Genomic DNA, 144,179 nt, shown 5'->3' with positions numbered 1-144,179 from the left:
AACTTAAACACCGCTGCCTGCTCGGCCTTCAGCACGGCTGCGGGGGAGAGAGTGGGGAGCCGGGTGAGCTCGAGCCTCGCTCCTCCTCCTGGAGATCCTCGCACCGTGCGCCCCTGCCGACAGCTCGCCCTCAGCCAGTGCCCCCGGCACAAAACCTTCGTGCTGGCCGGGAAGTGAGAAATCTGTGCTAGGCCGACCCTCCTCGACGCCGGGGTTCCCAGTCTGGGAGGGGGACTTCCCCCACCCCCGGCGTTCCCCAGGCCCCACTGCCCTGACATTTCAGGATTCCCAATGAACAAGGTCGAAGTTCCCAAACCAATGGAGTATATGTGTGACAGAAAAGGGAAGCCAAGAAAAAACGGCACAGTTAGGAAGAGCATTTGCCCCCACCAAAATCGGCTTTGCTGCATTGGGGGGTGGGGGGGAGAGTTTCAATGGAGTAAGCAGTCTGCTGGTCTATGCAGAGCAAAACAGCCACCCCGAGGGACAGTCAGTGAGGGTGAAGTTGGGAGCTTCCCGGAAATTCCAAAGCACCCCCAAGAAGTGGGAAATTTGTTCTTCCTGTTTTCTCTCTTTAGACTTTTCCCCGCGAAGACATTTCAATTTTCATTAGTCCTAAATGATTTTTTTATTTTTTGCCCGCTTCAAACGAATTATTAACAGCGCAGCTGGAGGCAAAAGACAGCAGAAATGGAACTCAAAACGAACCAACTGGTCCCGCTGCCCCTCAGGCAGGCGGATCACTGGCTGGAGGATCACTGGGTATAGAGGATGTCAGTTCCCTGGGCTGAGGTCCTGCTAGAAGGTAGGAGGGCTCCCTGCCGGGATAGCATCTCACTACCGGGGGTGTTAGGCCCGCTGCAGTCAGGAAGGGCCCAGCAAGATGAGCGGGTGAAAGTGAGGAGGCAGCGGGAGGGGAGAAGGGATCCTTGGGGGACGATGAGAGGAAGGGCAGACCCACCCCACTGAGAGGAAGGCTGGAGAGAGATAGGGAAAGGTCAGAAGAGGGGATGCAGTGGAGAGGGCAGGCAGGTCAAGGCAGGGCCCGGACAAGGAAAGAAGAGAAGAGAACTGAAAGGAGCAGAAAAAGTCTGAGTTGCTGGTTCAGGCTCGGCCAAGGTGCCGCGGATCCAGAGCGTAAGGGCTAGTCCGGCAGCAGCTCAGAGACAAGCCTCTCGTCCTCAGGCAAGGCCCAAGGGGGTCTACGCTACAGCACAGGCGGGTTCCTCGCCAGCCTGAGACCCTGGACTCCGGGAGGCTCTGGGCTGGCTCCGGCCAGCGTCAGCCCCCAGCACAGCACTCAGACACACGGGCCTCTTCCGTCAAGGTCCAGCTTTCCCGGCTTGGGCAGCAACGGCCACTCCCAAGTCCTGTGGCGAAGGCCCAGGCGCCCGCGGCCTGAGGTCGCTTTGACCCGAAGTCTGACATTCGCAGTCTGGTCCAGCGCCCGCGATGGGGATGCGGGCTCGGGTCCCCGGGCTGGACTCCTTGGGGCTGGAAACCACAGGGTCGCAGTGAAGAAGAGAGCGAATGCTCTCCCGGCTGGCCTGGCCCACGGGCACGAGGCCTGGTTTCTGCGCGGCCCGGCTCCTGCCCCTTTTGCTTCCCTGCCTGGAACGCGCCGAAGGAACGGCCCGTGGCCTGCGTGCCCGGAGCTGCGTCCCGCAGAGGCCGCGGCTCGCTTCCTCCCGCCGAGCCCGGCCAGCTCCCCGCGGACCCCGGACCCGCACGTACCCAGGTGGCTGTGGAAGGGCCGCGCCGCCAGTAGCGCCTGCACGCCGAACTTGAGCAGCTCGCCCGCGGCGGCGGCGGCGGCGGCGGGAGCGGCGCCCTTGGGCCCCGGAGGCTCAGTGAGGATTTCCTCGATCATGAAGCTGCGGTAGCGGTGCGGCCGGTGGTCGGCGCAGCCCTCGGGCGGCCCGAAGCGCGCTGCGCCCGGCTCCCCCGGCCGCTGCATCGCGGCTCCCGGAGCTAGGCGGCGTCAGCGGCTGGGGCGCGGGGCCCGCGCGGGGTCTAGGCCGGCCCGCAGCTCCCGGCGGCGCGCGGGCGCCGGCTCATGCCCCCTCCCCCGCCGGCCAGCCGGGCGGAGGCACAGGGCGCGGGCGGGGCGCGCGGGGCTCGGCTGGTCGGACCCGAGACTGCGCCCCCGCCCCGCTCTGCCGCGCCTCTAGCCCGGTCGGCCCCGCGTCACCGCCCCGCCCCGCCCCGCCCGGCCGCCCCGCCCCGCCCCGCGACACCGCCCCTCACCCCCCAGGCCGAGCCCGTGGGAGGGCCAGAGATGGGAGGGTGGCAGGAGGGAGGGGGCCGCGAGAGGGGCAGACCGACCCAGACAGAGGGAGACCCAGCGGAGCGCACGCCCAGAAAGGATCGAGCCGGAGAGCTCGGGACACGGGAACACCAGGGATGGGAGATCGAGAGAGAGAGAGAGAGAGAGAGGTGAGAGAGGGTCTAGAGCGAGACACCGAGGGCCACACAAGATGCGAGACGGTGACGTGAGGATGCCAGGGACGCCGAGACGTGCGCAGAGAGCGACCGGCAGAGGCGCGGGAGTCAGCGGGCCGTGACGTGCCAGAGAGCACAGAGGCAAGCAGGACAGAAAGAGGGGGCAGTAAAGAAAGATGGGACAGCTAGCAAGGCGGGCGGCCTGGGCAGGGGTTAGGGAGCCCCGGAGAGATGGGCGGGGGTGGTGGAATAGAAAGCTTTGCTGGGAAGTGGGTGGCGGTGCTCAGCTTCCATGCCAGGACGCAGGGCCGCCCGCGGGGCTGGAGTGCAACAGTGGGCCGACGGCAACTCGCAGGGCAGTGATCTTACCTGTGCCTCAGTTTCCCAGGCACCGCCTCATTTCTCCGGAACCGCCCTGAGAGTCAGATTTCTCCAGCCAGAATTTGCTTATATTGCCAAGTGATATGTGGACCCCTCCACACAATCCTAGACGCTGTGGAGTGGGTTAGGTTCCCCTAGTTAGAGCAAGAGGTGGATGCCAGGAAAAGGAAAGGCTGCAGATTTGCCTTTTCGCAGTTTTGGAGCAACAGAGAAAACGGGTATTGGGTGGAGCTGGATGAGAAGCCACAGAGGGACCTGGGAGTCTGGAGATGAACTCTGGCTACTGCCTCCTCTCTGAGCCTTAAGGGCCCCAATATGATTGAGGAAGGCCAGAGTCTTTGCGGGTCTCTCTCTTTATCATTAAGGGGATAATAGTCCAAGTTAGGGAGTCAATCCCAAAGCTCAACTCTCCACTTAGTCTGTCTCTTTGGCATTGTCACTCACTGCCCCATTCTGGACCTCAGTCTCCTGACCTGTCCAGAGAAGATGCTGATATTTGATTTCAGGGAGGCTGTGAGGACTTAGTGGGGGGTCCTGTTCCCATGGGTCCACAGGATCAATTAGGGAGGAGTATATAGTTTATCCAGACAAGGAGGGTGGTGTGTCAGCAGAGATGGGTGGGTGTCCCCAGGAGACTGGGGAGGGTGCCTACCCCTTCTCCTCCTGTCCCTTGGCAGTCCCTCAGCTGGGGTCCTGGGCCTCTTCTCTTTCCCCTGTGAGCTCTGCCTGGGACCTCAGTGGTCACCTGTGGGAAACAGGACCTACTTACTACACCCATGGCCCTGCCTCACCTCAAGATGGTGGAGCTTCTCAAGCTCTAGTTGCTGGTGGCGAAGCCCTGGCACCTGCGGATGAGGAGATGCCCAAGACTCTTTGTCCACAGGGACAAAGGGAAGTCTTACCAGAAGCGCTAAGAGCCCAGCTGCCCCTCCCCCTAGCTGTTGAGTGACTTCACCCAGGGCTGCACCTTTCTGAGCCTCCCAGCCCTCCTCAGGACTGAAAAGACCTCCAGCTGCTCCATATGTGGGTGATCTTATGAGTCACAGGGCTGCTCAGAAGGGGATGGTGTGGGACCCACTAACAGTGAGGATATCCCACACAAGACAGGCCTCTCTCCCAGTGAGAGGTAGGGAGACAGAGAGTGGGTCTGTGCCACCTCAGTTGGCCCAGCAGCCACCAGGCAAACAGAAAAAAGCCAGTGTCTCCCAGAGCTCTAGGCAGTCCAGCTGGAAGTCCCTTCCGGCTCAAAGGCAAAGAGAACTTCTCCCTAGATAGGTGCTTGGGTGTCACCCAGTCCAACAACCACCTACTTTCTCAGATAGTGAAACTAAGGCCCAGCAAGAGGAAAGTACTGGCCCAGGGACCACAGTGAGCAGGGTTTGTTTTCTATTTCCTCCTGGTGCATATGGCATGGGGCCCATTTTCCTCTCACCTCCTTCCACCTAGTAGGGCCCATCAGCCACCTCCGTCTTCTTTCTGTACCTTCGCAAGGGCACAACCTATGGGTAGCCTACTGTGAGGGTTAAACCCAGCCACCCCGCTCCATCCCTTTACCTTCTATTTGTGTCCTTCACTGAAGCCACCTGGCTTTGAACCATCTCTGCTCTAGGCAGTTGCCTCCCTGAGGGTCTTAGGTCCTCCAGACCGGTGGAGCTCAGGACCCAGATCTGAGGACTTGGGAATCACATTGATCAACTCTCACCAAATTCATTTTGCCTCCAGTCCTGGGTCAGCTTTAGGGGTAGGAGGTTATTTTCAGGATTGAGGCTTCACCTCTAGATTTTGGGGAGTCAGAAGACGAGTGCAGTCCAGTCCCCACCCTATTTTGCAGATGCTGAAGGGGAACACTTCCCCTCAGCTACTTGGGCTTAGCTTCTGGAGGTCTGAGTCATGGCAGGCACCAGGAATAAGGCCCAAGACTCTTTGGGGGAACATTGGAGACCCTAGCTGGTCCAAAGGGCTTCCTGTCACCCCTCAAGGCCCTTCCCTGGGTGGGTAGGCCTCTGATCTCCCATCTCTGGGCATGCCTGTGCTAGGCTGTGATCCCAAAGAAGATCTACAGATAAACCCCCTTTTATGCGAAAAAAATACTCACAAAAAGCAGTAGGGCCTCTTTTGCTTGGGAATTGCAGCATTATTGGCCGGCAAATGATTCCCAGAGAGTGGGGTCCTTCCTCCTTCCTTCCCAGAGAGAAGGGTCCCTCCTCCCCGTGGGTAACAGAGGCCCAGAGAAGGGAAAACCCCCTTGGGCGAAGGGGCCTCGGGGCCTATCGCGCGGTCCCAGCCTTGTAGCCCCCACCTCGGGGGTGCAACCGCCGGGCCCAGCTCCTCCACCCCGGGCCTCCCGCCGCCGCTGCCGCCTCGAAAATCCCGGAAACCGTCCGCTCTCGGCGGGCGCAGTGGAAAAGGTGACCTCAGCGCCCGCGGCCAGCCGCCCTCACCGCTGGCCGGGCGATGAGGGGCTCCGGGCAGCAGGGGGGTCTCGGCGCCGCCCGGACGCCGGGTGGGGCCCCCTCCCCGCCGCTGCTCTGCTCCTCAGACCCCACAGCCGCGCGCTGAAACGGCAATAGCGCGAGAGAGGATTACCTCCCTCTCTAACCGAACCCGTCAGCCCAGGCACGCGGGTTCCAGACCTTCCCCTCCTCCAGCTAAGGGCTCCTCCTCCCCTGGCGCCTCCCGGGTGGGTTTCTGGAGCCGATGGGGCGAAGGGGTCCCGAACCATTGTACAGATGAGGAAGCTGAGTCCGGCTGTGCGCAGGCCGGGGCAAGGTCTGTGACCTGGTCTGGGTGCTTCTGCATTACCCGGAGTGTTCTGGGCCCAGATCCCCTCCAGCACCCACTGAACCCCGGCCCTTTTTCGTTGTCTCCTTTCCCAGTTGTCGAGGGTTTGTGTCCTGCTCCGCAAAACAGAGTCGGGGATGGGAGCCACCAGGAGCGGTTTCTTCTGGACATAGCTGCTCACCCCTGGGCGCAACCTCCCGTAGGCAGCTGCTGGGCTCCCCCCACCCCCCACACCCAAGTGACCCAGGAACGGAGCCGCGAGGGACTTCCCGGTCTCTGTCACCCTTGGCAACCCGGCGTCCCTCGCCCTTGTGCCGGGTCTCCTCAAGGACGCCCGCGGTCGCGTCGGCGCCCAGAACGAAAGTCATCCTCTACGCGCTTCTTTTGAAAGCGGTCCCTTGTGATTGTCCCCGGCACAGGGCAGGCTAACGCTGGTGGCTGAGGCTCTCCGGTGGCCGCACCGGCTCTGTCTCCGTGGACCATGCCAGGAGGAGCATACCGGCCCCGCCGGGAACGCATCGTTCGTCCTGAGGCCCCGTGCCCCATTCTTGCTCATAACGTCTGGATTCAAGACTGGCGACATCTGCCTTGCCTTCAGAACAGAAAATCTCGATGTTACAAAATTACTCCGTCTCCACGCTCCTAGGTCACACCACCTGATGACCGCATGATCACTTTCTCTTTGGAGAAGCGGATCTCTAATGATGCCTTCCTTTATGAACATTTCAAGTCACGTGTGGACTTTTCGTTTTGAATCGTTTCAAACACCTGTGAGCTCAAAGAGCGTTGGGGGACAGCGCCTTGAGACACATCCCTCCCTCTCCCCTTCAAATTCTCCCTCTTCAAGTAATTTACAAATTTATTCCTCTGGAAATAGTTACTTTATTTTTGTTTTCTAACTATTTTTTTAACGTGTGATTTTCTTTAGAAATGTGTTTTAAAGGCTAGATCCATAGGTAGGCAGTAATTACCTTGACCCAGCGAGGATCCCATTCTTGATGCCCCCAGGAACCCAAAGCGTTCCTGCTGGACACAGCCCAGACCCCAAAGCCGTTCTACACTCGCCCCTAGGCATTTCAGCCTAGCTGGGGAGGTTTGAGCAACTACCTTGGTTCCGAGTGGAGTCTTGAACAGTATCTGCACTGGAGGCCACACGCAGGGCCGGGAAGTAGTGGCCGCGAGTACCTCCATTCTCTGGGGCCCCAAGATTCGCGCAGCACATCCTGCGCGCAGATAGCCACGCCGTGTGTAGGCAGCCCAGGGTCTCCCGCCGGCTTCTCCCGCAGATTTGCGCAGGTCCTTCGAGAACGTGCTCTGAAACAAGGGCGCTGTGCTCAGGGACAGGGTGCCAAGGAGCAGGAGGCTGGGTCGGACTCCTGCCCGGGCGCCAGTCAGGGACCCCAGTCCAGGCTCCCAGCTGTTCTGGCCTTTGAGAGAACGAGGTGCTCGCTTGCCTGGGCCACTGTCCTCCTGAAGCCGCGGGACCAGCCTCGGCGACAGGACAGAAAAGGAGAGGCCCCACTACAGAGGCCGGTCCCTCCAAACAGACGCGCAGGCAAGGTTCATGAAAATGGCTCAAGTTTTGTTTTTCTTCCTTTTTTTTCTCCCTTCCTTCTTTGCTGTTCGTTCTCTCTTCCGTCCCTTCATCTGTTTGCCCTTTTTCTTCTTTAGCCTGCTTCCTCTGCACGCTTCTCCTTCCTCTTTTCTTGCGCTCTTGCTCCTTCCCTTCGCCTCCTTCCCTGCTTCTCTGCTCTCTCCCTTTCCCTGATTCCTTTGGTCAGAAGGAGTCCACATCCCAGTCTGTCTCCCTGGTAATAAAGGGAGGGTCCCCTCTGCAGAGGGGACCTCCAGGTACCCCACTGCAGAGCCCTGGGAGGCTTATGTGGGCTGTGGACCTGGGTTAGGGTCTCCTCCCAGCTAGCTGGGCACCCGAAGTGGCAAAGCTGAATGAGGCCAAAGACTGAATCTGTGACCCCAGCCAGGCGAGGCAGGTACATCTCCTCCAGGATGTCTTCCAACAGATGGGAGGCCAGAACATATTACCCCTTTCAAGAGGAAATTCACACCTGCATCTGTCCTCCCTAACACAGAAATCCCTTCTCCTCTGCAGTATTGGGAGGGGAGGGGGCGGGGAGTAAAGAGGAAAGAGAGAAGCCACAATCACCTTGTTCCTTAGACACCAGGCCAGACCCAGCCTCTGGTTCCTGGGCTCCAGTCCAGTCCTTCTCCTGCTGGTCAGACGAGTGAGATAAAGGGTCTAGGAGCTTGGTGCCCAGTCCACATACACCTGTGCTTCTGGCACTTTTTTGTACACGCTCCTCAGTGCCAAGCATGGACACAGAGGCCCTGCTTGCAAATGTCCAAATGCCGTACAGGGCACACACAGAACCCGCGATGCAAGCTCATTCCCTGTTTCCCCAAATAAAAAAACAAGAAGGGATGAGCTAGATGAATACTGCTTTCTTACCAGTTTTAACAGTCTAGATCAAGGGTTGAAAAACTTTCTGTAAAAGGCCAGATAAGTAAATATTTTAAGCTTTGTGGGCTGCATGGATCTGGTGTAGCGCCTCCATTCTGCCTTTGAGCATGAATGCCGCCATAGGGAACATATAAAGGAGTGAATGTGGCTCTGTGCCAGTCACACACCAAATGCACATTAAAACTTGAATTTCATCTAATTTTCATAAAATATTATGTCACAGATATTTGCTCTATCTCTATTTGTTTCAACTATTTAAAAATGTGAAAAACATTCTCAGTTCACAGGCCATGCAAAACAGGCAATGGGCCATAGTTGCCAATTCCTAGTCTATGAGTCTAGATGCAAATTCTGATTGCCCAAATATGTACACCTCTGTATCTGAAGGGTTACCTTATTTAAAAAACATTTTAAATTTTTTTTCTGTGAAAGTGCTCATTATTTTTGCAGTATTGCAGCCTTAGAAACACAAATCATTAAGTTCATTTCCTACTCCCATGTCTGAATTCTCAACAATTTAAAGTCTTCCTGATACTAATACACCTGGGCACTGGGTTGGATGCTTTTCAGCCATCATCTCATTTAATCCCACAATAGTCTTTAGAGTAGGAATTATTCACCCTTACTTTCCAGTTTCTTGCATACTCCTTGTGACAGTACACTCACTCCCTTAAATGGCAGCCCTAACAGACTCTAAAGGCTGATTCCTCTGGAGAACCCCAGCTGCTGAGAGCTCAGGGACCTGGCTGGCAGCCCTGGAAGGTCAAAGGCCAGCAAGGGTGTGAGTGCTCCCGCCAGGACCATCCTTTCCCATCTCCTCTCAATTCCAAGTAAATCCCCTCCAGCTGTTGAAATGTGGATTGGACAGGGGGCCGCAGCCTTGACTTTCTGGGAGTTTCCCAAGCCCTGAGCTTTTGCAGGCCTTTGCAGCTGCCAAGTGACAAATCCTGCAAGGAATAGGCAAAAGGAAAGAATATGACAGAAGAAAAGCTATTATAAATGTGTTACTTGCTAAAAGTGTTTCCAGGAAATCTTGCACAAGCGGAGGCCTCAGCCTCTTCTGCATCTTCAATGACTTTTGCGCCCTCTGCTGGTCAGATTGAATCCTAACCAGGCTCACTCGGATCCATCTTTCCTCTTCAAAAGGAAAAGCAACCCAGAACTTTATCTCCCTCTTATGTACCAGACGCTTGCTGGATGCTGAGCAGGAGTAAGGAGATACCTTCAGGGAGTGCAGTTTATGGAGAGAGATGGACAAATGTGCTTACAAGTGACGACAAGGTGCGGGGGAGGGGGATGGCTTCCAAGAGCAGGTGACATGATCTAAATAAACCCCTTGAGGGGTGCGGAGCTTCCCATCGCAGACGCAGTAAGCTCATGCTTCTGGAGAGTGTTAGTGTTCCAATCAGTGGCTGGCAGCATGTGTCAGTATGTTTTTAAATGTCTGGATACTTTAGTGCCAGCCACAATTGGCCTTCAGAGACATACCGGCCCTCTGAGCTCCATGCTTGGGGTGTCTCTCCATTCAGTCGTGGGTTCCACTGGGTACTCCCCGACACGAAGTAGCCCTCAAAACCATCTTAAGAGCATGTCTTCTGTGGGGTCTTCATCACCCTCCCCCTTACGTTATCTCCTTTCATCTCACTCTGGGAAGAGGGCAGTTTTACCCTTGGTTTACAGGTAAGTCAGTAGAGGTAGCAGAGTGACTTCATTTGTCCAAGTGGTGAGCTGGTATTTGAAACAGCACTCTGTCCATAGCACCTCAGTGACCTCTTTGGTTGGGGAGGGGGGCGGTCCTCCACCTTCTGACTTAACCTCTGTTTTCTCTCCAAGCCCTGATTTCTACTGAGGTTTATACCAGTAGCTCCATCTGCCAAAGGTCACTTCCAGGCAGGTGTCCACAGACATGCTGCGCTCACCGGGCCCAAATCTGGACTCATCGTCTCTCGCCTCCCTCCAGGCTGCTGCTGCTGTCCCTCATGCCCAGGCTGGGTGGGGGGCATCCGCTGGAGCAGTGTACACACACTTTACTGCCCACCAGCCAGGAGGGCCCGAGAGGCAGGCCCCACTCTTACCAGAGCGCTCACAGAAGGCAGGGCATCCCCATTCAGCCGGCAGGGTAGCCAGCGTACTGGGCCCCTTCCATGGCCCAACCCAGGCCCACTCCAGCTGTCTAGGAGGGCGTATGGGTAGAGAGGACAGAAGGTAACCAAAGGTGGTGGCTTTGGGAAGGACAGGCTGCTTTGGGAACCTGAGGAGACAATAGAGAAGGCTGCGGAGGGGACAGCTGAGTAGGTATCTGGGTGTAGCAGGACTGGAAAGCCCACCCACGTGCTGAGCTCGGAGAGGGGGTTTGAGCCTTTCTGTGATGTCTGGGAAGTCACCCATTTTGAGGCTGAAGGGCTTGTTCCAGAAACAAGCTTGTTCCCAAATGGTTTTGCATTCGATGTTGCCCACAGCAGCTTGTCCTCAGTCAGGGAGTTACAATTGTAGATGCTCCTAGTGCCCAAAGACAGCCTGGAGACCCTGAGGCAGGTCTGAGGACCTCTGCTGTGGCCCCATTTACAGGCTGCATAACCACTAGGAGTGTCATCGACCGAGCTGGAAATGGCACCTCCTGGCTGTGCAACGCACAACCCCTGTCCCCCCTAACTATGTCCAGCAGTCCTGCCAATTATTTATTTCCTTCTGTTTTCATAGAACCATGTAGGGTTGAAGAGATTGTTGTCATTAAATTTTATGGCATTATATATGCCCCTTTTCCAAATAATAAGCCACAATTTTATATCACAAAGGAAAACATCCTATCTTCATACTCATGTTAAAAATCTAGCTTAATTTAAAACTCTACTGCCTAGCCATGTTATATTTCTGTTACAGATTAGAGCAAACTTTCTCTTGAAGTTTTGAGTCAGGGACATAGGCAGACCAATTCTAAGACTGCCCCTTGGTGTGTGTACACACCCTATGTAAGCCTTCCCCTTGAATGTGTGATGGACTGTCACATCCCTGATTGTGTTACCTTATGTGGAAAAAGGGGCTTCCCTGTGGCTGAGATGGTGAAGAATCTGCCTGCAATGCAGGAGACCAGGGCTCGATCCCTGGGTTGGGAAGATCCCCTGGAGAAAGGAATGGCTACCCACTCCAGTATTCTTGCCTGGAGAATTCCCATAGACAGAGGAGCCTGGCAGGTTACAGTCCCTGGGTCATAAAGAGTTGGACACAACTGAACAACTAACGCCATATGGCAAAAGGGATTTTGCTAACGTGATTAAGGTCCTTAACTGGTTGGTGTTGAAATGATCAAAAGGAAGATTATTCTGGACTTGACTTAAGTAGATGACCCCTTTTAGGCCTCCCTGGGGTCTGAGCAGTTCTTCTACAGGCCTTGAAGTCAGCTGCCACATTGTGAGGGGGCACACAGGGGACGTGGGACCAGGGCCCCACAGTGGCCTCAAGGAACTAAGAGCAAGGGAATAGATTCTGCTCACACCCTGAGTGAGAAGAGCTTCACAGTGGATTCATCCCCAGCTGGGCCTCCAGATGAGACCACATCCCTGATTGCTACTCTGTGAGGTCCCGGGCAGAAGACCCAGCTAAGCCCTGCCTGGAGTCCCAACCCACAGACACCCTGAGATAACATGTGTACATTGCGTTAAGCAACTGCATTTGCAATAATTTGTTATTCAGGAATAGAAACCAGTTCAGTAAGTTACTTGTGCATGGGCCAATCCTGACTTCTGCCTCGAGAGGGACTATCATGTGCCTTTAGTCCCGGCATGCATCCTGTCTCCCCCTGGCAGGCAGCTGGCCACAGTGTGGGCGGGATCTACACGGTGCTTCCTCACCTAGGGTGGAGAACAAGAGAGGTGGTTCTGATCACCAGTGTCCTGGTATCCTGCAACCGCCCACTCACTATGATTAAGAGTGAATCCAAGGAAGACTCCACCCAGAGAGGGGAAGCTGCTCTAAGCCTCTCTGAGGCTGCAGAACTGGCCAGTGTTGCATGCAGACCCAGGGCAAACCAGGAGTGAGGTGGGGGAAGATGTGCGTCCAGTTCCTCTTCCTCCCATCCTCTGGGCTCTGGGAGGCAGGATGCAGTAGCACATGGAGTTTGACTCCATTCTCAGGCATTTGGCCTGGTGCAACCGGGGCCCGTCTGCTCAGTCCCCACCCCCCTATTTGAAGTTTGTTCTGTGGCTATGTCACAGTCCCCTCCACCCAGCCCCACTCTCACAGCAAATGTATTGCCCACAGGCCGCCTCCTCTCCCTCCTGGTGACAGACTTCAGTCACCAGGTCCTACCCTCTGCCTGCTGCACCTGGTCTAGAGCTCCTGGTAGGAGCCTGTTGTGGCCCATGAGACCAGAACTTTCTGCCGGCCAGGCCCTGGTCAACGTGGCTTTGATAGACCGCTGAATCCTGCTCCAGTTCTCTGTGTCCTCTTCTCACGCCCCCTCAGTTCAGGTCAGTTCAGTCACTCAGTCGTGTCCAACTCTTTGTGACCCCATGAACCGCAGCACGCCAGGCCTCCCTGTCCATCACCAACTCCCAGAGTTCATCCAAATCCATGTCCATTGAGTCGGTGATGCCATCCAACCATCTCATCCTCTGTTGTCCCCTTCTCCTCCTGCCCACAATCTTTCCCAGCATCTGGGTCTTTTCAAATGAGTCAATTCTCCACATCAGGTGGCCACAGTATTGGAGTTTCAGCATCAACATCAGTCCTTCCAATGAACACCCAGGACTCATCTCCTTTAGGATGGACTGGTTGGATCTCCTCACAGTCCAAGGGACTCTCAGGAGTCTTCTCCAACACCACATTTCAAAAGCATCAATTCTTCAGTGCTCAGCTTTCTTTATAGTCCAACTCTCACATCCATACATGACCACTGGAAAAACCATAGCCTTGACTAGATGGAGCTTTGTTGACAAATGTCTCTGCTTTTCAATATGCTGTCTAGGTTGGTCATAACTTTCCTTCCAAGGAGCAAGCATCTTTTAATTTCATGACTGCAATCACCATCTGCAGTGATTTTGGAGCCCAGAAAAATAAAGTCAGCCACTATTTACACTGTTTCCCCATCTATTTGCCATGAAGTGATGGGACCAGATGCCATGATCTTAGTTTTCTGAATGTTGAAATTTAAGCCAACTTTTTCCCTCTCCTCTTTCACTTTCATCAAAAGCCTCTTTAGTTCTTCTTCACTTTCTGCCATAAGGGTGGTGTCATCTGCATATCTGAGGTTATTGATATTTCTCCTGGCAATCTTGATTCCAGCTTGTGCTTCCTCCAGCCCAGCGTTTCTCATGATGTACTCTGCATATAAGTTAGATAAGCAGGGTGACAATATACAGCCTTGATGTACTCCTTTTCCTATTTGGAACCAGTCTGTTGTTCTATGTCCAGTTCTAACTGTTGCTTCCTGACCTGCATACAGGTTTCTCAAGAGGCAGGTCAGGTGGTCTGGTATTCCCATCTCTTTCAGAATTTTCCACAGTTCCTTAAGTTAGAGGAAATCAGGACTGTGAGAGAGTGGCAGAGCTGGCTAATTTCTAGCAGGGAACTTACACAGACTGTGTGCTGATTACACTGGATCACATGCTGGGAAGTTTCCTCTCTTTCCAGTTATTCTTCATTGTCCTGATTTGTTGAGTCTCACGTCTCACTTTGCTGCTGGTATGGGTGCAGTGTGCTCACAGACTGGCCACTCTTCTTTCAGCCGCCGAGTCCAGCCTCAGTTGTGCAGCACCAGACAGATAGCAGCGCTGGGCCATGCAGGGACAGAGCGATGTTGTAATTGGATTTGTCGTTATAGTTAACTACTTCTAATTTTTCCTAAGTGATGCTGGGTGGTTGTTTTTGTTTTTAGAATCTGTGAAAGTGAAAGTGTTGCTTACGCGTATCCGACTCTTTGCAACCCTATGGACCGTAGCCCACCAGGCTCCTCTGTCCATAAGATTTTCCAAGCAAGAATACTGGAGTAGGTTGCCATTTCCTAGTCCAGAGGATCTTCCCAACCCAGGGATTGAATCAGTGTCTCCTGCATTGCAGGCATATTTTTTACCATCTGAGCCACATCTAGGTAAAATTTAAATACATTTAGTTAGTTAGAGCAATGCCATTTAAAGGGGGAAAAATCAGATAAACAGTAGCACAGATGATTCATGAGGAAATGACGTGATCATGGAGGTGGTGTGAGCAGGGCAGCATAGATTTGGATTCGAACTTCACTCAGTAACCTAGGGCACCATCCTTCTTTGTGCTTCAATTTCTTTCACCAAGAAAGGACAACAACATTGTGAGGACCCACTATGTGCATATTCACAAAGCTCTCAACCGTGCAGCACTTGCTATGTGAGTGTTTGTTCAATAGAACTGACAAATGGGGTTAAGGAAGCCTGCATAGTGAGTCCTTTTAGATGCTGCCAATGGCCATTCCTGTAAGGACTTTCTGAGCCCCGGCTGAGAGGTGCTGCCCCCGCGCTGACACCTGTAGCTCCAAATTTTCTCTCCCACTTGCTTCTCTTGTCCCCTAGACAGGACCCTATGAGTCCTGGCAGGAGGAAAGTGGAAAAAGTGAAAGTGAAGTCACTCAGTTGTGTCCGACTCTGCGACCCCATGGGCTGTAGCCCACCAGGTTCCTCTGTCCATGGGATTCTCCAGGCAAGAATACTGGAGTGGGATGCCATTTCCTTCTCCAGGGGATCTTCCCGACCCAGGGATCGAGGGTCTCCCTTGTTGTAGGCAGAAGTCTTACGGTCAGGGCTCAACTCAACATCTGCATGGTTCCCCTATAGACAACGAAGTGAACTGCAGCCAGATGGGCAGTGGCCGCCTGGAGCCCCGAGGCTGGTGCTGGTCATGGTGGAGTGGTGGTTGTGGGGGGGATGTGCAGCTGGGCTGGGGAGAACAGTGGGTGAGGCTGGGCTGGAGAGTGGCTGTTCTTGGAAGTTTGCTGTGCTGAGCCATCTCCAGGGCTTGGAGACAACAAGCCTAATCTGATTTCCAGGCCCTGCTGCCCTCCCAGCGAGGCCCTGGAGCTCCTGATGCCAGATCCCCCTTGAGTTGGGCAGAGGCTTTGTTCCAGTTAGACGTTCCAGCAAAGCAGAGTCATGCTGGACTGTCCTTCCTAAGGCCTTTGTCATTGGGGTAGACCTCCAACATCTGGTAGGGTGGAAGAGTTAAGAGGGCCTCCAACCCCAAGGACTGATCACCCCCATCCCAGTGGCCATCCCCCTCCTTAAAGGCCTTGTCCAGCCCTGGGTCTGTCTCAGGGAGTCTATTCACTCATCCCACCTGAGGAAGGACAAGGCGACAGGGCCAGAAGCTGTCCAGGCTGCTGCTCGCCGCCAGCCTGGCCACCCTGTTTCCTCTGGGGCCCCTTCAATCTCACAGGCCAGAATTCCTTATAAATGTTGTGGAGTTCAGTGAACTGTGCCCTGTGTCACCGGTGAGGAGGCTTGCATGCTAAGTTGTTTCAGTCATGTTCCCCTCTTTGCAACCCCATGGACTGTAGCTCGCCAGGCTCCTCTGTCTATGGGATTCTCCAGGCAAGAATACTGGAGTGGGTTGCCATGCCCTCCTCCAGGGGATCTTCCTGATCCAGGGATCGAACCCACGTTTCTTATGTCTCCTTCATTGGCAGGTGTGTTCTTTACCACTAGCGCCACCTGGGAAGCCCAGTGAGAAGGCTATGTCAATACATCGCGTCACCCCTGAGAGACTCAGTTTCCCATCATAAAATAAAAGTCAGACCAACTTCCTTATCACAGGATTTCTCAGCACTTGGTTCATAGCAGGTACTTAACGAATAGAAGCTCCCACTTGCTGCGTGCAAAACTGAGGAGGGGAGGGGCTCACTCCAAGCCACACGGCTCGTGGCGGGATTGGAAGAACATGTATGGTCGCAACAGCCTGTAAAGAAAGCCTCCTCTCCTGGGAGCCTGGCGAGGCCAAGGTCTGTGTCCACTCCTGCTGTGAGTCCATCACTCATCAGCCCACAGAGTGGCTCTGTGTGGGGACTGCTCGTAAGGAGCAGAGGGGAAGAGGGAATTCTGGAGAGTTTCAGATTGGTGATTAAGTGGTCCAGCTTGGAGGTGATGCTGGTCGCTTTCCTTGACAACCTGACCAGAGCCAGGACAATCCTACCACACACACAGCAGGGCTGAGACGAGCACTCCAGGCAGCCAAAGCTCAGAGCGGGGGTCCTGCCTCCAGGCTGCCCCCCTTGCTCTGTGGCATCCCCAGTCTGTCTCTCCCTTAGTGAGGTAGGGTGTCAGGGTTGAAAGAGATCTCCAAGCACCCTCCTGCCCAACACTGTGACAACCAATTCATGTGTGTCTTGACCAGTCCTGTCTCTCTGACCATTCTGGCTCCAGCCTTCACTAGTTTGGGAGACAAACATTGAAACCTGTCTGAGCTTTATCTTTCTCATCTCTCCATGGGGGACAGCAGCAATCCCATGTTCCGGGAATAGTGTGAGAGTGAAATGGGATAATATGTTCAAGGTGCTTAGCAGAAGGCCAGGAACAGAGTAAGTGCTCACAAAATTGGAACAATAAGATACTTCTAAGTGCTCAGAAAATCCTTACCAGTGATTACCCTTTGAATGAGTATCTTCTACCATACACCTAAGCCCTTTGGCATAAGGCAGTGTTGTCCCCATCTTTCTGACCAGAAAACTGAGTCTAGAGGCATTACAGAAAATGCCCAAGGAAGCTAGTAAAAGCACAGTCAAGTTTGAATCCTATGCTAGGAAATCTATGGTTACCCTATCCTGGGTGCAGGAAACTAATGGCCAGGTTTTAGGGATGAAGCTTATATGTACCAATGCCCAGAATAAAGGGTGGATATTGAAGTACTGAGAGGAGCAGTGCAGAGGTCACGATAGAAGATGCTGGCACTGCATGGGTGCATTTCAGGGCAGTCTTGGAGGCCTGTGTGCAAAGAAGCAGCTGGGTGGTTCTAGGTAAAGATGCTGGCATGCAATGGGAATTTGCCGTATGACTCAGGGAACTCAAACTGGGGCTCGATAACAACCTAGAGGGGTAGGATAGGGAGGGAGGTGGGGGGGATGTTCAAGTGGGAGGGGACATGGGTAAACCTATGACTAATCCCTGTTAATGTTTGGTAGAAACCAATGCAATACTATAAAGCAATTGTCCTTCAATTAAAAATAAATAAATTTTAAAAAAGAATTTCCCAGATTAATACGAAATAAAATAAAAATAAACTTTAAATTCTTGGAGAAAAAAAATGCTGGCATGGTGTTCTCCCATCCTCAACACTGCGGTCCACCTAGGCATCTTCTTGAAGAAGCTCAAGTCGGGGCGCAGAGCTGAGAGCAGGGATGGAAGCCCAGGCTGTGGGACTCCTGTTTTGCTTCCTGGAGTCTGTGCCTGTCAAGTGTTCTGCCAAGTGTCCCCCAGCCCCCAACTCCCTTGCACAGGTCCAGCCTTAGGTTTCAGAACTTGGTATGAAGCCAGGCGCCTTCTCAGCATGGGTGGGGAGAGAGAAGATGCAGATACCCCAACAGGACTGATGACTCACGTGAGTCCTCCCTCCTTGCCTCCAGCCCCGGCTTTCTCTGCTGGGGACTTTGGACAGTTCCCCATCTCTGAGACAATGAGGGTGAGTGGCTTCCCAGAGGGTGTGAGAGACCAGGGGTGGCCCCAGGAGAGCCAAGTTGGCCTGTGGAAGTCCCGAGGAAAAGAAGAGAGAGCTGTGGAAGGTGCTCCAGGGCTGCGCCCTGCTTCTGGAAGGCCTGTGAGGCGCCAGGTCCTTGCTGAGCGCAGGTGTGACCAACCTGCCTGCGTGCAGCCCGCGCGCCCTCTGCTGGTTTCTCCCGGAGTAACAACTTAGCTCCCATCTGTCTGTCTCCACCTGCCCTTCTGTTGGCAGGAGAAAACATTTTTCCCCCAAAGAAACAAGTGTTTGTTTGTTTATGTATCATGTGTTTCTATTTTTTTAAATCTCTGCCAAAGGCCTTTAAGGTCCTTGACAACAACATTCACCAACCCCACCTTCACCACAGTGGGGAGAACTTAATGTTTTCTAGGGAGAAGGGGATACGTTCTGATATTTTAAAATAGTTAAAAGAGGATATTAGAACAAGGCCATCACTGCCTGCATGAGTTTCCTTTGGCTGTCATAAGAAAGCACCACAAGCCGGCTGACTTAAAACAGCAGAAATCTGTTTTTTGTGTGCTGGAGGTTGGAAGTCTGAAATCAAAATGTCGGCAGGGCCATACTTCCTCTGAAGGCTCCAGGGAGGATCCTTCCTCTTCTCTTTCAACTTCTTGTGGCTGCCGATGACCCCTGACTTCTGGCTGCATCTCTCCAGTCTCAGCCTCTGTAGTCGAATAGTCTTTTCTTCTGTATGTCTGTGTCTCCATCTCCCTCCTGTCATTGGTTTAGGGTTACCTTCATTCATCATAACTGATTACATCTACAGAGACCCTATTTCCAAATAAAGTGACATTCACAGGTCCCGGGAGTTAGGACTACAGCATATGTCTCTGGGGAGCAGAGTTCACCCCACAACACTGCCCATGTGGCACCTTTGTTCAAATTACATAAAGACACCCCTTCCTGAAGGTAGGCATGGCTGCAGCAATCGACCACAGGCTGGGTTTGCGCCCCTCGCTTACCCTTGGGCTGGGTACCGGTGTGCAGAGGACAACCTGCACAGCTGTAAGCAACAGCCCTATTCTGGAACCTTTCATTTAAACACTAACATCCACCCCAAGCAAAAGGTCCAAACTGAAATTTCAACTTCAGCCTGCATCAACGGTGCTACCCAAAGGAAGAACTTGAGTGGCTGCATCCCAAGGGTGGGGCAAAGCAGGGTCTGCAGCAGACAAGCCTGTAAGTGATACATTATCTACAGAGGGTTTAAGAGCAATAACGAAGGTGTCTAAAAGTTGGTCTCCTTTTTTTATCATCACTGTGTATCTGCTATTTTAAACAATGTCAATCATGAAACTCTCCTCCCTTACCCACATCTTATGCTGGTTTGAGTTCTAAACAACTGCTGCTGTTGTCATCCTTTTTATAATATATGGATGCTTTAGGCTAGCATACACTATTATTTACCTTTTCATGAAAACTGTGGTCTGCATGGAAGTTATTTAGATAACTGGAAGTTAAGCAATAGAGCCTGACATACGTCTTGAGTTTGTGAGGTCTGGGGACCATTGGTGAGCCCCAGTAGGAAAACACACTCCTGAGACCAATGGTAGAATCCGTGTCCATCCTGAAAGCAGGGTGTCTGCGAAGACAAACACAGACCTTAGGCTCCAAATCTACTATTCTGCCAGAGCACTGGCGGTTTTATTTTTTATTGGTGTTTAAACCTTACAACAGGGACTTCCCTGGTGGATCAGTGGCTAAGACTCTGAGCTCCCAACGCAGGGGGTCTGGCTTTGATCCCTGGTCAGGGAACTAGATCCCACATGCCATGGCTAAGAGTTTGCTTGCTGTGACTAAGACCTGGCCCAGCCTAATAAATAATAATAATAATTTTTTAAAAACTTGCAACAATGAAACAGAGAGCCAAGTGTAAAGTATGACAATTCTGTATTCTGAATGGGGTGATGATTACTGGACAGGTGGTAAAATGACAAAGAACAATACATATGTACCAACATCAACTTCCTGCTTTTGATTTTGATTAACTATAGTTAGTTAACCTAAGGTGTCGCTGGGGAGAGCAAGGTGGAGGGTACACCGGACCTTTCTGTATTACCTGTGCAACTTACTTTGAATCTAAAATATAGTTTAAAATAAAAAGTTAAAAAGGTACCTGCGGGCAAGAATAATCTCAAAAGCCAAACAGAACAATGAAGTAGTGCAAAATGCAAAGTGTGATAGTTTTGTGAATGCAGATTTATTTTGCACATGAAATATTTAACTTAAATTTATTATTCTTTTACAATTACATTATGTATTTTTAATTTGTTATTAAACCATAGCAGATCAATGTTTTGGTTGAATGTGCTCCCCTAAAATATGTTAGTGTAAAAGTTTTATCCATGTTAATTTGTCTTCCTATTTTATACTGTAATAACTTTTTTGGCCATTTGAATGCAGAGTTCCAAAGAATAGTAAGGAGAGATAAGAAAGCCTTCTTCAGTGATCAATGGAAAAAAATAGAGGAAAACAATAGAGTGGGGAAGACTAGAGATCTCTTCAAAAAAATTAGAGATACCAAGGGAACATTTCATGCAAAGATGGGCTCAATAAAGGACAGAAATGGTATGGACCTAACAGAAGCAGAGATATTAAGAAGAGGTAGCAAGAGTACACAGAAGAACTGTACAAAAACAATCTTCACGACCCAGATAATCACAAAGGTGTGATCACTCACACTCACCTAGAGCTGGACATCCTGGAATGTGAAGTCAGGTGGGCCTTAGGAAACATCACTACAAACAAAGCTAGTGAAGGAGATGGAATTCCTGTTGAGCTATTTCAAATCCTAAAAGATGACGCTGTGAAAGTGCTGCATTCAATATGTCAGCAAATTTGGAAAACTCAGCAATGGCCACAGGACTAGAAAAGGTCAGTTTTCATTCCAATCCCAAAGAAAGGTAATGTCAAAGAATGTTCAAACTACTGCACAATTGCACTCATCTCACACGCTAGTAAAGTAATGCTCAAAATTCTCCAAGCCAGGCTTCAGTAATATGTGAACCCTGAACTTCCAGATGTTCAAGCTGGATTTAGAAAAGGCAGAGGAACCAGAAATCAAATTGCCGACATCCTATGGATCATCAAAAAAGCAAGAGAATTCCAGAAAAACATCCATTCTTACTTTATTGACTATGCCAAAGCCTTTGACTGTGTGGATCACAATAAACTGTGGAAAATTCTTCAAGAGATGGGAATACCAGACCACCTGACCTGCCTCTTGAGAAACCTATAGGCAGGTCAGGAAGCAACAGCTAGAACTGGACATAGAACAACAGACTGGTTCCAAATAGGAAAAGGAGTACATCAAGGCTGTATATTGTCACCGTGCTTATCTGACTTATATGCAGAGTACATCATGAGAAACGCTGGGCTGGAGGAAGCACAAGCTGGAATCAAGATTGCTAGGAGAAATATCAATAACCTCAGATATGCAGATGACACCACCCTTCTGGCAGAAAGTGAAGAGGAAGTAAAAAGCCTGTTGATGAAAGTGAAAGAGGAGAGTGAAAAAGTTGGCTTAAAGCTCAACATTCAGAAAACTAAGATCATGGCATCCAGTTCCATCACTTCATGGCAAATAGATGGGGAAACAGTGGAAACAGTGGCTGACTTTATTTTTCTGGGCTCCAAAATCACTGCTAATGGTGATGGCAGCCATGAAATTAAAAGATGCTTGCTCCTTGGAAGGAAACTTATGACCAACCTAGACAGCATATTAAAAAGCAGAGACATTACTTTGCCAACAAAGGTCCGTCTAGTAAAGGCTATGGTTTTTCCAGTGGTCATGTATGGATGTGAGAGTTGGACTATAAAGAAAGCTGAGCACCGAAGAATCAATGCTTTTGAACTGTGGTGTTAGAGAAGACTCTTGAGAGTTCCTTGGACTGCAAGGAGATCCAACCAGTCCATCCTAAAGGAGATGAGTCCTGGGTGTTCATTGGAAGGACTGATGTTGAAGCTGAAACTCCAATATTTTGGCCACCTGATGTGGAGGGCTGACTCATTTGAAAGAACCCCGATGCTGGGAAAGATTGAGGGCAGGAGAAGAAGGGGACAACAGAGGATGAGATGGTTGGATGGCATCACTGACTTATTTGGGTTTGGGTGGACTCCAGGAGTTGGTGATGGACAGGGAGGCCTGGCGTGCTGCAGTTCATGAGGTCGCAAAGAGTCGAACATGACTGAGCAACTGAACTAAACTGTACTGATTTTTTTGGAATGAAGTTAAATTAAAAATTTGCTGAGGGACTTTCCTGGCAATCCAGTGGTTAAGAATCTGCCTGCCAGTACAGGGAACATTGGTCCAATCCCTGGTTGGGGAATATCCTCAAAATTGCACAACTCAGGTATTATGGAAAGCACCTCTGTGGGTAACTCTTGGTCACCTGGGACCACAATCATCTAGAGATCTGGGGAGAAGCTGCAGTAGATCCAGAAACACCTCCTGGCTGGGGTCTTCCTGGGTCAGGCTGGTGAATGGGGTCTCAGGAATAGCCCTGGACCTAACTGGCTGGTGCCTGACATGTGGTGTCCCCTTCATGGCCCTCGTATGTAAAGGGATCCATGGACACCTGGCCCTGTGCCGCTGTAAACAGCTGGCGCCTCATGCCTAGGCATGCCTGCATCCCTGCATCCTCACCACATACATTTCTTCTTTCTGCTGCCTTCTACACAACTTTAGGGCACTGGCCTCGCAGACATGATCCATTTCACATCTGGGCCTCCATCTCCCTGTCTACGAGAGGAAGGATGGGTTGGATCGTTCTCAAGGCTCCTACCACTTCTGACGTCATCTTTGTCCTGGTTCTCTTTGTTTGGGATCTATTTCTTCACGTGTTTACTCAAGCCATGAGCCACTTACCCACAGCAGTCCTAAGGTTTTGACACAATTATCTCTCTTTATGGATGAGGGAACTGAGGTTCAGCAAGGGTGGTAACTTGCCTGGTTTACCCTATAATAAGTGGCAGGGCTGAAACTGGAATCTGAGCACACTCTCAAAGGCCTCTCATCACTAGGCCACTCCGCTGGAGGCAGGAGGGAGCCCCCTGGGCCAGCTGCCCGTTGGTAAAAGTGAATGTCTGGTGTGGAGTGAATTACTGGAGGTGTTCAGGCAGAGGCAGGTTGATTGGTCAGGAAAGGTGTAGAAGAGGATTGGGTAAGACCTGCATGCTTCAGTGGCAGCATATTAATATAATGTTTCCAGTTTTGAGAGGTGTCCCAAATAGTTTGTTCTTATTGATTTGTGAATAATTTACATTTATATAAATTAAAAATGCATCTTTTTATATGAAAAAAATGAAATTTTAAGTTATACCTGTAGCAACACCATCCTCAATCTCTTGCCTTTTAATATGCTTTCCCGAGCAGGAAGAGGAACGAGGGAAGTCACAGCCCTTGGGTCCACAGAGGAGCAGATCCACCTAGATTCTTATCTGCGCCATGTACACAACGACCGCTGCTCTGAGGTGCCTGCGGTATCCCTCCAATCTAGAGATACCAGCGCCGATGATTCCACTCTGAACTTCTCAACAGCACCACAGCCTGGGGTGGCAATTTCCAGGAGCACCAGCCATGTGCCCAGTAAATTCTGAGCACTGGAGAGTGCCCAGCAGAGGGTCCCTCTGTCTCTTTTGACTGGGATGTTTCATCATCCTGGCACTGATGTTCTCTGGCACAAATCTTAACCCGGTCCACCACCCTCCTTTCCTCAGTCCGTTCTCATGTTTCTTGGCCAGTGTCTTTTCCCTCCTAGTTCTGATCCTACACCCCATGTTTTAGCTGTAGTTCTGAATATACATTCTATTTCTAGTAGTTACAGTATCACTATTTGCTTTGAAAAGTAAACCTCAAGAGCTCTGTGGCTTAACCCACTTACAATTCTTTTTCATTCAGATGTTTGTCTGATGTGGATGTTCCTGGTCTATGGATGCTGTTTCTTTCTCCATGCAATGACTTAGGGATCCAGGCTCTTTCCAGGGAACAAGTTATGGGTTAGTTGTGTACCTTGTGATATTTGATTTTTCTGCCCATCATTTAGCCCATGTTGATGAATGTTGCATATACACTTGAACACAGTGTGTGTGATACTGTTGTTGGCTGGGTGTCTGACAAATGTCAATTAAGTCAAGCTGGTCCGTATGCTTACCGATTTTGGGTGTCAAGTTTTAAGAGGCAAATGTTTAAATCTCTAACCATGCATGAGGATTTGTCTATTTCTCCTTTTTGCTCCATTGGTTTTGCTTCATGTATTTTGAAGTTCTGTCGTTAGATGCACACTCTTAAAGATGAAGTCCTTTTGAAGAATCAACTCCCTTATCATTACGACTTCTCTTCATTATCTGTGTCAATATTCCTTGTTCTGAAACATACTTTGTCTAATATCAATATAGCCACACTAGATTTCATTTGGTTTGATAGAGTTTGCATTGTACACATTTTTCAATTTTTAAATATGCAGCCTGTAGGCATTTCAAAATTTGAGATATAATTGACATATTATATTAATTTCAGTATGCAATATAATGATTTTATATTGGTATGTATTGTGAAATGGTTACCACAAAAAGTCTAGTTTACATTCATCACCACACATAGTTATAAAAAGCTTTTTCCTGAGGGTTTTCAAGATCTACTCTCTTACAAAATTTCAAATATATAATAGAGTATTAACTATAGCCACCATTCTGTACACTACATCTCCAGGACTTATTTATTTTATAATGGAAGTTTGTTCCATTTGAACACCATTGCCCATTTTTCCCACTCAGTACTCCCACTTTTGGCACCTGCCAATCTGTTCTCTGTATCTATGAGTTGGATTTTGTTTTTTGTTTTTTTAGATTCCACATATAAGTGAGATCCTAAAGTATTTGTTTCTCTTTTTGATGTCAAATGCAAAAAATCATCACCAAGGCCAATACCAAGGAACATACTGTCTGTTTTCTTCAAAGGGTTTTATGATCTCAGATCTTATATTCAAGTGCTTAATCCATTGAGTTAATTTTGTGTCTAGTGTGAGATTTTGTGGTCCAGTTTCATCATTTTGCATGTGGTTGTGCAGTCTTCCCAACACCATTGAAAAGACTGTCTTTTCCCCATAGTATATTCTTGGATCTTTTGTCATAAGTTGATTGACCATATTTATAGCATAAGTTGACCCCTGTAATTGCTATTCTATTCTGTGTATTTATGTGTGTTTTTATGCCAATACTATACTATTTTAATTACTGTAGCTTTGTAATTCAGTTTGAAATCAGGAAGCATTATGACATCAGCTTTATCTTCTTGGTCTTTTGTAGTTCCTTATAAATTTTAGGATTGATAGTTCTATTTCTCTGAAAAATGCCATTGAAATTTTGTTAGGGATTGCATTGAATCTGTAGGTTACCTTGGGTAGCATGGCCATTTAAGAACTGTTAAATCCTTGAGCACATCATATCTTTCCATTTATCTGTGTCTTCCTCAATTTTTTTCATTAATGCCTTTTGGGTTTTAGTATACAGGTTTTTCACCTCTTTGGTTAAATTTATTCCTATATATTTTATTCTTTTTCATGCAAATTATAAATGGGTTTTTTCCCTTCATTTCTCTTTTTGTTAGATCATTATTAGAGTATAAAAAGCAACAGATTTCTTTTTTTGTTGTTGTTATTTTATTTTTTTATTTTATTTTATTTTCCATTTATTTTTATTAGTTGGAGGCTAATTACTTTACAACATTGCAGGGGTTTTTGTCTTACATTGAAATGAATTAGCCATGGATTTACATGTATTCCCCATCCCGGTCCCCCCTCCCACCTCCTTCTCCACCCGATCCCTCTGGGTCTTCCCAGTGCACCAGGCCTGAGCACTTGTCTCATGCATCCAACCTGGGCTGGTGATCTGTTTCACTATAGATAATATACATGTTTCGATGCTGTTCTCTTGAAACATCCCACCCTCACCTTCTCCCACAGAGTCCACAAGTCTGTTCTATACATCTGAGTCTCTTTTTCTGTTTTGCATATAGGGTTATGGTTACCATCTTTCTAAATTCCATATATATGTGTTAGTATACTGTAATGGTCTTTATCTTTCTGGCTTACTTCACTCTGTATAATGGGCTCCAGTTTCATCCATCTCATTAGAACTGATTCAAATGAATTCTTTTAATGGCTGAGTAATATTCCACGGTGTATATGTACCACAGCTTCCTCATCCATTTGTCTGCTGATGGGCATCTAGGTTGCTTCCATATCCTGGCTATTATAAACAGTGCTGCGATGAACATTGGGGTGCACGTGTCTCTTTCAGATCTGGTTTCCTCGGTGTGTATGCCCAGAAGTGGGATTGCTGGGTCATATGGCAGTTCTATTTCCAGCTTTTTAAGGAATCTCCACACTGTTTTCCATAGTGGCTGTACTAGTTTGCATTCCCACCAACAGTGTAAGAGGGTTCCCTTTTCTCCACACCCTCTCCAGCATTTATTGCTTGTAGACTTTTGGATAGCAGCCATCCTGACTGGCGTATAATGGTACCTCATTGTGGTTTTGATTTGCATTTCTCTGATAATGAGTGATGTTGAGCATCTTTTCATGTGTTTGTTAGCCATCTGTATGTCGTCTTTGGAGAAATGTCTGTTTAGTTCTTTGGCCCATTTTTTGATTGGGTCATTTATTTTTCTGGAGTTGAGCTGGAAGAGTTGCTTGTATATTTTTGAGATTAATCCTTTGTCTGTAAGCAACAGATTTCTGCAAGTTGTTTTTGTATCCTGCAATCTTACTGCATTTATTAGTTGTAATCATTTTTGGGTGGAGTCTTTAGGGTTTACTGTATACATTATTTGCAAATGGTGACAGTTTTATTTCTTCATTTCCAATTAGATGTCTTCAATTTTCTGTTTAGTTGCTGTAGCTAGGAGCCTATCTATGTTTTTATATTTAAGTGAATTTCTTACATACAATGCATAAGTGAGTCTTGCTTTTATATCTATCTCTGCCTTTTGGCATGTGTTTAAACCATTCACATTTAATGTAATTATCCATATGGCTGCATTTGCATCTACCATACTGATTTTTTTATTTGCTCTTTGTCATTTTTTTGCTTCTTTCCATACCTTCATTTAGGATGAATACATTTTTATGATTTCATTTTGTCTCCATAGTTGTGTTATTAGATAAATCACATTTATTTATTGATTTACTCTAGGGTTTACACTGATCACAGTCTATATTCAAATAACAATATTTTCATATATAATATATAAACCTTACAATAGTAAACTTGTATTTCTTTACTCCCACCCAATATTCTGTGCTATTGTTATCAGATATTTTAATTCTACATGTTATAAACTCCAAAATACATTGTCACTTTTTGCTTTAAACAGCACTCTTTTTTAAAAAACTTTTTAAATTGGAAAATGTGTTCCAAATTTATTCACATATTTGCCATTTTGGATATTCTTTATTTCTCTTGTGGAGAAACACAGTTTTGGCCTGGCATCTGTTTCTTTATTCTTGAAACAATTCCTTTAACATTTAGTAAAAATTGCTAACATTGTAGTAAAAATCTGCTAGCAATAAATTATCTCAGCTTTTGTTTCTTTTTTGAAAGATATTTTCACTGAGTATGGAATTCTGGGTTAACATTTTCTTTCAGTACTTAAAAATGCTGTTTTATTATCTTCTGAACTGCACAGTTTCTGAATAAAAATTTATTGTCATTCTTACTTTGTTCTTGTAAGAAGCCTTTTTTTTTTTTCTCTAGCCGCTTTATGAGTTTCTCTCTTTATCGCTCATTTTCAACAATTTGATAATGTGTGAATTCCTTTATGTTTCTTTTATTTGGAGTTTGTTAAGCTTCATGGATATTTGGGTTTCCTGTTTTTATCAAATTTGGAAGTGTTCAAGTATCATTTCTCTAAATACTTTTCTTCCTTTTCTCTCCTTTAAGTACTCCAATTACAAATCTGTTAGACTACTCAGTATTGCAACACAACTGAGTAAAGTTCTATACTTTTTCTTTCAGTCTTGTTTTTCTCTATGTGCTTAATTTTGAATGGTTTCTATTGCTACAGCTACAAGTTCACTGATTTGTTCTTCTGCAGAATCTAGCTTGCTTTTAATTCCATCTAGTTTATTTTTCATTTCAGTATCATATTTTTAATCTCTGTAACTTCCACTTGGATCTTTTTTTTCCTCTTCTAGTTTTACTGATATACATCACTATATACATTTCAGGTATACAGAATAATGATTTGGCTTACACACATCTTGAAATATACTTGGGGCTGTTTTATATCTTCTGTTTTTTCCTCATTACGTTCACATTTTTCTTTATTGCCTTGAACATAGTTATAAGATTTATAGTTGTTTTACTGTCTTTATCTATTAACTCCATTATCTCTGTCATTTCTCAGTTTCTTTTTCTTTTTTTGTGTTTTATTTTTTATGGGAATGTAATTGCTTTGTAGTGTTGTGTTAGTTTCTGCTGTAGAATGAAGTAAATCAGCCATATGCATACATATATCCCCTCCCTTTTGGTCTGTCTTCCACCTCCCCAATCCCAACCATCTAGGTTATCACAGAACACCAAGCTGAGCTTCCTGCACTTTATAGTGGGTTCCCACTAGCTATTTATTTTACACACGATAGTGTATCCATGTCAGTCTTAATCTCCCAATTTGTCCCACCCTCCCCTTTCCCTTGTCCACATGTCCATTCTCTATGGCTGTGTCTCTATTCTTACCTTGGAGATAGGTTCATCTGTACCATTTTTCTACATCCTACATTTATTTGTTATGAACAATATTTGTTTTTCTCTTTCTGACTTCCTTCAGTCTGTATGACAGATTCTAGGTCCTTTTGCGTCTCTCCAAATGACTCTATTTCACTCCTTTAGTGGCTGAGTAGTATTCTGCTGTATTTATGGACCACATCTTCTTTATCCATTCATCTGTCATTGGATACTTAGATTGTTTCCATTTCCTGGCTATTGCAAATAGTGCTGCAATGAACACTGGGATACATGTGTCCATTTGAATTATGGTGTTTTCAAGGTGTATGCCCAGTAGTGGGATTTCTGGGTCATATGGTAGTTACATGTTTAGTTATTTAAGGAACTTCCATACTGCTTTCTATAGTGGCTGTATCAGTTCACATTCTCACCAGCAATGTCTTTATCATGTTGAGGTAGTTTACCTCTATGCCTACTTTCTGGAGAGTTTTTATCATAAATGAGTGTTGAATTTTGTCAAAAGCTTTTTCTGCATTCATTGAGATTAGCATATGGATTTTATTCTTTAATTTGTTAATATGATGTATCACATTGATTGATTTGCATATATTAAAGAACCCTTGCATTCCTGTGATAAATCCCACTTGATCATGGTATATGATCCCTTTAATGTGTTGTTGGGTTCTGTTTGCTAGTATTTTGTTGAGGATTTTTGCCTCTGTATTCATCATGATACTGGTGTGTAATTTTCTTTTTTGTGTGATATATTTGTCTGGTTTTGGTATAAGGGTGATTATGGCCTCATAGAACAAATTTGGGAGTATTCCTCCTTCTTCCATTTTTGGGAAGAATTTAAGAGGGGAAAGGTGTTAGCTAAAGACCATATACAGTAAACTCAGAGCAAACATCATTCTCAGTGGTGAAAAACTGAAAGCATTTCACCTAAGATCAGGAACAAGACTAGGATGGCCACTCTGGCCACTCTTATTCAACATAGTTTTAGAAATCCTAGCCACAACAATCAGAGAAGAAAAATAAATAAAGGAATACAAGTTGGAAAAGAAGAAATAAAACTGTCACTGTTTACCTATGACATGATACTATATATAGAAAATGCTAGCGATCCCACAAGAAAACTTCTGTAGCTAATCAATGAGTTCAGCAAAGTTGCAGGATACAAAATTAATGCACAGAAATTTCTTGCATTCCTATACACTAACAATGAAAGAGCAGAAAGAAAAATTAGGGTAACAATTCCATTTACCATCACAACAAAAAGAATAAAATACTTAGGAATAAACTATCTAAGGAGTCAAAAAACCTTGTACTCAGTCTGTTTCTGTTAAGTAATTTTTCTCCTGGCCATGGGTCATGTTTTCTTGCTTCTCTGCCTGCCTGGTAACTTGTGTTTGAATATTCCATATTGTGAATTTTACAGTGTTCTTTCATGCTGGATACTATTTGTTGTTGTTGTTGTCTACTTGCTAAGTCGTGTCCGACTTTTTGCCACCCCATGGACTGTAGCCTGCCAGGCTCCTCTGTCCATGATATTTCCCAGACAAGAATACTGGGGTGGGTTGCCATTTCCTTCTCCAGGGAATCTTCCTGATCCAGGGATTGAATCTGTGTTTCCTGCATTGGCAGGTGGATTCTTTGCCACTGAGCCGTGTGGGAGCCCTGCTGGATACTGTTACATTATTGTAAAGAGTGTTGTTCTGGTAGCAGTTACTTTCAGATCAATTTGATAATTTTGAGGTTTAATTTTAAAACTTATAGAGGTTTCAGAGTAGCTCTTATTCTGGGGAAAATTCAGCCTAGTAGGCCTGGCCCTTGTGCATATGCTACTCAATCCCCCAGGCATTATTAGGAGGTCTGTGGGAACACAAACTATTCCCACCTTTCCCTAAGCACCAGGAATTGTTCTGTCTATTGCTTTGGGAGATTCCTTTCCTCGGTGCAAATATGCACAAGTACTCTAACAAAGCTTCAACAGGATCTTTCTGTAGATGACTGGAACTCTATAATACAATCCTTTTCTAAATTCTGTCTGCAAATTTCTAACCTTTCGACTTTCCCAGAACCCAATAACTCTTTCTTGAACTCAGCAATGCTTCCGAATGTTGTTGGGTTTTCCTGTCCTCTCTTGCATTGCTCTTTGGAAGTTGACTCCAGGCAGCAAGTTGGGACAATTATAGGGCTCATGTCCGTTGCTGCCTTTCAGTTTCTCAGTCCTATGCCACCTGAGTTTCAATGTCTGGAAACTATTGTTTCAGATATTCTATCTAGTTTTCTCATTTTTATGGCCAGAGGGCAATTCCTGTAGCATTTAATCTTTCATGGACAGAAGTATAAGTCATCCATTGAGTTCTTAATTTCAGTTAACATAGTTTTCAATTCTAGAATTTCCATTTGATTTTTTAAATCATTTCCAGTTCTCTTAAAAAAAAAAAAAAAACCAGAAAAACCTCTATATTCTCATTGGATGTATTGAAGACACGAAATATGAAACAATTATTTTAAAGTCCATGATTGATAATCCTAATATCTGGGACATCTGTGGGACTGTCTTCAGTCTTATTTTGCTTCTTTTAATTTTTCGTTAATTATTGTCCTTTTAAATGCCTGCTTATATTTGGTTGATTGCCAGGTATCTGTGGTTTAAAAATAATGGAGATAATTTGAGACTTTGGATTCCTTCACATGCAGAGAGGATTTACTCTTACTTTGGCAGGTAGTTCGTAAGGGATAGGGCATAAGCCTTCAGGGACCAAGCTGAGATTCTGGGTGCTAGATAGGCCCCCCCATCCTCAACCAACTTTGAATGACAGTTGTTGCTCCCCAGGCCCATGGAACCACCAACAGTCTCATTGAGTTTCTCAGCCTCTGCAGCAGCAGTATTTATTTCTGGCAAATATCTTGGTGAGAAAATGTGCCAGATGTTGGGTTCCCCTAACTGCACTTCATTTCTCTCTATGATGATGTCAAAAGATGTGACTTTGAATTTTGTCCAGATTTTCTAGTTGTTCTTGGTTGTGAGGGTTAGTTTGAAACAAACTGGTTCACCATTACAGAAAATGAAACTCAGCCTTGATTTCTTTTTAATAATATTTTTGAGGCTAAGAGGGCAGAAATTATGCCCAGTGATGACATCTACTGAACTAAAATCTTCCTGGTAGTCAGAGCTAACTCTAATTCCCTGAACAGTGAGACCATAAAGATGATTCTATCCAAATAGCTAGGGTGGATAGCCCCCTTGATGAAGCCAGACAGTAGCATTCTTAAACTAAAACATTTCAAGCAGAAGAGATTTACTACCCTGACATGTGCAAGTAAGTTACTGAAAAAGGAAGTGTTCACCCATGGTACTATGGATGCTTGGGGGAAAAGTGCTTATAATATTAATATCCAGGAAAAATCATTATAATGGTAGTTTCTAGCATATCCTATCTCCAGAAAATGAAATTTCTAAGGCTATATTATAAGTCTTTTCTGTCCATACCTGTCTATTAAATGCTAGACCCCTTTTCTCCATTGTCTCCAGTATCCTCTCGCTGGATGTCCAACAGCACCTCAGACTGAAGAGTCCAGACTAAACTTCCTCTCTTCTCTGCCCCCCAAATCTTTGTTTTTCAGAGAAAAATTTCTGAAATGAAACTATTTTAATAGAGGCTGCATTTGGAGAGTTTAACTGTGGAACTGAGAGAGACAAAAGGCAAGGACTTTTGCTTTTTGTCTTTTACTCCGCTATAACCTTGAAAAAAAATTACCTAGGAATATCATCCTTAAAATAAAAAGAACATGTTCTCTAGCATTCACTCTCATGGCCATTGAGGCAAGAACATTAGCATCCTTCCAGATGACTGTTCCCATCCCTCCCTGTCCACTTGACACCAGACCCTCTTTCCAACCCCACCATCACACATGTATGTAGCCACTGCCAGGGCCTTCCAGCCTTCCCATCCCACTCCGGTCTACTCCACTCTGATTTGAATTCTCTTTTTAATTGTCTCAAATGCATAGCCGAGCATTGGAGTAGCAATGACACCTCATTGCCGCGCCCAGAATGAAGTCCTAAGTCCTTGGCATGAAATAGAAACTCCTCATGACCCAGTCTCAGCCAACCAGATAGACTTGATCCCAGGCCCTCACCTTCCAGATCTGCTCATTTCTCAACATCCCTGAACTTCTCATCCAGACCAGGGCCTGTGATGGTGCTCACCAATCAGGTTTTCACGAGCACTGATAACAGGGCTTGTGACAGTGCTCTGCATGGCCCACAATATTGTTACTTTTTCCTTTTTCTCTTAATTCTCATATATGTATAACCCACACATAAGACCAACACCACTTGCCACCTCAGCCCTATTTATTACCATGGTATTATAAAAAATAACACAAGTTTGTGAATCTCATGGGCCTAGATTCAATACTGGAAGGTGACTTACTTTTCTCTTCCAAAAAGAGAATCTCATGGGGGTGTCTGGAGGATGAAAAGAGAAGGGGGCATAAGGCCCCAAGCAGAGTTCCTGACATAGCAATTCTACAACAGATACTTGGAGGAGGACCCTGCAGAACCCCTCCAGGGTCCCTGTTCTTACAACACCCTCTTAAAGCAGTCCTTACTCAGCCTTCAGGCTTCTCAGGTGGCTTAAGGGTAAAGAACCCACCTGCCTATGCAGGAGATATGGGTTCAATCCCTGGGTCATCAAGATCCCCTGGAGAAGGACATGGCAACCTACTCCAGTATTCTTGTCTGGAGAATTCCATGGAAAGAGGAGCCTAGCAGGCTACAAAGGAGTTGGGGTCACAATTTAGTGACTATAACACCAACTCAGCCTTCAGCAGTCAGCTACGGGCTGCCTGCTCTGTGGTCTGGCAGCACAACTGGGGCAGCATTCTTCCAGTGCATGGTATGCAGAATAATTGCCTCCAAAGATACCCCTGTCCTAATCTCCAGAACCTGTGATTATGTTAGCTTACATGGCAAAAGAGGCTTTCCAGATATGGTGGAGTTGAGGCTCTTGAGGAGAAATTTTCCTGGATTATCCAAGTGGGCTCAGTGTAATTCCAAAGGTCCTCAAAATATGGAGGCAAGAGAGTCAAAGAAGCAACGTGATGACAGAGGCAGAGATTGGAGTGATTCTTTCCTCTAGAAGCTGGAAAAGGCAAGGAAATAGATTTCCCCCAGAGTTCCCAGAATGGACCAGTCCTGCTGACCCCTTAATGCTGAGCCCTGAGAAATTGATTTCACACTTTTGAACTTCAGAGCTATAAGACAGTAAATGTGAGTCATTTAAGTCACTCTAAAAAAGTAAAAGTGTTAGTCCCTCAGTCATGTCTGACTCTTGGTGACCCCATGGACTGTAGCCTCAGAGTCTCCTCTATCCATGGAATTCTCCAGGCAAGAATACTAGAGTGGGTAGCCATTCTCTTCTCCACAGGATCTTCCTGACCCAGGGATTGAGCCCATATCTGCAATGGCAGGCGGATTCTTCACTGCTGAGCTACCAGAGAAGTCCCATTAAGTCACTAAGTTTGTGTTATTCAGTTCAGTTCAGTCGGTCAGTTGTGTCCGACTCTTTGCGACCCTATGAATCGCAGCACGTCAGGCATCCCTGTCCATCACCAACTCCCAGAGTTTACTCAAACTCATGTCCATGGAGTCGGTGATGCCATCCAGTCATCTCATCCTCTGTCATCCCCTTCTCCTCCTGCCCCCAATTCCTCCCAGCATCAGGGTCTTTTCCAATGAGTCAACTCTTCGCATGAGGTGGTCAAGTATTGGAGTTTCAGCTTCAGCATCATTATTAGGTTGGTGTAAACATAACTGCAGTTTCAGACTGTGAATTTTAAATCACTATAACTAGTCTCAAACACTCATTAAATAGGAACCATTACAATCAACACATTTTTGCCAATGAAAAATAAGTTTGTTTATTCCTGCAGCATAAAAATCTGTACTTCAGGATTCAACGAACTTTTGGAAAGCATTTTCTGCCTCCTGCTGGTTGTGGAAGCATTTTCTCTGCAAAAAGTTGTCAAGATGTTTGCAGAAGTGGTAGTTGGCTGGCAAGAGGTCAGGTGAATATGGCAAAAATGCATAGCCCAATTCTCTCAACTTTTGAAGCGTTGGTTGTGCGATGTGTGGTTGAGCATGGTGGTGCAGAAGCATTGGGTCCCTTCAGTTGACCAATGCTGGCTGCAGGCATTGTAGTTTTCAGTGTGACTCATTGATTTGCTGAGCATACTTCTCAGATGTAATGGTTTTGCTGGGATTCAGAAAGCTTTAGTGGATCAAATGGGCAGCAGACCACCAAACAGTGACCATAATCTTTTTTGGGTGCAAATTTGGCTTTGGGAAGTGCTTTGGAGCTTCTTTTTTGGTCCAGTCATTGAGAGGGTCATCACCAGTTGTTGTATAAAGTGCACTTTTCGTTGTAGATCACAATCCAATTGAGAAATGGTTCTTTGTTGTTGCATAGAATAAGAGAAGTCACTTCAAAATGACAATGTTTTTGATTTGCAGTTAGCTCATGAGGCACCCACTTACTGAGATGTTTCACCTTTCCAGTTTGCTTCAGATGCTGAATGACCATAAGATGGATGATGTTGAGTTCTTTGGCAACTTCTTCGTAAGAGGATCAGCTTTGTTGATCAGTTTGTTGTTGTCAACTTCCCATGGCCGGCCACTGTGCTTCTCATCTTCAAGGCTCTTGTTTCCTTTGCAAAACTTCTTGAACTACCGCTGCACTATACATTCATTAGCAGTTCCTGGGCCAGATGCATTGTTGATGTTGTATTGTCTCCACTCCCTCACAACCCATTTTGAACTCGAATAAGAAAATCACTCAAACTTGCTTTTTGTCTGACATCATTTCCCTAATTTAAAATAAATACAAAATAAACAGCAAGCAATGTCATTAGCAAAAATACATAAAGTGAGAAATGGGCATTAAAAATGATGTATAGCATAACCACATTTACTTAAGAATGCATTCTAATATCAAATGGCAATGTTCAACGGGGCAAAGCCGCAATGACTTTTGCACCAACCTATTAATTTTGTTACCAGCAACAGGAGACAATACAGGATAACAGCTAGAGCTGACCTGTGCACCACACCATCTTCCCGGTGGTTTGCTGAAGGGACAATGGCCCATTTTTCTTAGGTCATAGCTCCATATTTGATTTATTTGAAAAGATCAATGCAAAGCCTGCTGAATTCAGTCAACAGCTGACATCTAAAAGGTCAAAATCTGTCCCACTCCACAGTTTCATGATGATTGTCATGATATCATTTTTAATCCATAAATACCTTTGAAAGTTGCTTTCATACCTGTGATTGATCATGAGTCAGGCCTGGGACCTGAGACCCTTTGATGCATGCTGCAATGCTTGCACCTGGACACACCTATCCTTGAGCTAGAAAATACAAAGAAATTATATGAGAGTGAAAATAACGATGCATGTGCAGTTGGGGCAAATTCTGGACCAAAAGACACAAAAAGACAAAAATCCCAACTGCCATTTCTGAAGAGCTGGGAGCAAAAACTGGGTGTTGGGAGCAAAACAGGGTGCTGGGCAAGCCCCGAGCACTCAACATCACAAAGGGGTGGGTAAATCACCTAAGCCACCCCTCCAGCCTGACCCCTGGACATACTCCTACCCTCACCCCATATAAGGAATGAGCTTGCCCACCCTGCCCTGCTCCTGCCCCGGGGAGCAAGTGAGAGAACCTATTTCTTGTTTTTGCTCCCTCCTTGTAGCTGGCACAGGAGTCCCAGTAAAGCCTTGCCTGAATTTCTTGCCACTTCCCTAAGAGAGCATAATTTCCCTGACCCTGGGTGAGAGGAGGCTCTACTACAAGTTACCCCAGAGGGACTAGTGTCTCTTCCTTGGGGTAAAGAGTATTGAGGGACATAGAGAGGTAGAGGCTGGGAGTGGTCAGAGATGGAGAATAATATGTGACTGCAGAGAAGTGAGTGGCTCTGGAGAAGTAGAGATACTGTCAGGAGCTGGGGGAGACTCGTGATCCCCTCTGAGAGATGGGAGATCGTAGAAGGGGATCATATGAAATGTCAGGAAAGCTTCTGGTTCCCCACATTTTGGATTACAAGGGGGCAGGATTTCGGTCAAGTACCTTGAAAGCCTGAATATAGGAAACTTCAGTCCACTTTCCCATCCTGCAGCTATAAAGATCCAATTGCAGAATGGTATTATAATTTAGAGACCTCTTTCCAGGCTATTTTTATCCATTTCCCAACTTATACAACTTAAGTTTTTCCTTTATAAGTCCTTCTATTTAAAAAATTTTTTCAGTTCTTAAAGAATACACTTCAGAGGTGTTTCTTCTGGCTTGGAGAGGGATCCTCCCATGTCAGGTAATTTGCAACTGAGAACAAGAAAGTTCTACAAATGGAATCTGGTGTCCCAGAAACATTTACCAGGAGGCTTTAATCTGAAGGGGTTCAGGGTGTCCCCCATGTTCCTTTCAAACCTGATGGGATTTCAAGCATCCTCTACTCTGCTATCAATTCCTGGCCAGATGTCTCTGGTCTTCCTTAGTGCCTTGGCCAAGGTATCCCCCAGTATGGCCAGGGTGGGGGGGGGGGGAACATTTGAATCATTGCACACTGGTTGCCAGGATTTTCCCTTGGAGGGATCCATTGTCTACACAGCTTACGTCCTACGATAAGTCTTCCTACACTGGGGTATATTGCTCATAATTGAGCATCTACAAAGTTTCTAATTGGGGCTTTTGGGTAGTGGCCAGCCAGATAGGCTGTTCATAACAATGCATAGGCTGTCAAAGCCTGGAGTGAAGGAGTCCAATAGATACAAAGAGGGCCCCTTGGAGAAATTGAAGTTGGGTGTTATGGAAGATGGCATAGGGTTCAAGGCTGGAGGCTGGGAGACAAATTCTCATAGTCAATTTTGGTCTCTGAGTAAAGTAAGAAACTAAATAGCAGAAGAACCCAAAATGCTTTGCCCTGTATGTCTGGCAACAAAGACAGAATTGGGAATCATCTGAGAATTTTGTCTGACATAGACAGCACTGAATTTGGCAGAGCAGGGACTCAGTTTAGGAATGATGTCCAAGAAATCCTCCCTTAAAAGGGCATGGAGATACAAAGTGAGAAAGATACCTTGTTGTGAAAGTAAGATGCGAAAGAAAAGTATAGTGGAGGGTCCCACACTAGACAGTGAGAGTGAGAGAAACCTCATGGGCTCCTTCACGATGGGAAATCACATTTTCACCAGGTCCCAGAGGACAGTGTCAGCTGTCACTCAAGTGTTATTTGAATCTTTGTGACCTGGGGAATACCCTTGCCACCTCCAACTTTGGGGGGAAGACTTAGTGCAGTGGGAGAACAGAGTTTATGCCCTGTGGGTATTGAAAAGAGAGCAAAGCAGAGAGCAAGACAAAGGGGAAGAGCAACAGTCAGGGACCTCAAGCTGCCCTTGGGCAAGGCCTGCAGTTTACCTTGAGTTCCTAGGTTTTGGCACCAAGTATGATCTTGGGGTTTCCCTGGTAGCTCAGACAGTAAAGAATTCACTTGCAGGGTGGGAGACCCAAGTTCGATCCCTGGGTTGGGAAGACTTCCTGGAGGAGAGCATGGCAACCCACTCCAGTACTCTTGCCTGGAGAATCGTCATGGACAGAAGAGTCTGGCGGGCTACAGTGCATGGAGTCACGAAGAGTCGGACACATCTGACCAACGAAGCACAGCACTGTGTGATCTTGGGTGGCCTCAGCTGTAACAGCTTGAAGTAGGGTTTCAGTTCCCCACCAGAGATTGAGGTTGGGCTGCAGTAGTGAGTATAGAATCCTAACTCCTAGATGAGAGGCCAGTGACAAGGCTCTGGCCCTTCAGCTTTGCAGAAATGAATTCCCACAAAGACAGAAAATAGTGAAACAAGTAAAATATTTATTAAGAGGAAAAAGAGTACATGTGGATTACACACAGGCAGGCTCAGAGAGAGTTGAACCCTCATGGTGGTTTAAATTGCTTTTACGGGGCATTCCTTCTGGGTTTCCTTTGATGAATCATCTTGCTTTGCCTGTCTGAGTCTGTATTTGGTATATCTCAGGATCCTCCCATGAGTGCACGCACATCTCTTAGCAAAGATGGATTCTAGCAAAGAGGACTATGGGTATGTTGACATCACCTGCTACAGGGTGGTGCCTGCTCCCTTTTTGACCTTCAGGGAGCCGTATAGTCAGGAAGGTCTCCTTGTATTCAACGAATGAGAAATACATAGTCCCTTATGTTTTATTCTGGGCAGGGCTCGGCCTCTCCTACCTTCATCTTAGAGTGCAAATTTTAGCTGCTCAGCCGGGGGCCCATCTATTTCCTGCCTCAATATCACACTGCAGATGAGGAAACTGAGGCACAGAGAAGGGCTATGTGCTGTGCGGTGCTTAGTTGCTCAGTCGTGTCTGACTTTCTGTGACCCCCGTGGACTGCAGCACACCAGGCTTCCCTGTCCTTCACCATCTCCTGGAGCTTGTTCAAACTCATGTCCATTGAGTCAGTGATGCCATCCAACCGTCTCGTCCTCTGTCATCCCCTCCTCCTTCTGCCTTCAATCTTTCCCAGCATCAGGGTTTTTTTAATGAGTTGGGTTTTTGCAACAGGTGGACAAAGTATTGGAGCTGCAGCTTCAGCATCAATCCTTCCAAAGAATATTCAGGACTGATTTCCTTTAGAATTGACTAGTTTGATTTTGCTGTCCAACAGACTCTCAAGAGTCTTCTTCAACACCACAGTTCAAAAGCATCAATTATTTGGCACTCAGCCTTCTTTATGGTCCAACTCTCACATCCGTACATGACTACTGGGAAAACTATAGCTTTGACTATACGGACCTTTGCCGTCAAAGTGATGCCTCTGCTTTTTAATACATTGTCTAGGTTTGTCATAGCTTTTCTTCCAAGGAGAAGTGTCTTTTAATTTCATGCTTGAAGTCACCACCTTCAGTGATTTTTGAGCCCAATAAAATAAAGTCTGTCACAGTTTCCATTGTTTTCCCATCTATTTGCCATGAAGTGATGGGATCAGATGCCACGATCTTAGTTTTCTGAATGCTGAGTTTCAAGCCAGGTTTTTCACTCTCCTCTTTCACCTTCATCAAAAGGCTCTTTAATTCCTCTTTGTTTTCTACCATAAAGGTGGTGTCATCTGCATAGATGACGTTATTAATATGAAGAATTAAGAAGCTGGCAACTTGCAAATGCCAATGAGTACAGACAACAGAAGCCCCATACACCCGCACACAGAGTCAATTCTCTCTAGCCAAAAGAATTGGAAAAGAACAACCTAGCAAGACAGAAAACTTTTAGACCATAACTTAAAGACTTTAAAGAACCAAATAGAAATCTTAAAACTAGAAAATGCACATTAAAAACTCTAATCAAATATCACAAAAAATACTGCAACTCTATTGCCATCTCCATCCTCAAAGAGTTACTGGGGAAACTAGATGCCCACCCTCACCCACCTGACTGTAACAAGACAGCCCCTCCCACTTAACCAGCATGGTGTTAGAGAAGGCTGAATGAGGAGCTAGGGCTTTTATCCCAGTCTGATGGTAATGAATCCCTCCTCCACTATGTCAGTAGAGACTAAGTAGGGAATCTGAATTTCCACCCCAACTGGGCAATACCAAGGTGGTATACCCCTTTTCTCACCAATGCAGTGACAGAGGAGCCTGCTGAAACAAAGAATTTAAATATGGAACAGTCTCATAGCATAATAATTATGTCCAGAATATAATAGAAAATCATCAGATAAACCAAGAAGCAGGAAAATCTCAACTTGATTGAGAAAAGGCAGCAGAAGCCAATACCAATAGGACACATGTTGGAATTACACAGCAAGGGCTTTAAAACACCCATAATGAAAATGCTTCAATGAGCAAATATGAGCATGTTTGAAACAAATGGCAAAAAATAGTCTCAGAAAAGAAATAGAAAATATAAAGAAAGTAAAATGAATATTTTAGAACTAAAAAATACAAATGAAAAACTCAATGAATGGGCACAACGGAAAACAGAGAGGAAAGTACAGAGTGAAGAATCAACAAAGTTTAAGGTAGAATGATGGAAATTATCCAACTGAACAAGAGAAAGAAAACAGATTTTCTAAAAGTGAGCCCCCAATTCCTGTGGGTTAAGACTGTCCTGTAATACAGATTCTAGAAGATGAACAAACTCCAAATAGTATAAACCCGATGAAATCCATGTAAAACAGCACAAAGTTCTGAAAATGAAAGACCAAGAAATTTTTTTAATTTAAGAAAAAATTTTAAGCTTTTTATTTTGTATTGTTAACGTTGATTAACAATGTTGTGATAGTTTCAGGTGGACAGCAAAGGGACTCAGCCATGCATCTAAATGTATACTTTCTCCCTCAGACTTCCCTCCCATCCAGGGTGCCAGAAACATTGAGCAGAGCTCCATGTGCTATACAGGAGGTCCTTGTTGGCTATCCATGTTAAATATAGCAGTGTGTGCAAGTCCATCCCAAACTCCCTAACTATCCCTTCCCCCCATTCTTCCCCCAGCAACCATAGGTTCTTTCTCAAAGTCTGTGAGTCTCTTTCTATTTTGTAAGTAAGTTCATCTGTATCATTTATTTTTATATTCCACATATAAGGGATGTCATACAATATTTCTCCTTCTCTATTTGACTTACTTCACTCAGTATGACAATCTCTAGGTTTATCCCTGTTGCTGCAAATGGCATTGTTTCATTCTTTTAAATGACTAAGTAATATTCCACTGTATACGTGTACCACATCATCTTTATCCATTCCTCTGTCGATGGACATTTAGGTTGCTTCCATGTCCTTGCTATTGTAAACAGTGCTGCAATAAACATTGGGGTGCATGTATCCTTTTGGATCATGTTTTTCTCTGGATATATGCCCAGCAGCAGGATTATAGGGTCATATGGTAGCTCTATTTTTAGATTCTTAAGAAACTTCCATACTGTTCTCTGTAGTGGCTGTACCAATTTACATTCCCACCAACAGTGTAGGAGGGATCCCCTCTCTCCACACTCTCGCCAGCACTTACTGTTTGTGGATTTTTTGATGATAGCCATTTTGGCTGTAGTTTTGATTTGCATTTCTCTAATAATTAGTGATGTTAAACACATTTTAATGTGCCTCTTGGCCACTGTATGTCTTCTTAGGAGAAATGTCTATTTAGGTCTTCTGCTCATTTGTTGATTGGATTGTTTGTTTTGATGCTGTTAAGCAACATGAGCTGTTTGTAAATTCTGAAGACTAATCCCTTGTTCGTCACATCATTTGCAAGTATCTTCTTCCAATTTATGGGTTGTCTTATCACTTTGTTTATTGTTTCCTTTGCTGTGCAAGTTTTTGAGTTTAAGTAAGTCCCATGTGTTTATTTTTGCTTTTATTTTCATTATTCTAGGAAATGGATTGAAATGTTAGAGAGTGTTCTGCCTATGTTTTCTTCTAGGTGTTTTAAAACATTTGGTCTCATATTTAGGAAGGACCAAGAAATGACTTTTTACCTATAGAGAAAACCATTCAAATGCCCATATTTCTCATTAGAAATCATCCAGCCAGAATTAAGTGGCACAGCATACTTCAAATACAGAAAGAGAAGAACTATGAATGCATAATTCTATAGCCAGTGAAAATATCCCTCAGGAATAAGCGGAAAATCAAAACATGCTTAGAGGAAGAAAAACTAAAATTTGTCATCAGCAGACATGGCATCCAGTCCCGTCACTTCATGGCAGATAGATGGGGAAACAGTGGAAATAGTGGCTGACTTTATTTTGGGGGGCTCCAAAATCACTGCAGATGGTGACTGCAGCCATGAAATTAAAAGACACTTACTCCTTGGAAGGAAAGTTATGACCAACCTAGACAGCATATTAAAAAGCAGAGACATTACTTTGCCAACAAAGTTTCATCTAGTCAAGGCTATGGTTTTTCCAGTGGTCATGTATGGATATGAGAGTTGGACTATAAAGAAAGCTGAGCACTGAAGAATTGATGCTTTTGAACTGTGGTGTTGGAGAAGACTCTTGAGAGTCCCGTGGACTGCAAGGAGATCCAACCAGTCCATCCTAAAGAAGATCAGTCCTGGGTGTTCATTGGAAGGACTGATGCTGAAGTTGAAACTCCAATAATTTGGCCACCTGATGTGAAGAGCTGACTTATTGGAAAAGACCCTGATGCTGGGAAAGATTGAGGGCAGAGGAGAAGGGGCTGACAGAGGATGAGATGGTTGGATGGCATCACCGACTCAATGGACATGGGTTTGAGTGGACTCTGGGAGTTGGTGATGGACAGGGAGGCGTGGCGTGCTGCAGTTCATGGGTTTGCAAAGAGTCGGACACGGCTGAGCGACTGAACTGAACTTAACTGAGACAAACTGCAAAAGATATTCTTGAGACCAAAATGATAAAAGAAGAAATTCTGGAATGTCAGTGTGGAAGACAGAAAAACAGTAGGAGTAAAAATATGAATAAACCCAGTAGACTTTTCTTCTCTTCTTGAATAGTCTAAATCACATTGACAGGGTTGGGGATGGGTGGCAAGCAAGAAGGTAGATTTCTCTTATGGCCCTCGCTTTCTTTCTTTCTTTCTTTATTTATTTTTATTAGTTGGAGGCTAATTACTTTACAATATTGTAGTGGTTTTTGTCATACATTGACATGAATCAGCCATGGATTTACATGTATTCCCCATCCTGGTCCCCCCTCCCACCTCCCTCTCCACCCGATCCCTCTGGGTCTTCCCAGTGCACCAGGCCCGAGCACTTGTCTCATGCACCCAACCTGGGCTGGTGATCTGTTTCACCCTAGATAATATACATGTTTCGATGTTGTTCTCTTGAAACATCCCACCCTCGCCTTCTCCCACAGAGTCCAAAATCCTGTTCTGTACATCTGTGTCTCTTTTTCTATTTTGCATATAGGGTTATTGTTATCCTCTTTCTAAATTCCATATATATGTGTTAGTATACTGTAATGGTCTTTATCTTTCTGGCTTACTTCACTCTGTATAATGGGCTCCAGTTTCATCCATCTCATTAGAACTGATTCAAGTGAATTCTTTTTAATGTGGCCCTCGCTTTCTTGATGACAGTCTGTCACAGTCTGGATGGCACACCCTCTGCTCTCTTCTCTGATTTTACTCCACAGGGTACAGGAGAAAGAGCCCTGCACTATATGACCTGGTTATCGTCCCAGGTCTGTCACTGACTAGCTGTGAACAAGTCAACTCTCTGAGCCTTGTCTATAAAATGGGTATAAATCTACTTTATCTAGTTTTTGAAAAGAATTAAATAGTTTTATATTTAAAAGCACTTTGTAAACTGAAATGTACTGCATTAATACATTCCTTTTCAGAGCATAGGCCCCTAACTTGGTCTAGGGTGTAGAGAGAAGAAATAATAACTAAACTGAAGCATGAAGGAGGAGAAAAGAAGAAGGGTGATAGGACAAGAGAGGAGCATGAACAAGGAAAAGGAAGGCTAGACAGATCTGGGGAAAAAAAACCACTCATAGTCTGCACAGTCAGATTAAAGAATTGAGGGAAATGGGTGGAGGAGACATGATGTTAACAGTACAGGCAGGCAAGGTCATAAAGCACTTTGCATATCACCCTACGGAGTATGGACTTTTACAGATGTGGTAAATGGGGTGTTTAAAGAGGGAGTGGAATGATCAGATTTGTGGTATGGAAGGCATATCTGGGAGGGCAGTATAGGAGGAGGCATAGAAGCAGTCAGACTACCCTGAGAGATCACTCAGGAAGCAGGAGCAGTAACCCAGGCCAGGGACGTCAAGAACCCAGGTTAGGGCAGGCATTCCACAGGCGGAGGAGGGCATAGTAATCCAGGAAGTTCTGAGGAGGTGGGGTCCATCGGACAGAACACCAGTGAGCAGGGAGGTTTAGGGGGTGGAGGATGACTCCTAGTTTCTGATCTGAACTGACAGATCAAGAGGTTCCTTCACTCAGTTAGAAGCAGAAGCAATTCGAGGGAAAGAGAGGATCCAGTTTTAGAATGTTGAGTTAGAGGCACCTGTGGGACAAGCAAGTAAAAGGGTCTAATAAACTGTTGGAACATAGGAGGGAGATGTGGGATGTATGTAAACAGAAGACACTCTTAGAGTGTTATTGGGATCACAGTCTCATAGCTTGTATATGGATGTACTATATCCAGAGGCTTCTAAACTCTCCACCTTCATTCCTCAGAATTTGTTAAAAAGAAAATCAAACAGGGAGCCCCTTTAAAAACACACATCTTAAAGGCTCTTTACATAGATTAAATCTTTATCGTGCATGGTTAAGCTTGGAAACGCTCAGATTCATAATGGTCTTTTCTAAGAATACTGCTGCCTGGGGTCTTTTCCAGGATGGAAGAACTTCTGTAGTGTTGCAGTCAAGAATCTCCATCCACATTCAACCTACATCTCTTTTGTCTGGTTAAGCCCATTGCTTTCAGTTCTTATTCTCACTGGAAATAATTTCTTACTGTGAGCTTACACAGTAAGCTTTATAACTTTATAACTTAAAACCTGTGATTGAACTATTCCAAACATATGAATGAACATTTTTAAATGCATTTATCAAGATGTTTCCAAATCTCAACTACAATTAACATTCTACGTTAATTTCTCATGCCCCTTCTCCTCCTTGCTCACTCCTTGCCTGCCATAATGGACTCGTTTGCATTTCTGTAAGGCCCAAGGCCTTATTTATACTAACTGCTTCTTTATAATGACTGGAAGTAAATTGACATGCAATTTAACTTCAAGAGCAGAAATAGATCACTTCCTTTCTCTTGTGTCATAGTTTATTCATCTGTAAAACAAGAAGGTTGAATTTGATTGGAATTAGAGGACAAGAATGGAACCCCTAGATTCCCAGGGGGCTCTCAGTGATGTAAACAAGAATAAATAAGCTAATAAAATGGAACTTTTGCCCACAAAAAGGCTACAGAAGGAATAAACATTTACTAAGTACATATGTACTTAGGTTTATGTTTCCTTGAAGTTGCATAATGAAGTAGGTATTTCCATTTTCAAATGAAGAACTAGCACACAGAGAGGAAGATAACTTTCCTAAGGCAGAATTGGCATTTTACAAAACTAAATAAAACAAAAAAAAATCTGATTTCTTTGCTTTTAAATGAAATTATATCAACTTAATAATTTAGCCAGGATTATCCAGTTAACTGCAGAAGGAAATGGCAACCCACTCTGGTATTGCCAGTGCTGGAAATCCTATGGGCAGAAGAGCCTGGCAGACTCCTGGTATTCCATGGGGTGGCAGAGAGTCGGACACGACTCAGTGACCAAACAACAGCCAGTTACAGAGGGAAAAAAGGAAAAAGAAGTGGACTTTTGTTCTATAGATACCATTCAAAACATGACTCATAGGGAGAGGCATGTAATTATGTATATCCTTCTCAATAAGGTTAGAAATCTATGGAAATGGAATAGTTGTTTTCTAAAGCAAGGACCTTCCCTCTCAAAAAAATCCTAGGATTCCAAGAAAACCTGTTGATTCACAGTATGTGCATTGATAACTAGCTGCCACAAGGTGGCACAATTCTCAGTAAATGCAACGAGGTTGCGTGCATGCGTGCCAAGTCGCTTCAGTATTGTCCAGCTCTGCGAACTCGTGGAGTGTATAGCCCGTCAGTCTCCTCTGTCCATGGCGTTCTCCGGGCAAGAATAGTGTAGCGGGTTGCCTTTTCCTACTCCAGCAATGAGGTTGGTCTAAGTCTAAAATCTCAAATTTGCCTTCTCCACCCAGAGCATCCTTTCTCTTTTAGAAATTCAGTCTGATTTTTCTATGTAATAAGGGCAAGCTTACATGAATATGGTTATTCCTTTAATCTGGAATCCCTCCCACCATCTCTTATCTCCCTTCTCTCACTAACTCACATTCATCTTTAGCTTACACCTAAAATATCATTTCCTTAGAGACTCTCATCTCCCTGAACAAGGTTAGTTTCCTGAGACCATGCTCCTGGAGCATCTTTGCCCTTGGTCATACTTCACACTCTTGAAATTTCTAACTTCTAGGTTTGAAGCTTCATATAAGGACAAACAACCACACTGATCTCATTTGCAGCTCAAATATAGAGGCCAGCCCTGTGTCTGAGTCATAGTAGGCATTCAATAATTAGCATTGCTCAATGAATAAAGTAATGGTAGACTAAACATTAGAGAAATAGATAACCTCTAAGATTTCTTCCTCCAGATCTCAGGGGAAACATTTTTTTCCCACCAAAAAGAAACAAAAGATTGATCAAGCTTCCATCATTTCTGGTCTTTAACTCTATGTGGTGGTGGAAGACTATTAGCAACGCTTAGGAACTATTTTACATTTCCTCAGTTAATGTCACACTATTATTCATAATTGTGTAATTTAACTATCCACTTCTGAAGCTGTCATCTAGAGTAGTAATAAATGAGTCTCCTGTGACTGAGAACAACAACTTGGATCTAATGTGGAGAGGGGATTTCTTCCAAGCTTGCCTCTGGCAGCTGAACAACTTTCTCCCAGGAACAGGGTCTTAAATATGATATTTTCCAAGAGAAATGTGCTCTAACCAATTGGCTCTGTGCTTTGAGGCTGCTCTGGTTGGTGTGTGCAAAAAGCCTGAACACTATCCATTGGGGAGATTTTTATATGATCTTTGCTCCTTTTGTTTTGCATGCTAATAAAACTTAAATTTAATTCAACAGTGAACATTTGCTGTGTGCAAAAAACTGTGCTGAGTCCTATAGAGATGTGAAAAGCGAGACTCCTGTCCTCAAGAAGTTTACAGTTCAGTATTTCTTGCTGCTGTTGTTCATTTGCTAAGTCGTGCCTGAATCTTTGTGACCACATGAACTGCATCACTTCAGGCTTCCCTGTCCTTCACTATCTCCCAGGGTTTGCTCAAATTCACGTCCATTGAGTTGGTGATGCTATCTAACCATCTCACCCTTTGCCGTTTCCTTATTATTTTGCCCTCAATCTTACCTAGCATCAGGGTCTTTTCCAATGAGTCAGTTCTTTGCATCAGGTGGCCAAAGTGTTAGATTTCCGGCATTTCTTATTTCAGCACTATTAGTCATAGCTCACATTAAGTTCATATTTTGGACAAATGATTCCTACTCTTTAGGAGAACCTAATGGAATCTTGAATTGGGTAACAGAAAGGGGTGATGCTGAGGTCATTGGAAAGGATAGATTCAATATGTGCATTTAATTTGATTATTCTAACTACAGAAAGTGTGTGTGTGCTAAGTCGCTTCAGTCATGTCTGATTCTGTGCAACCCTGTGAACTGCAGCCCACCAGGTTCCTCTGTCCCTGGGATTTTCCAGGCGAGAATACTGAAGTGGGTTGCCGTGCCCTCTTCCACGGGACCTTCCCAACCCAGGGATCAAACCCACATCTTTTACATCTACCTGCATTAAGTGGGTTATTTTACCACTAGCACCACCTGGAAAGCCCAACTACAGAAAGTAAAGCACAACAAAACTATCCTTCTGAAGGTATATGCATGAGATTGAAGTTAGCAATTATGTGGAGTTAATATTAGAGAGGTGATAACAGACTCAAATATTAGCACAGAGGTACCCTAATCTCCCTCCAGCATGTTCACTCCAAGGCTCCAGCAATAATCAACTAACAGTTCCCACTGACTGAATACCCACCTGGACTTTAGGATCAGCAGCTATTACCCATGTCTTCACATGGGCTGTTGCTTCTGTTTGTGCCGCTCCAATCTAGTGTGGCTGGGAAACCCCTTCCCTTCAAAACCCAATCCAAGCTCACAGATGCCTCTGACAAAGCCTCTCTTCCTCCTCTGGAGCTTCTGATCACTTTGTTGTCTCGGCTTATTTATGTGGACACCATCCTCTCACACTGCAAGGCTGGAGCCTCGCCTCATTCCTACTGCACCTCCAACCCTGTAGCTTGGGTTCTTCAAGATGCTAGAGGGTGTCCTTCCTTCTGTATGCTCCCTAAAGTCTGCCACAGTGGAGAGGAGTCTCTGGGGAGTCAGAAAGTCTCTTCTCCCTATATGTCCACGGCTGTAGCCCTAAAATTACTTTTAGGGCTTTTCATGGGATTACTTTTCATGGGAAATTGTCCTAGAAAATCCCAAGAGGGCATCAGATGACTAGAAACATCATTAGATTGATTACTATTCTCAATTCACATGTTTTCTCAAGATTAAAGTGCTTTCATATGTACTATTTTCTTTCCATCTTTATAAAAACACAGTTTTAAGAATCTTAGAATCATCTGAGCTGGAAGTACCTTAAAGAACATACCAATTCTCTTTCAAATGAAAATGAAGACCAGAAAATTTTAAAAACTTACTCTGAGTCCTAAGATTTAGCAAGAAAAGCAAGCTGCAAAACAAATTACCACAAATTTAATGGCTTAAGACAACACCCATTTATTAACTCACAGTTCTATGGGTCAGAGGCCCTGCCTGGCTCAGCATGACTGGCTCCTTGCTCACAGGGTCTCATGAAGCTGTAATTAAGGCATCAGTGGGCTGAGTTCCCACTTGGAGGCTCTGGGGAAGGACCTACTCCCAAGTTCATCCTTACTGGCAGGACTCAGTTGCAGGATTGAAGGCCCCGTTTCCTTGTTGGCCATTGGCTCTCAAATCCTTTATACCTGACCCCTCCATCATCAAGCCAACAACAACAGGGCATTAAATCCTTCTAATACTTCCAGTCTCTGATTTGTGCCATGGCTACCAGCTACAGAAAATCCTCTGTTTTCAAAGGTCCCATGTGATTAGGTTAGGCCGACCAGGATCCTGTCTTTTTCTTATCATCAACTGTGCCAGATAACATAACCTAATCACAGCAGGAAAACCCATCAGATTCAGTCCCAAGGATGATTCAGGATGTGTATGTGGAAGGTAGGCAGGAACTCTTGGAAAACAAGTTAGAATCCTGCCTACACACAGGGAGTGGAAATCAGAGGCATGGTTTTGATACCAGCTTCACTACTCACCATCGCTGTGGTTGGACATATCATTACATTTGATTGAACTCATATTTCTTCATTGTAGACTGAAATTAATAACTACCCCACAAAGTTTTTGTGTTAGTGAGAAGATGGATATGAGAATGGCTTTAAGGTATAAGGCATAACCTGGCAAGGTCTAGTTCAAGTTAATATGTACAAGTATGTGGCATCACTAGACTCAAAATTGCTAAAAGTTAGAGGAAAGTTTGTCTCTTCAGACCTGCCAAAAATAGGGGCTTCCTCCTCTGCAGTGTCAGCCCTGCCGTCATAATGACATGGAAGTTGAGGGCACCAAGGAAAGGAGAGGAGCTACAGGATTTCAAAAGGCAGGTTCTTCCCGCCCAGGACTAAGCTGTATTTGGATGTATCTGGACTGCTCTAGCCCTTGGCTAAAGCTGGGATTTCTTCAAGTGACCAAACAGTCTTAGACCCCCAAGCTGACATGTTCATCTGATAAAGTTGGGGCCTAACTCAGAAGGGGAAGGCACAGCCGAGATAACTGGGCACATGTTTCAGCAAGGAAGAAAGCTCGTCCATCCCTCCCCACTCTCCAATGTTCCTTAGCGCAAAAATTGTGACTTATGTTAACATATAGTCATAGCTCTCTTCATTTAGAACACTACCAAAGGGGCAAGATTCTAAAGGTACAAGTAAGCCAGCACACACATCTGTAGGAGGCTGATTTTCTCTTCCTTCAGTGTAGCTTACTTTCTGAGAAAGGAGCACATAAATCTGGATGTAAATTGCTTAAGAATGATGGCTTACATATACTAACCATGTTTGCCTCTTCAGCAGAAGAAACCATTATGTGATGGTCTCCCTCAACCCTTTTTTGCTAGATACATAGAATAGAGCAGTCTGGCATAAAACAGATATTTCAAAAAGCATTTGCCAAATGAACAAATTTATAATAAAAGTAATCATAATAAAACAGTGAGCTGGACCCATATTTCCTATTTCCCACCCACCACTCTTTCTAGTAAACTGTTTCCCACTATATTGGGCTAGTGGCTGCCTTTTGAACAGATTTAATAAGCAGGTGTTAAAGCTCAGGCTAAACTTGAATGTGTCAGCTCCTATATCCACTAGAAATTCCAACCAGTCTGTCAAGTTAAATGTCTCTATAAATAGTCATGCAGCTGAGGAAGTGAACAGCACGTTGACCATCTGTTGTCTTTCTTCCCTGGGGAGCTGAGTTGAAGGAATTTGAAAGGTTAATGAGCTCTCTCTGGCTCCTGTGATCTTGCATAATCTTTGGATGTGGGTCTTGTCCATTTTGGAAGATAAACACCCAGGAAATACCTGGGAGTGCACATGCCTATACAATGATTAGAGATGTCTCTCCTTAGTGATCTGTGAAGTTTTTAGAGGCTCTAAAGGAATACTGGGAAACTACTTGGGCTTTGTAGTCAGCTCAATGTTTTAAACCTTGATTCCTCCACGTAGTTGGATAACTTTGGTTCCTCTCTGATCTTCTGTTTCTTCACATGGAAAATTGGAACAATAATATTAATATTTATATCACGGGGTTATTATGAAGGTTAAATGAACTAAGTACACAAAACACTTAGTTTAGAAATAGGCTCTTCATAAATTGGCTGTATGATTGTATGTAACTAAATTTCCTCTTGAATACCTGTACATTTATTTCTTCAAACCATGCAAACATTTATTCCATAAACATTCACTAAGTGCTTAATAATATTCCAGTCCCTGTGCTAAATGACAGATGTTAAGTGAGAGGATGGCTCAGGCGAAAGGGAGAGGAAATTAACACTGAGAACCCACACTGAGCCAGACTCTGTGCTGAGTGTTGGGACTCGCAGGTGAACAAGTCACATAATTTGAATCTCATATCTGCTTTTGCTTCTCCATTTCACACATTAGTTCATTTAAGAGACATCAAAGCTCAGCAGGCCACTTTGGCGTTCCAGTCACCAAAATTTCTTTTTGACTCAGTCTTCTTTGCATTCCACTGGGGCAGGAGAGCATACCCAAGAGACTTGCTTTACACTCCAGCCAAGCCTGAGCTCAGTCTTGGCCTCCCACTGCTCCCCAACTATCTTTGATTTCCCACTTGTAGTGAAGAATAACTCCACTTTCTCAACAGAAGCTTCAGTGCCCTGGGCCTCAATGTGATTGCTTTTGAAAGTAATTGTGTTTTGGCAAGAACATCCTGCTCTCTTAATTAAGGGCTTCTGTGGTTTGGTCCTTGTCCTAGATCCTTTTAATTTATTCCCTGTTGTCAATTTCATCACTAAGTATGTCCTCTTATATAATGTTATTATAGCACAAGTGACATAGTTCCATAAAATTTCAGGAAAAAGTGGATTTTACTGGAAATAAATGTACTCAGAGAACCGCATTATGAAGAAACATTCCACAGTGCTGATTTGTTCTCTATCTCCCACAAATCCACAGCAACAAGTGACTCATTTTAAAACTAGCTCTAGAGTTGCCCATCTAAAATAACTCAAGTAAAACACACACACACACTTGTCATGTTTGTCACAATTAATCAATCTTACAACACAATTCCAGAACAATGAAAAGTTAAATAACATATAAAACTATAAGAATTTTAGAACCACAAATGTGGGGAAATTTTTATACTTCTCAAGTGGGAAAGGTATTACTAAGCATTGCGTCAAAGGCAGAAAGCATTAAGAAAATGACCAATAGAATTGATTTCTGAAAAAAATTTGAAACTTTTACAAGACCAAGAATTCTGCCAAATATTAACAAACATAAATTAGGGAAAATATTTGCAATCCATAAAGAGCAGTTAACATATAGTTTTTCACAGTTGCATGCTAGGCAAAAGTCATGAGAAGACAATTCACAAAACAAATGTCCAGTAAACATATAAACATGTTTGACTTTACCAATAGAGGGATACAGATTAACACTATGAAACATAATTTTTCACCATTAGAATGGTAAAGCTTAAATTTATGGATAAGGCAAGTACGTGCATGAACCAGCACTCATACATTCTTACTGGATGGGATTAATTTTCTGGATGGCTATTTTTTAATATGCAAATTGTTTTTATTTTTATTTTATTTTATTTTATTTATTTTTTTAATTTTTATTAGTTGGAGGCTAATTACTTTACATCATTACAGTAGTTTTTGTTATACATTGATATGAATTAGCCATGGATTTACATGTACTCCCCATCCCAGTCCCCCCTCCCACCTCCCTCTCCACCCGATCCCTCTGGGTCTTCCCAGTGCACCAGGCCTGAGCACTTGTCTCATGTACCCAACCTGAGCTGGTTATCCGTTTCACCCTAGATAATATATACCATCCTACTCAGCAATTTCATTTTTAGGCATTATCCTAAGGAAATAAATAGAGAAGTCACAAAAATGTATTATAGCACTGTTTATAATAAAGAAGAATTTGAAACAACCTTCTATCTACAGAGGGTAGTTAAATTATATGACACTTGTACAGTGGAATATTATGCTACTGTTATGGGCTTCCCAGGTGGCTCAGTGGTAAAGGCTCTGCCTGCCATGCAGGAGACCTGGGTTTGATCCCTGGGTTGGGAAGATCCCCTGGAGAAGGGCATGGCAACCCATTCCAGTTCCACGAGTTTCATGAACAGAGAAGCCCAATGGGCTTCATCCATGGGGTCACAATTCTCACTCCTTTACTGGCTTCAAAGAAGCTGCCAGGTTGTAAGAGGGTCGATGGAGAGAACCAAGAGGCTGAGAGCAGCCCACTGCTGACAGTCAGCAAAAAAAAATGGAACCACAGGCTAGAGCTGTAGGGAGATAAATCTTGCCAATAGCAGCTTGGAAGCAGATATTTCCATGGTCAAACCTCTGATGGGACTGCTGTTCTGGCCAACAGCTGATTGCAGCCTGGCAACAAAAACTGTGAGATAATAAATAAGTGTTGTTTTAAGTCACTAAGTTTGTGGTAATTTGTCATTCAAAGCTGTCTCTGTTATGTTAGGTAAAAAATAATTTATGAAATAGTATGTCATATGATCTTATTTGAATTAAGCTTATGTTTGAATAAATTTGTACAAAAATGTCTTGGACAGTATAAGCCACTTTTATATATTTTAAATTTATGTATTTTTATATATAAAATTTATATATTTTAAAAGTAGTCCTCATACTGTTCTACTTTCTTGCAATTTATTTTTTCAATGAATACGTTTTTATAATTAAAGATAGATATATTCTCATTTTCAAAAATAATATATTCAAAACCTTGGGAGGAAAGTTTATCATTTTGTATCATATGATGCAACATTTGGGGGGTAACCTTGGAACACACTGAAATTCACTGATTTAAAGGTAATGTAACATATTTCTGTTCATTAAAGTAATCTGTGAATATGATTAAACATGAATGCCCATCTTTTATTAATACTAAGGATAAAATGAAAAAATGCAATCAGAGCTTTTGCATTGCTAAAAACAGCTCACATTAAATTGAGACAATTACATTATGGCTTATTTCAAACACAATTGCAAATAATTGTCAGTTCAGTTCAGTTGCTCAGTCATGTCTGACTCTTTGCAACCCCATGAACTGCAGCACACCAGGCCTTCCTGTCCATCACCAACTCCGGGAGTTCATCCAAACCCATGTCCATTGAGTCGGTGATGCCATCCAACCATCTCATCCTCTGTCATCCCCTTCTCCTCCTGCCCTCAGTCTTTCCCAGCATCAGGGTCTTTTCTTTTCTTTTTTTTTAATTAATTAATTTATTTTATTTTATTTTTCCATTTATTTTTATTAGTTGAAGGCTAATTACTTTACATCATTGCAGTGGTTTTTGTCATACATTGAAATGAATTAGCCATGGATTTACATGTATTCCCCATCCCGGTCCCCCCTCCCACCTCCCTCTCCACCCCATCCCTCTGGGTCTTCCCAGTGCACCAGGCCCGAGCACTTGTCTCATGCACCCAACCTGGGCTGGTGATCTGTTTCACCCTAGATAATATACATGTTTCGACGCTGTTCTCTTGAAACATTCCACGCTCACCTTCTCCCAGAGTCCACAAGTCTGTTCTATACATCTGTGTCTCTTTTTCTGTTTTGCATATAGGGTTATCGTTACCATCTTTATAAATTCCATATATATGTGTTAGTATACTGTAATGGTCTTTATCTTTCTGGCTTACTTCGCTCTATATAATGGGCTCCAGTTTCATCCATCTCATTAGAACTGATTCAAATGAATTCTTTTTAATGGCTGAGTAATATTCCATGGTGTACATGTACCACAGCTTCCTCATCCATTCGTCTGCTGATGGGCATTTAGGTTGCTTCCATGTCCTGGCTATGATAAACAGTGCTGCGATGAACATTGGGGTGCACGTGTCTCTTTCAGATCTGGTTTCCTCGGTGTGTATGCCCAGAAGTGGGATTGCTGGGTCATATGGCAGTTCTATTTCCAGCTTTTTAAGAAATCTCCACACTGTTTTCCATAGTGGCTGTACTAATTTGCATTCCCACCAACAGTGTAAGAGGGTTGTAAGAGGGTTCCCTTTTCTCCACACCCTCTCCAGCATTTATTGCTTGTAGACTTTTGGATAGCAGCCATCCTGACTGGCGTGTAATGGTACCTCGTTGTGGTTTTGATTTGCATTTCTCTGATAATGAGTGATGTTGAGCATCTTTTCATGTGTTTTTTTGCAAATGAAGCAACAGACAAAGGATTAATCTCAAAAATATACAAGCAACTCCTCCAGCTCAACTCCGGAAAAATAAATGACCCAATCAAAAAATGGGCCATAGAACTAAACAGACATTTCTCCAAGGAAGACATACAGATGGCAAAAAAAAACACAGGGTCTTTTCAGATGAGTCAGCTCTTCGCATCAGGTGGCCAAAGTATTGGAGTTTCAGTTTCAGCATAAGTCCTTCCAATGAACACCCACGACTGATTTCCTTTAGGATGGACTGGTTGGATCTCCTTGCAGTCCAAGGGACTCTCAACATTCTTCCCCAACACCACAGTTCAAATGCATCAATTCTTCGGTGATCAGCTTTCTTTATAGTCTAACTCTCACATCCATACATGACCACTGGAAAAACCATAGCCTTGACTAGACGGACCTTTGTTGACAAAGTAATGTCTCTGCTTTTTAATATGCTGTCTAGGTCGGTCATGACTTTCCTTCCAAGGAGTAAGCGTCTTTTAATTTCATGGCTGCAGTCACCATCTGCAGTGATTTTGGAGCCCCCAAAAATAAAGTCAGCCACTGTTTCCATTGTTTCCCCATCTATTTGCCATGAAGTGATGGGACCAGATGCCATGATCTTAGTATTCTGAGTGTTGAGCTTTAAGTCAACTTTTTCACTCTCCTCTTTCACTTTCATCAGGAGGCTCTTTAGTTCTTCTTCACTTACTGATATCTCTCCCAGCAATCTTGATTCCAGCTTGTGCTTCCTCCAGCCCGGCATTTCTCATGATGTATACTCTGCATATAAGTTAAATAAGCACGGTGACAATATACAGCCTTGACATACTCTTTTCCTGATTTGGAACCAGTCTGTTGTTCCATGTCCAGTTCTAACTGTTGCTTCCTGACCTGCATACAGATTTCTCAGGAAGCAGATCAGGTGGTCTGGTATTCGCATCTCTTTCAGGATTTTCCAGAGTTTGTTGTGATCCACACAGTCAAAGGCTTTGGCATAGTCAATAAAGCAGAAATAGATGTATTTCTGGAGCTCTCTTGCTTTTCTGATGATCCAGCGGATGTTGGCAATTTGATCTCTGGTTCCTCTGCCTTTTCTAAATCCAGCTTGAACATCTGGAAGTTCACCATTCACATATTGTTGAAGCCTGGCTTGGAGAATTTTGAGCATTACTTTACTAGTGTGTGAGATGAGTGCAACTGTGTGGTAGTTTGAGCATTCTTTGGCATTGCCTTTCTTTGGGATTGGAAAGAAAACTGACCTTTTGCAGTCCTGTGGCCACTGCTGGGTTTTCCAAATTTGCTGGCATATTGAGTGCAGCACTTTCACGGCATCATCTTTTAGGATTTGAAATAGCTCAACTGGAATTCCATCACCTCCACTAGCTTTGTTCGTGGTGATGCTTCCTAAGGCCCTCTTGACTTCACATTCCAGGATGTCTGGCTCTAGGTGAATGATCACACCATCATGATTATCTGGGTTGTGGAGATCTTTTTTGTACAGTTCTGTGTATTCTTGCCACCTCTTCTTAATATCTTCTGCTTCTGTTAGGTCCCTATCATTTCTGTCCTTTATCGAGCCCATTTTTGCATGAAATGTTCCCTTGGTATCTCTATTTTTCTTGAAGAGCTCTCTAGTTTTCCCATTCTACTCTTTTCCTCTATTTCTTTGCATTGATCACTGAGGAAGTCTTTCTTATCTCTCCTTGCTATTCTTTAGAACTCTGCATTCAAATGGGTATATCTTTCCTTTTCTTCTTTACTTTTGGCTTCCCTTCTTTTCACAGCTATTTGTAAGGCCTCCTCAGACAGCCATTTTGCTTTTTTGCATTTCTTTTTCTTGGGCCCCCAAAAAATAAAGTCAGCCACTGTTTACCCATCTATTTGCCATTGAGGGATTGGACCAGATGCCATGATCTTAGTTTTCTGAATATTGAGCTTTAAGCCAGCTTTTTCACTCTCCTCTTTCACTTTCATCAAGAGGCTCTTTAGCTCTTCTTCACTTTCTGCCATAGGGTGGTATCATCTGCATATCTGAGGTTACTGATATTTCTCCCTGCAATCTTGATTCCAGCTTGTGCTTCATAAGGAAACAAAATTATAACTTGAAAAACTGATAAGCCAGAACATTCATTCAACTCAATAATGGAATATTTGAGATAAACTAACAGGGCAAGTCTTCAATAACTGCAACAACTTACCATTCAAGAATGACTGTCCATTATCTCCCTTAACAGTAGATAGATTCAGAGCAGTGGCTAAGGTGTATTACTGAGAATATCGTAATTGGAGATGGTACCTGGAATAAGCTGTTTTCATACTAACTAAAAAATGATTCCTACATAGTACAGGTTTTCTGTAAGAGGGATGATTAAATACAATTTAATTTTTGGCTAGAAAGTACAATCATAATAACTATAGAGTACATCTTTTCAGCAGCTAAAATACAGTATTTATAGCTAGTTGTGAGATGTGACAATGAAGTAACTAAACTCTAGGTTATTGGGTTTGCTAAGGAAAATATTGTCAGCTGTGAGTATCATTCAATCTTGGAATCTTTTCATGGATCCAAGAGCCTCACCAGCTCTATAGTGCAGATGTCTAAATACTTGAATCCCTATCCTGCGTCTTTTCCTCTCATCTGATTGGTTTTGCTTGTGTCAAGTGCCCATCCATTGGCTGGGGAAGCAGAAGATGTCTAAATTAAAAATGCCACCAAGAAAACTGCCCACAAGTTAAAGTAACTCCATCCACCCCCACCCGCTGCCCAAAGCAAGGAGACAATGGATGCTACCAGCCATAGCAATCAAACTCCTTAGCATGAATATGTGACCCATCATAAGGCACTGCCTAACTGTTCCACGTACTCACCTATCCCCCCTCTCTTCATACCCAGTAGTCAATATGCCTCACCCTCTTTGCCATCTATATACTTTTGAACTACCATTCCTTACACTTAGCTGGTGGTCTCCAGTTCAATTTTCAAGACCCCATTAGTCATCAGCTCTTTAAAAAAAATATTATTTAGAGCCATCAGTTCTTTAGAAATTCTTCTGTGACAACTCCCTCCCCTCCCTTCCAGGTTGGATGCCTTCTCACCTGTTCCATACCACCCATAGTGTCATGATGTATTCAAATTGTCTGTACTCTTGTCTTTCTCCGCCATGACTGTGGACTCCCTAAAGGCAAGGATTATGTGACGAACATTTATGCTTAATGGAGCAGCATGTATTCAATAAGCATTAAAGTTTATTGAATGCAAAAAATCAGTCTCATTACTTACTAATAAACTCTAATATGGGCACTCTTCTCCCCTGGACAGTATCAAGAAGTTCAACTTTTGTGGAGCGTTGGTAGTATAGTGGTGAGCATAGCTGCCTTCCAAGTTCAACTTTTTCAGTTCTCTTTTAGCTTCGACTGTTTATCAAAAGCAATTGTTTTTACAACATTACTATATTGGTGTTGTGACATACTATAGTTTTACACTGGTATATTACCCGAGGCCTGCTTCCTGCGCTTATAGAGGAGTGGCTTTATTCTCATTTTGTTTGATTCTAGTCAGCTTTAGACAGAGTAGAGTGGTCCTTCTTGACTTAGTACACAAAATTATATTCCTTAGACCCATATGCTTGTAAAATACTGTGTAGCAGCTCAGTAGTATATCTAGATCATTTGGCATATCTATGGTTTGTCACTATTATCTTTCAGTGCTCATGTGCATGAGAGGGCTAATAATGCCTGCCCACCTTGCAGGATTGTTGAGCATTTAAGAGGAAAATACATGTTATGCATTTACCACAGGGTCAGCCACAGAGTTTATATTTGCCTAGTAAGTTGTTCAGCACACCCAGGGGAAGGAATTATTTCTACTGAGTTGTGTGGTACAGGACCACTTGCAAGTGTTTATAAAAAGAGGTTGTAGTTGTTCATCCAAAGGCATTCTTCCTTCTTTTTTGGAAGAAAATTTTATTGAGGGCAGAAATATGCTTAGAGTACCAGGCAAGGCCATGTCACTAAGTTCAAATCTGTAAGATGTAGATAGTAGTTGTTGGGTGGGGCTTCTGGCAAGATCCTTTCTAAAAGAGATTTTTTAAAAATCTGGCAAATACTCAAGTCTGAATACTAGTTTCTTAGTCAAGTAAAACTGGTGTTTCATTTTGCAAAACAGTGACTAGTTAAGCTCACAACTCAAACTGCATTTGATTAGAACAAATGGCAATGCCATATCATATCATCCAACCTAATAGTCCAAATGCCTTTCCAGACAATCATCATAGAATTTTAAATATACATATATCTCAAGGGTCAACTTTTGATAGAGTTAATAATTGTTACTGTGAAATTGGCTTTTTTTCTTTTTCTGCAAAGAGTAGTGGTGAAGAATACAATGACTACTGCTGCTGCTGCTGCTAAGTCTCTTCAGTCGTGTCCGACTCTGTGCGACCCCACAGACGGCAGCCCACCAGGCTCCCCCGTCCCTGGGATTCTCCAGGCAAGAACACTGGAGTGGGTTGCCATGTCCTTCTCCGATGCATCAAAGTGAAGAGTGAAAGTGAAGTCGCCCAGTTGTGTCCGACTCTCAGCGACCCCATGGACTGCAGCCTACCAGGCTGCTCCATCCATGGGATTTTCCAGGCAAGAGTACTGGAGTGGGGTGCCACTACTGGATTGGTGCATTGCTTTCTCCGACAATGACTACTAGTTCAAACTAAACTAAACTAAGGTGATGTCCGAAGCTACAACAACCATTTTGGCCCAAACTTGGGGATAGAAGCCAAGAGTAAGGATAGAGTGAAGTCTGCATTCCTGGGGTACCAACCTAACACCTTCTGAGAGAGGAGGAAAAGCCTAAGGGCTTAGGATGTTGAAAGTTAGGCATGCAGGGGAACCCATCCGTCCATCTGTTAACGGAGCTAGTGTGAGGCTGACTGCGGGGCCTTGATCTAATCCCAGTATTCCCGTCCTTGGGAACATCGGGGACTAGCTGGAGGCTAGGTAGCCAGTAAAACTGGGGCCGGACTAGGATGACAACAGAGGAAGAAAAGGTGGAAAACAGGCTCTCGGTCCAGGACTGAGAGGCTGGCCAAACCCCACACTGTGTCAGCCCTCGTCCCTTTTTTCTCCTACTGGTGTAGTCCGGGGAGAGCAGCGGGAGTCAAAACCGGACTTCGGCTACCCGCAGTCCCGCAGAACTGACCCCGAATCCACCCAACAGCGTCAGCTGAGCAGTTAGTGCCCCGCCGCGCCCTCAGCCCGCCGCCCACTTTGAAAGCTCCCAGAGCCGCCAGCCGCGTCACGGGCCGTCTCAAGCTGCCATTGGCCAGCGCGCGTCACGTGCAGCAGCGCGCGGCGGCGATTGGTGCAGTGCGAGGCCGCGAGGACGCGCCGGGGACCGCAGAAGGAGCGTTGCCTCAGCCCCTAGTGCCCAGCGGCGGTGAATGGACCGCTAGGCGGGCGGCCTGGTCAGGCAGGAGGACTGTGAGGGGCGGTCGTGTTGCCTGCCCTGCTGGGCGGCGGCGGGGCCTCTGGGACACGAAGGCGAAGCACGGCCTGTGGGGTTCAGTTGGGGCTGGGGCGGAGGTCAGCCGGCGGACGGGGGGCAAGTGGGGCGGGAAAGGCAGTAAAGCCTACCCGCCCGCCGCTACGAGGACTATGGATGAGAAGCCGGGGGAGAGGCGCGCGATCTGCTGCTAACTTAGCTGCGCCGGCGATTCCAGCTGCGTGTTAAACGTCTGAATCCTCACGTGGTGAGTGCTGGCGGGCACCTCAGTGAGGGGGACTGGCCTGGGTTTCGGGGCTGCAGGGCCCGGTTGCTAGGGGCCTCTCTCAGCCCCGCCCAGGACCCGACATCCTTCTGTCGGAGCTCCTGATTTTTAAATGCCAGTAACTAATTAAAAGTAAATGAGTAAACGGAGGGGGAGAGCGGATGGGCCGATTCCAGACCATCGGTTTTTGGCCAATGTAGACCAGAACCTGCTTCTAATTTGTGGTGTGACCTTGACCAAGTCACCTCTCGAGGATGGACATTCTCAACGTGGATGATAGTGCTTATATTTTTGAGGGGGAAAAGATCTCAGATAATACAATGGCTTGTGGCTTTCCAAAGGGCCTCAAAACTTAAGTACTGCCTGTCTCGGACTGGAGGATTAGAAGAGAAAATGCTTAGAAAGGCTCCTGGGAGGAGAGGGGGTAAATGAGAAAAAGGTGAGAAACCCTTCTTTAAGGAAAGAGATAAAGAGACGTTCTTGTGATAGTTTTATACATTAGTGGATTAAAACAAACGAATTGGAAGAACTTGAAAGGTCGTCTGTTAGAATAGTTTTGTGACGCCGCACACGTACACACACATAATTTTACTTGGTCTCCAAAACAGACTGTCATTCCACCTTCTATAATGAGAAAAGTGAGAATCCAAGGGTTTGGGTGACATGCTGCAGTCAGAGCTATTAAATGAAGAACTGGAATTTAAACCCAAGCCTCGGTGGCTCCAAACCCATTCATCATGTTGCCTCTCAGCCTCTGTTCCAGTTTTGTCCCAACCAAGAATTCTTTGTGACTTAAAATATGAACATTCCCAGCCCCCCCACACCCAAAAAATGTGAATTCAGTATCTGGGACCTCGCCTGGTAATCTGCATTTTAACTGTTACTAGGTGATTCCATTTTGGTGATCCAGGGACCATTTGGAGAACAACTACTCTGTAAATTTCCCATCCAGCCCCCACGTCCTGATGGGGTGTACCCTCGGGATTCAAAAGAGCAGAGATTACATCTTCTCTTCTAAAGAGGTGGCCAACCAAGCTTTGGGAGAAGCCAAGGTTTATGAGCTAGCACCTTGCACAGCTCTCAGTTTGAGAAAGTGCTGGCAATTTTGGTTTTCTTTCTTCCTCCCTCCCTCTTCCTTCCTTCCTTTCTCCTCCTCGCTTTCTCTCCCCTCTTTTTTTGTACAGCTTCCTTTGTTGCTACTCTGATACTCCTGAGAAAATGGCTCAAGGCATTTATTTTAAAGTCCATATTAAAATTTAAAACACCATGAAAAAAGTTTTAAAACCACAATTCACTCATAATGCTTCCAATCTGTAAGTTTTCATGTTCTGCTATTAATTAATACTCTCCCTCTTGTTAATCATATAGATTGTTCAAGTTCACACAATTTAGAAAATTCTTCTAGGAGATGAGCTTGAACCTCACAATTCCAATTGGAAATCAGATAATTATGCTGAAGATAAACCTTAAATCACAGTTCTCTTAAGAGCATATCTCATTCTTCTTCTGAATGCCTCAAAATCTGAAGATTTTTCTTTAGTTCTAAAAATAAATGGTATCGTTTTGGTATGAATATGTATACACTAAAATGTTTCTTTTCCAGTGACTTTATCTGTTCTTTCCCATATCACTTCATTCTCACCAAAAGATAGATTTAATTATTAATACTTAATTTGCTTATATATTTCATGTTCTAAAAAATGTAAGTTGAATAATCGAAACATTTCTTTGCAGTTATTAATGTGTCATTCAAGTGTCATTTAATGCACTTTGCTGCTAAAAAGGTTTTATTTTTCTAGTTCTTATGGAGGCAATATGGGATACAGGAAATAAAGTGAGTTTTGGTTTAAGGAAGACTTGGTGCTCCAACCCCAATTCCAACACTTTCAAACAGTGATCAATCTGGTCACAGTAAATTGAGCAAATTGTATTTTTAAAGAAACTCTGAATTTTGCATTGTAGCTAGTTACAGTGATGAAAATTTGAAATTCTCTATCTACTTACACTTGCATGAAAAAAATAACTATTAATAGGGATTCTGCTTTAACATCTTCTCAGTTTGTTAATGATCATGTTTTATTCTTTTTTTTTTTTTTTTGTCTTGTTTAGAACCTAACATTTGTTCTCTTGGGTAGTAAACCTTTATGATTTTAATCTGTAACTTTTTGAGTGGCAGATTCTACTACAAGACCATTACCTAGCCTTATTCTAGCTGCTATGAAAGAATACTTCCTTTCTTTGTTCTTTCTCTTGGATGTGAATAGGTGTTAGTCTTTGGCTCATACTTTCCTGTCTGGTTGCTCCTGTGTTTATAGTGCAAGAAGTTGGCCATTGCAGGTGGAGAATGGTTTAGAGAAGGCCTACAAATAGTACTTGGGGGAAACAAGGCATGTCTTTTTTGATCTTGGAGTCGTTTTTATTCACTACAGTTCAAGCAGCACCATTTCTTCTGCACACTTGATCTAATAATTTGTGGCACTCTTCCCTTCAAAAGGAAGGTTGTCTGGCTCCATAAATGAACTCAGGATTTTATTTCCTAAAAAATGTTTGAATACTTGTGCTAGGTATTATAATAGTTTAAATGGATCAATTATTATTATAGATTCATAGATTCCTGTATGTTTAAGAAGGGCCATATGATCTTAGCTATTCATGGAAACATTTTCTCATTTTAAATCATACTGTATTGAAAGTCAATTCTAATATGTTATTTTTATAGCTTTATAAAGACTAATTTAATTTAGCTCTAGGTGGAAAATGTTCTAGAGGATTTATATTTTCTCCATTTAAAAAAATCTTCTGATTTAGGCTTTAAATTGCCCAGTAGTTTAATTAGTGTTGTTTCTATGTTTTTATTTTATTCTAGACACAATACTATTTCCCAGGAAGTTTGCATATAATATGTATTGACTTTTAAAAATAATGTTTTCTAAAAATAAATAAAGGTAGGTAATATATATAGTCAATATCAAATTTAGAAAATACTGATAATCAGAAAATAAAATACACTGTTAATATTTTGACATATGTTCTTCTGGTCTTTGTTTATGTACCTGTTTTATTTATGTATTTCTTAATAAAAATGAGATCATACTCTACATTCTATTTTATACCTTATATTTTTTAATCTAGTATCATATGACAAATAAATATGCTTTTTACACACATGATTTCAGCTCTTTGTGAGCAGATGTTTTGTTGCTAAAGTAGGGACCACAAGAATCTATTTATTAAATCAGTTTACAGAAACCCAGTCTACCAACCCAGGAACAGAATTATTTCTCTGCTTCTTTTTGACCTTAATTCTGTACCTTTTACTCCCCACTGCCCATTTCCCCACCCCCAGAAGGGTTCTTTTGGGGGAATCTCTGAAGGAAGTTTTATCTAGTCAGTTATACATTGCTAACACTTAAGTTCTCTTCTTTTCCAGTCTTTTTCAGTAAATCCTTCAGAAATTTTATGTTTTATTTTATTTGCTGGAGACAAACATCACGAGTGGAGTTGGGAGGATTTGGAGTAATACAGGAAAATAAGATCATATGCTGGAATTCTTTCTCAGACTTATAGGGAAAGGAAAGATAGCTGAATAAAAATACTTCCTGGGTATATGCTTTCATTCTTTCTCCCAGACAATGATGTTTTTAAAGGTCAGGGACTATTTATCCTTATATTCCTCATGCTCCTTGTAGTTCTTGGCACCTAGTAGCAACTCAGGTATTTATTATACTGACTCATGAGTCCCTAACTATCCTGGCTTTTTCCCCCCTTAGCATATACTAGTTTATCTGTCTCTTTTCAGTATGTTCCTGTATACTCTGTCTTCATATTTTGAAAAATATATATATTTGCACAAAGACACAATTTTATATGATTGAAAACTGGAAAAATATCAAAGATCTAATTTTATTATTATTGAGGATGTCAAAGTTTTCCATCATCATACAGTTATAACTAAAAACTGCATTATTTATTTTGTTGTTCAGATTGTTCCAGTGTTTGCCATTGTGAGCTGTTTTAGTTGGCTTCTGAATCGCTTTGACATAGCCCTTGCAGTTTGTGTTTTGAGCACTTTTCTACTTTCTGGGCCAGGATCATCTTGCATATTCTCTACTCCGCTTCTAAAATCAGCCATTTCTCTTTTTGTTTATCTTTGTTGTTTTTTACTTTTTTATTTTCCATATGGCTTTTTACAAGATATTGAATATAATCCCCTGTGCTATACAGTAGGACCTTGATGTTTATCCATTCTATTAATATATATAATAGTTTGCATCTGTTAGTCCCAAACTCCCAATCCATTCCTCCCCCATCCCACTTCCCCTTGGCAACCACAAGTCTATTCTCTGTATCTGTGACTGTTTTGTAAATAAGTTCATTTGTGTCATATTTTAGATTCCACATATATCATATTGTATCTGTCTTTTTCTTTCTGACTTCACTTATGACAATCTCTAGGTTCATCTGTGCTGCTGCAAATGACATTATTTCATTCTTTTTTATGTAAAATCACCCATTTCCCTGGATCCTTTCACTGGAAAATGGTATTAGGAACCAGGACTTGCTCTAATCTGCTCATCATTGAAGCACACTGATTCACCCAGGTCAGGGAGGGGTACCACAGCTGGGCTGTGCTCAAGGAGACTGACAGGCAGTTATCCTGGGGCAGGATCACTCTGGTGGGAGTCCCTCCCAGTGCCTGCAGAGGCTGAAGCAGATGGTTGAGGAAGGGGGTTGCAGTGGTGGCCCTGCCCCTTCTGTGCCACTCAGCAATGATGCCTTGCTTCTGTGATGTCCCAGGTTTTTTGTGTGAACTTTCCTGGTTGTGGGGCCCTTAGTCCTGTTACTTCAGGCTGTCTTTTCACAGCCAATCCTCCCTGAGTCCACTCTCTGAACCCCACTTTCCAGCACCCAATGCCCTCTACACCAGGAGACACACAACTCATACTGGAGCGCACAGGGCTGAGGCACAGACCACGCATGCATTTCTTACTTTGTTCTGCCTTCCACAGAAAGCGCCATCTCCTTTGATCCCCCAAAGTTCCCTTTCTGCTCCAGCTGATCTCCCCACATTTTCTGAGTGTGGGAACCTGTCCTCACCTTCAGCCTCCCGCCAGGATTGCTGGCCCCTTTTTTGATTCCTTTTCTTTTTTTCTTTCTTTCGTCCTACCCTGTTGTTAGGGGATTTTTCTTATCCTTTTAGGAGTCCAGAGTCTTCCACTAATGTTCAGAAGGTGCTCTGTAAGAATTGTTTCATTTGTATAGATGTATTCTTGATGTAATTGTGAGGAGAGACAAGTTCTGGGTCCTCTTATTCTGCCATCTTGACTTCTCCCTTAAAATTTTTTTCTTTAATGAATTTTGCTTTTAGTATTGTACTTAAAAACTCATTACCAAACTCAAAGTCATGCTGATTTTTCCCTAAGTTTTCTTACAGAAATTTTTTAGTTTCTACATTTTACATTTAGGTCTGTGATCCACTTCAAGTTAATTTTTGTGTAAGATGTGAAGTTCAGTTTGTTGTATATGGACTTCCAATGTGTACTGTGATTTATTGAAAAGACTCTTCTTTCTCCATTGAATTGCCTTTGCACCTTTGTCAAAAATTGACAGTATTTGTGTAGGTGTGTTTCCATACTCTCTATTCTGTTTCATTGACTGATGTGTCTATTCTTCCCCCCTCCACCCCATGTTCAATATTGTAACGGTGAGTCTTGAAATTGAATAATATAAATGCTTAAGCTTTTGCTCTTCTTTCCCAGAATTGAATTGGTTATTCTAGTACCTCTACTTTTCCACAAATTTTTGAAATAAGTTTATATATTTCTATTAAAAAAAAAAGAAAACCTGGCTAGAATTTCAATAGGGATTGCATTCAGTTCAGTTCAGTTCAGTCGCTCAGTCGTGTCCGACTCTTTGCGACCCCATGAATTGCAGCACGCCAGGCCTCCCTGTCCATCACCAACTCCCGGAGGTTAGTCAAACTCATGCCCATTGAGTCTGTGATGCCATCCAGCCATCTTATCCTCTGTCGTCCCCTTCTCCTCCTGCCCCCAGTCGCTGCATTAGGTCACAGAAAACTGACATCTTTACTGACTAGTTGACTTTTATGTGTTGGCTGTGTGCCTTTTGACTTTGCTAAACTCATTATGAATAAGAGTTACTTGGTAGATTCTTTGGGGTTTTCTGCATACAGTTATGTTGTCTGTGGTTAAAGCAGTTTTACATACTTCTTCCTTTCAAATAGCCTGAATACCCTTCATTTCTTTTTTTTATTTAAATACACTAGCTAGGACTTTCAGTATGAGGTTGAATTAGAAGTGATGAGAGAGGACATCCTTGCCCTGTTACTGATCTTAGGGGAAATACTTAACATTTATGCTCAAAATTATTCAAGATAGGCTTCAGTAGTATGTGAACTGAGAACTTCCAGATGTACAAGCTGGGTTTAGAGGAACCAGAGATCAAATTGCCAACATTCATTGGATCATGGAGAAAGCAAGAGAATTCCAGAAAAACATCCACTTATGCTTCATTGATTATGCTAAAGCCTTTGTGGACCACAACAAATTGGAAAATTCTTAAAGAGATGGGAATACCACACTACCTTATCTGTCTCCTGAGAAACTTGTATGCAGGTAAAGAAGCAAGTAAGAACGGAACATGAAACTACTGACTGGTTCAAAACTGGTAAGGGAGTACGACAAGGCTGTTATTGTCACTCTGCCTATTTAATTTACATGCACAGTACATCATACAAAATGCGGGCTGGCTGAATCACAAGCTGGAATCAAGATTGCTGAGAGAAATATCAACATCCTCAGATACGCAGATAATACCACTCTAATGGCAGAAAATGAAGAGGAACTAAAGAGCTGCTTGATGAGGGTGAAAGAGGAGAGTGAAAAAACTGGCTTAAAACTGAATATTCAAAAAACTAAGATCCAGTCCTATCACTTCATGGCAAATAGAAGGGAAAAAAGTGGAAACATTGACAGATTTTATTTTCTTGGGCTCCAGAATCATTGTGGACAGTGACTGCAGCCACAAAATTAAAGCTTGCTCCTTGAAAGAAAACCTCTGACAAACCCAGACACCATATTCCAAAGCAGAGGAATACTTTGCTGACACTTGTCTGTGTAGTAAAAGCTATGGCTTTTCCAGTGCTCACGTACAGTTGTGAAAGCTGTACCATGAAAAATGCTGAGTGCTGAAGAATTGATGCTTTTGAACTGTGGTGTTGGAGAAGACTCTTGAGAGTCCCTTGGACTGCAAGGAAATCCAGCCAGTCCAACCTAAAGGAGATCAGTCCTGGATGTTCATTGGAAGGACTGATGTTGAAGCTGAAACTCCAGTACTTTGGCCACCTGATTCGAAGAGCGGACTCATTGGAAAAGAGCCTGAGGCTGGGAATGATTGAAGGCAAAAGGGGAAGGGAGCGGCAGAGGATGAGAAGATTATATAGCTTCACTGACTCAGTGGACATGAATTTGAACAAACTGCAGGAGATAAGTGGAGGACAGTGGAGCCTGGTGTGCTGAAGTCCTGGCATGCTAAAGTCACAAAGAGTTGGACACAACTTAGGGACTGAACAACAACAACAAAGAGAGGATATCCTTGCCTTGTTCCTGATCTTAGGGGGAAGGCTTAGCATCTTGCTGTTGAGAATGATGTTAGCTGTGATTTTTTAAAAAATAATCTGTATTAGATTAGTGAAGTTCTTTTCTAATTTTTGAGCGTTTTTATCATGAATTGATGTTGAACTGTTTCTGCTCATGAATTACATGATCACATGATTTTTCTTGTTCTCTGTGTTAATATGATGTCCCATGGACAGAGGAGGGCTACAGTCCTTGGAGTCACAAAAGTGTCAGAGATGACTTAGCAACTAAACAACAGCAACAACCGCTTTAAGTGTACAGTTCACTAAGTATATTCATGTTGTGTAAATGAAGTTGTACTTTTTGTTTTTATTTAGTTCAAAACATTTTCAAATTTATCTTGAGACTTAACTCATGTATAATTTAAAGTACATTGCTTAATTTCCAAATAATTTGTATTTTCTAGCTATCATCTATTATTGATTTCTAGTTTTATTTTGGTATGCTCTGAGAACATTTTACAAGGTTTGTATTCTTTTATATTTATTAAATTGTGCTTTATGTACCGGAATGTTGGTGAATGTTCCGTGTGTGCTTCTGTTGTTGGATGGAATGTTCTATAAATATCGGTTGGATCAAGTTGATTGATGGTACTGTTCAGGTCATGTATATTGTTACTGATTTTCTGCCTACCTGATCTATCAATTCCTTGAAAACAGGTGCTGAAACTTCCAACTGTAAATACAGTCATCCTGCTTATTCACAGTGAATTGGTTCCAGGATCCCCCACCCCACCTTGGATTCCAAAATCCATGGATGCTCAAGTCCCTTGTATCAATTAATGTAATGTCTGCATATAACCTATGCATATCCTCCCATATACTTTAAAGCATCTCTGGATTACTTTTAAACCCTATAAAATTACTTATAGATACGATGTAAACGCTATGTGCCTGCGCACGTGCGTGCTGAGTTACTTCAGTTATTTCTGACTTTGTGCGACCCAGTGGACTGCAACTTGCCAGACTCCTCTGTCCATGGGATTCTCCAGGCAAGAATACTGGAGTGGGTTGCCTCCAGAGAATCTTCTCAACCCAGGAATTGAACTTGTGTCTCTTAATGTCTACATGCATTGGCAGGTGGGTTCTTTACCATTAGTACCACCTGGGAAGCCCAAATGCTATGTAAATGGTTGTAATACAAGCTAAAGATTATGTAAATAGTTGCAGGTATGTAGCAAATTCTTAAGTTCTGCTTTTGGAGCTTTTTGGGGTTCTGTTCCCAAATATTTTCCATCCGTGGTTGGTTGAATCCACGAATAGGATTAAGCTGTGTGTGTGTGTGCATGCACACACGCGTGTGCGTGCATACTTAATCATGTCTCTTCAGATTTTCTGTTTTTTTAATTACCTTTTTGTTGAGGTAACATTGGCTACAACATTATATAAACTTCTGTGTACAATAATATATTTTTTCTATGTACGTTACAGCTCACCACCAAAAATTCAATTTCCATCTGTTACCATTTAGTTGATCCCCTTTACCTATTTCACTCTCCCCCTGATCACTCCTTCCTCTCTGGTGACCACTATGTTCTCTATATCTATCTATTTGGTTTCGTTTATTCAAGTTTTTTATTTTTTATATTTCACATGAGTGAAATCACATGGTATTTATCTTTCTTCATCTGACTTATTTCATTTAGTATAATACTCTTAAGGTACATCCATGTTGAAAGATGATACTGAGCAGTATTCTATCATTTTTGTGATTGAGTAGTTTGTATTCCTGTATATACATATCTGTCTCTCTATGTGATGTATCACAGTGATGGGTTTGAGGATGTTGAATCAACTTGCTTTGATAGATCATGGTTTGGTTTGAGAATGTTGAACCATCCTTGCTTCTGTAGATCATGGTTGTGTGATCTTTGAATGTATTGTATTCAGCTTGTTAATATTTTGTTGAGAATTTTTGCATCTTTGCTTATCAGAGTTATTGGCTATAATTTTCTTTGTGTTGTCTTCATTTGGTTTTGGTATCGGAGTGATGTTGGCTTTTCCCTATTTTTCAGTTTTTTTTGAAGAGTTTGGTAAGGATAGATATTAAATCATCTTTGAATGTTAGAATTTACATGTGAAGCCTCTGGTCCTGGGCTTTTGTTTTGGGGGAGGTTTTTATGTTTCCATTTCACTGTCTGTCTTCATGATTCAGTTTTGGGTGGTTATAATGACTCTAAAAATTTGTCTATTTCTATGTTTCCAATTAGTTGTTACATAGCTGTTCATGATATTCTTCTATAATTTTTTGCATTTTTGTGGTATCTGGTGTGCTCTATTTCCAGTGCTTTCGAATACATTCTTTATGTCGTATTTTGAGTTCTTCAGCTCCAGAATTTGTTTGGTTCTTTTTTAGGGTTTCAACCTCTGTGGTAAACTATTATTTTGGTTCATTAATTTGATCTTGAGCTAACTGAACTTGAGCCTTTCTGAGTCTTCTTGTAGCTTGTTGAGTTTCTTCATTACAGCTCTTTTGAATTCTCTGTTAGATCATAATACTCCATAGTTTTAATTTTGTTTTGGATGAAATTGTCATTTTATTTTTGTGATAGTGTTACTGTGGTTCTTCATGATGCTTCATGAGTTGTTCCTCTGGTGGTGTATTTGAAATAGAGAATACTTTTCAACTGATTCTAATAACTCAAAAGTAATTAAGAGGATTTTATTTTCTCTTCCAATAGGTGGCGCTATAGCACACATTTTTCTCTTACCTGCGCTGCCTCTGGTTATATTTAGGAAGTAGCACTTTCCACCCTCCACCTGATGGGCAGAAAGCAAAGATGAAACAAAGAAGAGCCTCTTGATGAAGGTGAAAGAGGAGAGTGAAAAAGCTGGCTTAAAACTCAATATTCAGAAAACTAAGGTTATGGCATCTGGTCCCATCACTTCATGGCAAACAGATGGGGAAAAAAATGGAAATAGTGGGAGATTTTATTTTGCTGGGCTCCAAAATCACTGCAGATGGTGGGGCTTAATTGCTCTGTGACATGTGGGATCTTCCCAGACCAGGGATTGAACCTGTGTCACCTGTCCTAGCAGGTAGATTCTTTACCACTTGAGCCATCAGGGAAGCCCTGTCCTTTACTTTTCAACCTGTTTGTGTCATTGAATCTAACATGTCTTTTGTAGATTGTATATATTAGTAGTTTAGTTTTTTAGGGGGAGAATGAAATCTAATTTATGCTTTTTTATTTTATGGTTTTGGGTCCATATTTTTAAGACTAGTTTTTTAAGATCAGTTTTAAGTTCACAACAAAATTAAGAGGAAGTTACAGGGATTTCCCAAATATCTCCTGCTCCAACAGATATGTCACCCATTACCAACACTGCTTACCAGAATAATATATTTGTTATAATCTATGAACCTATATAAATATAGTCAACCAAAGTATCATTTACCTTAGTGTTCATTCTTGTTTTTAAATTTATTTATTTTTTTAATTGAAGAATAATTGCTTTACAGAATTGTGTTGGTTTCTGCCAAACATCAACTTGACTTGGCCGTAAGTATATATCTGTCCGCTCCCTCTTAAACCTCCCTCCATCTCTCTCCCCATCCCACCTTTCTCGGTTTTTACAGAGCCCCAGTTTGAGTTCCTTGAGTCATACAGGAAATTCCCATTGGCTATCTATTTTACATATGGTAGTGTAAGTTTCCATGTTACTGTCTGTTGACATGTTGATGTTGGCAATTTTATCTCTGATTCCTCTGCCTTTTCTAAATCTAGCTTGTACATCTGTAAGTTCTTGATTCACATACTGTTGAAGCGTAGCTTGAAATATCTTGAGCATTACTTTGCTAGCATGTGAAATGAGTGCAGTTGTGTGCTGGTTTGAACATTCTTTGGCATTGCCCTTCTTTGGGACTGGAATGAAAACTGACCTTTTCCAGTCCTGTGTCCACTGCTGAGAGTTCCAAATTTGCTGGCATATTGAGTGCAGCACTTTAACAGCATCATCATTTAGGATTTGAAATCTTTATAGATGCCCTATGATGTCAGTCATTTCAGCCTGAAGGATTCCTTTAGTACTTCTCATAGGGCAGATTTGCTGGCAATAAATTCTCTCATATCTGTTTTTTTGGTCTTTGTTTTTAAATCTGGAGATGCCTTAATTTCGCCTTTATTTTTAACGGAGAATTTAGCTGGATATATAATTCTTGGTTGACCATGTATTTCTTTTAGCACTTTGAAGATGATCATCTGACTGTCTTTCATCTTTTCTGATAAGACATAACTGTCTGTTAACTCTCTTCATGGTCATATTTTAGGCTACAACTTCCTCCACTCAGTTTTAGTTGCCTCTACTTCTATCTGCTTTCTTTCTTTGCAAATCCATTGAAGCCTCCTGCTTCTTGCTCCGTGAGCTTATTCTTTTTAAATTTCTTCTCACCAGGATCTTAGGAGGAAGGGGAAGTTAGTGTGTGAATTCAGTCCACTACCTAAACCAGATATTCTCTGTATCTTGCTATAGAAGTTCTGATCTAAGCCTGTGATTTCCCAGGAGCTGCACACCTGCCCTTGTTTTAAGTTATCCAAGCTTGTCACTCAAGTGTTTCAAATATGTTTCTTGAGGTGGGGCTGACCAGTCTGGATTTTAGGAAAGCTCTCCAATTGATTCCGATGAGTGTTGAATTAGGATTTGTTGACTTTTTTTTTTTTAATGAATTTAGAAGTATTTGTGGTAGTGGCACTCATGTGAAGATGGTTGAAACCTGTAGGAATAACCAGTCAGATGTGGTGGTTTGTGGGAAAAGAGTATGGAAACCTTGCTTATGAAAACCAGTTTCACCTATTATTAACATCTTACCTGTTTTATTATAATATGTTTTGTGAACAATCTGAACCAAACAGCGTATTTCTTCAAATGATGAAATACTGAGAATGATACTGTAGTGTTGTTTTTCTCTGATCTGTGATTAGTCTCCTGAGAGCTGGGGACCTTCCCTAAGGTGTATTTAAGGTGTGATATCACAGAAGCCAGTGTAGTTCATAGCAAACTGCCAGACATAACGTATATTCAAAGCAGTCATAAGTTATTTCCCTGAGGACTTACCTAGTTAGAAAGGCTGGAGGGATTTGAAAAAAAGAAAAGGTGTGTTTTAAATGTTGCCGGCCTGTTCTCCAGAGGTGATTTGAGGAGAAAGAGGATTTTATATAGTTCTAGGGTTTTTTTGTTGTAGTTTTGTTGAGGATGCAGACTCAGAGGTGGGATTCACAGTTTTATTTTGTTTTACTACATAAGGAGTCATAAGGAGTGCATTAATTCTATTAAGGACAAAATACTACATACTGTGGTATTAAGAATCTATTTTTTATAGCATCTAAGCCACTAGATAAATCTTGTCAGCCCTTCATGATGAGGGGATGTGAATAGAATGTGTAATTAGCATTAGGGAAAGCATCCTAAAGGAGAGAAAATTTGGGCTGAGGGTTGAATTTATTGTCATCGTGCATACTTGGCTAAAAAAAAACTAGCTACACTCCTTAGGGAATTAGGAGAAACACAAATTTTTCAGGTTGAAAATTGAAAAGATGTTGGAGATGTCACTGTGATCAGGGAAGTTAAGATAGAATGCCATTTCTTGCATTTGTGTAGTGGTGCTGTTGTTTGATAGGCTCTTAGCAACAATCTTGAGATAAGTAAAGCATGATTACTCTTCCTCCTTTACAGATGAAAAAGCTGAGGTTCAGAGAGATTAAATGATGGTGGTGTGATATATATTGGGTTGATCATAAACTTCATTTGGGCTTTTCCGTAAGATACTGTGAACAATGTATAGTTAGATATATATAGCGAACGATATAGAGGGTCCATATAATCAAAGCTATGGTTTTTCTAGTATTCATGTACAGATGTGAGAGTTGTACCATGAAGAAGACTGAGTGTCAAAGAATTGATGTTTTTGAACTGTGGTGTTGAAGAAGACTCTTGTGAGTCCATTGGACTGCAAGGAGATCAAACCAGTCAATCCTAAATGAAATCAGTCCTGAATATTGATTGGAAGGATTGATGTTGAAGCTGAAGCTCTAATACTTTAACCACCTGCTGCAAAGAGGCGACTCATTGGAGAAGACCTTAATGGAAAGAATGAAGGCAAGAGAAGAGGGAAGTGGCAGAGAATGAGATGGTTAGATAGTATCACCGACTCAGTGAACATGAATTTGAGCAAGCTGTGGGAGATAGTGAAGGACAAGGGTGCTACATTCCACGGGGTCTCAAAAAGTCAGACATGACTTAACAACTGAATAGCAAACAACACTGCAAATTATTGAACTCTTTGGCCAATCCAACATTTATTCAACAAATTTTTGAGCATCTACTACATAACAGGCCCTTTTCTGGGCTTTTAAGACACAGTAGTTGACAAAGCACACAAAAATCTATGACTTCATTGGGTAGAGAAAGGCAGATGGTAAATGAGATAAATAAGTAAATTATGTAATGTGCTTAGATATATTTTCTTTATAAGTCCTGAGGAGAAAAATGGAACAGGGAAAGAGGGCTGATTTAAAATGTGAATAGGGTGACTAGAAGGATTTTGAAGAGAACGGTGACATGATCCACCTGAAGTTAACAAGATCATTCTGGCTTCTGTGTTGAAAACAGACTGTATTATCAATCAGGTATGGAATTAGATCTCTGTACTGGCTCTCAGGTAATCTTTATAACTTCTACAGAGCAGATAGTGAGTCTCAGAGCTGTTAGTAAGTGTGCTTAAGATCACAAAGCCAGTAAGTGCCAACAACTCCATTCAAAATATGTTTAGATTTTGTGACATTATGTTTAGACTAACTGCATTTCTGTTTCTGTCCTAAAGTATGTAAAAGGGCTGCGTTGTTGGTACTTGTCTTTGGTATAGTAGTGAATGAAGATTTGAAAGGAAGAATTGACAGATTGTCTGCACAGAGCAAGACAAATTTGAAAATACTACTGTGGAAAGGAGCTCTGAAGAGTTTCTTGAAAGGAAAGCAGTTATAAGTGGTGCAGAATCCAGTGTAGCTAAGTTCCAATGCATAGTGTAGCAGACTAAGGTCTGTCTTTATTGTTGAAAATCTGTATGTATAGTGGTTAAGAGCACAAACTCTGGAGCTGAACTATGTAAATTCAAATCCCAGCTCAAATCCAAGTTCAGATAATAGCTATGACTTCAGACAAATTGTCTGACTTCTCTTTGCCTTAGTTTCCTAATCTGTAAAATCTGTAAAAATAATGCACAGACTAAACATGTTCTTGCCATATAATCCAGCAGTCATGCTCCTTGATGTTTACCCAAAGGAGCTGAAAAACCTTTGTCCACATAAAAACCTGTACACCGATGTTTATAGCCACTATATTCATAAATACCAAAACTTGGAAACAACCAAGTTGTTCTCCAGTAGGTGAGTGAATAAACTGTGGTACATTTAGAGAATGGACTATTATTCAGCACTAAAAAGAAATGCACTTTCAAGCCCTGAAGACATGGAAGATGTTAACTGCATATTAGTAAGTGAAAGCGAATCTGAAAAGGTTGCATAATGTAGGATTTCAACTCTATCGCATTCTGGAAAAGCCAAAGTCTGGAGACAGTGAACAGATTAATTATTACTGGGATGGGATATAGAGTGTAACTAAGTGGAGCACAGAGGTTGTTTAGGACAGGCACAATACTGTGTATGATATTATAATGTTGGATACATACCATGATTCTTTGTGACCCCATAGACTGTAGCCCACCAGGCTCCTCTGTCCGTGGAATTCTCCAGGCAAGAATACTGGAATGGGTTGCCGTTTCCTACTTCAGGGGCTCTTCCCAACCTAGGGATTGAACCCCAGTTCCTGGTGTCTGCTGCATTGGCAGGTGGGTTCTTTACCACCAGCACCACCTGGGAAACCTATGCATGTCATACATTTGTCCAGTTTCATAGAGCGTCCAATGCCAAGAGTGAATCCTAAGGTAAACTATTGACTCTGCGTGATTATGATGTATCAGTGTAGGTTCTTCTATTATAACAAATGTACCACTTTGGCTGGGGGGGTGTTGATAATGAGAGAGGCTGGGCATGTGGGAAATAGGGCGGGGGTTTAGGGGAAAATCTCTGTACCTTCTACTCAGTTTTGCTATGGATCTAAAACTTCTCTAAAAGTAAACTAAGTTATTAAAATGGAAATAATGGTGATACTTATCTAGTAATATTGTCATGGATATTATGAGTTGAGATATATAAAGCATTTGCAACAGGGCTTGGCATTAAGTAAGCATATGTGTTATTATGTTATTCATGAACATAAAAACATATAGGTTGCATAGGTTCACTCATAGCCTTAGGCTTGCATCTGTTTTTCCCCATACAAACTTAAAATTTTCAGCCACAGAAGCTTTTATCATGATTGCTGTGTAGAATCTAATCATTTCAATTGTATTTCTTTAAGTGTGACAGAAAGCCTCTTACCAGAATGAGCTGGAGTGTAAGTTGATGATAGAAATTGTTAGACCAAATTTAACAAATCCTTTTGAGGATGGGCCAAAAAAATCTGCATTTTCCACAAGCACTCAAGGTGATTCTGATGCACGTTGGAGTGCTAGTGCTTTGAGAGTCTAAGAAGAATATACCATACTTCTGATATCTCAGGCACTTATTAATACAATCCCTGTAAATTCTCTCCCAAAAATACATGTATAAATTTTGGCAGATCAGTATGTATCTGGAAGATGGAAGAGAAAGTAGTGACCTAAGAACTATTTAGTTCACTTCAGAACCTGGTCTCGTGTGTGAAATGACTTTTTTATGAAGTAGAACATTTTTTGTATCAAAAATCATCTTACTTTATGATGATTCTTCTTAACAGTATGAGTCACAGTCCATTGGTGTTCTGACTTTCAAGTATTAGGTACTAATTAGTGAACATGTGATTAGCCCTAAGCAGTTAAGTCATTTTGAGGGACATTTTGGGATAAAAGCAAACTGTATGATAGAGTAAGCAAAATATCTGTCATAAGAAACAAGAAATGAAATTCAGGTATGATTTGCAGTGAAATGATAGGATTACTATTTATCCCCGTTTTCTACTGAATCTACAACCAAGCATATGAAATAAATTCAGTTGTGAATGGAGATAATGTTTTTATAAATCTTGAGAAACTCAACCATTACTAACTGTTGGTAGGACTGTTTTACAGATAATGAAGGGAATACAAATTCTAATAATAGCAAAAAAATGAAGTGAACACAGACTTAGACGGTAAAGAAAAAGATTACAGGTACTGGCTTGTAAATGAAAATAAACAAGTGTTTATCGAATACCTATATACCAGACATTGTGCTGGTAATACACCCACACACACAAACATACAACCTCTCTTCATCTTCGCAACATCTTAAGACAGTAGGTATAATAACCCTCTTTTTACATAAGGTAAAAGTGTAGCTCAAAATGGTTCATATGGCAGACAATGTACAGAGTTAGGATATAAACACACAGAACATTGGACTGTACCATGTCGTTTAACTAACTTAGTTAAGCTGTGTATAATTGGACTGTAAATTAATGGTTTTATGGAGAGTCAGTGCACAAATGAGCACTTTTGCAGAGTTCTCCTAGATTTGAGTTATTTGAAGAGGGCCAAGGGGGATTTCTGCTTCCAAACAAGATGAAATAACAGAGACCAGAATCACCCTCCTGACTGAAATAACTATAAAACAAGACAAAATATGTAAAAATGGTTTTGGACATTGAAAAGCAGGTAGCTTGGAATCATGATTCTTTGAGAGAGGACAAGCAAACGTGGTGAGCTTCAGGTTGCACCAGCTGCCTCCCTGGAAGCAGTTTGCATGCTGCAGTGTGGGAGTACCTAAACGAAGCCTTCTGGGAGACGTGTAGAGAGCCAGGATGGCCAGAATTTGCAGTGTAGTATGGAGAGATGGGAGTAGCGTGAAGAGAGGCTATAGAAACATGTGGAGGACCCTCAAGTTTTTGCTGGCCTAGAGTATTTGGCTGATCTGCACAGACTACCCAAGACTGGGGAAAGATACAGGAAGAAGTAGACAGAACAGTTCAAGGGCACTCGGGGCTGGAAATAGTTCATGTTCCCACCAGTCAGAGAAGAAAAGCCTCAAGATACCCAGAGCAGCAGGTGGAAGCCTTACAAAGTTGTGGCCTTAAGCAATGGGCTAAATTAGCCTAAACTGAAGGCAGCTATGGAGCTGCCATACTAATTTCAGATAACTAGTCTAATGAGGCAGGAAAAAAGTCAGTAATTGAGACCTATTGAATAAATAATGAGGACTTCCTTGAGAAAGAAGGATTAAGTAAAAACAGGATAAAAGTATGACTGGTTGTTCAGGCAAACAGGAAAGCTGTTTAATTTGTAAACCAGTGGAACTGAGGCTACTAGAGTTTAGATGAAGGCATGTGATAAACAACTGCAAGAAGAATGAAAGGGAATTTGCACTGAATACTTTTGATAGTCCTACAGATACAAATGAGCTTCTTAGGTGGTGCTAGTGGGAAAGAACCTGCCTGCCCATACAGGAGACATGAGATGTAGGTTCAGTCCCTGGTTGGGATCAAGCCCCTGGAGAATGAAATGGCAAGCCATTCCAGTATTCTTGCCTGGAGATAAGGGTTGCAAAGACTTACAACTAAGGTGACTTACCATGCATGCATGCATGCATACACAATACATGTATATAATATAACACAAAATAATTATTTTGTATTTTCCCTTGCATATTAGAATAAGCATATAGACAAGGCGTGGAAAACTTGATTACAGGTATTTTTTATTGTTTAGTTGCTAAATCATATCTGACTCTTTTGCAATCCCATGGACTATAGCCCGCCAGGCTCCTCTGACCATGGAATTTTCCATGCAAGATTACTGAAATGAGTTGCCATTTCCTTCTCCAGGGGTTCTTCCTCACTCAGGAATCAAAGATGTATCTCCTGCATTGGCAGGTGAATTCTTTACTGCTGAGCCCCCAGGAATGCCCAGTTGCAGATATAGCTAAAGTATAAAAATTAAAAATCATTTAAAAAATGATATAGGTCCCCTCTACTTCCAAGTTCTTTTACCTATATCATTTTTGCAATTACTTTTAATCTTTAAGCTTTAGCTAGATCTTAATTAGCTAAAGCTTAAAATTAAAAGTTGTTTTAAAAAAAAGAAAATGAAATAGGTGGCAGAACTTGGATGTTGAGGGGAAAGGTGAAATGGAATAGTACAGATAAAACTACTTTTCTTATTTTACAAGGTAAGGAATCAAGATACTGTGTAAAGTTGATAGAATAAAATATGATTAAAGGATGTTACTTAAAATTACAAAGATAATCAGAAGAATTAAAAATATTTTGGTGTGTTTAATGGAGAAAGATTTGGCATGGTGGGAGGTAAGTAGAGTAAATGAGCCAGTTTCCTCATTTTTTATACCAGGAATTCAATAATATGGTGAATCATTTTAAAGATGATAATAACCAGAAGTGTACATGTAGTCATTTCCCCTGGAAGAACTAAACCCAGTGTTTACATTTTTTACCTCTGGGGAGTAAGAGTTGGGCTGGGAAATAGGAATGGAGACTTTTCATTCTGTACCATTTATTTCATTATAAACTTTTATATATACTTAATTATCTGTGTTTGAATGTCCATTTTTTAACCTCAAAATGTATTGCCAATCATTTTTAGCCTTTAAAAAAAAAAAAACTATTGTATCTTGATGTGTCTTGGGACTTCTGAAAACACTAATGTGACGGTAAACCACATACACTGTGCAGGCAGGGGAGCTGATTGTTTTTGTTTTAATTTTTGATGATCACAGCCCATCTGAGGATTAGATCTCAGCTCTGGGTACTAGGATGTGAATAACTATAGAATTTAAATAGAAAGGGCATCCATGTCTATGAGGTCTAGAACCATTACATGTGAAAAATGTGGAGGAAGAGATCCGCTGGTGGATAGTCTGGGAAGATGTAATGCGAGAGTACATGATCGCCAGCCAGCTTTAGATATGTGGAACAAAGGGTTTATTATTGTGTGGTCTCAGAGCAGATATTTACAGAGTAGCCACATAAAAAGAGTTTTTTACTAGAATCATGTGATGATGTCACTGTTACTTTTCAAAGACATTGTGGAAAGAATGCTCATGTGGGTTAGGATTCTAATAGAGGACTTGTGAGGTTCCTCACAAATTTGAGTTTCTGAGGGCTGAGTTGAGAAGAAAGTTTTAATGCAGTAGTCCACTATCTTATTTGTACTTTTTACTACCCAAAGGGTAAGATTAATTTAACACTATTTAAAGCCATTTTGGAGGTTGTTTCTTTGGCCACTCTGTACAGCATATGGGATCTTAATTCCCAGACCAGGGATCAAACCTCTTCTCCTGCATTGAAAGTATGTAGTCTTAACCACGGGACCACCAGGGAAGTTCCTAAAGCCATGTTTTCAGTGGGGTTTAGGTGTTAGATCCATGAAATTCAGTCTAATATGCCATTTCACCTCAAGAGATATGAATGCAGTGAATGTGTCCCTTACACCAGACTCTCCCCTTTACAAGAGACAGAGAAGAGTGACTCATGTCTTCTCCTCTTGAGACCCTGTGGTGTGCAAGGAAGCCAGTCCAGTGGTCGCATTTTACTACGTCACAGCTGAAGAGCTTAGGGTGGCTTCAGGAAAGACTTAACAGAGAAAGTGACAGCTAGGTCTGTCTTGTCACCACATGCTGGATCACCTGGGACATGCTTCATAACTCCTCATCTACTGAACAACAATTCTGACTGCTCTAAAAATCCCATGGTTCTAAAATGGTGGTAGTTGGTTTTTTTGGGTCAAAATATGTTTTGAAAAGTAATTTAATTTTTAATTTTGAAAAGTAATATAAAAATATTTAGTGTAAATCTGATCTTAGTGGGTATTCTTTTAAATTAAATTTTTGCTAATGAGTGTCCTGGAACAACTTGTTCCATTAGTCCATTGACTTCTTTCTTTATGCAATATTTGTTTGAAATATTATGTACATTATAAAGTTTTATATTAATTAGTATGATACCAGATTTGTGATATGAATATTGCAGGAATTTCTTTTCTCTTTCTTGGTAGAATACATGTATGATTTTAATTTCTGTATTTCTTTTGAAGGGAGACAGTTTCATCAAGTAGGACTTTAAAATTTTATACCTATTGTGCATATAAAACTTGATTTTAGAAATAAAATTTCAGTGAATTTGAAATTCTCAGCGGGTCACTGAAATTTGTGAAGTGATTTTTTTTTTTTTACACAAAAATCAATGCTCCAAGGAAAATATTATTTAATTACCACTTAGTTTATTGGTGCCAAAATTTTCAACAAATTTTTAAGTATTTTTAAAAAGTTAATAATCACATAAAAATTAGTCTTTGACCCCCTAGTCATTGATGCTCAAACAATAAACATGCCTTTTCAAAGAAAAATATTAAGATCATTATTCAGGAAAAAACTTTAATACTGTATGTGACTTTCTGTTGTATCACAGTTAACTCTCCCCTTCTAGAAAATTCCAAGCTTCTAATCATGGCTTTCTGATTACTGGGGGCTTTCTGACCAGCCCCCATCCAGGAGCCATCCAGTAGCCCACCTAGAGTTAAAAGTTACCCCATTAGAATTAGAACAAAGAGTCTCCTAGGGTCCTTATCATTTAGGAATTTACAGGAGTCTAGTTGTTCTGTGTCAGGAACCAGGGAGCAGAAATCAATATGTGTTTTGTTTATTTCACAATCTGACACATAATAGGGGCTTCAAAAAAGTGATGATTTTTGCTTTTTGACACATTAAATGATTTACTTAACTTTCCTCAGTTGAAACCATAGCAACACAATGGTTACTTAGCCATATAATTTACCATGAGATAGATGAAGACTGTTAACTGTAAAGTCATAAATTCAGTAACCCTCACTGAATTGAATTAGTAAAGAAGGAGGGATTCTGTTTAATTCCCTAGTGTACCATTGTGTCTACAATAAATGTTACCCCTTGAGCCTAGTTCAAATACAAATTCCTTTTTTTTTTTTCTTTTTTTTTTTCCTTTTCCATTTATTTTTATTAGTTGGAGGCTAATTACTTTACAGCATTGCAGTGGTTTTTGTCATACATTGAAATGAATTAGCCATGGATTTACATGTATTCCCCATCCTGGTCCCCCCTCCCACCTCCCTCTCCACCCCATCCCTCTGGGTCTTCCCAGTGCACCAGGCCTGAGCACTTGTCTCATGCATCCAACCTGGGCTGGTGATCTGTTTCACCCTAGATATCCATGTTTCGATGCTGTTCTCTTGAAACATCCCACCCTCGCCTTTTCCCACAGAGTCCACAAGTCTGTTCTATACATCTGAGTCTCTTTTTCTTTTTTTGCATATAGGGATATCGTTACCATCTTTCTAAATTCCATATATATGTGTTAGTATACTGTAATGATCTTTCTCTTTCTGGCTTACTTCGCTCTGTATAATGGGCTCCAGTTTCACCCATCTCATTAGAACTGATTCAAATGAATTTTTTTAATGGCTGAGTAATATTCCATGGTGTATATGTACCACAGCTTCCTCATCCATTCATCTGCTGATGGGCATCTAGGTTGCTTCCATGTCCTGGCAATTATAAACAGTGCTTCGATGAACATTGGGGTGCACGTGTCTCTTTCGGATCTGGTTTCCTCAGTGTGTATGCCTAGAAGTGGTATTGCTGGGTCATGTGACAGTTCTATTTCCAGTTTTTTAAGAAATCTCCACACTGTTTTCCATAGTGGCTGTACTAGTTTGCATTCCCACCAACAGTGTAAGAGCGTTCCCTTTTCTCCACACCCTCTCCAGCATTTATTGCTTGTAGACTTTTGGATAGCAGCCATCCTGACTGGCGTGTAATGGTACCTCATTGTGGTTTTGATTTGCATTTCTCTGATAATGAGTGATGTTGAGCATCTTTTCATGTGTTTTTTTGCCATCCGTATGTCTTCCTTGGAGAAATGTCTGTTTAGTTCTTTAGCCCATTTTTTGATTGGGTCATTTATTTTTCTGGAATTGAGCTGCAGGAGTTGCTTGTATATTTTTGAGATTAATCCTTTGTCTGTTGCTTCATTTGCTATTATTTTCTCCCAATCTGAGGGCTGTCTTTTCACCTTGCTTATAGTTTCCTTTGCTGTGCAAAAGCTTTAAGTTTAATTAGGTCCCATTTGTTTATTTTTGCTTTTGTTTCTAAAATTCTGGGATGTGGGTCATAGAGGATCCTGCTGTGATTTATGTCGGAGAGTGTTTTGCCTATGTTCTCCTCTAGGAGTTTTATAGTTTCTGGTCTTACATTTAGATCTTTAATCCATTTTGAGTTTATTTTTGTGTATGGTATTAGAAAGTGTTCTAGTTTCATTCTTTTACAGGTGGTTGACCAGTTTTCCCAGCACCACTTGTTAAAGAGGTTGTCTTTTTTCCATTGTATATCCTTGCCTCCTTTGTCGAAGATAAGGTGACCATAGGTTCGTGGATTTATCTCTGGGCTTTCTATTTTGTTCCATTGATCTATATTTCTGTCTTTGTGCCAGTACCATACTGTCTTGATGACTGTGGCTTTGTAGTATAGTCTGAAGTCAGGCAGGTTGATTCCTCCAGTTCCATTCTTCTTTCTCAAGGTTACTTTGGCTATTCGAGGTTTTTTGTATTTCCATACAAATTGTGAAATTATTTGTTCTAGTTCTGTGAAAAATACCGTTGGTAGTTTGATAGGGATTGCATTGAATCTATAGATTGCTTTGGGTAGTATAGCCATTTTGACAATATTGATTCTTCCAATCCGTGAACACGGTATATTTCTCCATCTGTTTGTGTCCTCTTTGATTTCTTTCATCAGTGTTTTATAGCTTTCTATGTATAGGTCTTTTGTTTCTTTAGGTAGATATACTCCTAAGTATTTTATTCTTTTTGTTGCAGTGGTGAATGGTATTGTTTCCTTAATTTCTCTTTCTGTTTTCTCATTGTTAGTGTATAGGAATGCAAGAGATTTCTGTGTGTTCATTTTATATCCTGCAACTTTACTGTATTCATTGATTAGCTCTAGTAATTTTCTGGTAGAGTCTTTAGGGTTTTCTATGTAGAGGATCATGTCATCTGCAAACAGAGAGAGTTTCACTTCTTCTTTTCCTATCTGGATTCCTTTTACTTCTTTTTCTGCCCTGATTGCTGTGGCCAACACTTCCAAAACTATGTTGAATAGTAGTGGTGAGAGTGGGCACCCTTGTCTTGTTCCTGATTTCAGGGGAAATGCTTTCAATTTTTCACCATTGAGGGTGATGCTTGCTGTGGGTTTGTCATATATAGCTTTTATTATGTTGAGGTATGTTCCTTCTATTCTTGCTTTCTGGAGAGTTTTAATCATAAATGGATGTTGAATTTTGTCAAAGGCTTTCTCTGCATCTATTGAGATAATCATATGGTTTTTATCTTTCAATTTGTTAATGTGGTGTATTACATTGATTGATTTGTGGATATTAAAGAATCCTTGCATTCCTGGGATAAAGCCCACTTGGTCATGGTGTATGATTTTTTTAATATGTTGTTGGATTCTGTTTGCTAGAATTTTGTTAAGGATTTTTGCATCTATGTTCATCAGTGATATTGGCCTGTAGTTCTCTTTTTTTGTGGCATCTTTGTCTGGTACAAATTCCTTTTTTAAGCATTGCACCTGCCCTCAAATTGGGCAGCCCTCTAGCTTGTCCCAGACTGCCTTGTGATACTTAGCACATGTTAGCATTATTTATGTCTACATCTTATCTTCCCAACAATCTATAAATGTACAGGAAGAGTAGGTCGTATTTTTTTCTATCATTTCCTTATAGTCTAGCACAGCACTGTCCACTAGAATATTATATGAGCCACATATTCAAATTTGGATTCTCTAGTAACAACAAAAAGAATCAGAAAAATAATTTTAATAATTTGTTTAACCTAATATATTTTAAAATATTTAAATGTTAAATCAGTGTAAAAAAATAAATATATTCTTTTTTTGTGCCGTTCTCCAAAATCTTGTAGTTTATATCTATAGCATATCTCAGATCTATACTACCCACATTTTAAATGCTCAGTAACCACTTAGTTAATGATTGCTGTATTAGATAGTAGAAGACTAACACATTGTAGGTGATTAGCAAATAAATATTCCATAGACAAAACTTCAAAAAGTAATCTTTTCCCCCCAACAGACAACCATGGCTGCAGGAGCCTTGCCTCAAAATGAACAACCATATTCTACATTGGTGAATAACAGTGGATATGCTGCAAACATGAAAGGTAATAGTTCTTTTTTTTCTTATTATTTTGTACTTTATTTTATTTTACTTTATTTTTTCTTAAATTTATTTTTTAATTGGAGGAAAATTGCTTTATAATCTTACGTTGGTTTCTGCCATACAACAACTTGAATAAGCCATAATTATACATATATTGCCTCCCTCTTGAGCCTCCCTCCCTTCCCTCTTTCCACCCTACCAGGTCATCATAGAGCACCAGGTTGGGCTCTTATAGCAACTTCCACCAGCTATCTGTTTTACCCATCATAGTGTATATATGTCAATGCTACTGTCTCCATTTGTCCCACCCTCTTCTCCACTATCTCCACAAGTCCATTCTGTACATCTGTGTCTCCATTACTCCCATGCAGATAGGTTCATCAGTATCATTTTTCTAAATTTTGTATATATACATTTAATATATGTTATGTATTGACTTACTTTGCTCTGTATAACAAGCTCTAAGTTCATCGACCTCACTACCACTAACTCAAATTTGTGACCCCATGGACTATATCGTCCATGGAATTGTCCAGGCCAGAATACTGGAGTGGGTAGCCGTTCCCATCTCCAGGGGATCTTCCCAACCCAGGGATTGAACCCAGGTCTCATGAATTGCAGGCGGATTCTTTATCAGCTGAGCCACCAAGGAAGCCTTTTTATTTTTATGGCTTAATAATCCATTGTATACATGTACATCTTCTTTATCCATTCGTCTGTTGATGGACATCTAGGTTCCTTCTGTGTCCTGGCTATTGTAAGTAGTGTTGCAATGAACACTGGGGTACGTGTGTCTTTTTGAATTGTGGTTTTATCAGGATATATCCCCAGTAGTGGGAGTGCTGGGTCATATGGTAGATTTATTCCTAGCTTCTTAAGAAATCTCCATAATGGCTGTATCAGTTTACTTTTCCACCAGCTGTGTAGGAGGGTTCCCTTTTCTGCATATCCTCTGTAACATTTATTGTTTGTAGACTTTTGATAATGACCATTCTGACTGGTTTTTGCCAAGAGAATGCACTGGTCATAGCGAACACCCTCTTCCAACAACACAAGAGAAGACTACAGGTGGACATCACCAGGTGGACAATACTGAAATCAAATTGATTATATTATTTGCAGCCAAAGATGGAGAAGCTCTATACAGTCAGCAAAAACAAGACCCGGAGCTGACTGTGGCTCAGATCATGAACTCCTTATTGCCAGATTCAGACCTAAATTGAAGACAGTAGGGAAAACCACTAGACCATTCACGTATGACCTAAATCAAATTCCTTATGATTATACAGTGGAAGTGACAAATAGATTCAAGGGATTAGATCTGTTAGACAGAGTGCCTGAAGAGTTAGATGGAGGTTCGTGACCCTGTACAGGAGGCAGTGATCAAGACCATCCCCAAGAAAAAGAAATGCACAATGGTTGTCTGAGGAGGCCTTATAAATAGCTGAGAAAAGAAGAGAAGCAAAAGGCAAAGGAGAAAAGGAAAGATATACCCATTTGCATTACTTTGTCAACAAAGGTCTGTCTAGTCAAGGCTTTGGTTTTTCCTGTGGTCATGTATGGATGTGAGAGTTGGACTATAAAGAAAGCTGAGTGCTGAAGAATTGATGCTTTTGAGCTGTGGTGTTGGAGAAGACTCTTGAGAGTCTTGGACTGAAAGGAGATCCAACCAGTCCATCCTAAAGGAGATCAGTCCTGGGTGTCCATTGGAAGGACTGATGTTGAAGCTGAAATTCTAATACTTTGACTACCTGATATGAAGAGCTGACTCATCTGAAAAGACCCTGATGCTGGGAAAGATTGAAAGCAGGAGGAGTCGGTGACAACAGAGGATGAGATGGTTGGATGGCATCACTGACTCAATGGACATGGGTTTGGGTGGCCTCTGGGAGTTGGTGATGGACAAGGGAGGCCTGGCGTGCTGCGGTTCATGGGGTTGCAAAGAGTTGGACACGACTGAGCAACTGAACTGAACTGAACTGAATGCAGAGTTCCAAAGAATAGCAAGGAAAGATAAGAAAGGCTTCTTCAGTGATCAATGCAAAGAAATAGAGGAAAGCAATAGAATGGGAAAGACTAGAAATCTCTTCAAGAAATTAGAGATACCAAGGAAACATTTCATTGCAAAGATGGGCACAATAAAGAACAGAAATGGTATGGACCTAACAGAAGCAGAAGATATTAAGAAGAGGTGGCAAGAATACACAGAAGAACTGTACAAAAAAGATCATCATGATCCAGATAATCACGATGGTGTGATCACTCACCTAGAGCCAGACATGCTGGAATGCGAAGTCAAGTGGGCTTTAGGAAGCATCACTATGAACAAACGTAAGGGAAGTGATGGAATTCCAGTTGAACTATTTCAAATCCTGAAAGATGATGCTATGAAAGTGCTGCAGGCAATATGCCAGCAAATTTGGAAAACAGCAGTGGCCACAGGACTGGAAATGGTCAGTTTTCATTCCAATCCTTAAGAAAGGCGATGCCAAAGAATGCCCAAACTACCACACAATTGCACTGAGCTCACACACTAGCAAAGTAATGTTCAAAATTCTCCAAGACAGGCTTCAACAATGCGTGAACTGTGAACTTTCAGATATTCAAACTGGATTTTTAAAAGGCAGAGGAACCAGAGATCAAATCGCCAGCATCCGTTGGAACATCGAAAAAGCAAGAGAGTTCCAGAAAAACATGCACTTCTGCTTTATTAACTATGTCAAAGCCTTTGACTGTGTGGATCACAACAAACTGTGGAAAATTCTGAAAGAGATGGGAATACCAGACCACCTGACCTGCCTCCTGAGAAATCTGTATGCAGGTCAAAAGGCAACAGTTAGAACTGGACATGGAACAACAGCCTGGTTCCAAACAGGGAAAGGAGTACGTCAAGGCTGTATATTGTCACCCTGTGTATTTAACTTATATGCAGAGTACATCATGAGAAATGCTGGGCTGGATGAAGCACAAGCTGGAATCAAGATTGCTGGGAGAAATATCAATAATCTCAGATAAGCAGATGACACTGCCCTTGTGGCAGAAAGTGAAGAGGAACTAAAGAGCCTGTTGATGAAAGTGATAGGAGAGTGAAAAAGTTGGCTTAACTCAATATTCAGAAAACTAAGATCATGGCATCCAGTCCCATCACTTTATGGCAAATAGATAGGGAAACAGTGGCAGACTTTATTTTTTGAGGGGTTCCAAAATCACTGCAGATGGTGACTGCAGTCATGAAATGAAAAGGCACTTAATCCTTGGCAGGAAAGTAATGACCAACGTAGACAGCATATTAAAAAGCGGAGACGTTCCGTTGCCAACAAAGATCCATCTACTCAGGGCTGTGGTTTTTCTAGTAGTCATGTATGGATGTGAGAGTTGGACTATAAAGAAAGCTGAGTGCGAAAGAATTGATGCTTTTGAGCTATGGTGTTGGAGAATACTCTTGAGAGTTCTTGGACTGCAAGGAGATCCAGCCAGTCCATCCTAAAGGAGATCGGCCCTGAATGTTCATTGGAAGGACTGATGCCGAAGCTGAGACTCCAGTAGTTTGGCCACCCAATGCAAAGAGCTGTCTCATTTGAAAAGACCCTGATGCTGGGAAAGATTGAAAGCAGGAGAAGAAGGGGACAACAGAGGATGAGGTGGTTGGATGGAATCACCAACTCAATGGACATGAGTTTGAGGAAACACCGGGAGTTGATGCTGGACAGGGAGGCCAGGTGTGCTGCAGTTTATGGGGTCACAAAGAGTCGGACATGACTGAGCGATTAAGCAGAAATGATGGATATCTTATCTTTGACAATGGATGCAAAAATATACAATGGAGAAAAGACAATCTCTTTAACAAGTGCTGGCAAAACTGGTCCGCCACCTGTAAAAGAATGAAGTTAGAACACTTTCTAACACCATACCCAAAAATAAACTCAAAATGGATTAAAGATCTACATGTAAGACCAGAAACTATAAAACTCTTAGAGGAAAACATGCAGAACACTCTGACATAAATCACAGCAAGATCCTCTATGACCCACCTCCCAGAGTAATGGAAATAAAAACAAAAATAAGTAAATGGGACCTAATTAAACTTAAAAGCTTTTGCATAATGAAGGAAACTATAAGCAAGGTGAAAAGGCAGCCTTCAGAATGGGAGAAATAGTAGCAAATGAAACAGCTGACAAAGAATTAATCTCCAAAGTATACTAGCAGCTCATGCAGCTCAGTGTAACCCAATCAAAAAATGGGCCAAAGAACTAAACAGACATTTCTCTAAAGAAGACATACAAATGGCTAACAAACACATCACTCATTATCAGAAAAATGCAAATCAACACCACAATGAGGTACCATCTCACATCGAACAGAATGGCAGCCATCAAAAAGTCTACAAAAGTGCTGGAGAGGGTGTGGAGAAAAGGGAACCCTCTTACACTGTTGGTGAGAATACAAACTAATACAGCCACCATGGAGAACAGTGTGGAGATTTCTTAAAAAACTAGAAATAGAACTGCCATGTGACCCAGCAATCCCACTGCTGGGCATACACACCAAGGAAACAAGAATTGAAAGAGACACATGTACCTCAGTGTTCACTGCAGCACTGTTTATAATAGCTGGGACATGGAAGCAACCTAGATGTACATCGGCAGACGAGTGGATAAGGATGTGTGGCACATATATACAATGAAATATTACTCAACTATAAAAAAGAACACATTTGGGTCACTTCTAATGAAGTGGATGAAACTGGAGCCTATTATACAAAGTGAAGTAAGAAGGAGAAACAGGAAGAGAAACACCAACACAGTATATTAACACGTATATATGGAATTTAGAAAGACAGTAATGACGACTCTATATGCAAGACAGCAAAAGAGACAGATGTAAGGAACAGACTTTTGGACATGAGGGAGAAGGCAAGGGTGAGGCAACTTGAGACAATATGTATATTGAAACTTGTATATTACCATATGTAAAACAGGTGACTAGTGCAAGTTCAATGCATGAAGCAGGGCACTCAAAGCCAGTGCTTTGGGACGACCCAGAGGGATGGGGTGGGGAGGGACGTGGGTAGGGGGTTCAGGATGGGGAGACAGCCTAGTTCTATTGACACCTGTGGCTGATTCATGTTGATGTATGGCAAAACCCACCACACCACAATATTGTAAAGTAATTAGCCTCCAATGAAAATAAATAAATTTTTTTTAAAACAGCAAATTAATTCTGAAGAATGAATTAATGAGCTGGAAGATAGAATAATGGAAATCACGCAATCACAATTAACAGACAAAAGGACAAATGAAAAAAATGAAAGCAACATATTTGACCTATAGGATGCCAATTTACACATAATAGAGATTCCTGAGGAAGAAGAAAGAGATAAGGGGATTGAAAATTCATTTGAAAAAATTATTGCTGAAAACTTGCTAAATTGAAAGGGGGAAAATATCTAGGTACAGGAAGTACAGAAGGTCCCAAACAAGATGAACCAAATAGACCTATATCAAGACACATCATAATTAAAATGACGAAAGTTAAAGAGAGGATTCTAAAGACAGTAAGAGAAAAACAGCCAGTTATGAGGAAAATCCCAGTAAGGCTATTAGCTGATTTCTCTACAGAAACTTTGGACATCAGAAGGAAGTAGCACAATACATTCAGTCCTGAAAATAAAAAGCCTGCAACCTGGGATACTCAATCCAGCAAGATTATCATTTAGAAGGAGAGATAAAAAATTTCTCAGATAAGCAAAAAACTAGAAGAATTAAGCAATACTAAACCTATTCTAAAGGAAATACTGGAAGTTCTTCTCTGAATAGAAAAAAACAAGTATCTATAGAGAAGGAAAAAAAATCACAGTAGGAAAGGCAAATATATAAAAGGATTGAAGGTCACTTAAGCTAGTACATATGTTTTGAAAAGCAATAAAATTTTTTTGTGAAAATGATTATAACTATAATAAACAGCAAAAGGATAAACAGAAAGTGTAAACATAGGATATAAAAATCATAAAATGGAGAGGACTAAGAAAATGTAAATCTTTTAGAATGTGTTTGAGCCAATATGACTACCAGTGTAAAACAAGTAGATATAGTAATGAGTTAACATACTTGAAAACTAGGGTAACCACAGGTCAAAAGCATAGATTCACAAAAACGAAAAAGAAAACTCAACCCTAATATAGTAGGGAACCAGAAAAGAAAAAACAAGGAATTCCCTGGCATTCCAGTGGTTAGGACTCTGTTCTTTCACTGCCAGGGCTTGAGTTCATTCCTTGGCCAGGGGACTAAGATCACACAAGCCATGCAGTGTGGGCCCTCCCCCCAAAATTGCTTTCAATGTTAGTGGACTAAATGCCCCAATCAAATGACACAGAGTGGCAGACTAGATAATAAAACAAGATGCTGCCTACAGGAGACCAACTTTAGGGTGAAAGATACACATAGATTGAAAGTGAGGGAATGGAAAAAGGTATTTTATGCAAATAGAAATGACAAGAAAGTAGGGGTGACAATACTTATATCAAGCAAAATAGACTTTAAAACAAAACCCATAAAGAAAGATAAAGAAGGACACTGTATATTGATAAAAGGGTCAATACAAGAAGATTCTACGCTCACTAACATATATGCATCCAATATAGGAGTACCTAAAACAAATGCCAGCAAGAAAAAAGAAAAATTGATAGGAATATATTAATAGTAAGAGACCTTAACATCCCACTGACAGCAATGGACAGATCTTCCAGACAGAAAAATCAATAAGGTAACAGAGATCCTAAATGACACAATAACAACAGTTATACTTAACTGATATACTCAGGACATTACATTCCACCCCCCCCAAAAAAAAGAACAACTGAAAATACATTCTTTTCAAGAGCACATGGAACATTCTTTAGGGCACAAAACAAGCCTTAACAAATTTTAAAGAGAGTAAATAATTTCAAGCATCTTTTCTGACCACAGGAGCATGAAACTAGAAATTAACCTCAGAAAGAGAAGTGAAAACAAGGTTTCATGGAAACTAAACAACATGCTACTAAAAAACCAGTGGGTACATGATGAAATGAAGAGATTTTTTAAAAAATTACCTCAAAATAAATGACAATGTAAACACAACTATACAGAAGATGTGGTACATGTGTACAAATGGAATATTACTCGGCTATAAAAAAGAATGAAATAATGCTGTTTGCAGCAATATGGAGGGACTTAGAGATTGCCATACTGAATGAAATAAGTCAGATAAAGAAAGACAGGTATTACATGAAGTCAGATAGAAAAAGACAGATATCATTGCTTATATGTGGAATCTTTTTAAATGGTACAAATGAACTTATTTACAGAACAGGGGATCTCCCTGGCTCATAGGTCCAACCCACGTCTCTTACATCTCCCGCATTGGCAGGCAGGTTCTACACCACTAGCGCCACCTGGGAAGCCCCTGTGTATTAAAGCGGCTGTTAGGAGGAGCCCTGTGTTGTTGGATTAGAATTGCTAACATCAGCATAAACTCTGTTTTCAACATAAACGCATGCATATATAAATATGGATGTAAATGTGTGGTGTATGTGTGTGTATGCATGTATGTATTGTATGCATTCTTTAGTTCTATCCACTGAGAATGCCTGCAGGCAACAACTCTTTAACAGTAGTGACCACACCTAGCATCTGGACTTGGTTTCTAAATATCATTTTTCACCATAAACACCAGAACTTATTAGATCGAATTATGAGGAAGCACACACACCCAAATTGAGGAAATGTTCTACAAAATAGCTGGTCTATACTCTTCAAAGGCCAAAGGCATTGATATCAAGGAAGGACTGAGAAACTTGTTCTAAAGTGAAATAAATGAGAAGACAACTAAAACAAAGTGTGTGATTCTGAACATTGTGTAGTATGATTTTACCATAAGGAACATTGAGGTAATCAGTGGAACTTGTGTGAGGTCTGAGGAATAGTGGGCAACTAATAATATATCAATTATAATTTTCTGATTTGGGGGAATTTTGGAGAATTAAGTTCATGGGAAATATACCCTAACTTATTTAGAGTAATGGAGCAGCATATCTGCAGCTTATTCTCAAATGGTTCAAGAAAAAAAAAAATTCTTTGTATTATACTTAAAACTTTTCTATAAGTTTGAGATTGCATCAAAAAATAAAATCCTCTCCAAATATTTTTAAAATTAAAACTAAATTGTTCAATTCTGTTGAATGTGTGCTAAGCAGTAAAAATAAGACAAAAACTATAAAAAGGACTGTCAGAGACCTTAGCAAGAATGAAACAGGTCACAAATGAAAATAGCAAATGAAGTCAGATTTTCTTTTTAGAATTTTGTCTGTAAAGGGGAGGCAGGGGATGGGGGTGCTCTCTGAAGAAAGGGAATTATAATGAAGGATCTGGAAACAATGACTATTAATGTTTGTAAAAATTAAGATTTGACCACAATTGGGGGAGTCTTGGAGGAGTTCTGTCTTCAGATATTTGAAAACCTTGCAAGTCATAGAGATGCTGTATTTTTCATTTTTAAAGGGAGGGACCAGGACCAGTGTTCATAGAGAAATGGATTTTGACTCAACAGTAGGAAACATCCTGAGCTGTCAAACAGTGCTGCAGTCTGTGGGGTCGCAGAGAGTCGGACAGGACTGAGCAGCTGAACAAGAACAACAGCCTTTCTCTGTGGCTGTCAGAAAAAAGTTTCTTCAGCTTTTAGGTGTCTATTGAAAATATGGCCCTTCATAAAATTACTCTTGCTTAAAACACTTCCATTTTATATAAAACATGAAATATATTAGAAATTAAGTAGTCTTGTTGCTCCTTTTATTTAAAGAAAAGACTTCATTTTTTCCTATTGGTAATTTAAATAAATATTAAAATGTTAGTCTGAAAAATTCATCATTAGCAGTCTATATGATTCATCCCAATTTAAAAATTTTAATTGATTTTTAAGATATAATACGAAGTCTTACAGAGGTGTGAAACAAAAAGTGTGAGTATTACTAACTAAATTGATCCACAAAATGAATAAAATAACTATTTTTAAAAACAATACAGAAAAGAGAGACCAATTTGTACTAATTTGGTACAAGTTCTAACATCTTTTATTCCATGAATTAGAAGATAATCCCTTTAAAGTCACGGCATGATTGTTTTTTGGCAACATTCTGTGAATGAAAACATGGTCATGTTGGAGATATGGATTTCTGAGGTCACAGAGGTTGGCAAAATAGCTTATCAGAGACAGCATCTCTTGATCTTTATTTTAATGCTGTGTTCCTCTCTGACCTCAGGAAGAACCTGTGATTTGCTAAAAATATTACTCCTTTCCACTTCTATAAAGTTAGTTGTTCAAACATGTAAAGACTCAAGTAAATAAAAATATGAGCTTTGCACACCAGTCATATCATCTCTAGTTTAATGAAGGAAAAATAGAAATAAAAAATTTTAATCCTGAAAATATATAATACCTTATTTTTAAACAATGCAATTGATAATAGCCTAAATATTCAACAGCTCAAGAATGACTAGGTAAATTATAATGCATCAAATTCTTGTGCATCCAGTGAATGAAAATGAGAAGACTAAAGCAAAATGGGAAGGTGTTGGCTATGCTGCTTAGAAAAAGCAGGGGAAATTATTTGCAATTATGACTACAAATATGTAGAAAATCCACATGTCTGTGGACAAATACTGAAAGGAAGATGAGTTTAGGGGTGGAATGAAAGGTACTCTTCCCTATTGTAACGTCATTTGGCATAAATAAAAACTGATTTTTAAAGGTGGATTTGGCTATGGATTGGGCAGTTTTTCAAGGAATAGTTTGGACTTGCAACAGTGAGGTTGACAGTTCTGACATGTCTTGGGGAAGTGGTGCCCACAGGTGGGCAGCACTCCAGTTCAGCACCAGACAGTGCCAGTGTATCCCAGCACCCCTGGGTGCCCCAGGTGAGTGAGCAAGGCAAGAATATGCTGAGAGGTAGGGCTGCAGTCACATTTTGGATTCCTGTTTGCCTTCAGCTCCACTTTTCTGAAAGCCCAAATTCAGTGTCCCTGGCTGGTAACCGAGGCCACCAAGTGGTTGCATGTTTATTTGAGGCCAGCCCAGTCCTTAAGATTTCACAGCAGAAATTATTCCTAAGATGATACAAAAATCTTCCCTTCCTTGACTTGGTCCAGACAAGTCCTGTCCTCATCAATTTCATTCTCATTTTCAGAACTGTTGAGAGCAGAGTCACTTGGACTCTCATGTCCTTAGAGCTGCACAGATCAGGCATTTCCTGCTCACTGGCTGAGGCCTCCTAATTGCTGCCTCATGTGCATTTTCATCTCATATGGAGATTGCCTGCTGGGTTTTCTCTGGCACCTTCTCCTTACGGACTCTGTGTTTACTGACTTAAGGGTCTGTTGCTGCTCGCTTAGACTTGAAGTCTTGGCACGCAGTGCAGTGTCCGCCCCTGTACTGTCTTGCTCCCACACGTACTGTCACTGTCCCAGCAGGCCCTCAGTCCTTGACTCCAATCCCTGTCTCTGCAGGGAGTGTTAACCATGAGAAACTTGAGTCAGACTTCTGTTCCCCAACAGCAGACTCAGACTTCTTATTTTGAGCATTTAGGGCCTCTTGACATCAGGTTCCAACTTGCCTTCCGCACCACATCTTCTGTACTTTCCTTTCCTTTAAAATTGTGTGGAAGCTGTGCCTTCTGAATAGACTACATTAAAAGAAATTCTTTTTCATTGCTGTTTATAAAATGACAGGGGCAAGGTGCTACACTCAAATTTAGACACCAAATTGAGCTGCTCTATCTTATTTGACAAAACATACCCATTTGAAGAAATGGGGGTGTGTTTTAAAAGGAGCAAGTTTTAAAGCATTATTAATTATTAAAATAGAACAGAACAAAGTAAAGAGCCCTATCTGTGACAATAGGTTGTTTCCATCTACGCATGGCCAGAATACCATTTGGAGAAACAGAAAGAGAAAAAGGCACTGCGTGGGGTGAGGTTGTTGCAGTTTGACATTAACAAGAGAGGAGGCGGACAATTGGTGGTTGTTACAGTTTCTGTGTTCTTTATATCCTTTATCCTCAAGTTGCAATCTCCCCCTCATCCAGTTCCTTTAAAAAATGTGATACTTAGTGGATTTTCTTCCTATGTCTCTGCCAAGACTTACTGAAGCTTCTCTTTTCCCCTTAGTCAGCAAGAAAAGACACAGAAGCATGTCTTTTGAGTTTTTGAGGGCTGTAGTTATGACTGCTGTAACTATCCAATAACCAAGAATTGGATTTTCACATTCTGAAAATATAAATATGAAAATAAATGTCTTTTGGTTAGTATACCAGCCCTAAAGATGTCTTTATTTCTTCTATCCAAGCATTTCTTAAATTGTTCTATAAAATAATATAGAGTTTGGGGCTTCCTAAGTGGCCCACTGATAAAGAGTCTACCTTCAGTGCAGGAGATGCGAGTTCAGTCCCTGGGTCAGGAAGATTCCCTGGAGAAGGAAATGGCAATGCACTCCAGTATTCTTGCCTGGGAAATCCCATGGACAGAGGAACCTGGCAGGCTATAGCCCATGAGATTGAGAAAGAGTCAGATATGACTTAGCAACTAAACAAAAAATAGAGGGATTTTTGGTTTTGAAAAATGATGTTTTAATAATGTTATAGATATCTAATATGTCCCACTTTATTACAATTAACTTTTTATTTGCCCTGTTTCAGAGAGGAGTAGAAAGAGAGTATTTTTCAAAATGTTCAGAGAATAGATATGAAAGGAAGAACAAAATTTAGGTATTTTAATAATGTGTGTGTTTGCATCATAAAGACATTTTTCTAAATTCATTACAATATTTTAGAACTAATTCTCTGAGCAGTCAGATCTTTTTGAAGGTATTTGAGAAACAGTAGAAAAGTCACGTTTAAGGTATAATCTATTTAAAATACATGTTATTCTTCCCTATATTCGAACAATCTGTTCTAAACACAATCCATTCATAAGGGATTTTGCTTGTACAGATCTGAGTGGGAATCAGTACTTTCTTTGTTTGTCACTATGGAAACAAGTCAGCCTATCCTGAACGGCGGTTAGATCACGCAGACTGATGCTCACGTTCTCAGTGTAACTTCATCATGGAGCAGGCTGGCGCTGACATCTCGCCTCCAGCTCTTCCCTCCTGGAAGCCCAGCACCATGCAGGATCCACCCCGGAGGCTCTCCGCTTTGCCATTCCTCAGCTCCTTTTTCGAGGGCCGTCGCCACTCCGCCTCCGACCCTATCCTGCGGCTGCAGCAGGCGCGGCGCGGCTCTGCTGCCAAGGTGCTCTCCTCGTCTTCTCTCCAGGTGATGGTGGCCATGTCCTCTGTCAGCTGTGCTGAGAGAAACCCAGCTTGCCCCGAGAGAAAAAGTAAAGTTCCTTTTCTTCTTAAAGATTGACACACCTTTGAGTTTAAATATAACAACTGTGAAGAAGCTATGCTGTGTTTATACCTTTTAAAATTTTGAGAATTCTGCATTATACTTTTTATTGTCTGTTATGCTGTGAGATTCAGTAGACATGTAATAGGAGATGACAATGCTTGAATGTTTTATGTTTTTTTCCATTAAAATTGTAGTTCTTGTGTAAAACTCATTTCTTTGCAAAAGATCTGCTATAACAGTTTCTTCCTTTTCATTACCAGTAGCCCATACGGAGATTCTTGTGTGCAAAGGCCTTTTCTGAAGTGAAGGCTAGTACACTTATATGAAAGGGAAACAGTTTTATTCCTGACAAAATGAAGGGGATTTAGCACCAGCTTGTCATATACAATCCTGAGAGAAATTGGAAGCTCTTTCCCTTGTTACTATTCCATTTGGAAAGTAGGATTTTAAATCTTCCCTTCTTCGTATGTTCTAGGAAATTCAGGACGTCCTACGCCAAAATATACAAAAGTTGGAGAGCGTTTGAGACATGTCATTCCTGGACACGTGGCCTGTTCTATGGCATGTGGTGGCAAAGCTTGCAAGTATGAAAATGCAGCCCGCTGGGGTGAACAGGAACAAGCTATTAAAGGGGTCTACTCGTCCTGGTAAGTGATTCTGTCAGTCTTTGATAGCTCCCACCTACTGCTAAGTAGGAAAAGGAAATGGAGGTATAGGTGATGGCCAGAGGCAGTAGCCTGTAGAAGAAGGAATGTGGGGTTTTGAAGTCAGAGGACCTCATCTTCCATCCCTGGCTTCCCCTCTTGACAATCTGGCCTACTCACAGGCACTCTGAACCACAGTTTCCTCATCTGTAAAATGGAAATAATAAAACCAACCCTATAGGATTATTTTTTTTTAATAAAGTAGAATGTTGTAGGTAAAGTATCTTAAAGAATTGGTAACTAGATAGATTTTAAATTTCAGAGATTGCTAGAAACAATTAAAATATTCAGCTATAAATTTGAGAAATTTTGAGGTAAATTAGGTAGTTTTTCACTTTCATGCAGGTGAACTTTAGCCTTATTTTTATTTTGTTCCTGTATTCTGTATAAAAGGATACATTTTCATACAAATACATACACTTCCAGTCTGCCTCAGTAGAGGGTGATATAAGTTGTCGGTTCAGTAGATGATGTAAGATGCTTTCATTGTTTACGGTATGTAAGTATAATTCATTCATTATTGAATCGTGCTGTTTTTATTATTATTAGCAAATTGTCAAGTATACCCTTTTTTGATACAGTGATATCTCTGAAAAATTCTGATATTTAAAACCATATTTGGAATGCACTGAGGAATTCACGATTTAAAGAACTCTGCTGGTGAATCATTTTATGGAGTAAGACTCCATTTGCAAATTAGATATTTGTCAGCCACTTTACTAGCCTCCAACCCTGTACTTTTTCATATTGGATATGTTGGGTACAGGTACAGTGTTATAGTCTGGGATCCACTGTCACTACCTTCATCACTACCTTTCTTAAAGAGTGTCATGAAAAAGCAAACACTACTCTTGAGATGTGGTCAGATACATAAATTTATAATAATGCAGCTTAAGGTCACATTAATATTTCTGGTTTATTGTTGACTAAACTATCTTGTTTTCACCTCTGCTGCTTTCACATTGCATCTCTCCTAATACTAAGTGCTGTTAAATTTGCGAGATCCCAAACTTTCGTGGTTCCCTGTTTTTAGATATTGCCCCAGGCATGAGAGATGGTATCTTTCTGAATCCTGACCTGCTCATCTGATGTCTCTGTTACTCCTCTCAGGTTCTTGTAACCCACAGCTTGTGACAGTCTATCTTAGGTATCTTTCACCAGACCACTGGTGAGAAATCTGATCAGAACAGAGGGAAGTTAGAGCCCTAGTGAGAGTGACAGCCATTTACTGGGCCTCTATCCATGTGTACACTCAGTAAACATCCATTTGGTTACAGGCCAGTCACAGTGATAGACATTTTCAATTATTATGGTCATAAAACCCTTTTAAGTAGGCATTGTTAGTGTCATGTTATTGATAAGGAATTGAAGTCCAGAGAGACTAAGTAATTTGCTGCACAGCTGGAAAATAGAAAAGCCAGCATTTGAAACCAGGCCTGACTGACTCCAAAGTGATATTTTTTCCTAAATTACAATAACTCAGCATTTATGCATAACCACATGCTGGGATTTATGCTAAAAGACTTTACAGTCACATCATATTGAATTCTCACGCCAACCCTATGAGGCAGGCGTTATTACCCTCACTCAACACATTAGATGACTGAGGTACACATAAATAAGTAACTAAAAATGCCTCCCAGCTGGCCCTCCTCATTTAGTCAGTAACCTCTGGATAACTAATCCAGGAAGTTACTTTTGCTGCCAGTGAGGTTTCTCCATCATTCTGTCATATCCACTAGAATCTCATGAAAGTCCTTGAGGATACTTTGCTAGAGTCCATAAATACATTATGTTCTGGAATTGTTTCCAGGATTTAAGAAGTGAGGGTTTCTTAGAGCCGTAATCATAATACAGAATTGAAGCCAGATTTGTATAAGGAGATTCTTACCTTACAGTATTATTGAAGTCATAGAAAAAGTAAGGGCTTGATATCTTGCTTTCTCAGTTCTATGCATTTCATCAGCCCCTCCTCCCATCTGTAGGGTCACTGATAATATCCTGGCCATGGCACGCCCATCCACTGAGGTCCTGGAGAAGTTCTGTATCATTGAGCAGTTCCGAAGGTAAATGTTGCATGTTTACCCACTGTAATAAGCCAGCTTATGTCTTCTTTTCCACTGCTTTTGACTTCAAATAGAAAAGTGCTTTCATTTTACCAACAGAAATGTGAAGAACTTATTTCAAGTAAGATAAAGTTTTAAGAGTAATCTTTATTAATACCAAAAATGGTTATTTTTTTGTTAACACTACCTCCCCAATATAACTAATTTTTTTCTTTTTCCTTTAAGCCATGGCATAAAAAGTATCATTAACCTTCAGCGTCCTGGTGAGCATGCCAGCTGTGGGAACCCTCTGGAACAAGAAAGTGGCTTCACATACCTTCCTGAAGCTTTCATGGAGGCTGGCAGTAAGTCTTTCCAACCTCTTCTCCATACATTACCAAGGACAGAACTCAGAGACTTTTGTCTGCTCAGTTCTTAGATTAAAAAGGAGATGGAAGCAAAGTTCATGCATAGTAGTAGGGCTTCTAAAAAGTGAAGATGAGATAACTTTGTCTTTAAATATCTTATTTAGTATTGGTGTTGAAAGTACAGAATTTCTTTTTTCCTGTGAGAGAGATCTTGAGAGAAGACCTTGTAGAAATAATACCTGATAATTAATATAAACAGTATGTCAGACCTGTCTTCTCATTTAATCCTTAAAGCAGTCATGTAATACAGTTGTTCTGAGACTTCCCTGATGGTCCAGTGGCTAAGACTGTGCTTCCAATGCAGGGGGCCCAGGTTCCATCCCTGGTCAGGGAAGTAGATCCCACATGCTGCAACCAAGACCCAGCACAGCCAAATAAATAAATGAACATTTAACTCTGTGTGTGTGTGTGTGTGTGTGTGTGTGTGTGTGTGTGTAGTTGTTGTTCTGCTTCACATATGAGGTCACACAGACTGAGAAAGTTCTGACTTGCCCAGGATTACACAACAAAATATAGCAACAGGATTAGAACCCACGACTTATTTGTGCTTTTACCTACCGCATAGCTCTACCCTGTGGGCAGGATGCGGGGATTCTGTCTGTGACGAGTCCAGAAGCTCTGTCACAGGAGCTACAGCGTAGAATCCACTGAACATGTGTCATTCACACCAAGCTGGAAGGGACCAGACTGTGCCACTTCTACAACCTGAAGTTCGTGTTCACTTTTTTATCCCACTAGTTAGAAAAATCTGTATGTACCACCCCATGTCATTTATCAGTCAGTCAGACATGTTTCAATGCTTAAACAAAGTTGCATGCTTTCCCTCCATGGTAGAGTAATTTTGGCATAGGTCATCAACTTTAATGTATAATCCTGCTTTTCATTAATTATTTCTGAGTTTCAGCAGGAAATGTGTTAAATAATACAGAATATGCTTTTTAAGAAATGCAAACAGTAACTTTACTGGAAATGGGAAAAGCCTGTTATTTTAGGTCTACACATCTAGTGAGATCTGCGTGTTTTACAGCTATATACTGTCATGACTTCACTCAGTTTTTTCAAATATATTTGCAAGTATTTCTCCTATATGTTGATTTCTTCTTGTTCTTTCTCATTGTCCAGTTTATTTCTACAACTTTGGATGGAAGGATTATGGTGTAGCGTCCCTTACCACCATCTTAGATATGGTGAAGGTGATGACATTTGCCTTACAAGAAGGAAAAGTAGCTATCCATTGTCATGCAGGGCTTGGTCGAACAGGTAAATTCTAGGGGGTGGTTTTATTGCCTTTCTGTGTATATAAACATATAAGGAAAAATATTTCCTAGTTCTTAAGGATAGTTTTCAAATTCCTATCGAAGGTTTGGAGTCAAATGGCAAGTCAGTAAAAGATACTTGAAATATCTTAAATAGATAGTTTCAGTGACCATATATCCATGAGAGTATTTTTTGAATGGTTTAGAGTTAAAACTGCATCATATTGAGAAATAGGTGGGTTTCCATAGCTAGCTGAATGACCTTTCTGATTTTCTTCTTTCAAGGAAAAAAGTCAATACTTTTGTTTTTAATACATGTCTCTTTAAAATCTTATCTTCCTTAACCAAAATAATAATGGAAATAGCAAGCATTGTTTCATCCAATAATCTTTTTAAGTTGTTAGCAACACTAAGTTTTGAAGGAGGTTAATTTGCTGTAACTAATAAGTGGCAGGACCATGATTTAAAGCCACGGCTATAAGGATTTTGTTTGTAGAGTCTTAACTGTGCCTGCAATTCTGTGTAAAAATCAATGATTTTACTTTAAAATGCAGCAGAATATCAGTGCAATGCTGATACTAGGGCACAAAAAGGATGGACTCTTCATTGGTCATCTAATCCAGCCAGACACCAGAGTTTTACTCTGTTTACAATGTACCCATGTACTTAACACTGGCCTTCCCACTTACTGGGGTGCATCTTCAGATGGGGACATAGTTCTGCTCCAGGTTGTCAGCTCTCATGGTTGAGCCAAGATCTCACTGTTCTAGGGATTCCATGTGATAGTTCTGCAGATATATCATACTTATCCTAAAGAACTGCCTTATCCTAGTGAAAAAGATATGTTGGACCTTACCTCATATTAGGAAAACAGGCATTTTTCAGAGGTTCTGATTTTCACATGTAATGAGATTCAGAACCTTCATGAATCACATAGATGTCTTTTGATTTGCCTTTTACTTGATGTTAATTGTTTTATTTAAATTAATTTATCACATTTTTATTATTTCAGTTTAGTATTAATGATAGTACATAATTTTTACACTATTAATGTGGTCTTCCTTAATATTAAATACTTATAGAAAAGTATCTATGATCTAGAGGAAAATATATATTAGTTTAGGCATTAGTTTAGTCTTAAAGAAGAAACTTCAAGAGAGAAAATAGATTGTGAAAATGAATAGTTGCCAAAGATAAAAATACCCAAGTGGGGAAAATGCAGGTCTGGAATGTGCCACCAGTTGATGTCAAAGATGAAAGGGGTGGGAAGTTCCAAGCAGAATGTATGGAGTGATTGAATAGAAATTTTTAAGAACTGTTCAAAGTGGAAAGCAGTATTGTCTTTCTTCCATGTTGGAGTTGGGCATAATGAGGGTAAATGAACCAGGTCATCAGTTCATTCAGTCATTGCCCTCCACACTCAGCCATCCTCCCTCACTCCACACCTACTCAGGTTCACTGTGGCAGTGCTTGTGCTTGCCCTGGGCTACAGAGGTGACCAAGGGTTCTCAGTCAGGGGGAGGGTTACCATAGAGACAAGTAAATAGGTGAACCCCTGTACCAAAAGTTTAAAAGTTATCATTGTTCTTAAAATGTTCCTTTATTTATATGGTTTCCTAATACATATTCAAATTTTAAAATTATCAAAGAGAATAAATAAAAATATAAAATTTTCTCATGCCAATCTTCATTTCTTCATTGTTTAGGTGTTTTAATAGCCTGTTACTTAGTTTTTGCAACAAGAATGACTGCTGACCAAGCAATTATATTTGTTCGGGCAAAGCGACCTAATTCCATACAAACTCGAGGACAGCTACTCTGTGTAAGGGAATTTACTCAGTTTCTGATTCCTCTTCGCAATATATTCTCTTGCTGTGACCCCAAGGCACATGCTGTCACCTTAGCACAGTATCTCATTCGTCAGCGACACATGCTTCACGGATATGAGGCACGACTTCTGAAACACATACCAAAAATTATCCACCTCGTTTGCAAATTGCTGCTGGACTTAGCTGAGAACAGGCCAGTGGTGACAGAAAAAGTGGCAGACATACCTGGCCTCTCAGCTGAAATTGAAAAGACTGTTTCTGAGATGATCACAAGGCAGCTTGATAAGGAGTTACTGAGACATGATAGTGATGCATCAGACTCTTTCACCCCCAGTGCAGTGGTGATGGATTTTGAGAATAAGGATGTGGTTCTTTCCAGTGAGCAAGAGTTGGACCCTCTTTGGAAGAGGCGGAATGTCGAGTGTCTTCAGCCCCTGGCTCATCTGAAAAGGCAGCTCAGCTACAGTGACTCAGATTTAAAAAGGGCGGAGTCACTTCTGGAGCAAGGGAGGACTCCATGGACAGTGCCTGCCCAGGCCTTGCTTTGCCATAATCCCAGGCAGCAGAAGCACATAAGCCATTGTTACTCCCCACAGTCTCCACAGCTAGATTTAAATAAGGAAACGCTGGTCCGCAATACATTTTCTTTCTGGAATCACACTAAATTTGGAATCCCAGAGGGACTTAAAGATGATGGGTCATCAATGTTCCATAGGACGAGCGTTCCAAAGGAAGTACAGCGAAGCAGAACCTTCTCTTCAGGAATTGCAGGTTCATACAACCCTGGGGAGCCAGTTGCACCAAACTTTGCAAATATTCCTAAGGAACCAAACTGTTCTCAACAGAAAGTGTACCATTATGAGTGTGAAAGTCATGGTGGTTGTGGCCCAAGCTCTGTTGCAGAGGATGGTGAGACTTGCCGCCACCCTGTTGACTGTGGGTCCAGTCCCAAAGCACAGTTCTTGGGGAATGAAACTCAGAACAGCAAATACCTGTCTGAAGTTGCTGCACATATGGCTTTACAGTCTGAGTTGAGTGTTGAAGCAAGGAGAATACTGGCAGCCAAAGCCCTGGCTAATTTAAATGATACTGCAGAAAAGGAGGAAGTGAAAAAGAAGGTAGAGATGTGGCAGGTATTTGTATTTCATTTAATTATTTATGAGTAGGAAATATTTTTGTCAGAGCAAAAGTAATACATTTTCCCAAGTTCATTTGTTTTCAGGAATTTGAAGACATGTTGGTATAATACATAACTTTTGAACGTCAAGTTACTCAACTGTAATACCAAATTGCTGTCATTGAAACAACAGACACAGGTCTCTTGTATAGGTTCATTTCGGTCTCTGTGAACGAAAGCACTTAGTGCTTAGCACTCATCAGGGTGCTTGACTGAACATGGCAATGAAAGTGATTGATGGCAATAGTTTCCTTCTTCCTTGCTGGGCCTGTGGGACTGATGGCCAGATGGATAGAAAACTGTAGGAACTGACCTAAAGCATCTCTAACCTGAGCCCTAGCAGGGAACCACACTTTGAGAACCCCGAGCTGAGAGATAAAATGAAATAGAGACAATTCTTTCCCAAAGCTTATTAACCCAAGTATCAAGTAAGGACAGAAGGATAGTGATGAATGCTGACTGCTCAGCAGTCCCTCCCCAGCCCACCCAAACAAGGCAGGTGTTGGATTCCAGAAAGCAAATGAGAGTGGCCACAGAGCCCCTTTGTCCACTAGTTTTATCTGAGATTGAGTCCCTAAGCTCTATTTCTTGGCTTTTAGTTAAATTAGAATGTGACATTTTAAACTTTAATATCATTTTGTGTTGTACTTTCATGAGGGAGCAGTCTTAAATCATGCTCTCTGCCTAGAATGAGCAGCTGATTAGAGAGAAGACAGGCCTTATGAACCTAGTTATGGTAAACTGCCCAAATCTGGGGCTGACCTGAGGAGACCTCGCTCAGTGATATTTTGGCTTGTTAGCCCATAATGTACCATGAATTATTTGTAGCTGCTTTTCCATCTCCTACCACTAATCAAGCAAGGTGTGTACACTTTCCAGGAGGTCAGGCCTTCCAGATGCAGAGGCAAGAAGAGGAGGCATGGAGCCTAACTGTATGACCAGGAGGAGAGCACTTCCACGCATGATTTTTTCATCAGAATTGTAGTGTTTTGCTTAATCAACAGTTAAACGTATTGCTGTCTTCCAACATGAAATATTTTCTTTATTTCGTACTCCAAGCTGAACAAGCATTCCACTCAGTGGATGGGTCTCCTCCGCATAACTGAGCCACAGTAGCTAGCCCCAGAACCCCTGCTTTCAGGCTCTGCAGCTCACCACCCCATCGTGGGTCTGCCCGACTTGACTGAACTGTTTGAGCACATAATGTATACAAAAGCATTTTCTAGATGTAGATACAGCTCTGTCCTTTGGATAGGTTTGCCTTTCTTCCTTCCTGGATTTTACTGTGGGTCTTTCAGGAATAAAGAAAATCAGTTGAATTCCACGCACCCCTTAGGCCCTTTCACGTTGTTTCATGTGATTTTCACAGTAATCCTGTGAGACTGATGATACTATTTACAAGTTCTTTGTTAATCTTTGAGTACTTACAAACTAAGTATCACAGGTGGGGAAACTCACAGAGGTCAAGTGATGTGCTTGAGGTCACATGGTCTGAATGTAGCAGAGCCAGGATACGGTTCACGTGTTTAATACTTTCTATCATCCCTGATGTTTTTCCTAGCCCTATTGGAAACTTTCAGAAAACAATAATGATGTAATGGTCATTTTACTAAGGGGGTCTTTGAGTCGTGTTATTTCTGCATAACATAAAATTGAATAAAAGCTACTCTGCTATGTACATGATCTATGAGATATGAAGGACTATGCATAACTAAAAGTTTGGACTTATTTATGAGAAAATAAAGAGAAACCAGTGCTGGAGGACCCTGATAGCATGAGAAAAACATCACAGACTGGGGTAGAGCAGATCTGGGTTGGGAATGTGCTCTCTTAGTTTGGGCTCTGGCAAGTTACTTCTTCATTTATGAACTTCCCAGTACATTCATCAGTAAAGGAGACCTCCATGCTGGGTTGCTATAAGAAGCAGAGAAAAGTCTTGTGTCATCATTCCTGTCATACTATAAGTATTCTATGAATATTAGGTGGGGTGAATGAATGAATGGTGGTAATTATTCTGCTTATTACTATTGCAAACATGTATTTTATTTATTAAAACATAAATCTGAACCCTCTCAGAATTAAAAATAGCTACCTTACCTTCCCCCATACTCTCTGTGAGGTAAAGTTTTAAAATCTCCTTAAATTATCTCCAGGCATTTGGAGTATTGGCAAAACTTCCTAGTTGTTTTACCCTATCAAATTCAGAATGCAGGACTTGGTAAATTTTACATGGGATTCTAAAAAGGAATTTGAAAGAAATAGGTTATATATACCACATTAATTAACTTTTTTTTTTCTTTTTTTTTATTAATTAACTTTTTGGCACTTTTATACTTTTTCATTTACCATTCAACTTCCTTGCAGTAAATATTTGTTTTGTTCTAAGGAGCCTGAAAAGAAAGGTTCCTTCCTGAATTGTTTCTGTATTTTCTGAACGAAATGGAGACCTCGGGTTAACTAAGCCTTCTCAGTATCAGGAGCTTTAACAGCCCTCTCAGTTTAGTCATCCTACCAGTGGGGTGGGGATGAACTTCGCAAAGGGAAACTGAGGCTTAGAGAAATTAAACGTCTTAGCCCAGGGTCCTGAGTGAAAGGGGGACCACTGGGAGGGGTCCCAGTCCCCACCTCAGAGCCTGAGACTTGACTCTCCTGGAGAGCCTAAGGCTCATCAGATGTCAAACCATGCCTCCCTGCCCTCCTCTCTCCCGCACTTTGTCCCTCCCCCTCTCTGTTCCTTTCCCTCCTCTTCTGTCCTGTCCTCTCTCCTTTCTCTTTCTTTTTCTTTCTCCTTTCCTTTTTAGAAAGAACTAAATTCCCGAGACGGAGCTTGGGAAAGAATATGTGGCGAAAAGGATCCTTTCATCCTGTGCAGTTTGATGTGGTCTTGGGTGGAGCAGCTAAAGGAGCCTGTGATAACCAAAGAGGACATGGACATGTTGGTTGACAGATGTGCAGATGCCTCGGAAGCACTGTTCTTATTAGAAAAGGTAAAATAGCTGTTGAACAGTTGATGACGTTAACTGAGGCTCTCAGTACAAGTTTTACACAATAAAAATAACCATTTTTAAAAAGAGGAATCTCACAGAATTCCATATTGAGGTCTAATTTAAAATTTTCCAAAGTAAGGGAAGAAATGCACCCCCAATATAAACATTCAGAAGATACAAAAATAAAATGGGAAAATACCCATACAGGTTCATTTCAGTTCAGTTCAGTCGCTCAGTCATGTATAACTCTTTGCGACCCATGAACTGCAGCACACCAGGCCTCCCTGTCCATCACCAACTCCCCGAGTTTACCCAAACTCTGTCCATTGAGTCGGTGATGCCATCTAACCATCTCATCTTCTGTTGTCCCCTTCTCTTCCTGCCTTCAATCTTTCCCGACATCAAATGAGTCAGGAGAGCTACTTTAAACATTTTCATTGAAACATTTTAAAGTTTTTTCTTTCAGTCTTATCAATACATATGTTAACTTGGTAAAAATTATTTCACATAAAATGTTATACTTCATTTTTGCTCAGAATTATAACATAGATGTTTTTCCATGTGTTTTTCATAAATGTAAACTTAAATGGGTAGATAATGCTCTAACATGAGATATAACTAATCACTTTCTCATTTTCAGGTATTTGTTTCTACTTATTTACTGTGAGCATATAATGTGACTAACTGAAGTGGGTTGGAATATACATGCATTTGTATTTCTTTAAAAAGGGTGTGTGTCACATATACATTTATGTGTGTAGTTTGTGTATGTATAAAATATAGAAGGAAAAATAAGGAACTGATAATGATGGTTGCCTTTAGAGAATAGTAATCAGAGACAGTGGATCTAGAAAGCAAGAGAGACTTTTCACTGTAGATTCTTTTATACAATTTAATATTTTTAACCATGTAGATATATTAAATTTTCATCTGTAAATAGGATTTGTTTTGTTTTAGGAAACAATGTTACCTCATAATCAGCCTTGAGTAATCTGCTATGCTGTGGTATAAACATTTCATTGCTTCTAAATCTTCTGCTACTAACTACTGCTTAATATAGACACACAGAGATACACACAGGCATTTGTGCACAGTTGTGTGATGCCCATGAGCATTTGAATGACAGAGATGAATCCAGAGCAGGGATAAGGAAGGCAGTTAACTTTCACTGATTGGGTGGCAGTGGGCCAGGCCCTTGCTAGGTCATAATTTCTGTTTTCACCTTTGTTCATCTCCATTGCTCAGAGAGGTAGAGGCCCCACTTTTCAGAAGAGGGAATGTGAAGCAGTCTGCCCACAGCGTGCAGCATGTGTCAGAGCAGGATTCAAACTCTGGCACCGAAGTCCTGTACCTTTCTGTCTCATTGTGCTATTTCCACATTATTCACTTCAGTCCTTACATTCAGGGTGTTTACATTATTTAGAGTTTTGATACAGATCACTGTAATGATAATTTGTGATTGCATGTTTTTCTGCATTTCAGATTATGTCCTGGGAGTAGATTTTCAGAAGTAAAATTAGTGAGTGACTCAGTGGACAGGGTGTGTTGGAGGCAAATTGCTCCAGTGATGGGGTTTCTCCTTTGCTTCTCCAAAGGAAACAAGTGTTAAGAGTTAAGCTGGGGACACATTCTTCAGGGACCTTATGCTTTAGCATGTTCCTGGAGGACTGTGGTAGTCTTTCTTCTTCTGTCCTTCCCCATTCAGTATTGTGTGCAACTGGCAGGACATGATGAAGGTACTGAGTGCTGAGTACTCAGCTGTCTGTACACATATTGCGTGAGGTGCCAGCATCTACTTCAGTGTGACTGTGTCTAGAAACAGCAAGAATGAATCGTCTTCAGTACACTGCATGGAAGGTGTTTGATTAAAAGTTGCACTTATCTTCAGATTCAGCTATATTTTGTGTAATAAACAACCAGCTTTGATATTATCTCCTGAAAGCTGTTCAGATTAATATATAACAGTAAACACTGGTAGAGCCCTTGGTAGATAGTTTAGTATTTGAGGTAGTGAATACTTGATTGCAAACCAGTTCTTGGCTCAGCAGTTGTTTTGAGTTTATTTCTTGAGGCATTTTTCAGACAACTTGTTTGATTTTGATTTCTGCAAAACAGGGCCAGCAACAAACTATTCTTTGCGTGTTGCATTGCATAGTGAGCCTGCAGACGATTCCTGCAGATGTGGAGGAAGCTGTTCTTGCCCGCGCCATTAAAGCTTTCACTAAGGTGGGTTGCACTCCTCCTTTCCACTTCAGACCACAGTCAGCATAATCTTAGTAAATCAGAATCCAGAGGTCATCAGCCTTCTCTAAAATAAAACTTTTGACCATGTTTCCCTTTAATGGAAATATGTTTGACATTTCATGAAAGTTATAGACTTTTGGCTAAAAAATACCAGTTTCCTAACAATGATATAAGAAAAGGCTGAACCGTGGGCTTTTTGAAGGCAAACTTTGAAACAAAGAACTTTTATGTAGAGGGAAACAATTGAGTGTTGAGGAAATATTTTTAAATCATGTGCCTAGTAGAATTCTAACCCTAGTAGAGAATCTTTTCTTCTTGAACCAGTTCTACCTTGGGTCTGAACAAGAAACCACCTATTGAGAGTTTAACATCCAGCTTTGGCAGTTCAGTACCGTGTCTGGGTTGGCAAATTCTAAGCGAAGTTTCCTTACCATGCACATCCTTTTGTCCTGCAGCAGTCTTTCCTGACTGAAGAAAGATGCCAGATTTCATGCCAAGAGAAAAGGTTCCCCTCAGCTAATTTGTTTTGTGTCTCTTGCATGTGATACCAAAATATCATTAAACAAAGAACCCTGTTTTTTGATGACAGCATCTTTGGCAAACATATTAATAGCAATTGTTATTTGTACTCATTCACCAATCTCTTTCCCCATCCACTCTTTCCAAAGTGATGTCCTTCTTACAGATTTCTTTGTTCCTCATCAGGAGCTTTTTTCTTCATCTAGAGCTTTACAGCACTAACCACTTTCATCCTCTTAGTCAGTCTCTTTGTGACTGTTTCAGAGTTAGCACATCAAAACCAAACTATGTGATCTGTTACAACTGTGTTTATGTTTTCATAGACCCAGAGATTACCTGCTCTGTGGGGAGGGTTGTGGTTTGGTGTGTAACAAAGTATGCAGTTCAGGCCATTACTAATATTAAGTTTTTCAGATAGCATAGACAAAACAAGATTAAGATAAAGTTAAATTTCTGAATTTAATTAAAAATAAGTCCTTAATACTGATCTCCCTGAAAGCAGTAGGAATTCTTTACAACTTCTATTGACCTTTCATAGCAATACTAATGAAAAGTTAAATATACTGGTTGTTCCAAATCTGTCTATAAAAATGTTAGAAGACTGTTCTTAGGTCTCTCCCCTTGTGTACAGTCTTAGGAATAGAGGCCCTGATAGCTTTTATTCCAGACTAGCTCATCAAGGAAATCTGTGTAGCATCTGCTTCCAGTGTAATAGATAAGATTTCCTTCAGGCCACAGCTTAGCAGCCTTGGCACAGCTCCCTCATCAGACACTGGGGAGTTCCTCAGTGGTGAGGCAGACTCCTTGCTGTGTGGCCTCCACTTGTGCCGCTCTGCATCACCCCCAGGGGGCTTGGAAGGCAAGGGAACCCATGTGATTATGGAGCGTGTGCTGCCTTCAGTCATAAAGTTGTTTGACCCAACACTGTCATGTCTTCTGCCAGTGTCCACAAGTTGTGTGAGACCCTTCCCAGCCCCCCTGGAGGGCATGGCCTTCCTGTCTTCCTCCAGAAGGGAAGGGATCACTGGTCATGGAGTACAGATCTTTTCCTAAGGAGTTGCACATTTGGCAGTGGGAGTAGGATGGAGGTGTGGTGATTGCTCTGGTTCTCTGTCCTAATGTCATTGCAACCCTGCAAAACAGTGAACTTGGATAAAAAAATCCAAATATGTGTACATGGTGCCTTCCCACCAGTGGGAAAGGAAATTAACTTTTACAGAGAGGTTTTTACATGTGTCATGCCCGTGTTAGATCTTCATATTTTGTACTCACAGAAATCCTAAGGAGATGGATGTTGTGATCTCCATTTTACAGAAAGGTTAGATGTGACACGAGGCTACAGTTGCTTACAGAGAACTAGGCTTCCTATTCAGGTCACCTCAGTGCAACACTTAAGCTGGTGTGCACTGTTTTAATAAGGAGACTTTTCCCTTAGGCCAGCCGTGATTAGTCTCTGGATTCAAAACCCCCATCACACTCACTGTTGGCTTGCCTCATGAGTACAGTACCTATCCAGGCACTAGGTTTAATTGTTTTAGTTTTCATTCATAAGTTTAGTATTGACATAACTGGCAGTTCTAATGTAGTACTTTAATTTAAGCTAATATGTGAACTGTATTGTGTGTCCTTTTTAATTATATGTAATTTTGTTTGTAAGTCTTTGTTTTTCTCCATCCCCTTTCTTTTCTCCCAGAATAAAGACTGGTTATAGTATCCTCAATTCCTGTTATAGTAAACTGAATATAAATTTTCTTTATCACTAGGTTAATTTTGATTCTGAAAATGGACCAATAGTCTACAACACCCTGAAGAAAATATTTAAGCACACACTGGAAGAAAAAAGAAAAATGACAAAAGATAGCCCTGAGCCTGGCATTTAGTGACGCTGACTTTCCCTTCATGACTGTTTCAGACTTGAAGATCTGGGTGGCATTCCTGCTCATAGCTGAACAAACTGAAGTGCGGAACTGCCTCATTTCATAGCACTTTATTTCAGATGCTCTCAGTTTGTGCTCAGAAATGCTTGTTCCTGTTTGGAGCAATTATTTATTTTAAAATATCCTTCAGTTACATTTTTATGTTAAAAAATTGCCATAAAGTTGGTGCCATTTCTTTTATTTATGTATTTATTTAACTGAATTAATATTGTTGTATTAATATTTTAAGAATGTGGTGTTTACATCCTTATTCTTTTTTGACATTTTGGAAAAAGTTATAACTCTTCTTTCCAAAACAATTATTTTATTGATGGAGCTCTTCTCTTTATTGATGGAATTATCTGTTTACAAAATATATAATTTTAATAGTAAAACTTTATTGTGTATGCCCTGATACATGACCTTAAGGAAGTCACCAAGTGTCTTAAACTGTATGATATTTGTTATAAGAAGGCTATTGTTACAACATTTTAAAGGATTTTTTTTTACAGTTGTTTGAATTTTTGTTTTTTCCTTTTGTAAATGTGGCAAAAAGTCTCAAATGTGTTATTTTTGTAAGTGTTTTAGTTTTATGGTGAAGGATTGACAGCACAGTGTTTGGGACTTTTTATTGTAGGAAATAGGCTTGCTCTTTGTCAGGCTTCCTGACAGCCTCACTGACTGCTGCTGTCACAGGCGGAAGGAACAGTTCTTAACACATGAAGCCTTATTCCCACTCTCCTGGGCTGTTGCTGAGCTGAGCAGCATCTTTATAGAGAAAGTAGGATCGGTGACAAGCAGTGTAGGAAGCTGTGGGACTCCAGCAGAACTGTCTTACAGCGGCGGGCGCCATAGCCACAGCCACTCCCCAGAGGCAGTTCTGTTCATGCTGGTGTTGTGATAGCATAGCACCAGCCCACGTGTCCTAAATCTGCTGTTGCATAGACCCAGTTGCCTTAGGGCTTTATCTTTGGTTGCTTTTCTGTGAGAATTTAGATCTTTAAATTGAATTTGACTCATTGTAGGTTGCATTCACCCTACTGGTTTTAGATAAGAGGAAGTAATTGCCTAAATTATTTAGTTCCTTATAGACCAAACTATCAGTAATCAAAGTCATTAAATACTATTTAAGTGAATATGTGGGGCACAAGAAGCCAAGCCTCTCTTTTTTTCCCCAATAAAAATGATATTAAACCAGTTTCAAACTAAAGCTACTACTTAATCTTAAAGACAGAATTTCAGAGAGAGTAACTGATTTACAAGAAATGAAATTTCTCCAACTTGTACATTTCTGAATCAACTCTAGCACATCAAAAATGTCTGTCATTATTGGTCTTACTAACTAGTGGCAAATGCCATACTGTTTGAATTTTTAGGAAATCAAATCCAGTGAATTTTAGTGAATTGGTTTGCCCATTCCTGACATTTCTTCTTTTCAAGTGCCTGATCTGGGAAAGACAGGGAGAAAACAATTACATTTATCCAAAGGTACATTATAAAGATATGTATTTTATACTTAAAAAGACATTTATCCTCATCTTTGTCAGTCTAAATGGACAGGTGCCACCATGGCTCATCTGACAAGTGGCTCTCGGCCTGTGCTCCTGAAATCATCATTACGGATTAGAGGGTAGATCCTGCACGGCCGTGCTGTGACCACAGCAGTGCGTGTCTAAAATCTAAGTGCACCAGTCTGAGAAAGAGAGACGGTGTGATTAATCAAGCTGTATACAGGTTTTGTATTTATTTGAATAAAAGTGGGGGAAAAAAGCACATGATCTTTGTCTTGTACTTCTTTAGCTTAGTGCTCTTGAGATCCTGATGATAAAGATTTGGCTTTGTGATTAGGATTTCCTAATGAGCAGTCTGAGTTGCAGGCTGAGTAGTAGTCAGCTGGCCAGGCTCTAGGCAGCCCTGACACTGTTGGTTCAGAATGACCAAGGGATGGAGGCAGGCAGATAGGAGGTTTCTAAGAGGAATGTGGGAGGAAAATCTCAAGGTCAGCAGGATTCTGCCTTCCAGTATGAACTGGTAAAGAGTTCTCTGTAGCCCAGAGGATAGAAGTCTACCTACTAGAAGAAGTTACAGGCCTGTAAAAAATTCAGCTCAGCAGAGTGGAAAGGGCCAAAGCTGCACACATTCAGAACTTAACAACCATGGCTGAGCACATGTATTGTCTTGATTACTTCTCTTACCAGACCAGGAGTGAAGTACTTTTCATACTTGGCTGATGAAAGAATTCCCCTCTGACTGACTTTGAGGTATGTTCTCCTTCTTGAGGCCCTTTCAGCACTAGACTCCATGATGACATAACAGAGCACTGCATTATCCGTAACTTCAGTGGAAATATCCTACAATTTTTGTCCTCTGAAAAAGACTGAGCTCACTCTATTGCTATTATATATATGTGTGTGATACACACAAACATATATATATATATATAGAAAGTGCATGATTTCTTGCCACTTCTGTTTTTTTCCTGTTTCAGAGAACTTGCTGATGCTCTTTAAGATGATGTGCTGCTATTTTAAAGTTGCTTCATCTGTTTGCATAACTCAGAAACACTATGCTGATCTACTTTCTCATAGCTTCAACCAACTTCCCAGTTCTATCTGAGAAAGAGTATGTGCTTTCATCACTCTGGATTCCATGAAAATAAACATATATCATACTTCAATAGAGAGGAAGTTTCTATATTTTTCTCTTAAATGGAGGACACTTGCTTATATGATTGGGTGCTATTTCTGGCTGTTCTCTAGAGGTCTGAAAAAGTTTCCAGAGATAGTATGTTGTACACAGAGTATGTGCCCCAAGTTCTTGATATCTGAAGGCCCCCAATAATTTGAGGATAATTGGAGGAATTGTTTAAAAGTGACAGCTTACTCATAGGATCTTTGTTGTTCAAAATTATTAAACATTGATACATTTTCAGTAAATTAAGAACTACATTTCCTTTGGTGCTTGAATGTGACCCAAGAGTAACACCTTCCCCAAGGAGCCCTTTCCTGTGTTGAGGTGAAAGTTGCTCAGTCGTGTCCGACTCTTTGTGACCCCATGGACTATACAGTCCATGGAATTCTCCAGGCCAGAATACTGGAGGGGGTAGCCTATCCATTCTCCAGCAGATCTTCCTGACCCAGGAATTGAACCAGGGTCTTCTGCATTGCAGGCGGATTCTTTACCATCTGAGCTATCAGGGAAGCCCTAATATCGGGGCTTACTTGGGGCTCAGCTGGTAAAGAATCCGCCTGCAATGTAGGAGACTTGGGTCTATCCCTGGGACGGGAAGATCCCCTGGAGAAGGGAAAGGCTACCCACTCCAGTATTCTGGCCTAGAGAATTCCATGGACTGTATAGTCCATGGGGTCACAAAGTCAGACACGACTGAGCGACTTTCACTTTTCAGTGTTAGGTGGTTGAAAATTATTTACAGATAAAATGGCAGGAAAAAGATTCAACAAATCCTGTTACACATCAGTGGATTACTTTTTAGTTATACTTTTAAGCATGAGCTGATCTCTGATTAGCCCAACACTGGCTGACAATAAAGCTGATTTACAAATAATCACAATGGAGCCATTCAACAGTAGAGCTGTAGTGAACCTTCATTCTAAATAGTCGATTAAAATAACTAGTCACTAAAAATAATGTCCCAATAAGATTTTAACATCATAAAATCTTTTGCCCTGAAAAATAAAAGTTTCATACATCCGCTGCAATTTACATCACAATAGAAGGCTATTATGCCCTTGCCTCCTGGCTTTCTTGATTAAAATTAAATAATGTTTTACTCTTCAGATTGCCTCTTTGGGAGAAAAGTTATATTTTTAGAATACATTCCTACTGACCTAACCATTTGATTATAGTCTGCAAATACTACCTGGTTTTGATTTAGTGAATTGCCTTTTCATTTCTTTCTCCTCTTAAAAATAAAACAGACTACTCAAACATTGAATTATGTTGAACCATATTGAATTTCTGCAGGTCAAAATTGTCAAATGTGGGCCATTTTATACAGTTCAACCGAATACTAAATTTAATTTTCCTGGGGCCAGTAGGTTACATTTTCTAAATTATTTTAGCAAAGTTTAGATGATCAATTACTTTCTAAGAATATCCTTTATGCTCAGAGTTCCAAAACAAATGAAAGAGATTAATATAGAACTATTCTTTCAGCAACCGATTTGTGCTCCTCTGAGCTTCCACTCTGCTGATGCTGGGGACACCCAGGAATCATTGTCATTCATCCCTCCATCAGGAGCCAAGTCTAGTGCATGTCTGTATGTCACTTTTTCATCAGCACCCAAAATGAGTTCTGCATTGTTTGCCACTTAGCTACCCACTTCAGTCCACACCTTCATTCTTTCTATACAATGGTGGAAGAATAATTCTTGATACTTTATTGTTGTTAATTCTGAATGTCCTTCAAAACTCAGCTCTGATCCCTTCAAACTGTGTATTAATTAACACTTTGTTAAATGTAATTAAATTCAACTACCCGATGACCACAGAGGTAGAGAGGTGTCGTGAGCTGAATTAAGTCCTAAAATTCATATGTTGAAATCCTAACCTCTAGTACCTCAGAGTGTGACTCTGGAGACAGGCCTTTTAAGAGGTGATAAAGTTTAAAAACAAAGTCCATATATGTGTCTCACGTGACTTAAACGTAAGATGCTGGATTTGTTGGTATTTTCATCCATGATACTGCTACTTCTGGTGTAACACTGGTGCATAGAGAGGACTCAATAAAAATAATGTGGGTAAAAGGGAGGAGGGTGAAGGAAAGGAAGGTAGAGCCCTGGTGTCAGTGTATATAGAAAAAAATACCTAGGTCAGTTATATTTAAAAATTGGGTTATTTGTAAAGCAGAGATAGAGACACAGATGCAGAGAACAAATGTTTGGACACAAAGAGGGGAAGGTGGGATGAAATGGGAGATTGGAATTAACATATGTACACTATTGATACTATGTATGAAATAGATGGTTAATGAAAACCCACTGTATAGCTCAGGAAACTATGCAGTGCTCTGTGGTGACCAAAAGGAAGGAAAACCCAAAAAAGAGGGGATATATGTATATGTATAGCTTTGCTTTGCTATACAATAGAAACTTAACATTGTAAAGCAACTATATACCAGTAAATATTAATTTAAATAAATAAAAACAAGGAAGTAGAGTGTACAGGGCCATAATGGAAGTCATGGTTCTCCACTTCATTCAATGGGCTTCCCTGATAGCTCAGTTGGTAAAGAATCCACCTGCAATGCAGGAGACCCCAGTTTAATCCCTGGGTCGGGAAGATCCACTGGAGAAGGGATAGGCTACACACTCCAGTATTTGGGTTTCCCTTGTGGCTCAGCTGGTAAAGAATCCGCCTGCATTGCAGGAGACCTGGGTTTGATCCCTGGGTTGGGAAGATCCCCTGGAGAAGGGAAAGGCTGCCCATTCCAGTATTCTGGCCTGGAGAATAAAACATCCCATGCCAGTAGACTACCAAGTTACATATATCTAGAGTAAGCACTAGGAAAACTGTAGTGATATACTCACTATAATCAAGATGGGATTTATTTTATGTTTAAATAACTACAACAGGAAAGAGAAGAAGAATGAGGAATACAGAAAACAAACAAACACAAATAATCAAATGGCTGACAAAGTAACAATTACCTAAATTCAGATGGTCTAAATGCACCAAAGACAGATTGACTTAGTAGATAAAAATGATTAATAAATCCTGCTTTCCAGAAAGATTAAAATACAATGTTATAGATAGGTTATATCATACATTATTTTTTAAAAACAGAATGGTTTATTAGATAAAATAGACTTTAGAGCAAAGAAAATTACAGAAACATTTGTTTCTGTTGTTTAGTCACTAAATTGTCTGACTCTTTTGCAACCCCTTGGGCCATAGCCTGCCAGGCTCCTCTGTCCATGGGGTTTTCCAAGCAAGAATACTGAAGTGGGTTGCCATTTCCTTCCCCACAGAAACATTACACAATGATGAAAGGATCAGCCCACCAGGGATACATAATTCTGAGTAAGTCCATACCAACCATCAGAGCTTCCAAATACATGAAGCAAAACCTGGTAGAGCTGAAAGGAAAAATAGACAAAGCCACAGTTAGGCTTATAACTTCACCATCCCACTCTCAGCAACTGAGAGACTATGTAACAGAAAGCAAGGTTGTAGAGTCACTGAAGCCTGCACACGCATACAACAGTGGCTTCCACACGCACAGAAGCACACGGCAAACACTGGCTCCTATGCAGCAGTTCAGGCCGGCTTGTCTCAGGGCCACTCTGCTCGCCTAGAATCAGTCAGTTCCGCAAAGAGCTCTTGCTTATTTCTATTATATATTTCTTGATTTATGTATATGTGTGTGTTATATGTAAGAATAATATATATTATATGATTATATGTAATTATATAATCATATAATTATATATTATAAACATTTTAATATATATTTATAATGTATATAATTATGTGATAATTATGTAATATGTATAATTATATAGTATAATAATATAGATACAATATATAATTATACATATAATAATTATAACAAATTATATATAGTTATATATTATATATAATTATATGTTAAATTATATATTTATATACATTATATAATTTATACTTATATTTTTTAATATATATATATATATTGGGCTTCTCCAGTGGTGCTAGTGGTAAAGAACATGCCTGCCAATGCAGGAGACAATAAGGGTTTGATCCGTGGGTCGGGAAGATCCCCTGGAGAGGGGCATAGCAACCCACTCTAGTATTCTTGCCTAGAGAATCTCATAGGCAGAAGAGCCTGGTGGCCTATAGTCCATAGGATCACAAAGGGTCGGACACAACTGAAGTGATTTAACATGCCCAGACACACACACACACACACACACACACACACATATATTAGTAATTGACACCTTTCTAAAATAATTCACTTAAAGAACATAAACCCATTCAATACTTCTTAATATAAATCTTAGTGAAAAGTAGCTACTTATTTTTTTAAGTTAGTGGCATTGTATTTTTTTTTTGCAAATCTCTAAATTCTGACAAGAGAAAACAATTGGATTCTCATATCTGCCTTGCATTCATTTTGTTATACTATCACACATCTTCTAACCACTTGAAAACTCCACCGTACATTCATGAGTGTGAGAAATGCACATAACATCTTAATACTCTAATGAAAAAGCAAAGGTTGCAGACACCTTAATCTCAGGTCCCCTACAGGTATCCCTGACAGCATATGGCCTCTATCAAGTCAAAACTAACAGCCCAAAGCTCCTTTCCACAGATATACAGAACAGACTTTTGGACTCTGTGGGAGAAGGCGAGGGTGGGATGTTTCGAGAGAACAACTTCAAAACATGTATATTATCTAATAGTGAAACAGATCACCAGCCCAGGTTGGATGCGTGAGACAAGTGCTCGGGCCTGGTGCATTGGGAAGACCCAGAGGGATTGGGTAGAGAGGGAAGTGGGAGGGAGGATCGGGATGGGGAATACATGTAAATCCATGGCTGATTCATGTCAATGTATGACAAAAGCCACTGCAATATTGTGAAGTGATTGGCCTCCAACTAATGAAAATAAATGGAAAAAAAAAAAAAGCTCCTTTCCAAAAAGCCTCCCACAAAGGTGATGCTGCTGGAAGTGGATTCAATTTGACAAGGAGAGAGAAATTGAGTGCAAAGGAGGAGGGAAAGGAAAGTTGGGAGAGGAACGGAAAGTATGAGGTTTTTTGTTTGGGCTATTTTTTTCATCACTTTTCAAAAACCACACAGAAAGACATCCTGAAACTGTGAAGCTAGGGAAGCAGTTCTGCCCCATCTCATATAACATGAACAACAATCCCATGTAAAATTATTAAAAGAAAAAAAATTAATGGGTTAAGTTTGGAATAACATGCCTATAAATAAAGAATGCAGAGATATATTCTTGTGAAATAAAGCCATGTCTAATATTTAAATGAGCTTTAAAAATTAAGATTATAGAAGCTATGATAGAATAGCAAAAAAGTAGAATATGAAAAATTCAGAAATGAGATGATTGGTTAAAAACAAGGTCTGGAAAAAAATGCAGATGAACTCAAGAAAGAATTAGAAATAAAGAGGAAAATTCTGAGAAACTGAATATTAAACTAGATGGATGTTCTATGTCCTATGTTGCTTCAGTTGTATACAAATCTTTGTGACCCTCTACACTTTAGCCCACTAGGCTTCTCTCTATGGGATTCTCCTGGAATGGGTTGCCATGCCCTCCTCCAGCATATCTTCCTGACCCAGGGATTGAACCTGTGTCTCTTATGTCTCCTACGTTGGCAGGTGGGTTCTTTACCACTAGTGCCACCTGGGAAGCAAAAAAGCAAATAAGTCCAAGAGAAACAAAGGGGGAAGGAGGAAAATAAATGTACAAAGTAAAGGTTAAGAAGATTTGAGAAAAGTGATAGCTACAGAGGACAAAGAAGATTTAACATAGATATAACAGGTATATCCAAAAAAGAAAGCTGAAATAATGGGAAAAAATAATAATTTAAAAAACTACATTATCAAAAATATTGCTCAGTGAAAGAGCAATGTACTTACAAATATATACTAAAAATTAACTCCATTTACATGGGAAAATCAACCCAAACTGGTCAACAGTGACACATACTCTAGTAAAATTATTGGTTTTTAAAGGAAGAAGAAAAGGCTCATTGGACAATCAGACAAAAGACCAACTTATTTAAGCTTCCAGTTCAAGATGGCAGAGTAGGACATGCACTCATCTCCTTCTGCAAGAGCACCAAAATCACAACTAGCTGTTGAACAACCATTGACAGGAGGATGCTGGAACCCACCACAAAAATATCCCATGTCCAAAGACAAAGAAGACACAGTGAAACAGTAGAAGGAGCACAACCACAATAAAATCAAATCCTATACCTGCCTGGTTGGTGACCCACAAACTGGAGAACAATAATACAAAAGGAGTTTTCCCACTGTTGTGAAGGTTCTGAACCCCATGTCAAGATTCCCAGCCTGGGGATCCAACACAGAAACTGGGAATTCCCAGGGAATCTGACCTTGAAGGCCAGCGGGATTTGATTATAGGACTTCCACAGGACTGAGGGAAACAGAGTCTCCAGTCTTGGAGAGTATAAACAAAATCTTGTGTGCACCAAGACCATGAGAAAAGGAGAAGTGACCTCACAGGAGACTCAACCAAAACCACCTGCTAGTGTTGGAGGGTCTCCTGTGGAGGCGTGGATCAACAGGGGCTTACCACAGGGAAGGGGTCACTGGCAGCAGCAGTCCTGGAAGGCCCCCTTTGGCATACGCCCTCTGGGAGGTCACCATTAACCCTCCCATAGAGCCCTAGACCCCAGGGATGGGTTGCCTCAGGCCAAACAACTAACAGTGAGGGTACAACCCCACCCATCAGCAGATAATTGGATTAAAGTTTTACTGAGCAAGGCCCTGCCCACCAAAGCAAGACCCAGTTTTTCCCACTGCCAGGCCCTCCCATCAAGAAGCTTACACAGCCCCTTAGCCTCCTCCATCAGAGGGCAAACAGAAGAAACAAGAAGAACCACAATCCCACAGCTAGAATAAAAACTACATTTAGTCAGTCAGTTCAGTCACTCAGTCACGTCTGACTCTTTGTGACCCCATGGACTGCAGCATGCCAGGCCTCCCTGTCCATCACCAACTCCCGGAGTTTACTCAAACTCATGTCCATCAAGTCAGTGATGCCATCCAACCATCTCATTCTCTGTTGTCCTCTTCTCCTCTAGCCTTCAATCTTTCCCAGCATCATGGTCTTTTCAAATGAGTCAGCTGTTCGCATCAGGTGGCCAAAGTACTGGAATTTCAGCTTCAACATCAGTCCTACCAATGAACACCCAGGACTGATCTCCTTTAGGATGGACTGGTTGGCTCTCCTTGCAGTCCAAGACACTCTCAAGAGTCTTCTCCAACACCACAGTTCAAAAACATCAATTCCTCGCCGCTCAGCTTTCTTTACAGTCCAACTCTCACATCCATACATGACCACTGGAAAAATCATAGCCTTGACTAGACGAACCTTTGTTGACAAAGTAATGTCTCTGCTTTTTAATATGCTGTCTAGGTTGGTCATAAGTTTCCTTCCAAGGAGCAAGCATCTTTTAATTTCATGGCTGCAGTCACCATCTGCAGTGACTTGAGAGCCCCCCAAAAATAAAGTCTGTCACTGTTTCCACTGTTTCTCCATCTATTTGCCATGAAGTGATGGGACTGGATGCCATGATTTTCATTTATTGAATGTTGAGTTTTAAGCCAGCTTTTTCACTCTCCTCTTTCACTTTCATCAAGAGGCTCTTTAGTTCTTCTTCACTTTCTGCCATAAGGGTGGTGTCATCTGCATATCTGAGGTTATTGATATTTCTCCCAGCAACCTTGATTCCAGCTTGTGCTTCATCCAGCCCAGCATTTCTCATGATGTACTCTGCATATAAATTAAATAAGCACGGTGACAATATACAGCCTTGACATACTCCTTTTCCTATTTGGAACCATTCTGTTGTTCTATGTCCAGTTCTAACTGTTGCTTCTTGACCTGCATACAGATTTCTCAAGAGGCAGGTCAGGTGGTCTGGTATTCCCATCTCTTTAAGAATTTTCCATGGTTTCTTGTGAGCCACTCAGTCAAAGGCTTTGGCATAGTCAATAAAGCAGAAATATGTTTTTCTGGAACTCTCTTGCTCTTTTGATGATCCAGTGGATGTTGGCAATTTGATCTCTGGTTTCTCTGCCTTTTCTAAAACCAGCTTGAATATCTGGAAGTTCACAGTTCACATACTGTTGAAGCCTGGCTTGAAGAATTTTGACCATTACTTTGCTAGCGTGTGAGATGAGTACAATTGTGCGGTAGTTTGAGCATTCTTTGGCATTGTGTTTCTTTGGAACTGGAATGAAAACTGACTTTTCCAGTCCTGTAGCCACTGCTGAGTTTTCCAAATTTGCTGACATTTTGAGTGCAGCACTTTCACAACATCACCTTTTAGGATGTGAAATAGCTCAATTGGAATTCCATCACCTCTACTAGCTTTGTTCATAGTGGTGTTTCCTAAGGTCCGCTTGCCTTCACATTCCAGGATGTCTGGCTCTAGGTGAGTGATCACACCATCGTGATTATCTGGGTCACGAAGATCTTTTTTGTACAGTTCTTCTGTGTATTCTTGCCACCTCTTCTTATTATCTTCTGCTACTGTTAGGCCCATACTATTTCTGTGCTTTATTGTGCCTATCTTTGCATGAAATGTTCCCTTGGTATCTCTAATTTTCTTGAAGAGATCTCTAGTCTTTCCCATTCTATTGTTTTCCTCTATTTATTTGCATTGATCACTAAAGAAGGCTTTCTTATCTCTCCTTGCTATTCTTTGGAACTCTGCATTCAAATGGGTATATCGTTCCTTTCCTCCTTTGCTTTTCGCTTCTCATCTTTTCACAGCTATTGTAAGGCCTCCTCAGGCAGCCATTTTGCTTTTTTGCATTTCTTTTTCTTGGGGATGGTCTTGCTCCCTGTCCCCTGTAGAATGTCACAAACCTCTGTCCACAGTTCATCAGGCTCTCTGTCCATCAGATCTAGTCCCTTAATCTATTTCTCACTTCCACCATATAATCATTAGGGATTTGATTTAGGTCATACCTGAATGGTCTAGCGGTTTTCCCTACTTTCTTCAACTTAAGTCTGAATTTGGTAATAAGGAGCTCATGATATGAGCCACAGTCAGCCCCTGGTCTTGTTTTTGCTGACTGTATAGTGCTTCTCCATCTTTGACTGCAAAGAATATAATCAATCTGATTTCGGTGTTCACCATCTGGTGATGTCCATGTGTAGAGTCTTCTCTTGTGTTGAAAACTACATTACAAAAGGTTAATCAGGATGAAAAAGCATAAAGTTATGTCCCAGTTGAAGGGACAAGATAAAACCCCAGAAAAGCAACTGAATGAGGTGGAGACAGGCAACATTCCAGAAAAATAATTCAGAATAATGATAGTGAAGATGATCCAAGATCTTGTGAAAACGATGGAGAAAATGCAAAAACTGTTTACAAAGATCTACAAGAACTAAAGAACAAACAGATGAATAACACATGATAAGAAATCAATAGCAGAATAACTGAGACAGATAAACAGATAAATTATATGGAGGACAGAATGGCGGAAATCACTGCCACAGAACAAAGAATATAGAGAAAAGAATGAAAAGAAGACAGCCTAAGTGACCCCTGGGACACAGTAAATGCACCAGCATTTGCATTATAGGAGTCCCAGAAGGAGAAGAAAGAGAGAAATGACCTGCCTGAGAAAATATTTGAAGAGATAATGCTGAAAACTACCATAACATGGGAAAGGAAACAGTCAATCAAATTAGTAAGCACAGAGAGTCCCAGGAAGGATAAACTCAGGGAGGAACACACCAAGACCCATAGTAATCAAACTCACAAAAATTAAAGACAAAGATAAAATATTAAAAGCAACAAGGAAAAAACAACAAATAACATACAAGGGAACTCCCATCAGGTTATCAGCTGATTTCTCAACAAAAACTCTATAAGCCAGAAGGGAATGGCATTATAATATATTTAAAGTGGTGAAAAGGAAGAACCAAAAATACTCTATCCAGCCAGACTCTCCTTCAGATTTGATGGAGAAATCAAAAGCTTTCCAGACAAGCAAAAGTTAAGAGTTCAATACCACCAAACCAGCTTTACAACAACTGCTAAGGAACTTCTCTAGACAGGAAACATGGCAAGGAAAAGACCTACAGAAATTAAACTCAATCTTGATGAAAGTGAAAGAGAAGAGTGAAAAACTTGGCTTAAGACTCAACATTCATTTTTTTTAAAATAACCATCACATTTTATTTGTATCTTTCATGTGACATGCCTTTTCCTCCAGATGTATTTTTTTCCCAATTATTTTTATTAGTTGGAGGCTAATTACTTTACAATATTGTAGTCGTTTTTGCCATACATTGACATGAATCAGCCATGGATTTACATGTATTCCCCATCCTGAGCCCCCCACCCACCTCCCTCCCCATTCCATCCCTCTGGGTCATCCCAGTGCACCAGCCCCGAGCACTTGTCTCATGCATCCAACCTGGACTGGCAATCTGTTTCACACTTGATAATACACATGTTTTGATGCTGTTCTCTCAGGTCATCCCACCCTCACCTTCTCCCATAGAGTCCAAAAGTCTGTTCTATACATCTGTGTCTCTTTTTCTGTCTTGCATATAGGGTTATCGTTACCATCTTTTAAAATTCCATATATATGCATTAGTATACTGTATTGGTGTTTTACTTTCTGGCTTCACTCTGTATAATGGGCTCCAGTTTCATCCACCTCATTAGAACTGATTCAAATGTATTCTTTTTAACGGCTGAGTAATATTCCATTGTGTATATGTACCACAGCTTTCTTATCCATTCATCTGCTGATGGGCATCTAGGTTGCTTCCATGTCCTGGCTATTATAAACAGTGCTGTGATGAACACTGGGGTGCACGTGTCTCTTTCAGATCTGGTTTCCTTGGTGTGTATGCCCAGGAGTGGGATTGCTGGGTCGTATGGCAGTTCTATTTCCAGCTTTTTAAGGAATCTCCACACTGTTCTCCAAAGTGGCTGTACTAGTTTGCATTCCCACAAACAGTGTAAGAGGGTTTCCTTTTCTCCACACCCTCTCCAGCATTTATTGCTTGTAGACTTTTGGATAGCAGCCATTCTGACTGGCATGTAATGGTACCACACTGTGGTTTTGATTTGCATTTCTCTGATAATGAGGGATGTTGAGCATCTTTTCATGTGTTTGTTAGCCATCTGTATGTCTTCTTTGGAGAAATGTCTGTTTAGATCTTTGGCCCATTTTTTGATTGGGTGATTTATTTTTCTGGAATTGAGCTGCAGGAGTTGCTTGTATATTTTTGAGATTAATCTTTTGTTTGTTTCTTCATTTGCTATTATTTTCTCCCATTCTGAAGGTTGTCTTTTCACCTTGCTTATAGTTTCCTTTTTGTGCAAAAGCTTTAAGTTTAATTAGGTTGCATTTGTTTATTTTTGCTTTTATTTCCAATATTCTGGGAGGTGGGTCATAGAGGATCTTGCTGTGATTTATGTCAGAGAGTGTTTTGCCTATGTTCTCCTCTAGGAGTGTTATAGCTTCTGGTCTTACATTTAGATCTTTAATCCATTTTGAGTTTATTTTTGTGTATGGTGTTAGAAAGTGTTCTAGTTTCATTCTTTTACATGTGGTTGACCAGTTTTCCCAGCACCACTTGTTAAAGAGGTTGTCTTTTTTCCATTGTATATTCTTGCCTCCTTTGTCGAAGATAAGGTGTCCATAGGTATGTGGATTTATCTCTGGGCTTTCTATTTTGTTCCATTGATCTATATTTCTGTCTTTGTGCCAGTACCATACTGTCTTGATGACTGTGGCTTTGTAGTATAGTCTGAAGTCAGGTGGGTTGATTCCTCCGGTTCCATTCTTCTTTCTCGATTGCTTTGGCTATTCGAGGTTTTTTGTATTTCCATACAAATTGTGAAATTATTTGTTCTAGTTCTGTGAAGAATACCATTGGTAGCTTGATAGGGATTGCATTGAATCTATAGATTGCTTTGGGTAGTATAATTTCCAATCATTTCACAATCATTTCTACAATATTGATTCTTCCAATCCAAGAACACAGTATATTTCTCCATCTATTTGTGTCCTCTGTGATTTCTTTCATCAGTGTTTTATAGTTTTCTATGTATAGGTCTTTTGTTTCTTTAGGTAGATATACTCCTAAGTATTTTATTCTTTTTGTTGTAATGGTGAATGGTATTGTTTCCTTAATTTCTCTTTCTGTTTTCTCATTGTTAGTGTATAGGAATGCAAGGGATTTCTGTGTGTTAATTTTATATCCTGCAACTTTACTATATTCATTGATTAGCTCTAGTAGTTTTCTGGTCTTTAGGGTTTTCTGTGTAGAGAATCATGTCATCTACAAACAGTGAGAGTTTCACTTCTTTTCCTATCTGGATTCCTTTTATTTCTTTTTCTGCTCTGATTGCTGTGGCCAAAACTTCCAAAACCATGTTGAATAGTAGTGGTGAGAGTGGGCACCCTTGTCTTGTTCCTGATTTTAGGGGAAATGCTTTCAATTTTTCACCATTGAGGATAATGTTTGCTGTGGGTTTGTCATATATAGCTTTTATTATGTTAAGGTATGTTCCTTCTATTCCTGCTTTCTGGAGAGTTTTTTTTTTTATCATAAATGGATGTTGAATTTTGTCAAAGGCTTTTTCTGCTGCTATTGAGAAAATCATACAGTTTTTATCTTTCAGTTTGTTAATGTGGTGTATTATGTTGATTGATTTGCAGATATTAAAGAATCCTTGAATTCCTGGGATAAAGCCCACTTGGTCATGATGCATGATCTTTTTAATATGTTGTTGGATTCTGTTTGCTAGAATTTTGTTAAGGAAGGACTCAACATTCAAAAAAAAAAAAACCCTCAACATTCAGAAAACTAAGATCATGGCACCTGGTCCCATCACTTTATGGCAAATAGATGTGGAAACAGTGACAGACTATTTTCTTGGGCTCCAAAATCACTGCAGATGGTGACTGCAGCCATGAAATTAAAAGACACTTGCTCCTTGGAAGAAAAGTTATGACCAACCTAGACAGCTTATTTAAAAGCAGAGACATTACTCTGCCAACAAAGGTCCATCTAGTCAAAGCTTTGGTTTTTCCAGTAGTTATGTATGGATGAGAGAGTTGGACTATAAAGAAAGCTGAGCATCAAAGAATTGATGTTTTTGAACTGTGGTGTTGGAGAAGACTCTTGAGAGTCCCTTGGACTGCAAGGAGATCCAAGCAGTCCATCCTAAAGGAAATCAGTCCTGAATATTCATTGGAAGGACTGATGCTAAAGCTGAAACTCCAATATTTTGGCGACCTGATGTGTTAATATTGACTCATTTGAAAAGGCCCTAATGCTGTGAAAGATTGAAGACAGGAGGAGAAGAGAATGACAGAGGATGAGATGGTTGGATGGCATCACCGACTCTATGGACATGAGTTTGAGGAAGCTCAGGGAGCTGGTGATAGACAGCGAAGCCTGGGGTGCTGCAGTCCATGGGTTTGCAAAGAGTTGGACACGACTGAGCAACTGAACTGAACTCAACTGATTGTGAAAACTGATAAACCACTCTTACTATTGTTATTATGTAACTATTACTCACTTAACACCATTGTATCATGATCCGCCAACAGAAAAATAACAGAATTCTATATCACTAAAACTACCATTTAAAAGAAAAAGCTGTAATCACTTTTTAAAATCTAGATGCATATCAGAATTATCTTGGAATTTTTTGAAAAATACAAATGCCTAGATATTTCTTTTTTCTTCTAGAACTCCAGATATGTTTCTAATGAGCAGCCATGTTTAAAAACTACTGAACTATATGATGATCTTTTATTTTTATCTAGTTTGTTTTACTTTTCCTATTTCATATTCAGTGCTCCCTTTTCATGTAGTTTATGTTTTCAATTTCTCCATCTCTTTTCTTGATGTTCTTTCTCAAACCTTTATCATGTGTAGTAGATAAGCTCTTGTACACATATATATAAATAGTATATATAATATATATATCTTAGAAAATGTATGAATTTTTGCCTAGCTAAAATTTTATGACATTTTAAATGACATTTTATGACACTCAAAAATTTGTGACTCCACTTGTTTGACTTGGTATGAATAAACTGCTAGATTTCTACTTTTAAAAAAATAGATATGCAACAAGCAACAAAGATTTACTGTATATCACAGGGAACCATAGCCAATATTTTGTAATAACCTATAATGGAAAATAATCTGAAAAATAATATGTATGTATATGTATAACTGAGTCACCTTGCTTTGCACCTGAAACATTGTAAATCAACTATATTTCAATAAAATATATATATTATGATATGAAAAAATTTTTTAAAAGACCAAGCCATTTAAAAGGGAAGTAAAATTAGACTGACTTCTGACTTTTCAAAAGCAACACCATGCCAAAAGCTAATGATACTCAAAAAGTATCTTGCTAAGACATCAATATTATCTAAGCTATTTACAGATTCGATACAATTCCAACAGCCTATTTTTAAAGAGATGGAGAAAATGATTTTATTTCCAAATGATGCAGCTTTTATATATAAAGGCCACACATGTGTATCAACATATAATAACTCAGAGAATATTGTTCACATGAGTCCTTCCCGAGGAGACTTCTGTGACTCAGGGTCATTCTAAATCTAGCCCAGTGCCTGTTTGTGTACAATGCAGGAGCCACAGAAAAAGTATAAAATATCCACGAGCTCAAATTTATATAAATAAGTGAGCAATAAATAACCGGGAAGATGAGACAAACCTCCTGTGAAGAATTCCAGGTTAATTTAGGTAGATACTCTTCTCTTCTCCCACTAAAATGCACTTAGTAAGTTGCCTCCAGAAAGTATAAGGTGGAAGGGGATGGGGAAGGGAATCAGTTTACAGTGGCAAAAGCTGCAAACGGCTCCTGGCCAGAGAATCAGAGTCAGCATCTTCAGTGTTAAGTCATGTTGATAGCATTTTCCCCTGATGTGATGTGAGGAGAAAGGCACTTTACCTCTGTGGCGGTAGTTGTTTGTTTGTCACTAAGCCGTGTCTGACTTTTTGTGACCCCATGGACTGCAACATGCCATGCTTCCCTGACCTTCACTGTCTCCTGGAGTTCCTTCAAATTCATGTCCATTGAAATGGTGATGCCATCCAACCATCTCATCCTCTGTTGCCCCCTTCTCTTCCTGCCCTCAATCTTTTCCAGCATCAGAGTCTTTTCTAAAAGTGTCAGCTCTTCGAATCAGGTGGTTAAAGTATTGGAGCTTCAGCTTCAGTGTCAGCCCTTCCAATGAATATTCAGGGTTAAATTCCTTTAGGATTGACTAGTTTGATATCCCTCTGTGGTCATCCTCCCCAAAACCCATAATTCTACTCTATCCATGAGGAAAACATCAGGCAACCCCAAACTGCTGGACTTCTTAAAACTATCAAGTTAATCAAGGACCAGAAAATCTAAGAAACTGTCACAACCCAGGGGAGTCTAAGGAGACATAATAACTAACTGTGATATCCAGGTTTAAACACTGGAACAGAAAAAGGACATTGGGGTTAAACTGGTGAAATCCAAGTAAAGTGTCGAGTTTAGTTAAGAGCAATGTACCAATGTTGATTTCTTAGTTGTGACAAATGTATTGTGGTGATATAAAATGTTAACAATAGGGAAATTGAGTCAAGAACATACAAGAATTCTACTATTTTTGAAACATTTGTGTTAGGCTAAAACTATTTTTTTTTCGTAGTATGGCAATTAAAAATTTTTTAATTAAAATTTAAAAATTAAAAAAAATTTATTGGAATATAGCTGATTTACAAGTTTCTGTTAGTTTCAGGTGTAGAGCAAAATGAATCACTTACACATATATTTGCTCTTTTTTAAGATTCTTTTCCCAGATAGGCCATTACAGAGTATTGAATAGAGTTTCCTATGATATACAGTATGTCCTTATTAGTTATCTATTTTACATAGCAGTGCATGTATATCAACCCCAGTCTCCCGATTTATCCCTCCCCCCCACCTTACCCTTTGTTAACCATTAAATTTGTTTCTACATCTGCAACTCTCTTTCTATGCTAAAATTATTCTTTAAAAGTTTATTGTTTTAAAAAGACAATTTTAAGGTGTATCATGGACTAAATCTTGGTATTTCTACAAAAAAGTCATGTACAGAAACCGTAACCCCCAATGTGTCTATTTGGACATCAGGCCTGTGAGGAGATGATAAAGGTTAACAGGCCATAAGGGAAGGGCCCTAACCTGAGGGGGTTGGTGCCCTTATAAGAAGAAGAAGAGATATCAGAGCTCGCGCTCTCCCTTGTTGGGACACAGGGAAAAGGTGGCTGTCCACAAGTCAGGAAGAGTCCACTCCGGGAACCAAACCTGCCAGACCTTAACCTCAGACTTAAACCTCTCGAACCGTGAGAAAATAAATGTCTGTGGTTTAACTCACCCGTTCTATGGTGCTTTGTTATAGCAGCCTCAGCAGACTAATACAAGGTATATGATTACACATGGTAGTTGTATGCACAGGAGGCAGTTGAACACTCCAGAGAGGGACAATACGATTATAAATTCTTGATGCTACTATACCAGGTAACCTGTGAAATATTTGCCAAAAACTAGAAACTGAATCACATCTAAGTTTATCAGAGAATCATGTGAAAGACAACATGAGGATGCAATCAGAATCTCCATTCTCTGAGAAACTATACAGGACAAATGACCTGGTTTCTTGAATACAGAAACCACAAAGGAAAAATTAGGGAAAGAATCCATAGATTTTAAAATACCTATCTGCCAAATGCAACATATAGACCTAGGCAGGATCCTGATATTAACAAGACGTTATAAAACAGTGATGACAACATATAGACATTTGATGATATAATGCAGTTGTCATTTATGTTTTTAAAAGTCATATTTTAGAAATATAAACCAAAGTACTTACAAATAAAACAATGCAATGTTCGCAATTCATTTCAAAATTATCTAATGGGGGAGAGAGTCTCCTAGGATCTGGGCAGAGTTATAGATGAAGCAAGATTGGTCATAAATTAATAATTGTTAAAGTTAGTTTTTGGGTATATGGGGATTCATTTTGTCTATTTTTGTATACTTTTGAAATTTTCCACAAGCAAAGTTTAAAAAAGAAAAGCAATATGTACAACACATTTTTTTAACTTACATAAGTTTCTGTATATGACCTCCCCTTCTAGCCAAGATGGAAAAAACAGGGGCCATATATATCTCACTCCTGAAACAAATATACACACACATACATGCCCCACCACCACTACCAACAACAGTAACAATGACAATATTAGGAAACTGGGCCTCAGGAAACAAAAGACAATGATCTTTGAGATATGGGAAACAAATGCTTAGAGCCTCACTATTGACACAGCTTACTGCTCTGAGAAAGTTTCTGTGGCAGAGAAGAGGGGACTGAGAACAGCCTTGCAGCTTCTTACTGGAGGAAATGGAGCTGAGAGGCAAGAGAGACCAGGCGGCTAGAGCTTTTGGACAGAGTGCCACCCAGGAGGGAGATTCACAGGCCCAGAGATCTGCAGAGGGACCCCTTGGGTGCTCAGCTGAGTACTGATCATCTCTAGGATGAGGTCATTACCATATAAACAAACAGAAGAGAAGAAGAAAAAAAAATGAAACATCATTGCCAAGGGTCAAGAAAAAGCATTTGACAAAATCCAACATCTATTTCTGATAAAAGTTCTCAGCAAATAATAGAAAAGCACTTCCTGAACCTGCCAAAGGGCATCTACAAAAAGTCTATAGCTGATGCCATATATAAGGATGCCATGTGTAAGGATGCTGTCCCCATAAGATTAGGAGCAAATCAAGGAGGGCTGCTCTCACCAGTCCCATTCAACATTGTACTGAAAGTTCTGGCAAGTACAGTCAGGCAAGAAAAAGAAGTCAAAGGCATCAGGAGTAAAAAGTAAATGGTTTCTATTATTAGACATAACCATTTTTGTAAAAAATGTGATGGAATTTGCAGAAAAACTATGAGAATAAGTGATTTCATAAAAGTGGAAGGATACAATATCAATATATAAAAATCAATCCCACTTCTATGTACTAGCGATGAACAATCTGAAATTGAAAAATAAGGGCAGGGCATCAAAAAGATGAAATCTGACAGAAGATGTAAACAACCTGTTGTATTAGTTTTTTAGGCCTGCTAAAACAAATTATAATAGATTTGGTAGCTTAACAATAACAGTAATTTGTTCTCTCTCAGTTCTGGAGGCCAGAAGTCTGAAATCAAAGTGTCAGCAGGGCCGTGCTCCTTCCAAAGGCTCCAGGGGAGGATCCTTCCTCCCTCTTTCAGCTTCTGCTGACTTCAAACGCCCTTCAGTGTGTCTTGGCTTGTAGCATTATCACTCATGTCACTATCATCACTCTTCTTCATGTCACCTTCTCCTCCTCTCTCTCTGTCCTCTACGTGAGGATGCTTGCCATTAAACTTAAGGCCCATCTGGATAATCCAGGATGACCTCCTCATCACAAGACCTTTAACTACATCTGCAAAGACATTTTTACTAAATAAAGTCACACTCTCAGGCTCTGGAGATTAGGATGTGGACATATCTTGAGGGCTGGAGGGAGGGGTGGGGGCAATGATTTAATTCACTACACTTGTTCACTGAAAACTACAAAATATTGGCAAGAGAAACTTATACCTAATTAAGACAAGTTACACCTCTCCATGAATCAGAGGACTCAAGATTGCTAAAATGTCTTTTCCCTCTAGGTTCTATGCAATCCTACCCAAAATCCAACCAGGCTTTTCTTGGAGAAATTAACAAATGGATTCTAAAATTTAGGAGAACTTCCTGGCAGGCCAATGGTTGGGACTCAGCTTCCATTGCAGGGAGCATGGGTTAAATTCCAGGGAACTAACATCTTGCAGGCTGTGCAGTGCAGCAAAGAAACAAACAAACAAACAAACAAACAAACAAAAAAACACCATAAAATTTATATGGAAAGGCAAAGAACTCAAACAACCAAAACAACTTAGAAAAAGAACTAAATTGGCAGGCTAACACTACCTGATTTCAAGATTATTATAAAGCTACATGAATCACCCAGACATGGAACAACACACTGGTTCCAAATTGGGAAAGGAGTATGTCAAGGCTGTATATTGTCACCCTGCTTATTTAAACTTCTATGCAAAGTATATCATGTGAAATGCTTGGCTGGATGAAGCACAAGCTGGAATCAAGATTGCCAGGAGAAATATCAATAACCTCAGATATGCAGATGACACCACCCTTATGGCAGAAAGTGAGGAAGAACTAAAGAGCCTCTTGATGAAAGTGAAAAAGGAGAGTGAAAAAGCTGGCTTAAAATTCAACATTCAGAAAACAAAGATCATGGCATCCGGTCCCATCACTCCATGGTAAATAGATGGAGAAACAATGGAAACAGTGACAGACTTGATTTTCTTGGGTTCCAAAATCACTGCAGATGGTGACTGCAACCATGAAATTAAAAGACACTTGCTCCTTGGAAGAAAAGTTATGATCAAACTAGACAGCATATTAAAAAGCAGAGACATTACTTTGCCAACAAAGGTCCATCTAGTCAAAGCTATGGTTTTTCCAGTAGTCATGTGTGGATGTGAGAGTTGGGCCATAAAGAAACTGAGCGCTGAAGAATTGATGCCTTTGAACTGTGGTGTTGGAGAAGACTCTTGAGAGTCTCTTGGACTGCAAGGAGAGCAAACCAGTCCATCCTAAAGGAAATCAGTCCTGAATATTCATTGGAAGGACTGATGCTGAAGCTGAAGCTCCAATACTTTGGCCACCTGATGCGAAGAACTGACTCATTGGAAAAGACCCTGATGCCAGGAAAGATTGAAGGCAGGAGGAGAAGAGGACAACGGGATGAGATGGTTGGATGGCATAACCAATTCGATGGACATGAGTTTGAGCAAGCTCCAGGAGTTGGTGATGGACAGGGAAGCCTGGCGTGCTACAGTCCATGGGGTCACAAAGAGGTGGACATGACTGAGCGACTGAACTGAATTGACACTAATCAAAACTGTGATATTTTGTACAAATAGATCAGTGAAACAGAAAGAGTCCAGAAACAGACCCACATATACATGAACACCTGATTTTTTACAAAAGTGAAAAGGCAATATAATGGAGTAAGGATAGTCTGCCCACAGATGGTGCTGGGACAATTTAGATATTTGGATATTTACATGAAATATCCAATTTGGATATTTACATGAAGAAAAGCACTTGGATCCATATCTGGCACCATTTACAAAAATCAACTTTTAAATGTAAAATCTAAAACTATAAACTTTCTAGGAGAAGGTATATGTTACATTAGGTAAGCCAGAGATTTAGATATGACACCAAGAGTGTTACTGTGAAAGGGCTGGCTGCCTGACCTGCATGGAAGCCAATATAATGGTACAGACTTTTGAGAAAAGAAAAGTTTTATTAAAAGATCACCAGGTAAGGAGATAGGAGGCAAGGCTAAAATCTGTCTCCCTATCGAGGGTTTCAGGTGAAATTTAAGGGATGAGCTGATTGACAAGTCTTATATGAGTCCGTATATTGTGATAAGCTGCTGGAAACTGGAATTTCCTTACTGAAGGACCGTTTACTTCATAAAGGGCTCCAGTGGCAGCATTTCTATTCTTTGAGTTTTCTAGACTGAAGATTCTTGGTTCTGGGGTCATTTGGGAGACACGTGTCTTGCAAATGCACAATGCTGTCTGTAAAGTAGCTCCAGGTTTGATTAATCAACTCTTTAAGGAAGAAAAATCTGTTTAAACTGGTCAGTGTTTAAAACTTCTGCTCTTCAAAAACACTGCTAAGAAAATGAGAAGACAAGCCATAGACGAGGAGAGAATTTTGCAAGACATATAACTGATAAAGGGCTTGAATCCAGACTATATAAAACCTCTCAGAATTCAACAAGACAAAAGAAAAAAACAGCCTAAATTTTTTAAAGTGCAAAAGATTTGTATACAACAGAAAAGATACAAAGTTGACAGAGAAGCACAGAAGGAGATGCTAAGCATTAGCAAATTAAAGCCACAGTGAGATATCACTTCACATCTTCCAAAATGGTTAAAATGAAAAAGACCGATCACACCAAGTGTTGGTGAGGATGTCAAGAAACAGGAACCCACCTGCACTGTTAGTGGGGATATAAAATGGTACACACTTTCGAAAACAGTTTAGCAATACCTTAAACAGTTAAACATGCACCTACTATGTGATCCAAACTTACGTTCCTAGGCATTTACCCAAGAGGAGATAAATGTGTATGTCCCTCCTAAGACTTGTACATCAGTACTCATATCAGCTGTATTTGGAATATCCCCAAACTGGAAACAACACAAATGTCCATGAATGGGTATGTGGATAACTAAATTTTGGTTTATCTGCACATGGAATGCCATGCAGCAATAAAAAGGAATGAACCATTGAAACAGCAACAGGAATGAAAAAAAAAAGAAAGAAACAGGAATGAATCTCAGCCTAATTGTGCTGAGTGGACATCAACCTTCCCCCCACAAAAGTACATATTGATGATTTCACTTGTATATAACTCTAGAAAATGGAAAAGTAATCTGTAGAGCCTGGAAACAAATGTGTGTGTGGTTGTCTGGGGTAGGGGATGGCAAGAAGGGAGGAATCACAAAGGAGCACAAGGCAACTTTGGAGGAGGCGGATATGGCCAACACATTGGTTGTCATATTGGTTTCATGTCAGAACCTATCAAAGTATAAACTTTAAACACTGTATGTCGATTGTACCTCAATGAAGTTGTTAAGATAAAATAAAAACGTATAGATGATGAAAGAAAACATTTTGGAAAGGAGAATATTAAATGTTCACAGTGGTTTTCTCCGGGAGGGGATTGGAATGGGTCATTACTGTCAAAGGGGACTGGGGCTTTAAGTGAATTATTTGAATTTTTTTTAACACAACTAGGCCCACATATTAACTATGTTATTTTTTTAAAGTTAAAAAAAAAATGGCTGACACACAAGTAGGCTCTGATGTTTGTTGACTCAATCTTCAGAGAACCTATCTGACCTTTAATATTTTTACAGTGGGAATTTTGTTTTTAACAATCTAAAATACCTTTAAATGAATTGAAATGTGTTCCTTATTTTAAATATTATTTTTCCTGAGGATTTCTGAAGGACTGAGTTTGGAAAAATCTGCTTTTTAACAGATGTCTTACGTTCTCTCCTCAGTATTTTTCTAGACTCTGACTAATGCATGAAATTTTTTGGCCAGCACCCTCAGAACACAACCTCTGTTGCCAGATGTTTGTCTTCCTGCTCTCCATATTTACAGGATTCCGAGAAGACTTAGCCATTACAGCTGCATAATGATTTTTTTCAACAATTAAAAATTTTGACAACCACAGTATCCACAGACTAATTAAATTGAGGCACAGAAACCTCAGTTTAATTAAAGAGCTCCAGAAAAAGTTCAGCCTGTTGCCTCCTGCCATGGTGCTGATGGTGTGCCCAGGAGTCATCACCCCAGGAATTCTGATAGGCAGAGACTCCTGGCTGCTGCCCAGGGACTGTGAGTCATGAAGAAACTCTGCGTAAAATAAACCTTCAGACAAATGAGAAATGGTCCTTTAGAAAGTACTGTGTCTGAGCCACAGAGCAGAAAGTTGAATTAAATATGGGACCATCTAAATTCTTTCTCTCTGGCATCATCCATTCAATCCTCACTTAAGTACCTTTAGGTCTCCCATCCCCTTCTTAGGAACTGGAGATGCACAGCTGGCTCCCTTCTAGGGAGCCAGGGGGCCCTAGGAGCACATGGAGCCCTGGACCCAAATTCCCTTGGCAAGAAGGAGAGGCTCCCAGGCCGGGGAGGATGCTTGAATGTGGCCCACAGAAAGTAGGGGGAGGAGAATTCTGGACAAAGACACAATCATGGAAGGGCTTCTGGCCTTTCGTTCTGAGACCAAATCACTCTGTGCCTGGATTGTAGGAGAGGCTGGAGGTGAGAGAAACTAAAGATGGTTTTGGTGCCAATTTTCAAGGGGCTCCCTCCTTTTCCACTCTTCTAAATCCATATTCCTTTCTTTAGATCAACTTGGTGTTGACTCCAAGTCCCCATTTCCCCCCAGAGCTGATGAAAGATCTGATTGAGGTTGTTCTGGGCCCCAAGATTTTGCTAAGGTTCACCGATCATTTGGAGCTGAGATGTTGAATATCCCCCAGGCCTGGGACCTCTTCTCTCCCTGGCCCACTAGGCTTGTGGCCGAGGTGCTTTCAGCAAGGCTGGAACACATACATATTTTCTCCTTTAAATACAGAATTGTGTCCTGGAGGCTGGCACCTCCCAAGCAGCCAGAGATTGAGCCACCTTCCAAGATGAGTGTGTAGGTGGCTGTGCATTCTGTCTGCTCCCCTAGAAATCCTGACAAACAGGGCTCCAGGAGTTCAGAGACCTGTCTTCTGATTTGGGATCCACTCTTGACCCTGAGGAAATTACTTTTCTGTGACCATTTGTTTGACGCTGGCTAAGGAGACGGCTTGTGCAGGAGCTCTTGTAACACTCAGGAGAAGGTGAAAAAAGAGCTGTGACCCTCTCCAGGGCAGGCATAGGGGGAGGTCTGATGGCGAAGGGGATCGATCATCTCCTGAAGCTGACTCTGGCACAGAACACTGATGGGATGACCAGGAAGAAACGGGGACCTCCAGGATCTATTCCTCCCCCAGCTCCAAAAACCAGGCTTGTCTGGAGAAGCCCCTTCCTGAACTGTCCCCCAGGGCCTGACCTCACATTTCATTCCTTCTCAGCCTTTCACAGCAGGACCAGCCACCCTGGCTCAGCCGCCTCCCTCAAGAAGGCTGTCACTCCAGTAGTTGCTTATTTTAAATTCAGGCTTATTATTAATATATATGGAACTTCCCTAGTGGCTCAGTGGTAAAGAATGCACCTGCATTACAGGAGACGTGGGTTCAATCCCTGGGTTGGGAAGATCCCCTGGAGAAGGAAATGGCAACATACTCCAGTATTCTTGCCTGGAGAATCCCATGGGCAGAGGAGCCTGACGGGCTATACAGTCCATCGGGTCGCAAAAGAATTGGACACAATTTAGTGACTGGACAACAACAACAAATATTAGATATAATTAATATACAGTCAAAGTCTCTGCTTTTCATGTTCTTGCTGCTGTTCAATCACTAAGTTGTGTTCAACTCTTTGCAACCCCATGGACTGCAGCACGCCAGGCTTCCCTGTCCTTCAACATCTCCCAGAGCTTGTTCAAACTCATGTCTGTTGAGTTGGTGATGCCACTGAACCATCTCATGCTGTGTCACCCTCTTCTCCTGTCCTCAATCTTCCTCAACATCAGGGTCTTTTCCAATGAGTGGGCTCTTTGCATAGATGGCCAATGTATTGGAGCTTCAGCTTCGGCATCAGTCCTTTCAATGAATATTCAGTGTAGATTTCCTTTAAGATTGACTGGTTTCATCTCCTTGCAGTCCAAGGGACTCAAGTGCCTCCTCTAACAATACAGTTCAAAAGCATCAATTCTTCAGCACTCTGCCTTCCTTATGGTTCGACACTCAGCTCCACACTCGACCAGCAGAAAAACCATAGTTTTGACCATATGGACCTTTGTCAGCAAAGTGATGTCTCTGCTTTTTAATACATTGTCTAAGTTTTTCACAGCTTTTCTTCCAGGGAGAAAGTGTCTTTTAATTTCATGGCTGCAATCACTATCCACAGTGATTTTGGAGCTCAAGAAAATGAAGTCTGTCACTGTTTCCATTGTTTCTCCATCTATTTGCCATGAAGTGATGGGACTGGATGCCAAGATTTTCATTTATTGAATGTTGAGTTTTAAGCCAGCTTTTTCACTCTCCTCTTTCACCTTCAAGAGGCTCTTTAGTTCCTCTTTGCTTTCTTCCATAAGGATGGTGTCATCTGCATATCTGAGGTTATTGATATTTCTCCCGGCAATCTTGATTCCAGCTTGTGCTTCATCCAGTCCAGCATTTTGCCTGATGTACTTGGCATAAAATTTAAATAATAAGCAGGGTGACAATATACAGCCTTGACATACTCCTTTCCCAATTTTGAACCAGTCTATTGTTTCATGTCCAGTTCTAATTGATGCTTCTTGCCCTGCACACAAGTTTCTCAGGAGGCAGGTCAGGTGGTCTGGTATTCCCATCTCTTGAAGAACTTTCCATGGTTTGTTATGATCCACACAGTCAAAGGCTTTGGCATAGTCAATAAAGCAGAAATAGATGTTTTTCTGAAATTCTACTGCTTCTTCATGTTCTGCTGCTGCTGCTTCTGCTAAGTCGCTTCAGTCGTGTCCGGCTCTGTGCGACCCCATAGATGGCAGCCCAGAAGGCTCCCCCGTCCCTGGGATTCTCCAGGCAAGAACACTGGAGTGGGTTGCCATTTCCTTCTCCAATGCATGAAAGTGAAAAGTGAAGGTGAAGTCGCTCGGTCATGTCCGACTCCCAGAGACCCATTGGACTGCAGCGCACCAGGCTCCTCCATCGATGGGACTCTCCAGGCGGGAATCCTGGAGTGGGTTGCCGTTGCCTTCTCCGTCTTCATGTTCTAAGTTTTGACAAAAACACACTGTCTCGTAATCACCACCACGGTCATGATACTGGACTGCTCCATGCATACAGAAAGCCCTTCATATCCCTTGGCAGCCCTCACCCCCGGCCCTGCACCCAGTCATCTGCTTTCTCTCCCTATAGTTTTGCATTTCCAGAATGTCAGACATATGCAGCCTTTGCAGGACTGGCTTTTCTCAGTTTCACAAAATCCATTTGCCATTCGCCAATGCTGTCTCCATCTGTCATTTGTTCATTTTTGAGCTGAGGGAGTTTCGGTTTTGTGGACAACTGTGGAGTGTTTATCCATTCCACCGAGGACACTTGGGCTGGTTCTAGTTCTTGCCAATTGTGAATAAAGGACGTGATGATACACGAGCTTGGGTAGGTTCTCCCTTCAAAACTTGGTTTTGGTTTCTCTTGGTAAAAAGCCTAGGAGAGGGATGGCTGGGCCAGGTGGTAAGCAACTTTATAAGACGCTGCTCATTTTCATTGTTTCCTCCAGAGGCTTCGTTCTCTTACCTCTGCCTAAACTTCTTCTCTTCTGCCCAGCCTTCACTTTTTCCACAGATTCATGGGTAACTGTCTTTCAGCTCCATCCCTTGGTCTCCAAGCCCCCTTCAGTCACTGGGTTTCCCTCTATACTTTCCTTGCTTTCTAAAGATGTGTCTCATCACACCCGTCCCCCTCAGCCTCACTGGGACCTTGCCTTTTGGGCATCAAACTGCCACCTGCACCACTCAGGACCCCCATATCCTGAGCCCTCCTGCCCTGTTTTCACCCTTCCCTCAGTGACATCCATTCTCCTGGGTCCACCCAAGGAGAATCTTTCTCTGCGTGGCTTCCTGGGGCCCAGGCCAAGTGACAGCAAGAGTCTGGAATCAGACTGCTGCCTCCCTGAACCACCTGCTGTTGACTGCCAGATCCTGGGAGGCAGGGGTGACTTCTCATTAAAGTCTGATCCCCCATCCCAGCAGGTGCTTGGCACAGAGGTGGTGCCCAAGGTGGACACAGGCAGGGAAGACTCTGCCACAGGAAGAGGGTAAGTGGAAAAAATGGAAAATCAGAAAAATCCCACTCTCAAGTGGAAACACGATGGGGACAGGGAGGGAGGACAAGGTGGGAGGAAGGTGTCCACCTTTGTTCAGTCCAGCACTTGCGGGAAGAGCTCAGGGTGCCTGGCAGATGCACAGTGTGGGTGGATTTGCTGCGCACACTCCTCCCTCCTGCGTTCCTGGTTCCTAAAGCCAACCATCTGGCATCCACTCCCTGCTCTCCTGAAGCCACAGGTGATGACTGAGGTTTTGGGTCTCCCTCACCAACTTGAGAGGCAGCTTGGACACCGTTTTTCCTTGGTCTCCCCTGGACATTCTGGCCTCTCCAATCCCTTTCTGGATTCTTCCCACCCAACTCCTGCCTGGGAGGGAGGAGGATCACCGTACTGTGCCTACCCTCTCCAGCTCCTGTGGCCACCAGAGCTTGACCCTGGAGGCTGTCCTGCCTGGGTCCGGCCAACCACCTGTGGCCTCCACCTCCTCTCTGTCACTTTCCATCTGTAAGAGGTGGTTCCAGGGTTAGGGGAAGGGGTGCCAAGAGCTTGGGGAGGGTAGGAGGGGGAACTGTTTAATGGGTCAGGTTTAGTTTTGCAAGATGAAGAATTCTGGAAATGGAGGGCAGTGATGGTCACTCAACAGTTTGAATGCACTTAAGGCTGCTTAATTGTGCACTTAAGCATGGTTAAGGAGATTCCCTAGCTGTCCAGTGGTTAGGGCTCTGAGCTTTCACTGTAAGGAGCATGGGTTCCATCTCTGATCAGGAAACTAAGATCACATATGCTGTACGGTGTGAAAAAAAGGGGGGGGAGTGTTTAAAAAGGTAAATTTTATGTTTTGCATATTTTAGCACAATAAAAAATGAACAAAAAGCAATGGCTTAATGATCAAAAGTTTGCTTCCTGCTGGCAGTTCCCAAGACTGGAACAGTTCCCAAGACAGTCCCCCAAGGATGGAGGAGTAGACGGAGGCCATACCTGCCCAGCCTGCTGCTCCCAGTCCTGACTGACCATGCAGCCTTTGAGAGGCTTGGATATGAAGAGCCAAACATCTAGTGCTCCAGGAAGTCTGTGCACAAGCCAAGAACGAGCTTGTGAGCCTGCCCAGCCAATAGGATTTAAGCATTGAGGATGTCTACCCTTTACCTACAAGAAGTCTAGAACCAGCTCACTGATGTCAGTATCAATAGTCTGGGTTAGTGTCTCTGCTGATCTTCAGGGATTTACCTCTCTATCTGCTGTGGCTCCAAGATCATGTCTTCACACAACTGTATTCAAGGCCAGAAAAAAAAAAAGAGTGGGATATTTCCCCTTTAATTATGGTGGAAAAATTTCCCAGTAACTTTCTGGTAAAATCCCCCTAGT

At 41.4% G+C, this 144,179-nt stretch overlaps 2 protein-coding genes and 1 long non-coding RNA gene across 10 annotated transcripts in view; 1 reads left to right on the top strand and 2 right to left on the bottom strand.

The window, feature by feature from the left end:
* BARX1 (BARX homeobox 1) overlaps positions 1 to 2,011 on the bottom strand; it is a 3,524-nt gene extending 1,513 nt beyond the window's left edge. Inside the window, exons 1-2 of one of the 2 annotated variants that reach the window (XM_020883501.2) lie at positions 1,735 to 2,011; positions 1 to 37 (exon numbers count right to left, since the gene is read on the bottom strand). The exon at positions 1 to 37 is cut by the window's left edge and continues 255 nt beyond it. In XM_020883501.2, coding sequence (XP_020739160.2) covers positions 1 to 37; positions 1,735 to 1,957 — 260 coding nt within the window. In that variant the 5' untranslated portion in view covers positions 1,958 to 2,011. Of the gene's footprint in view, positions 1,578 to 1,734 lie in introns of those variants that run through there. The other variant, XM_070459126.1, reaches the window with a different exon arrangement.
* A 251-nt stretch (positions 2,012 to 2,262) lies between these two features.
* Positions 2,263 to 5,158, bottom strand: LOC139029605 (uncharacterized). 2 transcript variants are annotated; one of them, XR_011484866.1, is made up of 3 exons: positions 4,919 to 5,158; positions 3,476 to 3,568; positions 2,263 to 2,957 (listed from the first exon to the last, which is right to left on the bottom strand). It is a non-coding gene; the product is annotated as an uncharacterized lncRNA (long non-coding RNA). The 2 variants fall into 2 exon arrangements; XR_011484865.1 differs by having other exon boundaries at positions 2,263 to 2,935.
* Positions 5,159 to 60,593: 55,435 nt separating this feature from the next.
* PTPDC1 (protein tyrosine phosphatase domain containing 1) lies at positions 60,594 to 115,226 on the top strand. Of its 6 annotated transcripts, none has more exons than XM_070459431.1 (10): positions 60,594 to 60,963; positions 85,841 to 85,928; positions 98,824 to 98,995; positions 101,038 to 101,118; positions 101,344 to 101,462; positions 102,648 to 102,785; positions 104,488 to 105,743; positions 108,589 to 108,774; positions 110,890 to 111,000; positions 113,301 to 115,226. In XM_070459431.1, exons 2-10 carry the CDS (start codon positions 85,847 to 85,849, stop codon positions 113,415 to 113,417), a joined length of 2,262 nt encoding a protein of 753 aa, XP_070315532.1. In that variant the 5' UTR covers positions 60,594 to 60,963; positions 85,841 to 85,846; the 3' UTR covers positions 113,418 to 115,226. The 6 variants fall into 6 exon arrangements, with proteins under 6 accessions (XP_070315532.1, XP_070315533.1, XP_020727609.2 ...); XM_020871950.2 differs by lacking the exon at positions 60,594 to 60,963 and adding an exon at positions 80,814 to 80,892; XM_070459432.1 differs by lacking the exon at positions 85,841 to 85,928 and having other exon boundaries at positions 60,595 to 60,963.
* The last annotated feature ends 28,953 nt before the right edge of the window (positions 115,227 to 144,179 follow it).

Source organism: Odocoileus virginianus, chromosome 31 (genome assembly GCF_023699985.2).
Source record: "Odocoileus virginianus isolate 20LAN1187 ecotype Illinois chromosome 31, Ovbor_1.2, whole genome shotgun sequence".
Classification (NCBI taxonomy): Eukaryota; Metazoa; Chordata; class Mammalia; order Artiodactyla; family Cervidae; genus Odocoileus; species Odocoileus virginianus.
The sequence above is the reverse complement of the archived record's forward strand: the minus strand, read 5'-3'. Positions and strand labels throughout refer to the sequence as shown.

Excerpts from the sequence above, each read along its gene's own strand:
- PTPDC1 (XM_020871948.2), top strand. The coding sequence starts at position 98,061 with ATGGAGCAGGCTGGCGCTGACATCTCGCCTCCAGCTCTTCCCTCCTGG. Across the intron at positions 98,335-98,823 it reads AGCTTGCCCCGAGAGAAAAA|GAAATTCAGGACGTCCTACG; the intron begins GTAAAGTTCCTT and ends CGTATGTTCTAG. Across the intron at positions 105,744-108,588 it reads AGAAGGTAGAGATGTGGCAG|AAAGAACTAAATTCCCGAGA; the intron begins GTATTTGTATTT and ends TTTCCTTTTTAG.